The following is a 144179-nucleotide window of genomic DNA, read 5'->3' as shown; positions in this document are numbered from 1 at the left end:
TGCATATTAGAGTGATCTGGGAAGATTTAAAAATATACACCTGCTTGGTCCCAATAGCAGACTTTTTGGGGAAAAGACCAGGACAACAGCATTAGAAAAAAACTAACATCTCTTCAGATGATTCCAAAAATACATACAGATTGGAAATTTCTGCTGCAGAATATCCAGTGATGTTCAAACTAAACTCCTCGAGGCTCATCAGAGGTGCCTCAAATTTAGGGAATAGTAGGTAGGATTTCATGTCACTCATTCCTTTCAGTCTCATTGGCTCTGTTTTATCTGTTTCATATACTAGGCTTCTGCCAAAGATTTCATTTGAAAAAATAGTTTTATGGTAAAAAATAAAGATACGGCTTTTCCATCTTACCATCCCCCTCAGCTTAAAATTAGAAACTGAGGCATAAAGAGGCTAATACAGAGGCTGCCACAAGACACATTGACTTCAAGAACACATCTCCATGGCCTTGACCATGGAGAGACAGAAAGATACCTAGGGATGAGGTGTAAGGCACTGAACACTATGCTGCTGCAGTACCACCCAAGGTCTAATGAAAGTCCTAATCAGTCATAATAGAAATAAGAAATAAGAAAAAAACAGCCCTACTCAGTGAATCTTGGGCAAGTCCCTCTAACTGATGGAAATTAGTTTGAATCCAGAATCCTATATGAGATAGAAGAAATAGAGTACTCTTTTCAGTCCTTAAAATTTCTTTCACCTTTAGGAAGAAGTTCGGATGGATACTGAGTACTGGTTGCCATACGCACTACATCAGGTTCCATCACATTAGGATTGTTAACTAATACCACATGATTGTTTAGTGATAGGCAAAGGAAAAGCAAAAAAAAAAATTATCATAAAGGAAGAAGAAAAATAATTTAGTGAGAAGGATTTAGAAATTGGCAAGAAAACAAAAGTGAGAAACTTGAAAACACTGCAACTGAAAATACTTGAAAATGGTGAAATACAATACAAATTAAGACACAAACTAGAAAGTTAAAAAGCCAAAAAAGAAAGTACTATAAGGTATTTCGTTTCACTTACTGGTATTCTGTTATCTGCCATTGGGTAAAATCCCATTGCAGGGACAAGATCTGATCTTTTGTCTTCTAATTACCACTGAGGACTGATTTGAGTCTGAGAATATTGATAATAAAATATGGGACAATGTTTCCATAACTGTATGAAGACGAAAGGGACCTTAAATGTTCTTTTATTTGTCTTTATTATTGCTAAATGATCATCCAGTCCATGTTTGAATGAAGTGTTTACTAAATGACTTGTGTGCAAAGTACTACATTAGGTAATAAGGGCAAAAACGTGAAGAAGGCAAATCTAGTTAGTCTGTGTTTCATAAAGGTATATTCAAATACAAAAAAAAAAACAACAGAAGAAAAGTAAAAGTATTATAAGGGGGACTAATTAGGGTCCTTACAATAGGGAATGAATGGATAAATATTGTGTATTACTTTAGATAGAGTGGTTAGGGAGTGAAGGCAGATCAGTATTTCCAGTGGTGAGAAAACACTATTTCCAAAGGTACTCCATTCCCAAAGAAAGAGATGGTGTGAGAGTTCAAGACACCAAAGGCCAGAATGGCTTTAATAGATTATAACAGAATGTGGCATGTGATGAGACTGGACACGGCCTTGAGAAGCATGTTAAGAAACACACACTTTATTGAAAATCTACTTAAGAGTTAAACTCTTAAATTTGGTTTCGATTTTAGAAAGATCACTCATATTGTATATAAAGAATAAACTTGAGAGAGACTTTTTTTAAAGATTTTATTTATTTTTTGACAGAGAGGGACATAGTGAGAAAGGGAACACAAGCATGGGGAGTGGGAGAGGGAGAACCGACTTCCCGTGGAGAAGGGAAGGGCTCCATCCCAGGATCCTGGGATCATGACCTGAGCCAAAGGCAGATGCTCAGTTGGTTAAACATTAGGTTCAGGTCATGATCCTGGAGTCCTGGGATCATGTCCTGTATCAGGCTCCCTGCTCAGCAGGGAGCCACTTTTCCCTCTCCCTGTTCTGCTCCCCCCGCCTCTGTCAAATAAATAAAATATTTTTTAAAATCCCAGAAAAAAAATCCCAGAAATACAGAAATGTTATTTTAAAAAAGAACAAAAATCCAAACAAATTAGGTAAGAGTTGGTGTTTAGCAAGTTAAAATCAAAGCACCTGCGGGACAATCAGAGTGAAGCCACCCAGGAGGCTCTACTCATATGCATGACTCCGGCCCTTGAGAGAAACGTCCAGTTGGCACATAGATGTAGTAATTGAAGCCATGGGAGTTGAAGTTAGGAGAAAAATGGGCCTGGGACAGAGCCCTAAGGGAACCAGCAAATTTCAGTGAGAGACAGAAGGAGTAGTCAGGACCAACGGAAAAAAAGGAGGAGAAGGTATGCCATGGAAACGAAGAGAGGAAATAGACAATACGACAATACTCAATTTAACAAGGAGATATATATATATATATATATATATACATATATACATATATACATATATACATGTATAGATATATACATGTATATATATATATGTGTATATATATATATATACATACATCAGTTGGTGGTAACTCTTATGCAGAGAAGTCAAACAAGTTCAACAGGGAAATAGGAAAGGTGGGTGGGAAGAATACATTCCTTTTTCCTTTTTTATATGGTGGGACAAGGACAGACTTCACTGACATTTGAGTAGAAACGTGGACAGAAGAGATAGTGAATAGTGTCTGACATTGCTGAGAAGCCAACTACAAGGTGAAAAGGTGAAAAGTGGTGATTTTTGACAGCTGTTTCATGTGGTGGGAAATACATGTAGCAGTTAAAAATGTTTTTGAGGAAAAAACGACTTGGAGAAATGTCTGTATTACAATTGCGAATGAACAAAAAGCAGAAATTTATATATAGTTTTGGCCTAAATTTGAAAATTTGAAAGTAATTTCCAGAAGGAAATATCCCATTCTCAGGGCATCTCTACATGGTGGGATAATGGGTAACACTTATCTCTGTCTTGTTCAAGATTTCTGCAGAAATGTTTTTAATTTTTAAAAAGTAATATGGCTTTCTTTTGCTTCGAACATGACATGCTAAAGAAAGATAGAATAAGGACTTTTTAAAAAAGCTACCACCCAGGTGTATAGTATGTACTGTTAATTTTGGCAACATCCAAGTAATTTTCTACACATTTTCTAGATGGGAAAAAACGGCAAATACACACACACACAAACACACGCACACACACGTACAATAAGTATTACAATATTTGCTGTTAACTGGCTTTTTATTCTTACTACATGTCATTAGGTGCTTTCCATATCAATTGATATAGAGCTTACTTTTTCCTAATGGTTACCTATTAATGTATTTAACTAAGCCCTTATATCTGAAGATACACATCATTCCTTATTTTTTCATTATAAATTTTGCATACTTTTCTATTGTATTTCCAGGATAAACTTCTACAAATGAAGTTGCTGGGTTTGCTATCAATTATTAAGCCACGTTCGAAAAATACTTGTCAGTTAATCACACTGAAATACATTTATTGATCATTGCTTTTCTTCTTATTTGATAGAGATCACAAGTAGGGGAGCAGGCTCCCCGCTGAGCAGAGAGCCCGATTCGGGCTCTATCCCAGGACCCTGGGATCATGACCTGAGCCGAAAGCAGAGACTTCAACCCACTGAGCCACCCAGGCGCTCCGATCATTTCTTTACTATTATACTGTTTGCTCCATTTCAAACCTCTCAGACCTTTATCTCTAACAGACAGTTGATAATGTTAATAGTTTTTTTTCCATGTCTTACTGAATTGTTTGAGGCTTAAACAAGATAGTAATATACAAAAGAACTTGATAAAAACCCCAGTGTCCATTTTAACCCATCATAGCAGCCATATTTTGAAAATGAATTTAATACTTGCAATTCTTTTTTACTTGCAATTCTTGAGAGAAAACAACAAAAATGTTGAGTTAATTTTTTTTCAGAAATCAAAAAGCTCTTACACTCAAAATTTCAAGTTGATTTCACTCCACATTTTTATAATTATAAAATTTAGCACATAACAACTAAGGTTGCTGCCTAAAAGCTCAACTTACCAGCTCAACTGATAAACCAGCAGTTATTTTAGGTTGCATTAAATTGTATTGCCTTCCCATATTACTAAAGATTGAACTGTGCCCCCCAACACACAAAAATTCATAGGTTGAAGCTCTATCCCCACCATCATGGGGGGTGCTATATTTAGAATAAAGAAGTGATTAAGGATAAACGAGGTTGTAAGGTTAGAACATAACCCAATACAATTAGCGTCCCTATAAGACACCAGAAAGCATGCTCTCTCTGCCTCCCTCTTACTCTGTCCCCACCCCCCCTCTTTCTGCCACGCGGAAGCATGATGAGAAGGCAGATATTTACAAGTCAGGAAGAGCTCTCATCAGAAATGGAGCTGACTGGCACCTGGATCTTGGACTTCACAGCTTTGAGAACTGTGAGAAATAAGTTTGTTAAGATACCCAGCCTGTAGTTTTGTTTATGGCCACCTAAGACTAAGACATACACTGCTTTATTATTACTATTATGAGCTTTTAGAATGAGATGCTCAAAATTGCCAATTAATGAAAACTAAGGCCCAGGGGAGCCTGGGTGGCTCAGTATGTTGAACATCCAACTCTTGGTTTTGGCTCAGATCATGATCTTGGGATTGTGTTGGGCTCTGCGCTCAATAGGGAGTCAGACTGAGGTTCTCTCTCCCCCTACTCCTACCTCTACTCCTGCTCTCTCACCAAAATAATCTTTAAAAACAAACCAAACCAAACCAAGGCCCAATTTCCTTCAGCAGCGTATCTAACCCGTATTGCAGCTGCATGATGTGACCCTTGAATAGCAATCTCATTTCATAATTGGTTGCATGGTACCTCTCAATTATGCTGTCTGGTCAAATGAAAAACACAAACCCTCAATTTTTTTGGTACTTTTTTGTCATATAGATTTATATCATCATTTAGTCTTGTTGACAGTTCTTTGAAATTAATATTTGGGACAGAGTCTAGATTTCTACCTGGCTCTGTTCCATATTGGGAACATTCTCCTCTTGCTGTCCCAGACAAAACAGCAAAATAACAGCTGTTTGGAATGCAGACTTGCTGGCTCAGGGCCAACATTAAGGAAAGAAGCAAAACCACAGTGTTCATGGTGATCATATACACACAAGTCTTTCAGGACCATTGCAGTGATTCTTAATTCTGTGGAAGTCTGATAAGTGTTCTACCTCCTTAAAGCTGTATTCTTTGGCTTTTGATGTAAATGTGGCTTCCCGAGTCCAGTGGGAAATCCTTAAAAAAAAAAATGTTGAATTATAGTCCATATTAATTTTCTGCAAGTTATGTATGTAAATTTGTTTCCTAAAATTTATTAGAAAACCCCCAAATCAATACTTATGGTGCTTTCATGGGCATGTACATGTGCAGAGTAGCAGCACATTTGAGTCTTCTGACATGCATGGGCCCAGATGAAGTGAGACAAGGCAAGTCTTCTGGTCTCAGCTCTCATGCTGCAAACAAGTGCCCTTTTCATGATACACTTATTTTTCACATATTTGTGCTTTTCACTGGTGATTTTGCTTTTTACAATGGTCCAAGAATAGGGCTGGCTAATGCATGTTCCTAAGTTCAAGGCTCTGATGTGTCTTACAGAGAAAATATGCTAGATAAGATTTGCTCAGGCTATGTATTACAGTGCTGTTGGCTATGAGTTTAATGTTGGTGAATCAACCAGATATTAAATAAAGTATCTTCAAATAAGGTTATGTATAGATAAGTTGATGAAAGTAATGTGACCAAAGGTTCACAGGAACCTAATCCTATTTTTCCCCCAGATGCAATGATACAGTATTTGCTAATTCAGTGTGACTTTAGGAACAACTGCTGGAAACAAAAATCGACTATGTTGCAGTGAACTACAAATTAGAATATTTAGAACAATGGGTGTGCCATTGTATTTTTAAGATTTTATTTATTGGACAGAGATCACAAGTAGGCAGAGAGGCGCAGAGAGAGGGAGGAAGGGAAGCAGGCTCCCCGCTGAGCAGAGAATCCGACATGGGGCTCGATCCCAGGACCCTGGGATTATGACCTGAGCCGAAGGCAGCAGCTTAACCCACTGAGCCACCCAGGCGCCCCGCCATTGTATTTTTTAAAGTTTGAAAATTACAAATTAAAAACATTTTGGTACAAAGACAAAAGTCCCATACTCCTTATTACCCATCACTAAGTATAAGGCTGACTACAGTGTGTTGTTTTTTATGTTAAATTCAACTAGAACTAAAAAATCTCAATCTTCTATTTCACTGTAATACCTACCCATCAAATACAGGTGTCCCTAAAGCTTTAATCTCCTTTCCTTTTTCCTATCATCCATTCCAGGGTGATTTCTCATGGCCTCGAATACTGTCTTCAAATCAGAAAACTCAAACCTAAATTTCCAATCTTGATATCTCTTCTGGCTCTAGACCTGAATTTCCAAATACCTGACTTATCCACAAATTCCCGTCACAAATCATGATCAGTTTGTTACAAACAAAACTCATTTTTCCCTCTATAAGCCATTCTTTTCTGGGTAGGTACCTTAACTGAAGTAATAAGCATTCTTCCTTATCATATAAACCAGAAGTTTATCCTCACAACAATCTTCTTAAGTAGGTGCTGTAGTGTGGATGAGGTAGGATTACATAGATGACAAAATTATAGTCTTGAAATCAGATTTGGCTGATATTTACTATGCAGCCTTAAACCAATTACTTTTTGAGCCTCACTTTCAGGGTTAGTAGACACAGTGAAGGTCTTATTTTTCTATTTGAAATTGTGTCCAGACTGGCAGGATCAATACATGGGAGCTTTTTAGAAATACAGTCTGGGGCGCCTGGGTGGCGCAGTGGGTTAAGCCTCTGCCTTCGGCTCAGGTCATTATCTCAGCGTCCTGGGATGGAGCTCCGCATGGGGCTCTGTGCTCAGTGCAGAGCCTGCTTCCCTCTCTCTCTGCCTGCCTCTCCGCCTACTTGTGATATCTCGGTCAAATAAATAAAATCTTTAAAAAAAAAAAAAAGAAATACAATCTCAGGGGCACCTGGGTGGCTCAGTGGGTTAAAGCCTCTGCCTTCGGCTCAGGTCATGATCTCAAAGTCCTGGAACAGGGCCGCATCGGGCTCTCTGCTCAGTGGAGAGCCTACTTCCCTCTCTCATTCTGACTGCCTCCCTGCCTACTTGTGACCTCTGTCAAATAAATAAATAAAATCTTAAAAAAAAAAAAAAAGAAATACAATCTCAGCTTTACACCCAAATATGTTGTTGTATTATCTGCATCTTGATATAGGCAACTGGTTAACATATTCTAGCCCACACTTACTAATACAAGAATGTTATCATCTTCAGGGGAGTTCAACATTAGAGAATCCAAAGAGTCCTGTCTGTAATTTACTAGAGCTGCTGTTTCAATTGCTGCTAATACTTCTATTTATCACTTGTCACCAGTTCTAGTTAATAAAGGCCTTTTACAGCTTTTATAAATCTTTGATTTCATCCAGAAATCTTGAACTATCTGCACAACTTGAATTTAAATCCACCCCAAGGTTATTTCATTCACCAGAGAGGCCTGTTACTATTATTGGAGAGGCTCATTCTTTATTTACCATTTGCCATGCTGTATTTCTTCAACACTTCTAAATTTGGATTGTTCAACTTGAAATTTCCATGTCCCAACTTTATAAATTTTCAAGACAGGAGGAAAACAGAAGTACCTGTCTTACCCTGAAATATTTGGAAAAGATTTATAATTCAAATGCAAGAACTTTTATATAGTAACACTGTTTCAGCAAAACTGTTTCTAGATTCTATTTAATATTTATTAAGCATTCATAATGTAAAATGCATTATGTTCAGTGATAAAGTTTATAGATGTTTAATATATTTTATAATCTAATCCCATGTGAAATAATTTCTAATAAGCTCCTAGGTAATGCTGATATTGCTTTTCTGAGGACCATAATTTCCATATAAAAACCATACTGCAAGAAATATTCCATGGAGGTCTAAGAAAGAGACAACAAAAAGTGTATGTGTATGTGGGGGTTGTGATGGTGAGAAAAGACTTTGGCTTCTCCCTCTTCGAAAATGAGCAGCTTAGAACTTATGTTAAAACTCAAATGGGAGAAATCTGTCACCAAGATGTTAACTGTGGCACTTGAAATAGTGCCTTCTTTGGCACTATTACTAGAATGCCACTAATATTGAAGAAAACCCACTACTTAGAAGGTAACAAAATTAACAAATTCCGATTACTAAGTCTATCTTAGGGGCATATTCCATTCTTCACTTAAATGTTTTCACTCCATTTCTTGCCTTTTGTACATTCATTCCATAACATATAATGTATAATACCCTTATTGTACCATTTCCTAAATTGTAAGTCTTTGTTACAATTTTCTTTAACCCAAGGTATTTAAGAACATTCCAAAATTCCAAGAATGACTTTTCAGCTTTTAAACTTGGTTTCTAAGCTTTCTTGTAGTGTAGTCATTTGTGCAATGTGCTCTTGGATTGAAGTTTTCTCTGTATTCTAGTACCAAATCACTTAGAAATGTTTCAGGATAATTTGAAACGAATGCAAATGAAGGAGCAAAGTAATACATATTATACACACATACACACTCCTCCTAATTAATGTAGTCCATTTTATTTACTTTACTAAAGACTGGAGGTGTTGAAGTCAGTATCAGTGTCCAATATATGCACTGCCATATGTAACTGAATTAAGAATTACTTTATTAAGTACTTCAAATGAACTTATTTTAAAAACTATGTATACATCAGTAAAACGACCACTCACATCAAGACAGTGAACATTTTACAGAAGAATGCCATATTACTTACCACGTAAGGCTTCTTAAATGTTACACCCCACACTGTGTTTTGTATTTTGTTATAGCTTAAATTCTGATAAAAATGTTGGTTAGTTCAATTTCTATGATTAAACAGTTTTCATTATCTTTAAACTCCTTTATCCTTTGTTTTATACAAATGTGAAGATCCAGGTTCAGAGACTGATTTTTGACCCATTTTGAATCTTTTTAACAGGGGTACTTAGTCCGTTTATGAGTGTGATAATTCACCTGTATCTCTGTTAATCTATTTTATGCTAATTTTAATGTTTCCTTGCTGTTTTTGTTTTTTCACTACTTCTTTTCAAATTCATAAAATTGGTATATTCTAATTTTATCTGTAACACTTATCTTGATGTCAAATTTACTGAGAATGAATACTACATGAAGCGGTTACTACTGGTTTTCCCTAGGCAAGATGTACATAAAACAATGCTTTCATCTACCACGTCCCCTGTTAGGGATTTAGAAATTTTCTTTTACACTGTCAGTATTAACATTATAAACAAACTTGTTACTTTCCCCCCTCTATAATTAAAAATAAAGGACACAAAACTGTACCAACTTCCCATTTTATCAGATTAACACTTGGAATGCCTTTACTCTAGGTGTCCTGTCACAGTGACAAAGCCCTTTTATTTTGTAGTTGTAGAGAATGCATATCTTTATTCACATTACATACTAAAAACCGTAGTCTCTAAACTGAACATTTAGCACATCTTTTCAGTCTCAAACAAGACAAACTGAAATTATAGACCCAACTTAAGAATTTATCTTTGCATTTAGTTTCATAATCCTACATATAACAATTTAATCTTAATGATATTTAACTAGTTTTAATGTTTACCCGACATTTTTTTGCATACAACTGCCTCACTACTAGTTTTTGCAGGGTGCAATAACAGCATTTAACAAATCAAGAAAAAAATACTTTCTTAACTCCTGCATATCTGGGAACGTCCTCCTGTTGCCTTCATATATAAATCGTAACTTGGCAGGATATATAACTCTTGGCTCAAAATCATTTTCCCTTAAAACTAGAGATATTGCTCCCTTGCCTTTCGGCATTACAGCTTAAAGAGAAAAATCGGGTTTGTCTGACTTTTACCCCTTTATAGTTAACCTGCTTTCTCTGAATACTCGAATTTTTTTTCTTTATTCTTCCAATTTAAAAACGTCAGTAGGATATGTGCAGGTGTTGCTTTCTTTTCGTTGTTTTACTGGTACTCTATTAACCTTTTCTATTTGCAGATTTAGCTTGTTCTTCGAATCTGGGAAATTTTCTTCAATTAGTCCCTTATTGTGACAGCTTCATTTGCTTTGTCTTCTGTTTCAGGTATTCCTATTATGCGTATCTGCTGAACCGATGCAGGAGATTTCGCTTCTAATCTCTTTTACTTTTCCTCTTTTCCTAAATGCTGTTTCTCTTGTTTTACATTTACTTCGGTAATTCGATTTTGTGACTGATCAGACTTGCACATTTCTGTTATCTCTTTCAACTCCTTGATACTTCTAAGGCGCTCTGACATTAGCTGCTTTATTACTGAACACAGATCTTTAAGCTCCTGTGTTATACGATACTCAAATCTTACTCTCTCTTCGGCTTCCACTGCTATATCCGTTTCAAGGGGCGGCATTTTCACGATTATAAACTGTTTCTCCCGAACTCAGTTATTTCGACCTTTAAAACAATAAACAAAACTTAATTTCCTACTGTTTGAGTCAGACCCAAAATTCCCATTGGTAATTATTAAGTTTTATTGAAATGTTTTCTTCCTCTCGCTTACCTTTCTCCTTTGCAACGGGACCAAAAGTAAAGACTAAAAGAAGCGCGCCGAAGCACCTCACAAAATAAAACGAATGTCCAAAATGACTTCCGTCACGTCATCACTGCGCGCCTCACGTCAGAGCCAATAGCCAGATGCTTAGCTTTATTGAGGGGGGGGCTATAGGGCGCTAGCCAATCGCGAGGCAGCAAACACCATCGGAACAGGCCACACCCCCACGCGCCGTCGCTCTTCTCCCGCCTCATCCGAGCGGGGTGGGTCATGGAGAGTGCGCATGCGTTCATCCCATCTCCTTTCCTTCGGTCCAATGACTCGGCTTAGATCCGGTACCGCCTCGAAGGCGGGCTTGGGTCCCAGGCACGGCCAATGGCACCCCAGGTGAAGGTTGAGGGGTGGAAAGTGCCGGGTAACCGGTGGTGCAGGTTTCTACCAGCGCATGTGCAAGGCTACCTGGTCGTCATGGAGGCAGTCTTAGCGGAGGAGCTTGATGAGGAGGAGCAGCTAGTGAGAAGGCATCGCAAGGAGAAGAAAGAGTTGCAAGGTGACGAGGGAATGGGAACCTAGAAGTGTCTCGGACCCAGGAAAGGGCGCGTGGCGGGTCGGTTCTGCGGAATCTCGAGAGGCTTCTGATCTGGATCCTCTTAGACCTTCCCAAAGTAGCCAGTGGCCTCACCCCTTCCAATCCCCGGGCCCGATGGTCCCTTAATCCGCCGAATCTTCAGAAGCTTTTTTTTCTCAGATCCACCGCGTCCCCGCTACCCCACGCCACCGCCGGGTGCTGGAGTCTGAGAATTTCGTGTTGGGCCCAGATTGTTCACCCACTCCCCTGTCTCTCTTTCCTGTTCCTAAGCAGTTACTGATCCTGGGCGCTAATGAACGCGTTTTGAAATACCTCACCTCGATTTTGAGGTCTCAAAAGGGATGCTTTAGAGATTTAAAACTAGAGTCTTTTTTTTTTTTTTTACTCCTATCACACTAAGCAGACGTACGTTTTGTTAACGAGGATTTTTTTTTTTTTTTTTTTGAGGCGCTCTCTCCCTCATCTGGGCTCTTCTCTGTAAATGTCTGATTGTTATGTAATTACTGTTCTTGGCTTACATTACTTGTGTACACCCTTCTCCCCTTACCATCCCCTTATTGTCCCTATTTCTCATTTCCTCTCAATCTCTGGGTTGTTGACTTAATGATTTTTGGTGGATTTTCAGCCAAAATTCAGGGTATGAAAAATGCTGTTCCCAAGAATGACAAAAGGAGGAGGAAGCAACTCATTGAAGATGTTGCTAAGTTGGAAGCAGAAATGGAACAGAAACATAAGGAAGAATTGGAGCAACTGAAGCTGAATTCTAAGGAAAGTAAAGTATGTAAAGTGATGTTTCTCTTTGCCTACAGCATTTGAAAACAACTGTCCCATCTCTAATAAACTGTTCACTATGTGAAATCATAAAATTAGAGGGAAAGGAAGTTACAAAATCATGCTCATGCATTGCCTTTCATTAATATTTCTGTGACAAGGTTTACTTGGTAATGTGTTTTTGTAAGGGAGGTCAGCAAAAAACGTACACTTAAACTATGTACTTGCCCCCAAAATGAACCGATTGATAAAGTGGGCCAGAGGAATCTTCACCAAGTGAAAGTTGGAAGATCAGATTTCTAGCCCTAGATTTGCCGTTAAATTGTATGGCAAACTTGGTTAAGTTACTTAAACTTCCTAAGCATAAAATTCTCCACTTATAATATAATAGAAATGCTTTAGTTGTTTAGCACAAGATTCTGTAAGAATGAAGTGGGACAGCAAGTATGAAATCCTGTTCAGGTTGTATGAAAATTTACTTTGTTTCTTGGGTAAAGTAGAGCATACTGTCTTTTTAAACAAATACTTATTTTATCATTGTAGCTAATAGTGTGCCAAATGCTTTAAGATAGCAAGTTGCTTTATTCTCATGCAATTTTCTTGGTAACACACTATGAGGTATTACCCATGAAGTAAATGTAGATAATGTCATTTTTCAAGAGAAAATAGACTCAGGGATTAAGAATTTCCTTCTGAATTTGGAACAGCTGTTAAATGCCAAAGCCAGAATTCAGAATCAGGACTGTCTTGTCTCAGGATGTGAATCTGAATTCAGTTAAAACTTTGTATGGTACGGTGGTTTATCACATGGGTTTGGATATCAGGGATCACAGAGTCCATAATCTTACTCCATTTTTGATAGAAGGTTCTTAGGACTGTATAAAATTTTATCTACCATAAGTTAGTTTTACTTGGTTTATTTTTGGTCTGCTGTTGATAGTGAAAACAAGTTGTCTGTACTGATTTACAGTGGTCAGTGAATTAAACATGGTCTCATTTTCTTTAGCCTTATTAGCTAGTCATTAAGATCCTGACCTGTGCCTTAACATATTTTATTTCCAAGTAGCAAGGCATGATTCTCCAGGTATTTAATTGTGTTGTTACAATCATGGTATTCCTAATTATCTCCCCATCTTTTCTATTAGTGATACAGTTTTATTTGCTTTCCAACTTTCAGTTTTGAGATTTCTTTTTCAAAGAATTCTTCTCAAAGATTTCTTTGAACATATTCTTCAACTGTTAAAATACAAACTCCCATTTTACTTTGGGCTATTATCTTTTTCATTAACTTAAGCTTATTTTCTTTTCTGGACACTATCTGAATTCTCATGTCATTGCTTTCCAGATGCTTCTCTGTATCTTGCCTATTGTCAGTATGGCAGTTTGTAGATTTTAGCAGATTCCTGTGAAAAATATAAGAATGCTAATTTTATTAAAGTTGATGTAACCACTCTGAAGTCTTAATCTGGTTTTCATATTTTGATAATTTGGGTATAGCCTTGGAGACTGCTATCTCTTTTGTTATTAGAGTCCTCTGTATGCTTTATGCATTTGTTATACCAAAAACTTAATTTAAGTTACATTTGCAGTAATAAAATATTACTACTAACACTGATCATTAGTCTAGCATCTTTCTTCTTAACTTCAGCAAACACATGATAGCCATTTGATGATTAAGATTGGTTGTGGTATCTGAACAATACATTAAATTTTCTACCTGTAGTTATCAGTTTGTAGATGGAAGAGGATAGAGAAAGCTCAACACTGTTCATTAGGTTCTGACTAATTGAGATGGAGAAAGGGCTTTTCTGCCACATTTGAGGTTATGAAGGCGGTAATGAACTGATCCGGCACAGGACCTTATTTTGTTTTTTTTTTTTAAGATTTTATTTATTTATTTAAGAAAGAGAGAGAATACGAGCTGGACATCATGCACACAAAGGGAGGGACAAGCAGACTCCCCACTGAGTGCAGAGCTGGACATCGTGACCTGAGCCAAGATCAAGACGCTGACACTTAACCAAAGTAGCCACTCAGGCACCTTAGCACAGGACTTTACATATCCCAGAAGTCCTGTCAGCTTTTAGAGAAGGAAAGGTGAACTGCTCAATGACTGAGTGTAAGTTGGCACTTACAGGAAGTATTTAGATTAATGACATAGGAATTTAAAGAAGGAAGGAAAGCCTGCAGGGATGAGCATTTGGAGAGCTTTAAGGAAACTTTGTGGGACTCTGACAAATTCTCCCTTAAAAATAGAAAAAGGAAAACCATGTCATGTAATATTGTGCCTAGTACTGTTATTCAAATTTGAATTATTATATATATTGGTGATTTTCTTTCTTTGTGATTTTCAATTTAATAATCTAATACTTGAAGAAGAACTTTAAAGTATTTTTCATTAACTTGGTAATGCTTTTGTTTCCTTCAGATAGATTCTGTTGCTGTTAACATTTCAAACTTGGTTCTTGAGAATCAGCCACCTCGGATATCAAAAGCGCAAAAGAGACGGGTATGACTGTCATGTCACCAAGTAATTAAGTTAGTGCTATATGCTTATTAGTATCTTAGGTATTGTATACAAAAGCAATAGAAAAAAAAAAAAAAAAGATTGATTTTCTTGCCAAATACCTGAACTAACATTTGTTAGGCCTTTGGTATGTGCCAGATACAATGCTAGGCTTATAGATTATATGAAACCTCATTTAGTCCTGGTTATAATCTGGTAAAGTTGAGTCTTATCCTTATTTTGAAGAGAAGAAAATAGGTCTCAACAATATAAAATAACATATACAATTTTCAGGTCTCAGAGAGTAGGGATAAGAAGGGAGTATGCAAAAGATATTTTTACAAATATATTATCCCAGACTTAATAATTCAGAATCGTCCCATTGTGGGCTCAGGTGATTCTGTTCTGGTTAAAAACTATGGTGTTAAGTGGTGAAACAAGGATTTAAATCTAGAAATTAAGCAAGATAAACAGGTGTACAAAATTCTCAGAATTATGCAGGTATCTATGTAATGTTTAGTTGCAGTGAAAAGTCAGAGAAGGGAAAGTTCATTTGTGCCAATTACTAAATAATGAGTTGGAATTTTAAGAAAGTACAGTTAATTAAATAGGACATTTGAGTAAGAGAAATAGCATGCATAAAAATAAATGTGGGCATGAAATTTTACATCATCAGAGAGCTATAAGAAAACTGATTCATTGAAAGTAGTGAGTTCATGAAATCAAAATTATGGGAATGAAATTAGATAGGTTACAGCTGTTCACTTGGAAAAAGAAAAAAGGGTTTAAATCTAGTATGTTTAATCTCAAATATTGTTTTACTAACATTTGATGTTTTGTAGGATTTAAGTGTTTATTTTTAGCTAATTTAGCATTTTTATAATTTAGTAGTACATAATTTAATAGGGCATGGTATTTGGTGTCAGACATATGAAGGTTTTAATCCCATTTACTGTTGTGGCTTTGGGTAAGATTCTTAACTTTTCTAAACCTCAGTTTCATATGTACAAAATGGGGTAAATAATACCTACCTTACAGAGTTACTGTAAATATTAAATAATGTACCATTTCTAAAGCCCAAACACAAGGCCCGGAGAACTAATGGGTCAGCAAATGATAGTATTGTTTAGTGTGTTCAGTTCTGTATAGTGTGCCTCTTAGAAATTCAACCCAAGACGGTATCTTTTTTTTGTTGTTTGAAAGTTGATTAAGTTGCATTGTCAAACATTTCTCATACTTCTGTAAGATTTTATTTTCTTGAGTCATGAAATTTAGATTTTATGGTATCTTGGAGGTTACCTATTTTAACTCCCTTATAATGTGTATTCTTTTGATAAGAGCCTTAATTATCATGTAGCTTCTATAGATCAAAAGCAAAGGTCAGAATTTTTGCTTGGCAGGGGCATAACAAAATACTTGTTGGTACTGCCTCTACTTAGTAACTAATACATCTTAGAGTAGCCTGTTTTCATTCTGGAAAACCTAGGTCCCAACTGATTCCTGTCTTTATCAAATCTTACTCATCCCCAGCTGGATCTTTAAGCAACAAAACAAATAAAAAATTAAACTCCCTTACTTTTCTCAAACATTTGTTACTTTTCTCCTAAAATTCTATGTAGTAAAATGCATACCTTTTCAACTATACTCTCAAAAGATTTAGTATTTTTTATAGTCAGCTGCTTAAACACTTGGCAAGAAAACACCCTTGAAGTAATGCCTGAACTTTTTTATTGCTTTGTTATATTAATAGTATTAATAGGACTCTGGAACTGAAAACACTTTAAAGTTTATAGTATATAAGAAAATGAAACCTGAACTTTTTTGTTGTTGTTGTTTTGGCCCAAAACACCAAGGTATGAAAAGCCAACAAATTAATTGTGTTTATCTTTGGAGAGATATAGTTCTGTCTTAGAAAAACTTGATAAAACTTTATGAAGATTTGTTATTGGAATATTGTAGAGCAAATCTCTTACTTTGAATCTAGAAAAACACAGGGAGTATTTTATTTAATTCATCAGGCTTCAATGGAAGAAGCTCTTTGGTATGCTGGAAAGAGCCCAGAGTAGAACTTAGAAGAACTGGGTTTCAGAAACAGGAAATTTGGGAGCTGGAATGAAATCTAGTTCAGTTTCTTTATTTCACAAATGAGACAGCTGAGGCCCAGTTGTCTTAGTGGCAAACTGAAAGTTTGATACAAACCCAGGACTAGTACCCAGCTCTTATGATTTCTCTTCAGAGATGATTTTGCTACATTACTATATTGACATGACTCTAGTTTTACTGACAATATATTTATGAGTTAATTGCTGTTTTCATTTCAAATACATGTTTTCATTAGACTTAATTGTTGCCATTCTGTCTCCCGTACTAAGGCTGTAGAAACCTCAGTGCTTAGTGCCATTGGGAAGCTATCCATGGCTGGGAACAGAATCCAGTGTATTTCCCCCCTTGTGCCTGGAAAGAAAACACAATTGCTATGTAACATTGAAGCAGAGCTTGAGGGCAAAAATGAAATGCTTGGATTAGTATTTTAGAGGCTTAAACATTTTTTGCAGAAGTATAAAATTCCACTCTTCTAGTAACTAGTATATAACATCATTAACTCCAGCTCCCATCTGCTCCAACTTTTATTCTGATTTAGGTGCCTGGATAGAAGGAGCGCTCTGTGTTGTCCTTGGTCCCACTCTGCTTCTAAACCAGCTGTATGGCCTTTGGAATTCTTTCTGCGTGCTGTTTCCTCAGAGGAAAATGAGGGGTTTTGGATTAGATGATATCCAAGGTGCTTATCCTCCCTCTCCCCTCTGAAAATGTTCTTTAGACTTTCATAAAGTAACAGTGCCATCTTGTGTTTTAAGATTTTTATGCTGCTGTGATGCATAGTTGTACGTATGCAGTGAAATCAATTTGTTCGTGTTACTTCTGGCATGGTTGGATTTGGGTGGAACAAACTTAAATAGGTGTATGTTTTATTAGGGAGGTAATAGTGTTTTGATTCAGGTAATTTGCAAATCACTTTAGGTTCAAGCATGGCACATAACAGGCAAGTAGTTCAGGTGTGTGACATTAAGTTTGAAATTTGCCTTTCCATTAATTTCTTCTGCCCCAAAGAGGAATGAGAGCTAGGAACATGAAAATCTTTACTTTTTCCTTATTTTTCTTGGTTTACCAAATCCTTCACTGTAATTTATAATTTGTAATATCAAGATTTGTGGAATTTTACTTAACTATTTTTATTCTCTTAAATTGAAAAGCATTCATGACCAGTATATATAAGTAAAACATATTCATGATCGAGAATTAGAAAGATGCAGAAAAGTGCACGTGTGCACATGCACAAAACAAAACTTACTTTGTAAACAAAAACCAGACCCTTAAATACAGAGAACAAACTGGTGGTTGATACAGGGGTGGTGTATGGGGGGATAAGTGAAGGGGGGAAACAACTTACTTTGTAATCCTATGATCCAGAGAAAAGCACTCTATTTTGTGTATATCTCTCTATTTTTAAACTATGTATGTACAGATTTAACATATATTAACTATATACATACCTTTTTTGCCCTCAGTCTCATTTCTTGACATGTTTCTTGGTACTCTAGCTGTATGAACTGTGTTCAGCTATGAAACATGTAGTACTTTCTGGATTTGTTCCTTGCTAGTATAACTGTCAGGATTTTTTTTCTCTTTTCCCCTAGCCTTCTCATTCTACTTCCTAACCAATCTTCATGTCACAGATCTCATTGCCCTACCCCTACACCGTCCTTGCATATGTTGCCATGGGAAGAGCTCTTCTGACATTTGAATAAGGAAAGCATGTTGCAGAATGTAATATGATACCATTTTTTGTCAAATTTTTTTTCTATACTTTTTTTATGAGTACATCTATATTTGTTAAAATGCTTAGGAAAAAAATTGACAGAGATGCTCACCAGACCTCTAGAACAAGCATTGAAATTGGCAGTGGTCCTTAGGGGAACTTCAGTCTATCTGTAGCATTTAATTTTTTATAAGAAGAATTTTTTTATCTGTTGCTTTAATTAAATGTGTGTGTGTGTGTGTGTGTGTACATGTACACGCACAGTTTTTTTCCTTAAGCTAGATAAATAGAATTCCTGTACTCTTCTAAAGGCTTTGGCAATTGATGCCTCACTGGTGATTTAGCATGTTAATGCTCCAGTAGTTGAGTGATAAGTTGAAAAGCTTGAATTAGCTTGGCATAAATATGATAATGATGTTGCTTTAAGGACTAGGATAACTCAGTCTTATGGCAGTACTTTGAAATCAGTAGAGATCTTAGAAACTTGTCATGTAGTTTTTAAATAGACTTCAAAGAAAAATTCGAAGGCTTTTTTTGTTCTAGTACAGAGCTTGGTGTTGGGTACATGCAGATGAGAAGTTGCCCTTAAAGGAGGTCATAGTATAAAAAGTTCTTTTTTTTTTTTTTTTAAAGATTTTATTTATTTATTTGACAGAGAGAGATCATAAGTAGGCAGAGAGGCAGACAGAGAGAGTGAGAGGGAAGCAGGCTCACCGCTGAGCAGAGAGCCCGATGTGAGACTCGATCCCAGGACCCTGAGATCATGACCTGAGCCGAAGGCAGCAGCTTAAACCACTGAGCCACCCAGGCGCCCCTAAAAAGTTCTTTTAAGTGATGAGACCATCAGTATGATAATGCTTGTGGGAGAAGGGAGGAAAACGGCAGAAAGTTTCGAGAGTCTTATATTTCTATCCCCTTAATAAATGTGAAACTGTCCTAATTATTGTAAATTAACTTTCCTGTATTCTCCTCCCAGGACAAAAAAGCTGCATTGGAAAAGGAGCGGGAAGAAAGGATAGCCGAAGCTGAAATTGAGAACTTATCTGGAGCTAGACACATAGAAAGTGAAAAACTTGCTCAGATATTGGCAGCTAGGCAGTTGGAAATCAAACAGATTCCATCTGATGGCCACTGTATGTATAGAGCCATTGAAGATCAGCTGAAAGAACAGAAATGCCCCTTGACTGTGGCTGCCTTGAGAAGTCAAACTGCTGAATATATACAAGGCCACATGGAAGACTTTCTGCCGTTTTTAACAAATCCTAATACAGGAGATATGTATACTCCAGGTAATTTATTTTTCTTCACTATGTCTCCCTCCCTCCCCCACCACTATGTCTTCTTGCTGCTGTTAAATAAAATGATTCCTGGGATTGAGAATAAGAAAAACCCGTGATAGTCCTTACAGAGGGAAAAAAAATCTTAAAATTTAGGCTGAATTATTTTTTATAATTTTAATATATACTAGTACATTTTGCTTTATTAAGATCTTTTAAGCACTTTACTATTTTGGGGTTTATTTTATTTTTTTAAAGGTTTTATTTATTTATTTGACAAATCACAAGTAGGCAGAGGTCCGGGAAGCAGGCTTCCCGAGGAGCAGAGAGCCCGATGCCGGACTTGATCCCAGGACCCTGAGATCATGACCTGAGCCGAAGGCAGAGGCTTAACCCACTGAGCCATCTAGGTGCCCCCTATTTTGGGGTTTAATATATTGTTTCATTTAAGATAGAAATGGGAATAGGATTCATTATCGTTATCGAAAAAATTGTTTATGAGTTCACATGTCACAAATTTGGGCATAGAAGTAAGCTTTGACTAGTTTATGGAAGTATTGGGCCCAAAGACCATAAGCACAAAGATGGGGAAAACGAAATCCTACTTTTATCTTGTATTGGGAGATATAATTTTCTCAATAAGCTGTAATATTTAGGCAAAATTTGACTTTGCCAAACCAAAAACAAATGAGTTAATAACTTGCTTTATTATTCTTTATAATACCTTTGATAATTAAGATAAAGTATTTATGGAGAGGTGTAAAAAAAAGGCACAACTTGGCAAAGGAGAGAGCAGGTGAAAATCTCAGAGTGTGGGGGGGGGGACACAGAGATAGAACAGAGGAAAGTTAGTCCTTAAGAGATGCTTACAGGTGTGGTAGAGCAAGTCATATGGCCAGAATGGGCTGGAGAAGAGGTTAAGGTTGGCTTTCCTTTAATTGAGTCCCCAACTCTGAGTTGCAGGACAGTGGAAAAGAGGTGGCAACTCAGCCTGCTGAATTTAAAAAAAGATAAAAGACTTAATTTCTTATTCGTTAAACCAAATATTTATTGAGGGCCACTATGTGCCACGAACTATTCTAGGCACTGTTCTGAGCATTGGAGATACAGCAGTGAATGAGGTAAACACACAGACCATATTTTCTATAGATGCCCTTAATTTTTTTCCCTTCCTCTAAGCAGGGAGGATATTTCTTTCCCATTTTAACTTTCTGTATAAAAGTTTGTATGCTCAAGATGTGCCATTAAACTGTGAGTTTGCCAACTCTTATGACTGATTCAGGAAGCCCTTTCTTAGGCTAGAACTGATACTGAAGCAAATAAAGTAAATGCCTTCAAAATAAACAGTAAAGGCACTTTGGTGCGGTGCTATTGCTGGGAAAGGAATTTCAGGTCATTTCTACGTTTACCCTAATTCTCTTCTCACGTTTCTTATGGAGTCTCACTGTAGACCTGATTTTATAAAGGCTGCACTGTTGTAGTTGTTCAGTGTATTTTTTCAGATGTAGATTGAGGCTTTAAAATACATGTCAAGAGGGGCGCCTGGGTGGCTCAGTGGGTTAGGCCGCTGCCTTAGGCTCGGATCGTGATCTCAGGGTCCTGGGATCGAGTCCCGCATCGGGCTCTCTGCTCAGCGGAGAGCCCGCTTCCCTTCCTCTCTCTCTGCCTGCCTCTCTTGTGATTTCTCTCTGTCAAATAAATAAATAAAATCTTTAAAAAAAAAAATACATTTCAAGATGGTGAATATGGTGACAGTTTTGGGAGTTGCTTGGGTAAACAGAGAATAGCCTTGCTGTGCGGTTAAGGTCCCTGGGCTTCAGTCTGAGAGAGAGGGGCAGAAATGAATTGCTTTGCTCTCAGATGGAGAGGCAGTAGAAAGTTGAAGCGAGTTAAGTTTGGGTATGGGAAGTGGATTAAATTTTGGAGAGTGCAGGTAGAGGAGGAGTAAGTTCACAACTTGAGTAATGATCAGGAATTATGGGAGATATAAAAGGGATCTTGTAACATGAGTTATGAAAATTAAGTGTTACCTTCCCATTTATCTCTACAGAAGAGTTTAGAAAGTACTGTGATGATATTGTCAACACAGCTGCATGGGGAGGTCAGCTTGAGGTAAGTTTGTAATTGCTTATGGTATTTGTGGATTGTTAAATTTAATTTCTAAATCCATATGTAGTATTCAGACATCTTTTTCAGATGATCCCAGTTACTGAGTATCCCTTTTCTTTATGTATTTGCTATTTCTCTGCTGATGAAGTATTGAAATAGGGAGTTAACATTCTTATACCTTTTATTTAAGTATGTATCTTTGGAAAGTAAAGCACTATTTTATTTTAAATAACCCAGTGTGTAATCTGTGAGTTGGTGAGGCTAATATTTTACCTATATATTCCCATTTGTGATGCTGCTCCTGGCAATATATTTGATTTTCTGGACTTAAGAAAGTGAGGATTTTATTTAAGTACAGAAAAATTTACCCTAAGTGGCTCAGGTGATGAATCACTATTATAAAGTAACTTATCCATTACATTAGAAGTAGAAAACAGTATTTTTATGTGAAATTACAGGCCAGATCCTATCACAATACATTACAGTTGGAATTCCAGTTGATACTGACTGACTGACTTCAAAATTGCATTAAAATTCACGTGTAGGAAAACAATATGTTCAGTCACTTGTAGGGAGTTAATCAGGATTGTCTTTAAAACTTTAATTATTTTATTGTTAACTCTGTTTCATTAAAAAAAAAAGTAAACAGAAAGCTTATTTGGTCCACGTGGTAATGAGGCAGTCTGGGGTATTCAAATATCAGGGGATGAGGGAGAAAGTCCTGGGTTTGGGTCCTGGCTTTCCCTCTCCTTCTCAGTTTTGTGATCTTGGGGGGGTCAGCTAACCCTCCTGAGCTCAAGTTTCCTAATTGAATATGGGTAATAAAAGCCTTGTGTGTACTTGGTAGGTCATTTGTGGACCTTAAATAAGCATATGCATAGAACTTTGTAAGCTAAGGTGCCAGATGGTTGATCTAACAGTGTGATGAGTATTGTGTAGTGATGATTAGTCATCTTGAATAGTTTGTGGCTCAGAGTATTTCACGTCAAGAACTTTATTTTTGGAAGAAATGGCGTGAATGCTTCTTCAAAATCTTTTTCTCAGTGCTTTGTTTGTACCTCTTCTGAACCACCAGAGGGAACTATGTCCATTCATTTTGTATGCCTCTCCTGGGTCTCTGAAACTTGGGAAATTTTCATAATAGCTTTGTGACTACATTAGGAGTAAAGATGCTTGCACTTTCTTTTGAGAATCACAGATTAAAAGGAGAACTAGAGACCTAAACAATTCTTTTTAAGTTGAGAACAAAACTTCAGGGGCATTTAGGCGGCTCAGGTCATGATCTTAGGATCCTAGGATGGAGCCCCTTATCAGGCTCCCCTGTGTCTCTGCCCCTTCACCTGCTTGTGCTCTCTCTCACTCTCTCAAATAGATAAATAAAATATTAAAAAATAAATAAATTGAGGAAAAATAACCTTTAAAACATCTTTTGAAGGACATTCAAAAGTTTTTGGTTTGTGAATTCATTTGAAATGAGATTTGCTGTTTTCATAATGGAGTAAATTTAAATTATTAAAAAGAAATTCTTTACATGATTTCAAAAGACTTAGAAGGGATGATTTCAAAAGATTTAGAAGGGTTATTTCCAGAGCTTGTTTCGCATGCTCCATTCTGGTTGGCTTTTAAAACATGTTATTTCAGGTATTAAAAAAAATGTCCCAATGGAACATTTTATGAGATAGAGCATGGGATTAAGTTTACTGCTGTGCAGCATAGAATTTTCTCCGTATTCTTGAACTAATTTCTTACTTTCGTTAAAACTTTCTAAAAGGACCATGTTCTAGACAGATTCTATAATTAGGTAAATATGTAGATGAGGGCACTATGAGTGAGGACTGTAAAGTGATTAATTTATGAATTTGGGTTCCAGAGAGGCACACTTATTCAGTTCAGTGGCAGGTCATTTTATTTCCTTGTGCTAAACTACAGCAGGCATCTTCACCATTCTCTGCTTCAGATTCTAGCTCTTTAAAATGTGTAACAGTAGTACCTATTCCATAGGGTTATTGTGAAGATTGAATGAATTAATATACATAAAAGAGCTTTAGTGTCCTTGGTCAGTAAGTCTAAACAATGTTACTACCAATACTTATTATTAACTATTGCTCATCTGACTTTAGGCTCTATTTTTTTTTTTTTTAAGATTTTATTTATTTATTTGACAGAGATCACAAGTAGGCAGAGAGGCAGGCAGAGAGAGGGGGAAGCAGGGTCCCTGCCCAGCACAGAGCCCGATGTGGGGCTTGATCCCAGGATCCTGGCATCATGACCTGAGCTGAAGGCAGAGGCTTTAACCCACTGAGCCACCCAGTCGCCCCTAGGCTCTAATTTTATAATGTATGATACGAAATTAACATTGTGTATTAATCAGATGGAAAGTCCATGAAAGGACAGTACAGTTCATATACGCAAATCAGTCTAGTCATGCCTTAAAAATTAGGAAGCAGTGGTTATTAGCACTGGTACACTGGAATCATCTGAAAAGCTTTAAAAAAAGTAGTAAACCTCCTGATCTTCCCTGTTCTTCTCTCTTTCCCTCAGCCCCTCCCAAACTGTAATTGATTTGGTCTGGTGCCTGAGCAATAGTATTTTTAAAAACTGGCAATTTTCAAACAATATTCAAAAGTAGAGAGACTCGTATAATGAATCCAATCTACCCCTGTCTTTACTTCATTAACTATGGTACTGCTATTTCTAAAAAGCTGTCATGCAGCCAGGGCTTGAAACTTCTGCATTTGATTTAATAAATATTATATTTGTTTTTTCAACAAATATGTATTAAGTGTCCACTATGTGGCAGGCACTTGGTATACAGTGAGGAACAGAATAGATCCCTATTGGATGATGGTTGCCCTATTCATGCATACTCAGTAGTTTATGATTTGAGTAAGGCTGACCTTTTTATTTTCCTTACTAACACATTTTCTTTCCTATAGCTAAGAGCTTTGTCTCACATTTTGCAAACACCAATAGAGATAATACAGGCAGATTCTCCTCCTATTGTAGTTGGTGAAGAATATCCAAAAAACCCATTAATACTTGTGTAAGTACCTGGAAATTTTTACTTTACATTTTTCATAGTTAAGACAAAAAGAGTTATTCAAATATTTTGGTTGTGTGTGTTGATTAATCAGGAAAAAGTATCTTCAGCTGCATTAATTATGCTTATCTTATGTTAAGGGCAATAATAGAATTAGAAAGCATTTTCAATATGTGATTTAGATAACTGTTTAAAAACCCCTAGTGGTTTATTCTTGTGTATGAGTTAAGAATAAAATCATTTCTAAAGGTTACAGATTTTAGCATTAGTTTTCATATTGTCCTAGTTTTACATGAATAATGCTAAGTTTCAGAAAGTGTAAAAGTTGAAATATATTCATGTTGCCTAATTGTTTATTCTTTTTTCTTTATATTGTAAAAGTATTTTACATGAATGAGAATTCTTCTCTGAAACACAGCATGGAGAGTTTACTATTGGCTTTAGTGCTAATTAGCCAAACCTACAAAGGTAGTCACTGATGGCTTAAATTTAGGTAAAAGTTTAAGCTATTGAGCACTCCGCATTTCAGTATTTTGCTTTACCCTCCCCACCCAGTGATTGTGTATTCCCTGACTTAAACTCAGTTACAGAGTTATTGAACCAGGTTTTACTGACTGCTGATGCTTTTCAAATGGTGTTGAACTTTTAAGTAATATGTCAATGAAGTCTTTGAATAATACCCCTGTGGAGTGATTCATTCAGACTGTTTCGTTTTATATACATAATAAACATTTATATACAATGAATTTACTTTCATCTAAACTAGTCATTTCTCCTTTTCTCATTTCAGATATATGAGACATGCATACGGTTTAGGAGAACATTACAATTCTGTTACACAGTTGGTGAACACAGCTACTGAAAATTGCAGCTAGTTTACAAAATGTTGCACAATTATGTTTTAGTACAGTGTGCCGATCTGACTATTCTTACAAGTGCTGGATTGTTCTAACATTACTGAAACACACAACTACCTTAAATCAGTTTTATGGCAAAGCTACTAAGAGATTTTTTTAAAAAATGTGTCAGAGATAAACTTTAACGTGTTCCCTTAGTGATATTTTAAAAACACTTGTGAGTCCAGTGTGGAGAACATCATTTACAGACCTGATATTTGCTGATATTTTTATTAATATTAGGTCCTGGACATTCTGTTCTGCACTGAAAATAAATTTAAAATTTTGTTCTTATTAGTAAAAGCTTTCAGTAGCCATTTTAATGTAACTTTTCTTGAAGAAATGAAATGACTTGGTCTCTTTGTCATTGGAAATATATGGTAATGGTGATAGCAAATTTAATTAGTGTTTATAAATGAATCTGACTTCAGTAACTTGGTACTGATGGGATTCATACTATGAAACTTTTTTTTATATAACTGTCAAAGTGAAGCTAAAAAGTTTGCTTTAATAACTAAAAATTTAAAAATATTTATTCACATGGGAATCAGGTTTAAAAAATGAAACAAATTCAAAGGCAAATAGGTATTCCCTACCAGATCAGACTTCTAAAGGATTACAGATTAGCCTTTTATTTGTGTGCAAATAAAGACCTATCAGATTACTGTCTCTATAATTTATTTGTTACTCCTTGCTATTTCTTAAACTTCCTAATGGAATTACTGCCACCATTTTTTTTAAATATTTTATTTATTTGACAGAGAGAAATCACAACTAGGCAGAGAGGCAGGCAGAGAGAGAGGAGGAAGCAGGCTCCCTGTGGAGCAGAGAGCCCGATGTGGGGCCCGATCCCAGGACCCTGAGATCATAACCTGAGCGAAGGCAGAGACTTTAACCCACTGAGCCACCCAGGCGCCCCTACCACCATTTTTTTAACAGTTTTTTTAGTGTTTCTTTTTTACATTTTATTTTTATTTTTTATTTTTGAAGTAATCTCTTTGCCCAGCATGGGGCTTGAACTCATGATCCTGCGATGAAGAGTTGCATGCCCTACTGCCTGAGCCAGCCAGGAGCTCCAATACCATCATCCGTGATTAGCTTTATAACTACAAAGTTTTATATTCTTTGTTATGTTTTCCTCATCCTCACTTAGCTGCATATGTTTTCTTTGCAGTCTTTTCCATAAGAAACAGTGGCCTCTCTTATTCATTAGCTTAAACAAACGGAAGAAGTAGCAATGTAAAAGGGTTGAAGGCCAACCTGACTTCAAATTCTTCCTCATTTCCAGTTTATCTTACAGAACCTTTCTTTTTGTTTCATTCTTTAGGATTAGAAGAAAGCCTTTGTTACTTGTTATTTTAGTTAGCCTTTTTAATGATATCTGTCCTTTAATTCAGATGTTTGAGACTGTTTGTGTTACATGTAGGGATAAAGTTGAAAGCCACTGTTTGGGAGCTATGACTCTGTGTAGTGAAGTCAGTATACAATACTTTGTGATATGATTTATCTGTATCTGATTTCAGGTTACTCTTAACACTCTTCTGCCTAAGACGACAGTATCCATGTAATAGAAACACGTCTCATTGATAATTTATTATATAACTAAGTTTTATGAAAATGAGTCCTTTTTGGTTTGATCTAGTTTTCCCAAATTAGGAATGAGTCATAAAATTGAGCATCAAGTTCATAATATTTGAATTTTTCCTCCATGAGTGCAACTAATTTTCGTAAGTAGATACTGGGTTTTATAATATTAAAACTGGGTGTGAGCCTTACATGTCCAGCTGGTGACCATGTGTGAAGCTGGTAGGGACTGTGGTCAGCTAGAGCAAGTAAGTACTGCTTGAAGGTATTCCAGTTCAAAAGATGAAAAACCATTCTGTCTGCCAAACAAAATGTATTCTGAAGGCTGACTGTTTTGGAGTTCTTGATCTGAAATTTTTGGGGCCTGAAATTTATAAAATAATTAAATTATAAAATACTAAATGACTTGCCTTTATTATGAAGTAATCTGTTACTTTAAAATCAAAAGATAAGCATTGAGAAGTAATAAGACAAGTATCATGAAATCTAGTTGTTACAAATGCCATCTATATTGAAAATAACTTATTGGTAGCTATTTTTTTCTAATAGGATGAATGGAATTTTCTTGATTATAGTTTCATTTTTATTTTTTATTTTTAAATGGCCAATATGGTTATGCATAAGATTTGTATGGTCAGCTTCTGTTCTTTTCTAAAACTTCAGATAAAAATCATTTTAGCTGTAACCAAAAATTGAAGTTTTTAAAAAATGACAGATGTTAATTTAAAAACAGCATATACTAATTTAGTTTGCTGTGTGATTATGGTCTAATGGAAGTTTCATAAGCTTTCTTTTCTCCTAACGCAGAAAAGTATATGTCAGAGTTTTTGAATATGTCTTTAGCCAAGAATTTTATCCACTTAACATATGTTTACAAACTTAATAAAGCAAAAAAGAATGTATGTAACTATAGTGAGCAGTATAATTTTGTTCATATTATCTGATGTTTGCCAAAAGAAGAATAAAAGCTGTATGAATTAAATCAACATTTGTTCAATTGTTATTTTTAATTGTTCTTCTCAGATTGTTTTAGAATTTTATCCAGGCTCTATTTTGTCCTTACATATAATTGAGAATAATACAATCACAGATTCTTGCTTTAAGGGATTTTGAATATATCAAGCATAGCATTATGTGTCAGACAGAATAGAGGGAGATAAAGTGATAGGCATTTAAGCCATGGCTCTCAGAAATCAGGTTGAAGCTTAAAACCTCTTAGAATAAATGAAGGGACAATAGAATAACTTAGGACAAATGAATTTGAAGAATATTCATTCTAAGACTTGGGTGTTAAAGAAGGAAAACAAGCATTGTGTATAAGTGTGAAGCAGTAAGGAAATTTGTGCAAATTAATGCTGGCACATCATTGTTAATACATTATCTTGGTACGGGTTCTCACGAACTAGCTGAAGGAGCAGAACACTTGTGTTTCTGAGAATTAAATTGGTAATTTCATAATGATTTTACTTTTATTGAACAAATGAGTGTGGTTTTTCTTCCTTTCCGTATTGTTTCACACTGATTTTTCTTTCCTGTCTTACATCTTGTGTAAAATCTTTTTCCATCTTGTAGAAAAATATAACTCAAGGAGTTATTTTTATTTTTATTTTTATTTTTTTTAAAGCAACTTGTAGGAAGTATCATTTCTTGTTCACCATTGTTCCCTCCAACTTGAAGGCCTTTGAGCTGCCATTCGGAGTTGAGCACTTCACCCACCCAGCTTTGCCTAGCTTCCTATCCTGGTCTTGCCTTCATTACCTAGCCAAACTCCCATCCAGGCTGGGCTGGGTGCTGCACTTCATACATGTTGATTTCTAGTAACGACACACTAGTAATTATTTATATTTAGTTTATTCCCTGTCTGTAAGTGCTTAGAAACAAGAACTTTTGGCTGTTAATAAAATATCTAGTACATTGCCTGACCTCTATAGTAAGTGCTTCCTAAATGTTGTTGACAGTCATATGACTAATTGAAAGGATAGGCTGTGACTCTGAGGGATTGTCTTTAGACTAATGGACCATCAGGAGTAGGGAGAGGTATTGACTTAGCATTGTGCTTGCTTACAAAAGGGCTGCTTTCTAATTTACCTAACTCCTTGGATGGATTCTTCTAGTCTTTTTAGTTGATTTAAGGGAGGAACAACCCAAAAGAGCTTCCTTTTTTCTTCTGAGACTGTAAATTTGCCTTCATGTCTCAATTAGGACAATCGATTTTAATCTACGAAATATAAATGTCCTTTAAGGTAAGTGTATAAACCAAGAAAATACTACAAACTTTGCAAATATACTGACCAGGAAGTTTATAGTTGTCTTATTTCAGTATAATCAGGATGACTAGCATACCTTACTGAAACAAATTACTACCTTTCTCTGAAATTACCAGTTCTCTGAACAGGGATGATTTATAAGCTTTCTCCTGATTTTTATCATCTGTGTTACCCTTATCTTGACAAAAGGAAACTCGCAACTACTATTTATAATCTTAACCAATATAGTATCACCATGAGGACTAATGAGAACCCAATGCATAAGTTTGATGACAAAAATAACCTAGTTTTAAAAAGTAAATTGCTGTTTTTGAATCAGACATTTCCCCCCTGAAATCAGAAAGGCATTCTACACCTCTACCAGAGTTTCTCAACAGTGACTACAAACATTCTGAGCTGGATGATTCGTGAGGGCCATGCTGTGTGTTAGAAGATACTTAGCAGCTCTGCTGGGCTCTGCCAACTAAGTGCCAGTAGTACTCCTGTCTCCAGAGATGCGAGGGAGAAAAATATCGCCAGACATTTTAAATGTCTTCTTGGGGACAAAATTGCTCCCAGTTGAGAATAACTTAGTAAATCTTTACGTGTTCCTGCTAATGAGGTTGGAAAAATTCTAAGAAAAACCATTTAAAATAAAAATTGGGCACGTGAGACAGTTACTTGTCTGGTAATTTTGGCAACTGCCTAATGCTAGACTTTACACGAACATCCTTTGAAAAGCTCTGGACCCTAACTTTTTCTGTCTATGTTCATACTGTATCCTAACCCACTGAGATGTGTTTGACTTTTAAGACCACTGGTGGTAGGAGTCAGGATAGACTTAAGTCAGAGTGTGGTAACAACTCAAAAATCTTGGTGGCTGTTCCAATAAGGAGTATTTCTTGTGTGGGCTATATTTCACCAGTTGGTTGGGAGCTGTGCTCCATGTCTATACCCTGGGACCTAAGCTGTCACGGTCTTAAACTTTTCTAAGAGAGAGTATTCTGGAGTTTGACTCCAACAGTGTGGTTCAGAAGAAACACTCGTTTCCATTCATTGGCTTGAATTTGTCGTATGGCCTCACCCAAATAGGAAAGTACCCAGAGAGGCAGCCCTGCCATGCATGTGTACTGGAAAGTACACATGTACATTTTTACATGTATTGGAAATACTGGAATTTGGGATCAGACCTAGTATCACTTATTTTTTAAACTTGTGCATATATTTAACCTTTTAGAGCTCCAGTTTGCTTTTAGGAAATCATAATAGTAATATTTACTTTAGTAGGAGAATGATACAAGTAAATATGTTAGTTTAGATAATCTAGGATTTTAGTAAATGCTCTATAATTTATGGCAGGTATGAAAATAATGGTTATTTTGCTGTGTTTTGTATATGTGGGGGTTTTGTTTGTGTTTCATTTTTGTTTGTTTTTGCCTATGTGTCACCTGGAAGGGAGGCAGATGTGATAGAAAGGCTAATGATTCGTTTTGGAAAAGGGGGATCATCAAGGTGGTTCACAAAGCAGAGCCTGAGATGCTGTAATGAGGGGAAATTTCAGTGCTGCTCTTGGTATTCAGCATAGAGGATTTTCTGTAGCTTGCAGGCCATTATGAGTCCCAGGAAGAATCTGAGATAATAAGGTAAAAATTCTAAAGTATTTGTCTTGCTTCTTATCTGTTATCTCAAAGTTTGACATTTATATTTTGTTTGGAATTGAGCTGTCAAGATTCTTGATCAGAATAGAATTTTCAGGTTTGGTTATGATATTCTTTATTAACTTTTTTGATGTTATAGGTGAATTAATGTGAATTAAGAAAACACTTTTGCCAAGCTTCAAAAAGAATACCCACAACAGCCTGGGTTTAATACCACCACTCCACTGAAACCGCTTCTAAAAGTGGTACCAATGATCACTTCCCTGTTCTTGCATCTTCCTGGAAATCTCTGCTGCATTTAGTGCTGTAGACACTCGCTCCTTGAAATTCTGTCTTGCTGTTCACAATAATGTTCTGCTGATTCCTCCTCCTCAGGCTCTGTTCTGACCATACCTCTTCCCTTGACTGGCTTTCAGGATGTTATCCTTGACTCTTTTTGCCTTGCTGCACCCAAACTGCTATCCTGGGAAGCTGAATGAGGTCCGGATAGGTATTTTGTTTGAAGTGGTTCAAAGAAAATTCAAAAGTGAATTAGTTAGCAGTATTTAAGAACTGGAGGATTTCACTTAAAGTCCATGTTTCTACTTCTAGAAATCAGAACTGTCAACGCTGGGCCAGGACTTCCTCATGGCAGCACTCAGCAAGGGCTGAGTCGAGGGTGTGGCCTTTAGCCCCCACATGGACTTGGTTTGCCCACCACCATCCCCAGGTGGTCTGGGAAAGTACAGTTCATGTCTCAGTCAAGGGTGCCTCGTGCTCAAGCCAGAATCTTGCTTGGCATCATACCATCCCCCTTTAGGTTCACCTTTTTGTTCTTTAATTCTATCCATAGACTTTGTAAATGTTACCTTGTTGTGCTTGGTTTTATCTCACTTTCATTTCTACTTTTAATTTTAATTGGTTACTTCCTTTTGTTTTTTATGTATTTAACTTTTGGTAGAAGCTTCCAAAAATTATGTATAAGTATATTTGTTTGTGTGTGGGTGTTTAAGTAATATATCAGAGGTTCATCTAACCTAGTGGTAATCTTATTGTTGAGCTGTAAGCTGATACCATTTGCAAAATAAAATTTTGTGTAAGATGATGAATTTTTCATAAAGCAAATTCATTTGATTTCAAGAAATATACGTATATAATTTTTTTTAACCAGAGAGCTTTAAAATGTCCTTTGATGAAATTATGGTGGTAATAGAGGAAAGTGAATTTTTAGAAATGACTTTATTTGGGGGCTGCCCGGGTAGCTCAGTTGGCTAAGCATCAGTCTTCTGCTCAGGTTATGATCTGAGGGTCTGGGGATCAAGCCCCACATTAGGCTCCCTGCTCAGTGGGGAATCTGCTACCCCTTCTCCCTCTGTTCCTCCCCCACCCCCACTTAAAGGATATCTATATATCTATATATCTATATCTATATATATCTATATCTTACACACACACATATATGTGCACATTATTTTGTACACCTTAAGCTTATACATCATATGTCAGTTATATCTCAGTGAAACTAGAAAACAATACTTGAAGAAAGAATGACCAATTTACATTTCTGATTTTGTCCTAGACTCTACGCCCCTTGAAGACAATGGCTTGTTATTCATATTCATATACTAAGCATCTTGGACAATGCATAACAAGTAGTTAATGTTTTAAACTTCTGTGTCTTCACATGTCTTTTCTCCTATATTTTCAAGAACATTAATTTGTGCTACTAATAGACTTTATATAAGGTACTCTTTCACACAACCCCTTAGCATAAAATTCACTTTAATTTAATGAACATTTACTGAATTCTATGCCAAACATGGTGATAGAGATTGCAGTTCAAACACATAGCAAGAAATACGACTCAAACAATAATACAAAGTATTAAGTCCTAAATTAGAGTTTGTATAAAGTCTCCTTGAAACAAACATGGAAGCAGTTCTGCTCAGAGAGAAGGTCACAATTCAAGGAAAATGATAAATACTTGAGCAGATTCTTGAAAGGATTAGGAACAGTTAGGAAGTGGCAAGGAATATAGGCCAAAGGAATGGCATAAGCAAAGGACTAAATATATTTGATGCTTCTGATGAATGGTGGTCATCTAGAGACAGAAGGTTTGTGAAAGGGAATGACATCGAAGGACCCTGGGGCTAGACTGATACTTTAATTCCAACTCAGTTGGGATTTTAACTTATAAGCAATGAGGGACCAATGAAAGATTTTTATTTATTATAACTTTATCGTAGAGTAAGATGTATTATAAGATGATTGATGGCAGTTACAATGTATGTAATGGCAGAATGGCAGAGAATATAATGGCGGCAGGCAGTAATACAGTAGGGATGATGAGACCACTTTGTGATAATAGCAGTAGAAAGAGAAGCAGATTGTTAGGGTCCGTGATCAAAAGAACGAGACTGATGCAAAGCGAAAGTCAAGCAAAGCTTTATTTCACGCTAAGCATTGAAAATCAAACTGACTGGTAGGGGCCGTCTCTTACGAAGAGGCGACTACGACAAACCCTACGAAGCCGCTCCCTGGAGGAGGCCTCTCCCAATGATGAAGAGGTGACGACGATGAGCACGACAACCCCAACGACGCAGACTCTGCTCCCCATGATGCTCCTCCCGACGAGGCCGCTCCCAGGACGAGGCCACTCACTGACCCCAACGGCGCCGCTCACAGCGGCGCTGCTCCCAACAACTATCACCCAACGACTACTCCTACTACTACCCCAATGGCTATCCCAAGGGCTACCCCAAGGACTACCCCAATGGCTATTACTCCTCCTCCTACTACCCACCCCTCCCCCCAGCCTCACAGACCAACCTTTATAGAGTGGTTGAGTCTGGCCCACACACAGGTGGCCAATGAGATTGCAACACACCACAGTAAATATATGTGCTCCCCACTGATTAGATGTCTCCATCCGGCCTGACCCGCCCCTATATCTGGGGTTTGCAAGTATGTTCCTCTGGCTAACCAGGCCCTCATACAGGCCCTCACATTGATAAGTGTGAAGGGCGTGGTGTGGTGGATTTGTACTGGATCAATTTAAACTTAGACTATATCTCAGAATCCCCTTCCCTATAGAGTTTCCCAGTCCTAGCCACAAGAGACATTTTGCACATTTGGAAGGCACAAGGCAAGCAGAAGCTTGGAAAGTTGGCATGAAGGCATTGAGTGTCAGTAACGTGTCCTGTTCCTGATCTGCTGGCTCACTTCACTGGTGTGAATTAACCATGGAACCTGCAGCTTTCCCACTTCTGCCAGATCTCCTTCAGCGTCCCTGAATCCTGGAGCAAGAGCAGCACCAGACACATCAGCAATAGCCCTATATAGATGGCTTAATCAGCTCCCACAATTATCTAAGGCCGAAGGCTATGTGATTCTTGTTGGTCTTCTCTGATAAAGAATTTGCTGCTATAACAAAATACCTAAGCCATGTGATGGGTTTTGGGACTAGGACTCAGGTTAAATTAGAATTTTTATTTTTATTATTTATATATTTATTTATTTATTAAGATTTTATTTGAGAGAGAGAGAGAGAAACTGTGTGTGTGAGTGGTAGGGCGGAGGGCAGAGAGAGAAGGAGAAAGAATCTCAAGCAGACTCCATGAGGGAGCCCAGCTTGGAGCTCAATCCCATGACCCTGAGATCATGACCTGAGCCAAAATCAAGAAGTCAGGTACTTAACTGACTAAGTCACCCAAGCACCCCTAGAAGCATCCAATTATGATTTTTGTGAGATCCATTATTTCGTTAGGATTTGAAAAAATGGTGATTTTCCTAAATCTGTTTTTTCCTTCCTCACTTATAAGCTTCTATTTTTTTCTTTGAATAGGAACCTTATTAACCCTTAAGCTATACTAAAAGGTACTTATACTAATGCTTCATTTTTTTCCTTTATCAGTTTGCAGACTTATGAGTAAGTTTCTCAGCAATCCCTTTGTAATCAATGAGTTTCTTTTATTTTTAACAACCATTATGAACTCCTAGATTTCAATGTGTTTTCATATGTTTCACTCTAGATTATTGTTTCTGATCCTCAAATTTCCCATTTTAGACCAATGGGAACCTCAACCTCTAGAAGTTGGTTTTTGTGTCCTTTTGATGTGTGATCTCACTAGTCTGATAACTTCCATGTCTCTGGCATAAGAGTCTGGCATAAGATATCCTAGGCTCATCATGTATATTTTCTGCCCCAAATCTGGAATCAGCTATTTCTTCTTCCTATGTTTTTCACAGGTAACACTCTGATGCCTCCTATCTTCAACATGGTAGATCTCAGAATGTTTTTGTTTCCATGACACACCAGTTCTGTAATTAGAGGTTCTAAAGAGGCACAGTAAGGAACTTAATCCCTAGTGATTACCTTCTCCCTCTTATATTTCTCATCTAAGCCCATGAGTGAAAGGTTGTTAGTAAGAGCACTGAAGGGTGGTGAAAACACTAAGATCATTACCTTGAATGGGAAGAAGTTAACAAAGATGCCCTCAGCATTAGAAAAACTGCCTAGCCTGAAGACTCTAGATCTTCAGAATAACCAAATCCCCAAGGTGTGCCCGGAAATAAGCACCTTAACCCAGGTAAGGAATAGCATAGCATTTTGGATAGGAAGAGAGAAGAGAGGTGAGAGAAAAATAAGGCTTTGATATCTGGAGACTTAGCTCCCGAAAGACTTACTGTGGAGTGTTGTTGGAGAGGTATCAAAAAGCTCTCTCCCTTTGGGGATTACATATGGTAGGGGAGAAGATGTTCCAACTTATTCATGTGCACATCTGGAATCAGAGGATTAGGTCCCTGCCACACTCATCTTTCTGGAGGCTGTCATCTAGAAAAGGCTTGAGAGCCTGGAGCTGCTTGTCTACCTTGGGGGCTCCATCTGGAAGTGGAATTGAGGACCCAGGAGATGCTGTTCACCGTGGAGACTATCCTGAAGTTTCGCATATGGAATGAAGAGACTTTTTGGATGTAGCAAGAGGGTTTCCTTTCAATTTCCTAGAGCAGGCTAAACTTTTAAATGGAAGTGTTGACAGCGAATAGCAAGGAGGAAACATTCATTTCTTCTGAAGCAGTCTTTAAAAGAAGGTTAGTATTTTAAAAAAAGAATACCCTTCTTAAAAAGCAACAGTTGACATGAATGAATCCCAGATGCTTGTGTTAAGGATTTCTGCCCAACAATGTGAAACCTCAGCTGCTAAAAATCTTGAGGTTAGGAGAAGGCAAGGGATACTAATTTTGCTGTTTTCTTTGTAGTCACTTCTAAACTGTCACCAAGCACTGAGAGAACCCATGAACAGTAAACTCATTGCAGTTCATTGGATTTGAGTTCAGAGTTACCAAAAAAAAAAAAAAAAAAAAAAAAAAATCTTACCTTCACCTTTCTCATTTCCTTCTAGAGTCAAAAAATTATTTGAACTTGTAATCTGTGGTCAAGTCTTTAAAAAAAAAATAGGGCAATACTCACAAACTCCTCCCTTTGGTAGCTTCCAAAAGTGCATATATATGGTTACAGGACAAAGATTTGGACTTTTCCAACAGGACAGAGGAATTCCTATGCAAAAGGATTTAGGATTTGACTGAGCCATGAGCTGATTTTCTTCCCTTACTTGACTTGTTTTTTTCCATTAAAGTAACACAGTGCATTGTTTTAAGAAAATAAAATACAACCAAAGGCTTATAATAAAAAGCTACTATCTTCTATCTCACTCTCCCTCACCCTTAAACCTGATCTCCATATGTACACATTTTTCACTCATCTCTTTTTCCTTGATTTTTCCATTTTAGATACCATTCTTCTTCATTCTTTCAAGTACTATTACGAGACTTAGTTTCTCCATAGTTATCTTCTTTTTTAAAGATTTTTATTTATTTATTTGAGAGAGAGAGAGCATGAGAAGGGGGAGGGTCAGAGAAAGAAGCAGACTCCCTGCCAAGCAGGGTGCCTGATGCGGGACTCGAAGTGGGACTTGAAGTGGGACTCGAAGTGGGACTCGATCCCGGAACTCCAGGATCATGACCTGAGCCGAAGGCAGTTGCTTAACCACTGAGCCACCCAGGTGCCCCGACAGTTATCTTTTAAACTTAATATTAATACACCTTCGTTTCTTCTCTTCGCAACTGCCGTCTGTTTTCAGTCCCCAATTTGTAAGATGACCATATCAGCATCTCTAAGCCATCTTGAGCTCTCCTTACCTCCTCCTCACCAAAAATTTCAAACTTTTCACTTTTATAAGATGTATACCATTTACACTGTATTGAGTTATAAATGTGGTCAAATATTTTGTCTCTTGGGGAACTCTAAGATGTCATTCATTAATATCATTCATGCAGAGTCAATTAATGTATTATGATTATATTTTCTCCCTCATATCCCATTTCTGTTCCCTTGGAGTTGCCAGTTGCCTTTTATTCTCGTGTCTTTTGCCTTTGTCATGGCCTTGTTTTATTTCAAACTTGATTATATTACATATTCTAGTAAATGTGCTTTTTCCTTGAGTGACTTCCCCCCAGGGCTCTCCATCCTACTGCCCCAGTCTAAGCTGATTACATAGGTTTGTTGGATACTGTCAGGCTAGGGAGGCTCTCCTGAATTGGACCCATTGTTTCCTGTGGCCCATATTTTCCTCATTCTTGGTTTCCTTTCTTATTTTGTAAGAGTGAGTCTCCAGATACCATCGTCATCTGGGTATGTGGTAGTTCAATTTTTTTTTAAACTCCTGCATGTGTAAAAATGTGTATTCTTCCTTAATATTTGGTCAATAGCTGTTTAGTAAAAAAAAAATTACAGACTGTAAAATATATTTCCTCAGGGAAAAAATCCTGACTCTATCATTACTTTGTCTTCTTCTTGTGGCTCCCCTTGTACTTTCCTCCTCATCTTTCTATTTATGAGAGCCTCTAAATTTTGACTTCTGTTTCCTCACAATTTCCTTAAACAGGGAGCTGGATAAGCTCAGCCCTTACTTTTTTTTTTTTTTTTAAAGATTTTATTTATTTATTTGACAGAGAGAGAGATTACAAGTAGGCAGAGAGGCAGACAGAGAGAGAGGAGGAAGCAGGCTGATTTAGAAAACAGGTTTCTTGTGGTCTACATTGAAAGTGCCTTACAAGTCAGAGTCAAGCTAATGTCATTATGGTTTAGCTGTTCATGAACTAGCAATTTTTCTCATACAGAGTCTCCCCAGTGTGGAATTTTGAAAAAAGTCCATCTCCCCTTTATAACGGGAGTTGTAGATGCAGCTCAAATAAAATGTGCTAGAAGCCTTCAAAAAGATACAGATTGTTGATATGGTTCAGAAATACCGCACAGTCAACCTCAAAGTTTCTAACAGAAAGGACAGATGATAGTTTCAGAGAGAGCTAAGAGGGGCTGCTCGCCCTGGAGGAATGTTTGGGTGACCTGCATATGTTAACTGGTTCAGCCACATACCAGCTAAATAAAAGGGGCTTGGTCACCCTGGGTCTCAACTTCTGCCTCCATTTACTCCATCCACACATAAGTACTGAGCATCATTTGTGTCTCAGGCGCTAGGAACTGGTGACTCAGCAATGGATGAAAATCCCTGCCTTCTTGGAGCTTCCGCTCTAGTCAGTAGAGCTGTAAGAAACCAATAAGCAAAATGAACAGGATGTGAGGCAGTGATCAGTTTTAAGGAGAAGATGACAGTAGAGAAGGCAGGCAGGACATGTTCTGGCATTTGAGCTGAAATGTCAAGGAATGATCTAAACCACAAAGTGTCTTTGTGATCTTTATAACCTGATGATATGTATATCATAGTTCCAAGATCATTCTTATTCTAACCACTTTCTATAAAACCCTTGAGTGTATTTTTCAAAAGTTAGTTTGAACTCTTTCCTGTACTGGTTCAAATCATACCTTTCATGAGCAATTATTAAAAGTATTCCCTACCACATTTTTGGGGGGTCTATACTGTCCTTGCCTTTTGGACTACCCTTTTTAAAAAAATCATTGTAGAAAGTCTAGTTTGCCCCAATATTCTGATTTTTGTCATATTTTCTACAAAATATAAAAATGGTCTTGATATTTTTTAAGTTCCTAAAGCAAAAATAATACTCTTAAATTTTAGTACTCACAAAATCATATCAAATAGAATAACAACATAATCATTTCTTGAGGGCCAGGCACAATGCAAGGAATTCTGTTCATTTTCAAGGAAGTTACCACCCTCCTATTCTTAATAAAATATATGTATGGTTCAGTAAGAGGTTAAGTCACTTGTCAAGGTCACTCAACCAGTGAATACATCTATAAAATGAGGTCCCTTTCAAGGTTACTTTGAGTCCTGTTTCATTAGTTTTATACTTAGTGTGAAATTTATCAGGCAGTGGTATTTCCACTTGTAGTTCCTAAAAACAAAAACTGGGTTAAAGAAAGCAGGTGTAAATGCTATGTGGATTGTCCCCACTTACCATTTGTTTACATATGCATTCTTTTTTTTTTTTAAGATTTTATTTATTATTTATTTGACAGAAAGAGATCACAAGTAGGCAGAGAGGCAGGCAGTGAGAGAGAAGGAAGCCGGCTTCCTGTTGAGCGAGCAAAGAGCCCAATGCAGGGCTTGGCTTTAACCCACTGAGCCACCCAGGCGCCCCTACATATGCATTCTTCTAACAAACATTTACCATTCATCTTCCTGTGTCTGTGCTGGTCCCAAGGATACAAATGTGAAAAACACGTGGACCCTATCTTCTTGTTTGAGGACTAAGTTAAATGTTAACATGAATAAAGCTCAATGCCTGGCACACAGGAAATTTTCAAAGTTATAGTTGCTATTACAATTAGTATTTCCACTGTAGAGTCACTGGCAACAAGCAGAAAATGGGAGGAGATCAGATACAGATCCTACCTGTTTCTTTGCTTATTTGACTAGTGAAATTTGGGGAAATTTTAAGCACTTCTAATGACATGAAGAAAATGCATTAATGCCCTGTAATTTATAGTGAATGCATTTGGTCTGTGACTGATGAAGGGCTGGAATGTCAACAATTTTCAAAGAAGCACTTTGTAACTCTTGAGGGCAGAGACCTGGTCTTGTCCCTGTGTCTGGCACCTAGTAAGCCACGTAAGGTGGACTCGAGTGGAATGGGATGGAAGCCATTTTCAGAGTTCAGTTTAACCAAACACAGTGTTATCATAATTATGGCATCACCTAGGAACAAAGTTCTTTCATAGGCAAATCGCCCATAGTTTTAAAATCCCCAGTGAAAAAAATAACCATCATCTCCAATTGTGTGTAGCATTGTGGACACAATCACAAGGTCCAATGGTAGTACAGCAATGTTCTCCTTATGAGGCTCACATGTTTGGCTGCCCAGAAATAAGATACGGTCTACCAGAGCCTCTTATTTGACCATAAACAATTGACAGTAAATAAGGCCAACCCTAAGCAGAGCTGGGTAGTTTTTAAATTTGTTATTGTGTTTCTAGTCCCTCCTTTTTTTTAATTTTACTGTGCTTCTCAATGACCCCTAACACAATCAACTTCCTTTCTTCTGCCCTCCCTCCCTCCCTTGTTGGCTTGCTTCCTTCTTTACCTTGCATCCGTCCTTTCTGCCAGTGGTCAGCAAATAGTTGTGTGTGTCTGCAGTGGATGAGGCAGTCTGCTAGATTTTGGCAATGTTAAAAAGAACAATGATATTCATGTGTCCTTGTTCTCAGGTTTGGTGGGGAAAGGTAATCAAATGTACAGATAGATGTAAAATTATAATTGTGAAAATTACCACAAAGGAGAATTATACTGTGCAAAGAACATCGCTAGTCAGGTAAGAAAGGTGGTCCTGGGAAGTGCAAGGGAGTGACGATCTAGAGGATGAGTTATGCAGAGACACACAAAAGGGACAGCACATGCAAACCCTCTGCTCACTCCCTCCTGGGGTGTTCTGGGTCTCACTCTAGAAGCCTCGAGGAACAGCAGGGAACTGATGTCATCTGTACTGTTTGTCAGCTGTACTATCCTTTCTTCTGTCCTTACCACTGGAAATCTCTTCTTCCTCCATGAACTAATGCCTCTGTTTCCTAAGCCCGGCTTTTCTATCAAACAGGGATTTATTATCGTGCTTTACTGTATCCTCTCCAAGTATAGAGGCACCAAGGGAATTCCTTCTCTCCAAGCTCCTTTAGTCTTCCTTTGCCTCTGTCTCTCTGCTCAAGCCTCTGTTAAGCCTCTTGCACCCTTTCTAGAACTGAGCTTTCTCCACTAGCTGGCAGTCAGATGTCTGAAAGAGGCTCAATCCTGTTCTCTCACTTGCCTGCTGGGTAACGGGAGACAGCTCACATTATCTCTCTATGCCCTGGTTGCCTCATCTCTAAAACATGCTTTGTTATTCTTAGCACCTGAGGTTGCTGTCAACATTACCTTGTATAGAATGCTTTAACATCCTGGTTACTTGGAAAATTGTAGCCCCTACCACCAAACATCCGAATGCTTCATTTTTCCAAACAGTTTGGGTTTTACCTTTGGACTGAGTGTCAGTTTTGTGTTGTAATTCCTCTTTTCTAACAATTTGAAACTCTTGTTTCTTCTGTATTCTTAAGAAGTTTCTGACAGGATGCTAACAGGTAATGCTTTGTTCATGGTTTTATTGTGACTGTCTATCAGAGAGTCCTTCTTATACTGAGTGAGTAGGACTTGCCAATTCCATGACACTGGGTTTCACGTTGGGATCTAAGGGGACAGTGCTTAAAGGTTGCAGGAATCTTTAGAGATTAGCTGTAATGCTGAACTTTAGAAACTTTGCCTCTCTTTCCAATGAAATTACAATTGTTTTGAGAAATCTGACTTTATATATTCAGAAGTTATGCAAAATTAAGTAATAGTTTTGAAATTTGCAATTATTCAGATCATGTCAGGAATAGCTGGACTTAGAAGAAGTATTTGGCAATCGTATTAAACTGTGTGTTTTTTTTAAAAGACTTTATTTATTTATTTGACAGACAGAGATCACAAGTAGGCAAAGAGGCAGGCAGAGAGAGAGAGGAGGAAGTAGGCTCCCCGCGGAGCAGAGAGCCTGATGTGGGGCTCAATCCCAGGACAGTGGGATCACGACCTGAGCCAAAGGCAGAGGCTTTAACCCACTGAGCCCCCCATGTGCCCCTTAAACTGTGGTTTTAAAGATGTCACAGAGTCCTTAAAATTTTCTTAAAAAGGCATTTATAAGAATTAGCAGAGTGAGCCATAATGCTACCCTTCCCGATATACCTTAGTCATACACATGCTAATTAAAAAATGTAGAAATCCTGTTAGTCTTCTCTCATTAATTTGATTCAACTATTTTTATTAAATAGGTTACAGAATCTGACATTACATTACGTATTATTTAGGCTTAGTGAATAGGAATATTCACTATCCTTAAAGAATTTTAGGTTTAATAGTCACATACTAGCTAAAACATATATATATGTTATAGGCAAATGGTCTAACAGCTTATTCCAAAATGGTATCAGCAAGCATGATTTAGTTAAAAAATATGTCCAGATAAAGTGGATATTTGAACCCTTTTTAAAATACGCCTTTTTAAAAAAGATGTATTTATTTAGTTTTAGAGGAGGGGAGGAGCAGAAGAAGAGGGAGAGAGAGTCTTGAGCAGACTGTTCTGAGCATGAGTGACCCAGGGCTCAGTCTCAGGACCCTGAGATCTCCACACTGAGATCATGACCAAGCAGAAACCAAGAGTAAGAAGCTTAACTGACTGTGCCACCCAGACACGCATGAACTTATTTTTTTTTACACTTTTAAAAATGTTTTTATCCAAGGTAGTCATAGATATCATTTTAAAAATCAAATAAGCAATTGAAAGACACAATAAATAGCACAGAATTTTCCACTGGCAATTAATAGCTACAAGCACAGCATAACTAAATGTTAGGAGAAGTTGTCTGATGCAAGTTCTAGGCATACATCTGATAGGCAGGCTCTACACTGAATTGAGTATAGAGGTTAGTGAGAATGAGCAGATGCTTAGAATAAGGAAAGCATGCAGCCCCTTAGAAGGAAGTAAATCAAGCTGGGAAGATTGGAGCTGACTGTGCTCAATAGATACTTGATTAAAAAAAAAAGATGTGGAGTCATAATCAGTATTTCACAGTGTGAACCATTAGCTTGCAGAAATGATCTAAGCAGGCAGCATTCAACTAATGTTTATTGAGCAACTATTATGTTCCAGATACTTTTTTTGAATGCTAGATGAATCACATAGACTCAACTCAATAGTAGAGGTAAGATATATACTACAATCAATCACTACAATACAAAGCAGAAGATAATAATTGGTCATAGTATCCAAACTCTATAAAGAACTTATCAAACTCAACACCCAAAGAACAGAAAATTCAAGCAAGAAATGGGCAGAAGACATGAACAGACATTTCTGCAAAGAAGACATCCAGATGGCCAACAGACACATGAAAAAGTGCTCAACATCATTTGGCATCAGGGAAATACAAATCAAAACCACAATGAGATACCACCTTGCACCAGTCAGAATGGCTAAAATTAACAAGTCAGGAAATGACAGATGCTGGCGAGGATGCGGAGAAAGGGGAAACCTCTTACACTGTTGGTGGGAATGCAAGCTGATATAGTCACTCTGGAAAACAGCATGGAGGTTCCTCAAAAAGTTGAAAATAGAGCTACCCTATGATCCAGCAATTGGACTATGGGGCATTTACTCTAAAGATACAAATATAGTAATCCGAAGGGGCATGTGCACCCAAATGTTTATAGCAGCAATGTCCACAATAGCCAAACTATGGAAAGAACCTAGATGTCCATCAACAGATGAATGGATAAAGAAGCTGTGGTATGTATGTATATACAATGGAATACTATGCAGCTATCAAAAGAAATGAAATCTTGCTATTTGCAACAATGTGGATGGAACTAGAGGGTGTTCTGCTGAGTGAAATAAGTCAATCAGAGAAAGCCAATTATCGTATGATCTCCTAGATATGAGGAATTTGAGAGGCAGAGCGGGAGGTCATGGAAGGTAGAGAGGGAAAAAAATGAAACAAGATGGGATTGGGAGGGAGACAAACCATAAGAGACTCTTAATCTCACAAAACAAACTGAGGGTTGCTGGGGTGGGGGGGGTAGGAAGAGGGTGGTGGGGCTATGGACATTGGGGAGGATATGTGATATGGTGAGTGCTGTGAAATGTGTAAGCCTGACGATTCACAGACCTGTACCCCTGGGGGCAAATAATACATTGTATGTTAATGAAAATAATTAATAATGAAATGAAATGAAAAAAAAGTACATAGGGCCATGCATCTACCAGAGGAAGGTGGCTTCCTGGAGAAGGGGTATATGCCAAGGGCGAGCAGTAAATACAGAAACCTATTACAATAAGTGGAAAACTAAGGTAACAGTGATAGTTTAATGGAAACAGAATCCTGGAACACATTACCAACAGTAACAATAAAAAAAAAAACTTTTCTGGTAAAATTAACAAGTTAACAGAAACCTATTATTTACAGGTACAAACTAGGAGCTAGTAGATAAGTAAGTACTGCACAGAATAGTGATTGTAGTCAATAACTGTGTTAAAAACAACAAAGTTGCTAAGAGACTAGGTCTTAATTGTTCCTAGACCCAAAAAAGAGATGATAATTACGTGACATGATAGAGTGCCAGATAAATTATGGTGGTAATCATACTGCAGTTTATGTATGTATCAAATCAACATGTTGTACACTTAAACTTACAAAATGTATGTCAATTATATTTCCATTTTTAAAAGTGGCTTCGAACTTAGAAATCTTTGAAAAAATGAGTTCGAAATCAGTAAGAAAACAGTTTTAGGGCACGTAGGTGGCTCAGTGGGTTGGGCCACTGCCTTTGGCTCAGGTCGTGGTCTCAGGGTCCCGGGATCGAGTCCTGAATCGGGCTCTCTGCTTAACGGGGAGCCTGCTTCCCTCTCTCTCTCTCTGCTTGCCTCTCTGCCTACCTGTGATCTCTCTCTGTCAAATAAATAAATAAAATCTTTAAAAACAAAAGAAAGAAAACAGTTTTAACCATGAGACTCTTAATGATAGAGAACAAGCTAAGGGTTGATGGAGGGCAGTGTCTGGGAGATGGGCTAGGATGATGGGCATTAAGGATAGCACTTGCTATGATGAGCACTGGGTGTTGTATGTAAGTGATGAGTCACTAAATTCTATTCCTGAAACTAATATTACACTATATGTTAACTAACTATAATTTAAATAAAAATTTGAAGAAATTAAAAAAAAAACAGGTGGAAAATTTGAAAACCAAATGGAAGTGTCAACAGATATATAGGAAGTACCTACTGAATTTTTAGCACCATGCATGTCCAACATTTCGTACTATGGTATTCTTCTGGATCTAAAATATTATAGTTAGCATTTTGTAATATCTGCTATTTTCCAGGTACTTTATTGTATTGTCTCTAATCCTTAAGACAGCCCTGGAAAGTAGACACTAGTATCCCCATATTTTTAAAGTAATATCTACTCCCAACTTGGGGCTTGAACTCACAACCCTAAGATCAAGAGTTGCATGCTCTACTGACTGAGCCAGCCAGGCACACTATCCTCATAAAAGAAAGAAAGAAAAAAGAAAGAAAGAAAGAAAGAAGGAAAGAAACTGACACTTAGGAATTGGTCTTGCCTGAGATCACAGAGCTCATACATTGCAAAGCAGATGGTCTCCAAATCCTGTGCTTTGCCTACTGTGCAATACTGACTACAGAGTGTGAACACCAACAGAATATTTAAAATGAGAATTCTATGTACTACATACAGTTGCATTGTGTGTGTGAATCAATGTATATATGTGCATGCACATGTATATACATGATCATTCTGAACAACAGTAAGTTTGTTTTAAAAATAGGTAGCACATTACTACAGACAGTGTAGTGTAGAAGTTAAGAATACAGGCCATAGAGTGAAGCTGTGTTATTTCACCATAAATCATAGTCTGGATGTGAGATCCCTTTTCTGTAAAATCAGGGATATTGTGAGGTCTACACATACAAGGAATGTACAAGGCTGGCTGGCACAGTGTTTGGTACAAATAAAATTCTATTTAAGTGTTAGTCATTAGTATTATCATTAATAAGTTAATTGGTACTTTTTCTTCTCAAATTTCTTGGCCTCTTCTCTCCTACTTATACAAAGATTGTTACATATTAAACCTGGATTCCATAATCCATAGGCATCAGTGACACTAAGATGCTTACCTCACATCCAAGATGTAAGAGGAAACATCCATATATTTCAAGGTGGGCCACAGACAGGCTGTAACTTCGAGGTATGGATGGGCCTATCAAATAAATCAAATCAAATTTAGGGAAAGTTGGGATAGATAGACACTGTTTGGCATAAGTATACCAAGATGCAGAAAAGGTTATAGGGATATCAACAATGTTTAGGACATTATTGGGTAGAGCAATTCCTTGTAGACTGGTTATTTAGGCATTTGTTTATATAATGTAGTAGGACTGATAAAGGGAATTTAAATACCCTTTATACAGAACACATTCTTTACATTCTTTGGCTATGTAATGCTATAGGCAGGCAGTAATGATTACCAGTTTTAGGGTGATTGCAATGAGATACAGCTGAAAAGATGCATCTCTAAGGAATTTTGAGACTAGGAATGGTGACCAATTGAATTTGGGTGTAGAGAGAGGAAGAAGTTCTAGGTGATTCCAAAGTTCAGTCACGAGAGGCAATAGGATTACAAGAATGGTGGGTGCATTAACCAAAGTGAGGTTGGGAAAAACAGATCTAGTATGCCCACTGACATTGTCCAGTTTTAGACTTCGAATTTAGAGTGACAATAGCACATTCACTAGAGAGGTCTTTTGAGCCAAAACCAACGAGATGCAATTTTTGCAGGGATAACTGTAAATTCCTACATTTAAGAAAAGAATTCAATTGCACAAGTCCAGGATGTGGGTTATCTCCTTCACAGTTATCTCTTTGGAAGTGGGTTTTTGATGGCCACACACAGAATCAATTATGCAACAATAATGTGGTCTGATGCTGAAAGAGTGCATGTCATGTTGGGTTGTATTAGTAGAAGTGCAGTCATCTGCCTGAGGGAGATTCTGTGGTCTCACCAGCATCTATGCTATGAGATCACATTTCCTGTCTTACCCTAGGCACCATGTTTCCAGAGAGGGGTGCATATAAAAATGAGAGAGTGACCAGAACAGTGAGGGGTCTGGAAATTATGTCCTGAGGGAAATGGTTAAGGAAAAATGAAACAAATTCAGAGGGAATATGATAGCAATCTTCAAATATTTGAAAAATTATTATGTGGCAGAGAGCAGGGGGAATAAAGCTGGTTGTTTTTTTTTTTTTAAGATTGCCATGGGAAAAATTAGAAGTTACAGAGAGCCAGACAAACAAAAAAAGGAAAAATAAATAAATAATTCTTCTAAGAAATAAAAGAACTACCCTTACTGACTGTGTACATGAGGGTTATCCATTTACATTTTATATGCTGCACTAGGTGATATATAAAAGTTCTTCCTGATTTTAAGATGTTATAATTCCCTGGTCAGGGGACCATGAGAAACCATTTTGTAGAGATGGCATCTTTCGATCCATGGCAATATGCTAGTTTCCAAAGATGGAAGAGTTATATTCTGAATATGCCAACAGAAATTTCACTATAGATAATTACTGAAGTAACAGAAGTTTCAAACTTATCCCGTACTGTCTCTTATATGACTAAAGGCCTCCCTTAGGAACTATCCTTAACCATAGAGTGTTACTAGTGAAGCCCTGAATGTGTTCTTTCTGGATGCCCAGTATTTTTGAAACCCTTTGTGAGTTGAATACCATTTAGAACAACCTTGTCCAGGCATCCCAATGAGTTCACCTCAAACATCACCTTCTCAGAGAGATCTTCTCTAATGACCCAATCTGGCCTTGAGTTAGTTCCTTCCACCATCTCACCCTCCCTTCCTTTTTAGATTTATTTATTTGAGAGAGAGCGAGCGAGCATGAGTATGGGGATAGGTTAGAAGGAGAGAGAAACTCAATCAGACTCCATGCTAAGTGTAGAATCTGATCTGAGTTGAAACCAAGAGTTAGATGCTTAACCAGCTGTGCCACCCAAGTGCCCCAACATAAAGTTACTTTACAACCCATTAATCTGTTTTCTTTCCTTTATATGAAGCACTTAACACTAACAGAAATTACTTTGTTATCTGTCTCACCTCCCAAGATGTAAGCACTATGAGAGAGGGATAGTAGGTGTCCTTGTCATTCTAGTATTCAGAATACCATGCATATTATATACATATAATAAATGTGAATGAATTAGTACAACTTTAGAATCCTTTAAAATCTTGAGATTTTCAGTTGAGTCCTCTTCTTCGTCTATATGTCATAATCTTGGTGTTGAGCTCAGAATTTCAGATGGTTACCTTTTCTAGCCAAAGGGCCATCCATTTAATGTGTCATCCAAAGCAGGTGCCTTTTTATGGGTCATCTATCCATTTTATAGCACTTTCCTTGGAGCTGTTCATTCAGAAAACCAGCTGTGGCTGTCAGGCACCCTACCACATTTTCCCAGATTGCTCTTCAAAATTACATTTCTTCAAACCTTGTACATCTCCTCCTCCAAGCAGGTGGTTTTATTTCATATTTAATTGGGAAAGAAAAGCCAGATACTATCAGTCAGGAGCTCCCTCATCTTTCTATCACCAAATCCAACCATGGCTCTGATCTGCATGTACATAAGAGTCCCTACTCTTATGCAGAGATAGCACCCACTTATACTTTGGATCATATCCTCTCTCATTTTCTAAAGGATTTTGATTCTGAAACGATCCCTCTCCTTATATCATTAGTTTCTCATTCTCTGCAGAATTATTTCCAACAGCATGTAAATAAGCTGTACTGTCTTTTTTTTTTTTTTTTTTTTTTTTTTTTTTTTTTTTAAGATTTTATCCATTTATTTGACAGAGAGATCACAAGTAGATAGAGAGGCAGGCAGAGAGAGAGAGGGAAGCAGGTTCCCTGCCGAGCAGAGAGCCCGATGCGGGACTCGATCCCAAGACCCCGAGATCATGACCTGAGCCGAAGGCAGCGGCTTAACCCACTGAGCCACCCAGGCGCCCCTGTCTTTTATTTTTAAAGAAGAAACCCTCCAGATGTCTGCTAATTTTCTAAGATTCTTTATAGCAAAAGTTCGTAAAAGAATTGTCTATTACCCATTATCTTCACTTTTTCACATTTTCTCCACAGCCTACTCAATCAGAGTTTCTTCCCCAACACTTCACCCTATTGCCAAGGTTACTAATGATTTTCATGTTGCTAAATCCAGTGGTTATATCCATGCTTTTATTTTACTTAACCTTCCCCTGGGATATGGCCTGCATCTTCTTTTTAAAAAATAGCTTTCTTTTCCTTTTCTTTTCCCTTGGCTTCTGTGACACTATGTATCTTGGAGAACCTAAGTCATAGATTTTTGTAATTTATTGAGGCTGTGCTCGCAAGAGAAACCTATAAAAGTATGAGGAAGCAGAGGAGAGCAGGGAAAGAATCAAGGTTAAGATCTGATTTCAGGAGAAATTAGCCTTATCCCATCAGAGTTCTGGAACATGCCCTGCACGAGAGGCAAGGGGGCTGGTTGTTACATCCCTGCATTCATTATAGGATATACTCCACCCTGAGAGGGTGGAGTAGAGGCATAATCTTCCAAGCACCTCCAGGTTAAGCCTCTCCTAGTAGCCAAGGGAAATACTCCAGAGAGGGATGCAGTAGAAAGTCGTCAGCAGGAAAAGTCTGGTTCTTGAGGATTGAGCACAGTCTTAATAAAGAGATCTGCTACACCAGATGCTGCAGGTGTCCCACCCTCCCTGTCTACCTCACTGGCCATTCCTTTTCCTCTGCTAGGCTCAATCCTCTCCCACTCTCTCACCCTCGGTGATCTCTTACAATTCCATAGGATACCCTTTACTTGGTGAAAGGTCAAATTTAACCCTCTGGTCTTGACCACGTTAGAGAGTTCAGACTTACATTTACAACTTCCTACTTGACATTTTCACCTGAAGGTCTAAAAGGCATCTTAATTTTGATAGCGATAAAACAGAACTCTTGATTCCTTGTCTTTCCCCATCCTGCCCTTGTCCTAATTGTCCTCATCTCAGGCGTTCAAGCTCCAAAGCTTGATTCTATCCATGACTAATCTCTTTCTCTTACATCTCACAAGCTTCTGGCCCTACTTCCAGAGCATATCTCACACTCATCCACTTCTCTCCATCTCTATCACCACCATTCTAGCCCAAACCATCCTAATTTCTTGGCCTGACCACTGCAGTTATGTGTTAGCTCTGCTCTTTATCTCTTGCTCCCCTGAAGACCATTCTGTATACAGCTGTCAGAGGGCTGCCATTAAGATATACACCAACTAATGCTATGTTTGCTCAAAACCCTACAGTCATTTCTCACTACTCTTCGAGTAAAATCCCAATCTTTCAACCTGGTTTACAAAACCATGTACAATTTGGCTCAAGTATACCTTTGCAACCTCAAGTTTTGCTGGGTTTGCCCATTATGCTCAGCCACATCAGCCATGTCTCTTGGTTCCTCAACTATGCTAAGAATGTTCCTGTTTGGGGGTCTTTATTTTGGCCATTTCTTTTTTATTATCATTGTTCAGATCTCAATCTAAATATCAACTTCTAAGACAAGCTTCCTGATCAGCCAATCACTATCTCTTCATTCCTTTAATTATATACAGAGCACTTAATGCTACCTAATATTTTTCTTATTTTCTTATTTTTTTAGACCTTCATTCACTTCTTTTTTCTTTTTTTTTAAGTTTAAGTTTAATTTAGTTAGTATAGTATGTATTAATTGTTTCAGAGGTAGACTTTGGTGATTCATCAGTTGCATATAACACCTAGTATTCATTATATCAAGTACCTTCCTTAATGCCGACAACCCAATTACCCTATCTTCCCACCCCCGCCCTCCTTCCCCCAGTAACCTCAGTTTGTTCCCTGGAGTTAAGAGTTTCTTATGGTTTCCCTCCTTTCCTGTTTTCACTTTATTTTTCCTTCCCTTCTCCTATGTTCATCTGTTTTGTTTCTTAAGTTCCACACACGGGAGCATCTGGGTGGCTCAGACTGTTAAGCATCTGCCTTCTGCTCAGGTCATGATTCCAGAGTCCCTCAGTGGGGAGTCTGCTTCTCTCTGTGCCCCTCTCCCCACTTCTGTGGGCACTCTCTCACTCCCTCTCTCACTATCTCTCAAATAAATAAATAAAATATTAAAAAAATAAATTCCACATACGAGTAAAATCATATGGTACTTATCTTTCTCTGACTGACATATTTTGCTTAGCATAATACCCTCTAGTTCTATCCATGTCATTGCAAACAGCAAGATTTCATTCTTTTTTGATGGCTGAGTAATATTGCATTCTATATACACCACATCTTATTTGTCCATTCATCTGTCAGTGGACATCTGGGCTCCTTCTGTATTTTGGCTGTTGTGTTAACACTGCTGCTATAAACATTGCTGTGCATGTGTCCTTTTGAATCACTGTTTTGTGTTCTTTGGTTTATCCAAAGGTTCAGGCCTACTAGTGCAATTACTGCATCATAGGGTAGTTTTATTTTTAACTTTTTAAGGAACCTCCATTCTGTTTTCCAGAGTGGCTTCCTTTCCAGAGTTTGCATTCCTACCAACAGTGTAAGAAAGTTCCCTTTCCTCTGTCTCCTTGCCAACATCTGTTGTTGTTGTTTTTAACCAGTGTAAGGTAGTATCTCATTGCGGTTTTGATTTGTATTTCCCAGATGATGAGTAATGTTGAGCATTTTTTCATGTGTCTGTTAGCCACTTATATGTTTTCTTTGGAAAAATGTCTATTCATGTCATCTGCCTGTTTCTTAACTGGATTTTTTGTTTCTTTTGGGTGTTGATTTTGATAAGTTCTTTATAGTTCTTTGTAAGTATAAGAACTTGATAAGTTCTTTATAGACTTTGGATACTAGCCATATATCTGATACATCATTTATGAAAATCTTCTCCATTCTGTAGGTTGCCTTTTAGTTTTGTTGGCTGTTTCCTTTGCTGTGCTATTTTATCCTGATGAAGTCCCAACAGTTCATTTTTGCCTTTGTTTCCCTTGTCTGTAGAGATGTGTCTAGCAAGAAGTTGCTATAGCTGAGTCAAAGAGGTTGCTGCCTGTGTTCTCTAGGATTTTGATGGTTTCCTCTCTCACATTTAGTTCTTTCATCCATTTTGAACTTATTTTTGTGTATAGTGTAAAAAAGTGGTTCAGTTTCATTCTTCTGTATGTGGCTGTCCAATTTTCCCAACACCATTTGTTGAAGAGACTCTTATTTCCAGGATATTCTTTCCTACTTTGTCAGAGATTAGTTGACCACAGAGTTGAAGGTCCATTTCTGGGTTCTCTATTCTGTTGCATTGATCTATGTGTCTGTTTTTGTGCAAGTACCATACTGTCTTGATGATTACAGCTTTGTAGTAAAGCTTGAAGTCTTGAATTGTGATGCCTCCAGCTTTGGTTTTCTTTTTCAACATTACTTTGGATATTTGGGGTCTTTTCTGGTTCCATATAAATTTAGGAATTGTTTGTTACAGCTCTGTAAAATGCCGGTGGTATTTTGATAGTGTTTGCATGAAATGTGTAGATTTCTCTGGGTAGCACAGATATTTTAACAATATCTGTCTTTCCAATCCATGAGCATGGAATGTTTTTCCATTTCTTTGTTTCTTCCTTAATTTATTTCATAAGTGTTATGTAGTTTGTAGAGTATAGATCCTTTACCTCTTTGGTTAGGTTTATTCCTGGGTATCGTAGGGTCTTTGGCATAATTGTAAATGGGATTGATTCCATGATTTCTCTTTCTGCTGCTTCATTGTTAGTATATAGAAATGCAACAGATTTCTGTACATTGATTTTTATATCCTAGAACTTCACTGAATTTGTGTATCAGCTCTAGCTGGAGTTTTTCGGGTTTTCTTTTTCTTTTTCTTTTTTTTTCTCTTCATTGTCTTTATTTTTTTTATTTTAATTTTTTTAAGTTTCTTTTTTTTAATTAATTTATTTTTTCAGCATAACAGTATTCATTGTTTTTGCACAACACCCAGTGCTCCATGCAAAACGTGCCCTCCCTATTACCCACCACCTGTTCCCCCAACCTCCCACCCCTGACCCTTCAAAACCCTCAGGTTGTTTTTCAGAGTCCATAGTCTCTTATGGTTCGCCTCCCCTTCCAATTTTTTTTTTAATAAACATATAATGTATTTTTATCCCCAGGGGTACAGGTCTGTGAATCGCCAGGTTTACACACTTCACGGCACTCACAATAGCACATACCCTACCCAATGTCCATAACTCCCTCCCCCTCTCCCAACCCCACCTCCCCCCAGCAACCCCCAGATTGTTTTGTGAGGTTAAGAATGTTTATAGCAGCAATGTCTACAATAGCCAAACTATGGAAAGAACCTAGATGTCCATCAACAGATGAATGGATAAAGAAGATGTGGTATATATACACAATGGAATACTATGCAGCCATCAAAAGAAATGAAATCTTGCCATATGCGACGACGTGGATGGAACTAGAGGGTATCATGCTTAGTGAAATAAGTCAATTGGAGAAAGACAACTATCATATGATCTCCCTGATATGAGGACATGGAGAAGCAACATGGGGGGTTAGGGGGATAGGAGAAGAATAAATGAAACAAGATGGGATTGGGAGGGAGACAAACCATAAATGACTCTTATTTTAATTTTTTAAAAAATTTCTTTTCAGTGTTCCAGAATTCATTGTTTATGCACCACACCCAGTGCTCCAAGCAATATGTGCCCTCCATAATACCCACCACCAGGCTCACCCAACTTCCCACCCTCTGCCCCTCCAAAACCCTCAGTTTGTTCCTCAGAGTCCACAGTCTCTCATGGTTCATCTCCCCCTCCAATTTCCCCCAACTCCCTCTCCTCTCCATCTCCCCATGTCCTCTGTGTTATTTCTTATGCTTCACAAATAAGCGAAACCATATGATAATTGACTCTCTCTGCTTGACTTAACTCAACATAATCTCTTCCAGTCCTGTCCATGTTGATATAAAAGTTGGGTATTCATTCTTTCTGATGGAGGCATAATACTCCATAGTGTATATGGACCCCATCTTCCTTATCCATTCATCCGTTGAAGGGCATCTTGGTTCTTTCCATAGTTTGGTGACTGTGGCCATTGCTGCTATGAACATTGGGGTACAGATGGCCCTTCTTTTCACTACATCTGTATCTTTGGGGTAAATACCCAGTAGTGTAATTGCAGGGTCATAGGGAAGCTCTATTTTTAATTTCTCAAGGAATCTCCACACTATTTTCCAAAGTGGCTGCACCAACTTGCATTCCCACCAACAGTGTAAGAGGGTTCCCCTTTCTCCACATCCTCTCCAACACACGTTGTTTACTGTCTTGTTAATTTTGGCCATTCTGATTGGTGTAAGGTGGTATCTCAATGTGGTTTTGATTTGAATCTACCTGATGAACATTTTTTCATGTGTCTGTTAGCCATTTGTATGTCTTCATTGGAAAAGTGTCTGTTCATGTCTTCTGCATTTTTTGACATGATTATCAGTTTTGTGTACATTGAGTTTGCAAAGTTCTTTATAGATCCTGGTTATCAGCCCTTTGTCTGTATTGTCATTTGCAAATATCTTCTCCCATTCCATGGGTTGCCTCTTTGTTTTGTTGACTGTTTCCTTTGCTGTGCAGAACCTTTTGATCTTGATGAAGTCCCAAAAGTTCATTTTTGCTTTTGTTTCCTTTGCTTTTGGAGACATATTTTGAAAGAAGTTGCTGTGGCTGATGTCGAAGAGGTTACTGCCTATGTTCTTCTTTAGGATTCTGATGGATTCCTGCCTCATGTTGAGGTCTTTTATCCATTTTGAGTTTATCTTTGTGTATGGTGTAAGAGTTTCATTCTTCTACACATAGCTGTCCAATTTTCCCAGCACCATTTATTGAAGAGACTGTCTTTTTCCCCCTGTATATATTTCCCCTGCTTTGTTGAAGATTATTTGACCATAAAGTTGAGGGTCCATTTCTGGGCTTTCTACTCTGTTCCACTGGTCTATGTGTCTGTTTTTGTTTTTTTTTTTTAAGATTTTATTTATTTATTTGATAGACAGAGATCACAAGTAGGCAGAGAGGCAGGCAGAGAGAGAGAGAGTGGAGGAAGCAGGCTCCCTGCCAAGCAGAAAGCCTGATGACGGGCTCAATCCCAGGACCCTGGGATCATGACCTGAGTTGAAGACCGAGACTTTAAACCACTGAGTCACACAGGTGCCCCTATGTGTCTGTTTTTATGCCAGTACCATGCTGTCTTGGTGATCACAGCTTTGTAGTAAAGCTTGAAATTGGGCAACATGATGCCCCCAGTTTTGTTTTTCTTTTTCAACATTTCCTTAGCAATTCGGGGTCTCTTCTGATTCCATACAAATTTTAGGATTGTTTGCTCCAGCTCTTTGAAAAATACTGGTAGAATTTTGATCAGAATGGCATTGAAAGTATAGATTGCTCTAGGCAGTATAGACATTTTAACAATGTTTATTTTTCTGATCCATGAGCATGGAATGGTCTTCCATCTTTTTGTGTCTTCTTTAATTTATTTCATGAGTGTTCTATAATTCCTTGAGTTAGTTCCTTCACCTCTTTGGTTAGGTTTATTCCCAGGTATCTTATGGTTCTTGGTGCTATAGTAAATGGAATCAATTCTCTAATTTCCCTTTCTGTATTTTCACTGTTAGTGTGTAAGAAAGCAAGTGATTTCTGTACATTGATTTTGTATCCTGCCACATTACTGAATTGCTGTATGAGTCCTAGTAGTTTGGGGGTGGACTCTTTTGGGTTTTCCACAAAAAGTATCACGTCATCTGCAAAAACAGACAGTTTGACTTCTTCTTTGCCAATTTGAATACTTTTATTTCTTTTTGTTGTCTTATTGCTGTCGTTAGGACTTCTAGTACTATGTTGAACAACAGTGGTGAGAGTAGGCATCCTAGTCATGTTCCTCATCTCAATGGGAAGGCTTCCAGTTTTTCTCCATTGAGAATGATAGTCACTGTGGGTTTTTCATAGATAGATTTTATGCGATTGAGGAATTTTCCCTCTATTTCTATACTTTGAAGCATTTTAATCAGGTACAGATGCTGGATTTTGTCAAACGCTTTTTCTGCATCAATTGAGAGGACCATGTGGTTCTTCTCTCTTCCCTTATTGATTTGTTCTATCACATTGATTGATTTGTGAATATTGAACCACCCTTGCAACCCAGAGATAAATCCCACCTGGTCATGGTGGATAATCTTTTTAATGTACTGTTGGATCCTATTAGCTAGGATCTTGTTGAGAATCTTAGCATCCATATTCATCATGGATATTGGTCTGAAATTCTCCTTTTTGGTGGGGTCTTTGCCTGGTTTGGGGATCAGGGTAATGCTGGCTTCATAAAAGAGTCTGGAAGTTTTCCTTCTGCTTCAATTTTTGAAACAACTTCAGGAGAATAGGTATTATTTCTTCTTTGAAAGTTTGGTAGAATTCCCCAGGGAATCCGTCAGGTCCTGGGCTCTTGGTTTTTTGGGAGGTTTTTGATCACTGCTTCAATCTCATGACTAGATATCGGTCTATTCATGTTTCAGTCATCCTGTTTCAGTCTTGGGAGTTTATAGTTTTCCAGGAATGCATCCATTTCATCTAGATAGCTTAACTTATTGGTGTATAACTGTTGATAATAATTTCTGATGATAGTTTCTATTTCTTTGGTGTTAGTTGTGATCTCTCCCTTTTCATTCATAATTTTATTAATTTGGGTCTTCTCTCTTTTCTTTTGGATCAGTTTGGCTAATGGTTTATCAGTCTTATTGATTCTTTCAAAAAACCAGCTTCTAGTTTCATTGACGCATTCTATGGTATCTCTAGTTTCTATTTCATTGATGCATTCTACTGTATTTCTAGTTTCTATTTCATTGATCTCTGCTCTATTCTTATTTCCCTTCTTGTGTGGGGGGTTGGCTTAATTTGTTGTTGATTCTCCAGTTCTTTACGGTGTAAAGATAGCTGGTGTATTCTGGATTTTTCCACTTTTTTGAGGGAGGCTTGGATGGCTATGTATTTCCCCCTTAGGACCACCTTTGTCATATCCCATAGGTTTTGGACCAAAGTGTCTTCATTCTCATTGGTTTCCATGAATTGTTTAAGTTCTTCTTTGATTTCCTGTTTGATCCAAGCATTCTTTTTTTTTTTTAATTTAATTTTATTTTTTTGACAGATAGAGATCACAAGTAGGGAGAGACAGATAGAGATCACAAGTAGGGAGACAGATAGAGATCACAAGTAGAGAGAGAGAGGAGGAAGCAGGCTCCCCTCTGAGCAGAGAGCCCGATGCAGGGCTGGATCCCAGGACCTTGGGATCATGACCTGAGTGAAAGGCAGAGGCTTTAACCCACTGAGCCACCCAGGCGCCCCTGATCCAAGCATTCTTAAGCAAGGTGGTCTTTAGCTTCCAGGTGTTTTAATTCCTTCCGAACTTTTTCTTGCGGTTGAGCTCCAGTGTCAAAGCATTGTGATCTGAGAATATGCAGGGAATAATGTCAGTCTTTTAGTATCAGTTGAGCCCTGATTCGTGACACAGTATGTGGTCTATTCTGGAGTAGGTTCCATGTGCACTTGAGAAGAATGAGTATTCTGTTGTTTTAGGGTGGAATGTTCTGTATGTATCTATGAGGTACACCTGGTCCAATGTGTCATTCAATGCTCTTGTTTCTTTATTGATTTTCTGCTTGGATGATTTGTCTATTACTGAGAGAGGTGTGCTAAGATCCCCTACTATTAATGTATTCATATCAATATGACTCTTTATCTTGATTAACAGTTTTCTTATGTAATTAGCTGCTCCCATATTGGGGGCATAAATATTTACAATTGTTAGATATTCTTGGTTGATAGACCCTTAAAGAATGATGTAGTGTACTTCTGTATCTCTGACTACAGTCTTTAGTTTCAAATCTAATTTATCTGCAAAGAGAATTGCCACCCCAGCCTTCTTTTGAGGCCCATTGGTATGAAAAATGCATCTCCATCCCTTCACTTTCAGTCTGGAGGTATCCTTAGGTTCAAAATGGTTCTCTCATAGACAGCATAGGTATGTGTCCTGTCGTTTTATCCAATCTGCAACCCTGTGCCATTTTATGGGCACATTTAGGCCATTCACGTTGAGAGTGATTATTGAGAGATATGTTTTTATTGACATCGTGTTACTGTGAAATCCTGTTTTTATAGATTGTCTCCATAAATTTCTGTTCAGTGATAGTCTTGGGATTTTCGTCTTTTATAGAACCCCCCTTAATATTTCTTGTAGTGCCGGCTTGGTGGTGACATACTCTTTTAAACCTTGCTGGTCTTGGAAGCCCTTTCTCTCTCCATCCATTTTGAATGCCAGTCTTGCTGGATAAAATATTCTTGGCTGCATGTTCTTCACATTTGGTGTCCTGAATACATCTTGCCAGCCCTTTCTGGCTTGCCAGGTTTCTGTGGACAAGTCTGACATTATTCTGATGGGATTTCTCTGTGCATAAGGAATCTCTTCCTCCTAGCTGCTTTCAAGAGCTCCTGTCTAAAATTATGATTCATCATTTTCACAATCAGGTGTCTCGAGATCTTTCTAGATTCTACAATCTTGGGGGAAACCTTTTTGCCTCTAGAACATGAACGCTGATTCCATTCGCCAGATTGGGAAAATTTTCCTGGAGAATTTGTTCAGCTATATCCTCTAGTCTTCTTTCTTTCTCCTCTCCCTCAGGGATTCCAATAATTCTGATGTTGGAGTGTTTCATGGCATCATTTATTTCCCTAATTCTGTTTTCATGGCTACTAAGCTGTTCTTTCCAGGCTTCCTCCTGATCCCTTTTCTCTATCAGTTTGTCCTCTAGTTCACTAATTCTATCTTCTGCCTCAGATACCCTAGCTTTTAGAGAATTTAGATTCAATTGGAACTCATTGAGAGCATTGTTAACATCATCCCTGGTGGCTTTCACTTCTGCCCTAATCAATTCCATTTTGTCATTAAAGTCTTTCTCCAACCTAGCCATTGCTTGGATAATTGTTAGCCTAAATTCCCTTTCCAACATACTGTTTATGTCCATATCCAATAGCTGTGATGGAGAGGGCACAGCCTCTGAATTTTTCTCTGTTGGGCATTCCTCCTTCTAGTCATTTTGGTGAGAGATGGCTGAAGGGATGTGTAGCTAAATATATCAACCATAGTGCAGGCAAGGTGCACTCTGGAACGCTTCTGAGCAATCAGGAGTCCCCACCAAAAAGAAAAATAGAGAGAGAGAGAAAAGAAAAAAGAAAAGAGAAGACCCAGCTTGAATGGGTCCCAAAGGTAAGATTTATAAAGTATACAAACAAAAAGAGACAAAAAGACTGACAAAAGTAAATGACAAGAAAAAAAAAAGAACCCAGTCAAAATGAACCCCAAATATAAGATTTATATACTAACAGAGCAAAAACAAATACCACAGAAACACTGACAGAAAAAAAAGATTGGAGAGTGGTTATAAATTCTCAGTGTGGGCGAGGAAGTTTATTTTGATTCTCCCTGGATGTATCTTGATATCTTTGTTAAAGGACTCAGCTTTCCTGAGATAAAGGGGAATTAAAACTGGTTTATATATAGGGGTAGCATTGATTGGGGAAAGAGGATTACCTTGAAGTTTATCTCTATATGAATGTATAAAAAAATAAAAAAATAGAAAAGCAAAAGAAAAACACAGTATATGTATCAAAAAAGTTCAAGTTAAAAGGTTATTATGGAATTTGTTGTACTAAGCATGTCACTCTGATGGTAAATAGGTTAAAAATTATCAAAAAAATTGAAAAGAGTGAGAATAGTGGGAATGAATTAAAAATAAAAGTTGTATCTATGAAGTAGTAGTGGTTGTCCTCTTGTTTTTTTGTTTGTTTGTTTGTTTGTTTGTTTTTGGCTGGCTTTCTGGGGGAGGGGCCTGCCACATAGTTTTCAGGCAGTCTTGCTAGAGTTGAGTCCTCCTGCCCACTATCAAGGGGCTGGGCTCTGAGGAAACTGGTTTTTCAGGCTTTTGTTCTCTGGAGGTTTTGGAGGGTTTGTTTGTTTGTTTGTTTTTCTCCCCTTGGCAGCTTTTGGTGGTTCTTTGGAGGTTTAGAGGAAAGAAAACCACCCAGACCTCTGTCTCAGAGAGAAGCTTCAGTCTGTTCCTCTGTGGGTGCTCCAGAGCACATAAATTACCTCTCTGCCACCGGCAGAGCACATCCCCAGTCACGGTCTCAGGGGTCATGGCAACTCCCGCTTTTACCCAAAACCAGGAGAAGTACTAGTCCAGAGAGCTGGCTTCTAGTGGCTGCCTCCGTCACAGCTGTCTGAGTAGGTCCAGACCACCAGAGATGTCCCAACCAGAGATAGCACACTGAGATTTTCACCCTGGCCAGGGCTGGGAGTGTTCAGACTCTCACTGGTCCTAGAGAGCACGGGCTAGCCCCTCCATGGACCTCTCTCCCGGTAGGGTGTGGAGTGCGACTCACACCCCAGTCGCCCAGTGCTTGAGCAGAGTGTAAAAGGCTGTGGTTCTAGAGAGCACCAGCTGGCATCCACACCAGTCTCTCTCATGAGCGCCGCCCCCCCCCCCCCCCAGACGCTCTCACGCATGCCAGCGGCTCAGGAACCAAAGCCTGGCTTCTTCGCTGCACTTTCTCTGGCTCAACACCAGTGGTGGCCATCCTACATCTGTGGGCTTAAGCCCCTGTCCCTAATCGCCAGATTCCACCAACTTCCCCTTAAGATCTTTTGCTCTTTTTGAGAGTTCAACCTGACTCCAAGTTAATGCTGGTCCCCAATCCCAGGGAACTCTCGTATTGGGGTATTACTTTCCAATGGGTTGCTTCTGGTGGCTCCCTCCCCCTTTTGTTTATCTTCCGATATCAGTCCGATGTTCCCACTCTGCTTTACCTGTCCACTGGTGTCTTCTGCCCGTGTAGAGATCCAGAAGTATATAACTCTAATATCAGGCTGATTTCATGGGTGATCAGAGTTCTTCAGTAGATAATCAGCTCACTTTAGGGGACTGGTTGTAACAGAGCCTCCTAATTCTCCACCATCTTGTCTCCACTCCTCGGGTTTTCTACATGAGTACCATGTTGTCTGAAAAGAGTGAACGTTTCACTTCTTCTTTGCCAATTTGAATGCCTTTTATTTCTATTTGTTGTCTGATTGTTGAGGTCATGACTTTCAGTACTATGTTGAATCACAGTGGTGAGAATGGACATCATGTCATGTTCCTGACCTTAGGGAAAAAGTTCTCAGTTTTTCCCTGTTGAGGATGATACTGGCTTTGGGTCTTTCATATATGACCTTTATGATGTTGAGGCATATTCCCTCTATCCCTATATTTTGGACAGTTTTTATCAAAGAAGAATGCTGTATTTTGTCAAGTGCTTTTTCTGCATCTACTTAGAGGATCAAATGGTTCTTATCCATTCTTTCATTAATGTAGTGTATCACGTTGATTAATTTTTGGATGTTGAAGCACCCCACAGTCCAGGAATAAATCCTAGTTGGTAGATGTGCTGCTGAAGCGAGCACATAAATCCTAGTTGGTTGTGGTGAATAATCCTTTTAATGTACTGTTGGATCTGTTTAGCTAGTATCCTGTTTAGAATTTTTGCATCCATGTTCATCAGAGATATTGGTCTGTAATTCTTTTTAGTGGGGTCTTTGGTTTTAAGATCAAGGTAATGCTGGCCTTATAGAATGAATTTGGAAGTTTTTGGCCCATTTTTGGGAACAGTTTGAGAAGAATAGGTATTAAATCTTTAACTGTTTGGTAGAATTCCCCTGGGAAGCCATCCGGCCCTGGACTCTTATTTGTTGGGAGATTTTTGATCACTAATTCAATTTCTTTGCTGGTTATGCACCTGTTCAGATTTTCTATTTCTTCCTGTTTCAGTTTTGGTAGTTTATATGTTTCTAGGAATTTATCCATTTCTTCCAGATTGCCCAGTTTGTTGGCATATACTTTTTCATAATATTCTCTTAAAGTTTTATTTCTGTGGTGTTGGTTGCGATCTCTCCTCTCTCATTCATGATTTTATATATTTGGGTCCTTTCTCTTTTCTTTTTGGTAAATCTGGATAGGAGTTTATTAATGTTATTAATTTTTTCAAAGAACAGCTCCTAGTTTTGTTGATCTATTCTTTTTTTTTTTCCCTCTACATCATTGATTTTTGCTCTACTCTTCAATATTTCTCTTCTCCTGCTGGGTTTAGGCTTTATTTGCTGTTCTTTTTCCTGCTCCTTTGGGTATAAGGTTAGGTTGTGTATTTGAGAACTTTTCTTGCTCCTCAAGGAAGGCCTGTATTGCTATATTCTTCCCTCTTAGAACCACCTTTGCTGCATCCTAAAGGTTTGTAACTGTCGTATTTTCTTTCTTTCTTTCTTTTTTTGAAAGATTATTTATTTATTTATTTGACAGGGATCACAAGTAGGCAGAAGGTGGGGTATGGGGGAAGCAGACTCCCTGCCGAGCAGGGAGCCCAATGAGGGGCCTGATCCCTCGACCTGGGATCATGACCTGAGCCAAAGGCAGCGGCTCAACCCACTGAGCCACCCAGACACCCCTGAACTATTGCATTTTCATTTTCATTTGCTTTCATGTATTTTTTTTTATTCCTTCTTTAATTTCCTGATGGACCCATTCATTCTTTAGTAGGATTTTTTTAACCTCCATATATTTGTGGTTCTTCCAATTTTTTTCTTGCAGTTGACTTCAAGTTTCATAGCTTTGTGGTCTGAAAATATGCATGGCATATTTCTGTACCAGCTGAAACCTGATTTGTGGCTCAGTATGTGATCTATTCTGGAGAATGTTCCATGGATACTTGAAAACAATGTGTATTCTGCTGCTTTAGGATGAAATGCTCTGGTAGATCTGTGAAGTCCATCTGGTCTAGTATGTCATTCAAAGCTCTTGTTACCTTATTGATCTTCTGCTTAGGTGATCTGTCCATTGCAGTAAGTGAGGTGTTAAAGTCCCTTACTATTATTGTATTATTACCAATGAGTTTAAGTTTGTTATTAATTGATTTATAGATTTGGCTGCTCCCAAGTTAAAAGGATAAATATTTGCAACTGTTAGATTTTCTTGTTGGATAGACCTCTTTATTATGATATAGTGTCCTTCTTCATTTCTTACTACAGTCTTTGGTTTCAGATCTAGGTTGTCTGATATAAGGATGGCTACACAAACTTTCTTTTGATGTCCATTAGCATGATAAATTGTTCTCTACCCCCTCACTTTCAATCTGGAGGTGTCTTTGGGCCGAAAGGAATCTCTTATAAGCAGTATATCATTGGGTTTTGTTTTTTTATCCATTCTGCTACGCTTTGCTTTTTGATTGGAGGATCATTTAGTCCATTTACATTCAGAGTAATTTTTGAAAGATATGAATTTAGTGCCATTGTATTGCCTGCAAAATTGTTACCTCTGTAAATTGTCCCTGTTCCTTTCCAATTTCTTTTACTTTTGGACTCTCTTTCCACTCAAAGCAGCCCCTTTAATATTTTTTGCAAGGCTAGCTTAGTGTTCACAAGTTCCTTTAGTTTTTGTTTGTCTTGGAAACTCTTTTATCTTTCCTTCTATTCTGAAGGACAACCCTGCTGGATAAAGTATCCTTGACAGCATATTTTTCCCACTTAGCATGTTGAATATATCACGCCAGTCCTTCTGGCCTGGCAGGTCTCTGTGGACCAGTCTGCTGCCAGCCTTATGTGTCTACCCTTGTAGGTTAAGAACCTCTTGTCCCAAGCTACTTTTAGGAATTTTTCCTTATCTTTGTAATTTGCAAATTTCACAATATGTTGTGGTGTTGGCCTATTTTTGTTGATTTTGAGGGGAGTTCTCTGTGCCACGTGGACTGAAACACCTGTTTCCCTAATCTGGGGTTTCTTAGCTATAATTTGTTCACATAAACCTCCTTTCCCCCCTTTTTGCTCTCCTTCTTCTGGGACTCCTTTAATATGGATATTATTTTGCTTTATGGAATCTCTGAGTTTTCTAAGTCTACTTTCATGATCTAATGGTTTTTTTCCCTTCTTTTCAACTTCCTTATTTTCCATAATTTTATCTACTGTATCACTGATTCGCTCTTCTAATTCATTTATCCTTGTTTTTATGGCCTCTGATTGGGACTGCATCTTGGTAATAGCATTTTTAATTTTGGTCTGATTAGATTTTAGTTCTTTTATCTCTACAGTAAGGGATTCTCTAGAGTCTTCAATGCTTTTTTTCAAGACCAGCTAGTATCTCTATAATTGTTGTTTTAAATTCTAGTTCACACATCTATTTCTATCCATATTGATTAAATCCCTGGCCATGAGTACTACCTCCTGTTCTTTGTTTTTGGGTGAATTTCTCCATCTCATCGTTTTTTTTTTCCATAAAAGAAAAGAAGAAAGAAAAAGAAACAACAACAACAACAATAGCAGCAGCAGCAAATGACAGATCCTAGGTGTGTTTTAGTCTGGTTGTTAAATAAACCAGGTCCCAAAATAAATAAATGAACAAATAAATAATAAAAAATACAATGAAAGGATACAAAAAGTAGAATATATATAAATTAAACTTTAAAAAGAACAAAAAAGAATTAAAAAAATAAATAACTGGAAAAACAAAACTCCTAAAGAATAAAAGTACAAAGGATACTAGATACTATTGTCCCCTAGAGCTGAAGCTTTGCAGCCCTCTATGATCAGTAAACGTGGTGTGAGCAAGTTGTTTGTGTTGGTCTTCTAGGGGGTGGGTCCTGTTGCCCTGAGTCTGAGGTGGATTTGTCCTAGTGGAAGTGTACCTGTAGTGCGAAGGGAGGCAGGGCTTGATATAAGCAACTCCAGACTCCACTAGGTGGTGCTGTTTTGCTCCCTGAAGGCTTTCAGCACTGATGGGCAGGATGAATATGAGGGTGCCCAGCTCTCTAGCTTGGGAGCTGAAAATTTGTGCTCCCCCACTCTTTGGTGAGCTCTCACAGAAGAGCAATCACTCATCTCCCCAGTTTCTGTCAGAACTCCGTGTTCACCCTGCCTATGTACAAGCTTTTTTTTTTTTTTTTAAATCTCAGGCATGTGGCTGAGTTTCAAAACTCCAATTTTTAGGGACCTCTCACTGTTCCTCCCAGAGAGAGTCTCCCAACACTTCTGCCTTTTGCTGGACCCATCCCAGGAAAGTTGTCACACAACCGCAGAGCAGTTCTCAGTTTATGGCAACACAGAGCAGAAAGCTGGCACCTAGACTTGCTGTTCTTAGCTGGCTTCCACACTCCTACACTCGGGAATAGTGCCTTACTAAGGCACCACTTGTTCTTGTGACCCAGGGGGTCCTCAGATCACGGCGTCACACCTGGGATTCTGTGCCACTTCACCGCCTGAGCACCTTTAAGCCAGGCATGTTTCCCAGTGCAGCAGACTTGTAAAAGTTCCCATTTTTCACTCCATTGCTTATAATGCTTCGTGGGAGCCTCCTCCTTGCTGCCATATACTCAGCTATATAAAACCAGAATCAAGTCTCCGCACCTCCTGTCTCCCAAAAGGTGGTTGCTTTTCTACTTGTAGGCTTGCAGTATTTGTTTTCTCAGACTTCTGAAGGATTTCTTGGGTGTTCAGAATGATTTGATAACTATCTAGTTGTATTCCAGGGATGAGACATCATCATTCATTTATTTTTCATTCATTGGACTGCTGTTCCCTCACTGTAACTGTGTAAGTGTCTTGAGGGTAAAGATCTTACAAGTCTTATTTGCCTCTGTGTATCTAGCATCTGGAACTGGTGGCTCAAAGTAGGCATACAGTGCATATTTTCGAATGTATACTGACCCACTTGCTTCCTTATAGATGATTATATGGACAGTTTAGATTACATTTTTCATAATTTGTTTGTGGAAATATTTCTAAGCATCGAAAAACCTAACCCACTTTATAGTCAAGCTTGATTACATCCTGTGAGTTCCCTTTGCTATAGCATGAAATCAAGTTACTGTGTTACTTTCAAGTATCTGGGCCATGCCCTTAGATTTTGTAAAACACAATGACAATATATATATAACTCATAGATGAAACCTTACGACATAGCATGCAAAATAAGCACTATAGAGGTTGTGCCCTCAGAAATACCTGGAAAGCACTGATAGTGTGAGAAATCACAAGTTCAGTTCTTTGTTATTCACTTTAAAAGTATATGTTGCCATGTATTCATTGGAGACAATTTTCCATGAGTCTGTTATGTTTTTGTACATCTCTGCAGGCAGAAGCACTGACTATATTTGTTCTGAACAAAGTTTTGGGGGAACATTTGTATAGCAGATAGCCTTGGAAATTAGGAATTATGTCTTCCTTTAGAGCAAAGGGCAAGCACAGTTACTGTTAATTCTAAAAGATCCAGGTTCCCTAAATTCATGGTTTCTCTTCTGTAACACAGTCCATGGCACATCCAGATATCATCTGGTTCTTTTTGCGTTGCTGGTGCAAAAATAACCATATTCTGGACATTATTGCTGTAGGTAATAAAATGACATTTGTCTCTTGCCCAGAGGTCTCATGCTTTATGCCAGCATGTATGAAATGGCAGGTTAAATATTAGTTTGCAAATTGAATAAATTCGCAGCCCTTTCAGTTCCTGACTTTTGTATTTCTTACTGTACTCACGTAGATTTTGTTGAGCACTAGTTTACTATTATGAATTTCTCACTAAATTTAGGCAAAAGAAGGAAATTGACTTGATTTTTGGAAAAGAAATTTCAAGTAGTCACTGCTGTAGACATATAATGGTTCCTCAAAGATGCCCACATCCTAATCCCCACAATCTGTGAATATGTTTGGTTACATGTCACTGAGGAATCAAGGTTACAGATAGAATCAAGGTTGATAGCTAACCTTGAGATGAAGAGATTATACTGGAAATTATGGGTAGGCCCCATGTAATTGTGAAGTTCTTTAGGAAAGGGTGAAAGATTTATACAATCCGAAGAGAAAACAGAGTATAAGTTTCTTTAAATATGGAAGACAGAATCAGAGTGATGTGATTTGAGACTTCACTAGTCATTGCTGGTTTTGAAGATGAAAGTGAGGGCCAGAAGTCTCAGATTCACCCCTAGACTCTCCAGAAAGAAACACAGCCCTGTCAACACTTTGATTTTAAGTCTGTGAATCCCGTTTAATTTCAACTGACCTCCACAACTATGAAATACTAAATTTGCCTTGTTTTAAGGTACTGAATTTGTGGTAATTTGTTATAGTCCAATAGGAAACTAATATAGTCACAGACTCTGGATTAAATCTTTCCATTAGAATGGCTACATGAATATGTTTTAACTTCACCTGCATGAAAGAATATGCCCCCGGCACCTGGGTGGCTCAGTCAGTTAAGCATCTACCTTCAGCTCAGATCCCACGATCTTGGGATTGAGCCCTGCATTGGGCTCCCTGCTCAGTGTCATGGCGGAGGAGGGCATGGAGTCTGCTTCTCCCTCTCCCTTTGCCCCTCCCTCTCCCTGCTCATGCTCTCTCTCTCTCTCACATGTGCTCTTGCTTGTTCTCTCTCTCAAATAAATAAAATCTTCAAAAAAAAAAAAAGAATAAGTCCTTTAAGAAGGTACATGATGGTCGTTTTCAGTGGAAAACATGTATAAAAGCAAAAACTTTTCCATAAATTCTAGGGACATGGAATTTTTTAGTAAATATACTATATCTACTTTACATTAATTTATTAACATACATCCATACCAAATGCCAAATACCAAATGAAATTTAAATATAAGCCATAACTTGCCTAAAATTTCTTATTTTTCTTGCCTTATGTTATAGTCATTAATTTGTCAAGAGTGTCATGATTCTGGGGCACCTGGTTGGCTCAGTTAGTAAAATATGAGACTCTAAATCTTGGAACTATGAATTGAAGCTCCACCTTGGGCACAGAGCTTCTTTAAGGATAAAAAAAGACTCCTATGATGCCTTTTTTATACCCTTTAATATTAAATCTATGAAGCTTCGTGTTGGTAATGAAATATGAATGGTAAATTCCTTCTGGGAGTAAAAGAAAAGATTCTTTTTGTATTTTGAAAGTTATGATTAGATTTCAAGTCAAAGAAAAATGCAAATATTTAGGGACCAATTCTGTATCATCCATTTGTTAGATTAGAAGATCAAGGAGGGTCTTTCTCTCTTATGTGTGGTTCTTCCAAGTGTGACCGATCAAACATTAGTATGAGAGGAGGACTTCAGATCTTGGGCTATATTTCTGATTTCAAGAAATTAGTCCCTTTGCCAAGTTTTTTAACTTAATATTTAAAAAAGATTTTATTTATTTGAGAGGAGTGAGAGTGAGAGTGTACATGCATGAGGTTAGGGCAGAAGGAGAGGGCGAAACTGAGAAGAAGAAAGTCCAACTCAGGGGTCAATCCCAGGACCTGAGATCATGACCTGAGCCCAAGGCAGACACTTAACTGACTGAACCACCCTCGTGCCCCCTTTCTTCTTTAATTCAAGTATAATTAATATATAATGTTACATTAGTTTCACATGTACAGTATAAGAATTCAACTGCTCTAGGAACACCTGGGTGGCTCAGTGGGTTAAGCCTCTGCCTTTGGCTCAGGTCATGATCCTAAGCTCCTGGGATCGAGCCCCGCATCAGGCTCTCTGCTCAGCAGGGATCCTGCTTCACCCTCTCTCTCTGCCTGCCTCTCTGCCTACTTGTGATCTCTGTCTCTCAAATAAATAAATAAATAAAATCTTAAAAAAAAAAGAATTCAACTGCTCTATATATTTCTCAGTGTTCATCAATATAAGTGTACAAGATAAGTGGGGCAATGGGTGAATAGATAAAGGGGATTAAGAGTACACTTATCTTGATGAACCCTTTGCTGACTTCATAAAGGTTTTGATTGTTTGGATACTCTTTGAGATGCTAAAGTGAATTATCAGTGAATCATTTATTGTATTTTTAAATGACTTAAATATTTTTAAATGTTTGTATTATAATTTTAATGAAGCTCAGTGTTTTAAATAAAAATTAAATTGTGCTTTAATTAACATAAGATGTTTGAACATAAAGCTCAAATAAACTTTGTTTTTAAAGCTCATTATTATTTATTTCATGTGAAATTATTATTTATTTTATGTGAAATAATTGTTTAAGATTATGCTGACATTTTCTTAGGTTACGTGGATCTCAACAAAATTCTTTAAATTCATATTATAAAATCATTTTAAAGTTGAAATTGTTAGGTAATATCACATATGTATGGGAAATTGTCAAAGACATAAATTTTGAATAGAAAGAATTTTATATAGAACAATAACTAAAAATAATGATGCTATTTTTAACAGCAGTCACTTTAGTTGGCCTTTCCCTGGTTTGAATTATTACATTATTTTTAGCACATTCAGCCCAACATTCCTCTTTTCCATTCAGTATTTTCATTCTGACACTTTTCTTGTATTTTATCAATTTAATTTTTCATGCAGCATACCTACTAAGACTATTTTATTCTAGTTTGTTTTTTTCTACCAAGTTTTTACTTAAATTCCAGTTTGCTAACATACCTTGTAATATTAGCTTCATGTGTAGGATTTATGATTCATCACTTACATACAATACCCAGTGCTCATCACAACAGGTGCCCTCCTTAATACCCATCACCCATTTAACCCATCCCCCTACCCAATTTCCCCTCCAGCAACTCTTTTGTTTTCTATAGTTAAGAGTCCACTCTATGGTTTGCTTCTCTCTTTTCCCTGTACATGTTCATATGTTTTGTTTCTTAAATTCCACATATAACTGAAAGCATATGGCATTTGTCTTTTTTGACTGACTTATTTTGCTTAGCATAGTACTCTCTAGCGCCATCCATGTCATTGCAAATAGCAAGATTTCATTCTTCTTTATGACTGACTATATTATGTTGGACATATAGTCACATCTTTAACCATTTATCAGTCCGTGGACATTTGGGCTCTTTCCATAATTTGGCTATTGTTAGTAATACTGATATAAACATTGGGGTACATGTATCTCTTTGAATCGGTACTTGTGTACCCTTTGGATAAATACCTAGTAGTGCAATTGCTGGGGCATAAGGTAGTACTATTTTTAACTTTTTGAGGAACCTCCATACTGTTTTCCAGAGTGGCTGCACCAGTTGCATTCCCACCAAGAGTTTAAAAGGGTCCTCCTTTCTCCACACCCTTGCCAACATCTGTTGTTTCCTGTATTGCCAATTTTAGCCATTCTGACAGGTGTGAAGTAATATCTCATTGTGGCTTTTATTTGTATTTCCTTGATGGTAAGTTATGTTGAGCATCTTTTCATGTGTCTGTTAGCCATTTGTATGTCTTCTTTGGAAAAATGTCTATTCATGTATTCTGCTCATTTTTTAACTGGCTTTTTTTGGGGGGGGTTGAATTTCAGAAGTTCTTTATATATTTTGGATACTAACCCTTTATGACCTATGTCATTTGGGCATATCTTCTGCCATTCCACAGGCTGCCTTTTATTTTTGTTGATTATTTCCTTCACTGTGCAGAAACTTTTTATCTTGATGAAGACCCAACAGTTTATTTATTTATGTATTTGTTTTTTTTAAAAGATTTTATTTATTTATTTAAGAGAAAGAATGAGAGAGAGAGAGAGAGCATGAGAAGGGTGAAGGACAGAAGAAGCAGACTCCCTGCTTCCCATGATCCTGGACTTCAGGATCATGACCTGAGCTGAAGGCAGTTACTTAACCAACAGAGCCACCCAGGTGCCTTACCAATAGTTTATTTAAAAAAAAAAGATTTATGTATTTATTTGAGAGAGAGAGAGTGAAGGAGTATGAGAGAGTGCATGAGGAGGAGCTGAGGGAGAGGAAGAGAGAATCTCAAGTAGACTCTGCACTGTGTAGAGCCTGACATGGGGCTCAATTGCACAACCCTGAGATCATGACCTTAGCTGAAACCAAAAGTTGGATGCTCAACCTACTGCACCACCTAGGCATCCCCAATAGTTTATTTATGGTTTTGTTTCCCTCGCCTCAGGATATGTATCTAGTAAGCAGTTGCTATGGCCAATGTCAAAGAAGTTACCTCTATGTGTTCTCCTCTAACATTTTGATGGTTTCCTATCTCACATTTAGATCTTTCACCCATTCTGAATTTGTTCTTGCGTATGCTGTAAGAAAGCAGTGTTCTTTTGTGTTCTCTTGTGTATGCTGTAAGAAAGTCCATGTTCTTTTTCATGTGGCTGTCCAGTTTTCCCAACACCATTCATTGAAGACACTGTTCCCCCCACCCCCACCACTGGATATTCTTTCCTGCTTTTCAAAGATTAGTAGATCATAGAGTTGTGGGTTCATTTCTGCATTTTCTGTTCTGTTCCATTCACAAACATGTTTTTGTGGCAGTACCATACTATCTTGGTCATCACAGCTTTGTAATATACCTTGAAGTCTGGAATTGCTATGCCTCCAGCCTTGCTTTTCTTTTTCAAGATTGCTTTGGATATTCAGGGTCTTTTGTGGTTCCATACAAATTTTTGGATTATTTGTTCTAGCTCTGTAAAAAATGCTGGTCATATTTTGATAGGGATTGCATTTAATGTGTAGGTTGCTTTGCGTAGTATTGACATTTTTACAATATTTGTTCTTCCAATGCATGAGCATGGAATGCTTTCCCATTTCTTTGTCTCATCTTCAATTTCTTTCAGAAGTGTTTTACGGTTTTGGAGTATAGATCTTTAACCTCTTTGGTTTAGCTTATTCCTAGGTATCTTAGGGGTTTTGATGCTATTGTAAATGGGACTGATTTCTTGATTTCTCTTTCTGTTGCTTCATTATTGGTGTAGATGCTATTGTAAATGGGACTGATTTCTTGATTTCTCTTTCTGTTGCTTCATTATTGGTGTAGAGAAATGCAGCAGATTTCTGTATGTCGATTTGTATCCTGTGACTTTACTGAATTCATGTATCAGTTCTAGCAATTTTTTGGTGGAGCCTTTCCAATTTTCTATACAGAGTGTCATGTCTTGTGCAAATAGTGACTTCTTCTTTGACTTCTTTGCTGATTTGGATGCCTTTTATTTCTCTTTGTTATTTGATTGCTGAGGTTAGTACTATGTTAAATACTAATGGTAAGAATGGACATCACATCATGTTCCCGACCTTAGGGGAAAAGTACTATGTTAAATACTAATGGTAAGAATGGACATCACATCATGTTCCCGACCTTAGGGGAAAAGCTCTCGGTTTTTCCTGTTGAGGATGATATTAGCTATCGTTCTTTTACATATGGCCCTTATGATGTTGATGTATGTACTCTCTATCCCTACTTTGTGGAACGTTTATATCAAGAGTGGATCCTGGGGGCGCCTGTATGGCTCAGTGGGTTAAGCCTCTGCCTTCGGCTTGGGTCATGATCTCAGGGTCCTGGGATCAAGCCCCGCATTGGGCTCTCTGCTTGGCGGGGAGCCTGCTTCCCCCTCTCTCTGCCTGCCTCTCTGCCTACTTGTGATCTCTTTCTGTCAAATAAATAAATAAAATCTTTTAAAAAAAACTTTAATAAAAAAAAGAGTGGATCCTGTACTTTGTCAAATGATTTTTCTCTATCTATTAAGATCATATGGTTCTTATCCATTGTTTTATTAATGTGATATATCACACTGATTGATTTACAAATATTGAACCACCCTTGAAACCCCGGAATAAATTCCACTTGATCATGGTGAATGACTAATTCTTTTAATTTACTGTTGGGTTCAATTGCTAGTATTTTGTTGAGGATTTTTGCATCCATGTACATCATGCATATTGGCCTGTAGTTCTCTTTTTTAGTGGAGTCTTTGGTTTTAGGATCAAGGTAATATTGGCCTCATAGAATGAATTTGGAAGTTTTCTTTCCATTTCTATTTTTTGGAGCAGTTTCAGAAGAATAGGTAGTAACTCTTCTTCAAATGTTTGGGAGAATTGCCCTGGGAAGCCATCCTGCCCTGGACTTCTGTCAGGAGATTTTTCGATTACTGATTCAATTTTGCTGCCGGTTATCAGTTTGTTCAAGTTTTCTATTTCTTCTGCTTTCAGTTTTGGTGTTTTATATGTTTCTAGGACTTTTCCATTTCTGCCAGATTGCCCAATTTGTTGGCATATAATTTTCCTGTGGTGTTGGCTGTGATCTCCCCTCTCTCATTCATGATTTAATTTATTTGGGTCCTTTCTCTTTTCTTTCTTTTTTTAAAAAAATTATTTATTTATTTTTAAGATTTTATTTATTTATTTGATGCAGAGAGAAAGATCACAAGTAGGCAGTGAGGCAGGCAGAGAGAGAAGGAAACAGGTTCCCCGCTAAGCAGAGAGCCCGATTCGGGGTTCAATCCCAGAACCCTGAGACCATGACCTGAGCTGAAGGCAGAGGCTTAACCCACTGAGCCACCCAGGCACCCCCCTTTCTCTTTTCTTTTTCATAAGTACTGGTAGGGGTTTATCAATCTTATTATTTTTTTTCAAAGAACCAGCTGTGGTTTCATGATCTGTTCTACTGTTTTTTTTTTGTTGTTGTTGTTGTTTCTGTATCATTGATTTCTACTCTAATCTTTATTGTTTCTCTTCAGCTGCTGGCTTTAGGATTTACTTGTTCTTCTTTTATATCCTCTAGGTGTAAAGTTATCTACAAAAGTTCTTAATTATTTCTCCATCTCATTTGAAGGTGAATACTGCATGAGTTCATTAAATTTCCATATGTTTACAGTTGACAGTACTAAATCTGGGAAACAACCTTTTGGAAGAAATTCCAGAAGAGGTGAAATACCTTACATCCCTGAAGAAGCTTCATTTATTTGGAAATAAGATTTGTAAATTTGCATCTGGAGCATGTGGTAAGTTAGTCAAAGAAGAGCAACATTATGGAATCAAACTTAATCTTTTTACATTGGACAAGTAAAAAAGTAAAAAAAGATATTTTAGGGGCGCCTGGGTGGCTCAGTGGGTTAAAACCTCTGCCTTCGGCTCAGGTCATGGTCCCGCTGTTCTGGGATTGAGCCCCGCATCAGGCTCTCTGCTCAGCAGGGAGCCTGCTTCCTCCTCTCTCTCTCTCTCTCTCTCTGCCTGCTTCTCTGCCTACTTGTGATCTCTGTCAAATAAATAAATAAAATATTAAAAAAAGAAAAAAGATATTTTACCTTTTAATCTTTTTCTGTTGCAGATATTTATATACTATTCTTGAAATTAAGGAATTTGGGGGACTTTTTTTTTCACTATTGTATTATCTATTTCTCTAATGGGGACTTAAGAAAATAAGTTAGTATTAGATTTTTCTAAATCTAAAATCTAAAAAAGAAAACCTTCCCTTTTCAGAATCAGTGTACATTTTGACCCTTGAATCTAGAGGCCCTTTCTCTGTGCCTGTGAGGAAACTGGTTGAAAATCAAATTAAGAAAAACTCTTGTTGTTCTTTACACTTTTTATTGTCTTGATGTTAAGCTACAATATTCAATCAAGATGCTAAGTTTAAAATCAAAGGAGAATTTGAAAGAAAAAAATATGAGATCTGATAATTGGCTTCTTTTTTTTTGGTGTTTCCTTTCAACTTATAACTTCTCCATTCAATAGAATACTCTTCTTATTTAATATAGGGAGAGGAGCTTAAGGATAAAACACAAGACAAAGAGATCTAGATGATTTTTATAGCTTCATTGACCCATGTACAGTACTTTATCATTCCATGTCTTTGTCCTTATTAATAAAACTAAAGATATGTTTTGTGAACTTTTGAGACATGGGTGCTAGATATAATCAGTGTCATCATCAAGCAGCATTTATTGAGCCTATCATTGCATGGGGCACTAAATTAGGGGAATATTTGGCAAATAGCACAAATAGACTTGGTACGATCCTGAATCATGTATCTTGGGGAAATAGTTTTTTAGAATAAGAACTGTAGTAAACACTTACCGATACTTATGCATGTTATATATGCAAACCCATACATTCAGGGTTCAATTACACTTTACCTAGGAAGAAAACAGTTTACATAAGAAAAAAATTAAGAGTGTGAAACAACCACAATTTCATAAACTATACTGAGGGGACAAACTTAAAACCCGACTTACATAAATAATATTATGGTACCTAGTTAATGCTAATTTAGGTTTCCATAAAGAGATTTTTTTTTTCTTCTGTGCCCTTAAATAGGAGGTTTATAAGATATATGTAACCTGTGTACACTGCCCCTGGATGTCTGTAGTTGCTGTATTTCTTAGTTTTGGGCTGTTGAACTTTGAAAAGCCCATGTGAATGACAAATATGTTTTATGTTGTGTCCTTATAATCCAAGAGCGGAAGTAGTTTAGTGTCAGGGAGTTGAGCGCTATCCAGCCTATACTACATGACCCAGTCACTCTGACCAGACCAGACTGGGCCAGGGCTAGACATGTGTCCCAAGATAGGCCGATATTAGTCTTTTTCTTGGGAATGATGGTAGAAATCTAAAACAGTGTAACTGGTCTGAGCTCATCATATGAACTAAGATAGTGGTTGCAACTGCTGTCCTGCGAGCTGAAACTGTTTCTGAGCTGAAACTGGTTCACAAATAAGTTGGTTCTCTTTTGACGGCCTTTAAAAAAATTTGAATTAGGGTATCAAAATTTGCAAATCAGAAGAGTTCATTAAAAACAACAACAAACAAAAAACAAACTGGATCACCTGCTCTTCTTTGTTTTAAGAAAGAAAGACTAGGCAACACTGGAATCACATTCCTACATGATAAAATGGCCAGGGACTGGCTGAATGGCAGCTGCCCTGTTAAAAAGGCAGGTGCTCACCAATTCTGCACACTCCTGCCTGGTACACTCCCACCAGGGCCACTAAGATGTTCTGAGTTGTTTTCTCAGCTCCTGTAGGCATTTCAGTTTGAGAACTGTCTACCCTGTCTGTGAACATTTAAACGCAGCAATAGTAGGATGGCTATGAATGTATGGAAAATTAGAGAAAATCTACTCAAAAGAGAAAGCCTGGGGAGTGGGGGAAAGAGAGGAGTAGGGAGAGAAAGAGAGCAGAATATAAATATGAAGTTGAGAGAAGCTGTAATGAGAAATAAAAGTCTGTGTTCTTCAGAGATGCCCTGAGAATGTATCCATTAGACTTTGAGAAACTCATGCGAGAGACAGAGTATTAGCCTGGAGCAGGGTGTGGGTGTCCTTGTGTTAGGGTCCCTGATCAAAGGAACGAGACCGACACAAAGCGAAAGTCAAGCAAAGCTTTATTTCGCACCAAGCATGGAAAATCAAACCAACTAGTCGGGGCCGTCTCTTACAAAGAGGCGATGAGGACCAGGACACCAATCCCAACTACTTCCCTTACCCGACAACTCCCCCTTACCTGACGACTCCCCCTACCTGACCACGGCCGCTACCCCATGGCTGCCCTACCCCATGGCTCCCCTACCCGACGATGACACTCCTGGCGGCACTGCTCCCTGACAAGGCTGCTTCCCGATGATGGCGAGGCCTCTTCCCGATGATGATGCTCTGGCAACGCTGTTCAACGGGGAGGCAGCTCCCCGGCGATGCTCATGATGCTCCCTGGCAATGCTCATGATGCTCCCCGTGAGGCCGCTCTCGATGACTACGCTTCCCCTACTGATCCCTGGCTGGCGAGGCCGCTCCCAACACTCCCAATGACCCCATGTTATCACTCCTACACTACTACTCCCCCACCTCACAGACTAACCTTTATAGAGGCGGTTGAGCCCAGCCCACACACAGGTGGCCAATGAGACTGCAACACACAGGAAAAACTGCACAGTCATGCTCGGTCAGCAATTTGGGCAGCCAATTGAATTCCAATTTACCATAGTAAATACATGCGCACCCCACTGATTGGATGTCTCCATCCGGCCTGACCCACCCCTATATCTGGGCCCTGCAAACAAGTAGTTCATCCAGGAGGGGCAGGGTCAACCCGAGCCCACAGCAAAATGGCTCCCTCTGGCCAACTAGGCCCCTACACTTGCATATCACCACTTGTTTCGTGGTTCAGCCCAAGAAACATGAGAAGCCCAGGAGACCTAGCATGAGCATTTCTGTAACTATGAAGAGCAATCAAAGGCCTATGTATATACATACAGCCAATATGTATATATGAACCTATAATCATGTAGCATTACATATTGATTACACGTATATATGATTCCCCCCCCCCCACCCCCATGATCTAAGGGCCCAGTGTGCTGGGCGGTCAGCACAGCCATAGTCAAGCCTAACAGGGAGAAAAGCCTGCCATGGAGATGTAGTGGAGCTGCCTTGAGTTACCAACTTTGAGTTCTAGGGGTTGGTGGTGACGGCTCGGGAGATGGACCTCTATGAGCAGATGGCGAGCCACACCATGAAAAGGTGGCCAGCCTGCAGTAGAGCACCAACTCAGAATTCCGTGCAGGAAAGGCGTTCCGGGCCACCCCGTGTGTTACACACACTGCTGCCAGTCCAATGAGCGGGGAAGAAGGACAAGCACACAGGCTCCCAGTCCGTCCGTCTGCTCTGCCTTGAGCTCTGCGCAGAGTCTGGTGGTCTAGGAGGACAGGTGCTAGGGCGTCTACTCGTCCCTCTTCAAGGTCACGCTGGCCCTAGAGCTGCACGGACACTTGCTCAGACAGTGGGTCCCCTTCGTCCTCCTCTCCAGGGAGTTTCACCTGAGCGGCTGCAGAGAGCGCCGTCATGGGCCACCTGCCCCAGGTGCTGCGCAGCAGTGAGGCAGCGGCCTGAGAAAAGCGGCGTGGAGCCCGCCGCACAGGCACGCGCACGTGCGGAAAGACGGTGGTACGCGTGCCTGCGTGAGTGTGCGCGCACGCGCCCGGCTCGCGCGCAGGAGGTCTGCCCACTCACGCTGCCCAGCCGCGCACGGTCCACGGTGCTGGTGGCTGGTTCCTTTGACCACTCTCCCTACATGATTTTTCTGATGGGTGGGTGAATGCCGCCAGTAAGGAGGACCCTTTGGATTTCATTTATTCGCTCAACATTTATGCAACAGCCCTTTTGAGTTAAAACTAAACTCTGAGTTCATGTGCCGCTTAGTTTCTGGTTCAAGTTTGTGGTGAGCCTGGCTGTGCTCTCTGCTCTTGGGCGCTGTGATTTAGCTCTTTAATTTGGTGACGAATTCCCTCTATTTTGTTTAAGCTAGTTTAAGAGGGTATCTGTCACCAGTGACCCCACGAGCCTTGGTCAAGGCAAGAAACCAGAAGGAAAACAACGGTATATAGAAAAGTGGCTATAAGTTATTCTCTAAGAGATAGCTAACGTGACCAAAATTATTTCCCAACAGATGGCTTACAAAATTTGATTCTGCTTAATCTGAACAACAATCAGCTCACATGGATTCCTCAAGAAGTCAGCAGGTAATTTTGTTTATAGCTAGACTTCCAGCCCCACCCTGGTCCTCTGAACCCCAACCTCATTGTCTGGCCTCAGCTCTCTGTGGGGTTTGTACCTGGCAAAGAGGCATCTGAAGGTCTGAGGCAAGCCACTACTTTTAAGCAAATGATTCTTTAAACACTTAAGGGAAATGAAAAATAGCATGACTTGGCGGTCTAAGTGTAAAAGTGGGGGTTTGAAACCTAAAAGTTATAAAGTTGATTGCATTATTGGTTTCCTAACTCTGGGGTTCTTGGAGTTTGCTCTGATACAGAATTGGGAACATTAAATTTTATTTCATAAAGTACTGGAAACTATTTTCAGCTTGATGGAGAAGGTAATGTAAAAGCAAAGTCTTGAAAATCAAGATCGCATTGTCATTAACCACCCCCACACATTTTCTTATTAACAACAACAACAAAACGCTACACACCTTATCCTGCACATCTGCACAGATGGGCTGCGGTTACGGTGGCTTTCTGGAGCCAGCTGAGGGCCTCGTCCTTCTGCAGGCAAAACACTCTCTTGGGTTTTTCCTCTGACAGATGGAGAGAAAACCCTACTTGGGTTTACTTGACTTTGGAGACTCTCTTTATTGCCTGTTGAATGGAAACAGATGTTTTACAACATAAGAGCATCCAGATTTTTAAAGGATACAAAACTATGAACAGTCCTTAACAAAGGGATTTGTGCAGCACTTAAAGTCTATTCCAATTCACTTGTCTATACTTCTAGCCAATATGTTTTGCTTCCCAGGGAGATTTTCACAGAGAAAGTAAGGTTTTAAGTCAGAATAACTAGGAAAAATTTTAAGTGATCTAATTTCTGAAGAAGAAGACTATAACAATGAAGATGCCAGTAGGTGTTTGCTTGCTCTTTCATTTATTCAGCTTCTCAGTGGGATTTGTGTATCAATGATATAATGAAGAAAAGGGAAGGTTTGGCAAACTGGGCCATATCTTTGTGCCGCTGGCCTTATGAGTTTGGGCAAGTAATTTAACTGCACCTTAGCTTTCGTATCTCTAAAGGAAAAATTTTGAGTAGATGAACTTTAAAACCTTTACAGTTATAACACTATGATTTCATAATCTATTAAGCTTAGATCTGTTCGGAGTATTAAGTATAATAGTCAAAGAACTGCATAAATCTATAGTGACATTTTAGAAGATGAAAGCTTTTTCTGAGAAATGTAGGATTGCAAAATAGTTAAGTCTACACTATTTTATAGATAACTCTGGATTGTCTGTATTCTGACTGTGTCCTATATGTAGGCTGATTGGTCACCTCCTCAAGCAGGATTCCATTTTTTGACTTTGGGAAATTTCTTCACCTTCCCATACCTTGGTGTCTTCAGCTGCAGCATGAGGATAATAATAGTGCCTATTCGTAGGGTTGTTTTGACAGTTAAACATGCAAATTTGTCAAAAATATTTAAGATTGAGCCTGGGACATAGTAAGTGCTCAGTGGATGTTAGCTTTTCTTAATATGGGTTCTTATTTTTATTCTTCTTTTTGTTCCTCCCATTCCTTCCTTTTTAGAGAGGAAAGATGGACTTACTGGTGAATTTGGGGAAAGCATTTAGTGTACATGGCTCAGTGTCCTCCTTTTAGTAGTCTTTCATCAAGTAAGCAGTTTCCTTAGCAGGAAAGGCCATGACTGGGTGGGTATGTTTATTCAGGGGAGGACTGAGAGATGGGGAGCCTGTTCATGTCAGCTCTATGCTGATGTGTGAATCCCTTCTTTTAAAATCCCATGTCTTATTTCTCTATTTGTTTAGAACCTGGGAGGGGGAGAGATCTGTTTGTTGGCTAAACTACAAAGTGTTGGTTAATGGACTTGGAGTCAAACCTGAACAGGTCAGAGTTTTGCCCCTAAACAACCCTGTCTCGGGCAGGGCAGCACAGCCACAGAAGGAAAAGGAGAAGGTGGGCATCTTGGGGACAGAATCTCTCTGAAAAAAAGGGAGAAAAAATGGACTAAGCCAGTGGACTCAGTTTTTTCTTCACATTCACCACTCAGTGCAGTTACTTTTCAGCCTACTGAAGAGGAAGGGGGCGGGAGAAGCTGCAAGTGTGCCTCTTACAATTTTCTCTTGGAGGAATGGAAGTTCTTCCTGTTCCTGGAAGTGGAAACAATGACACATACTATTTTTTTCCTCTGCTCTTTGCTCAGCCAATGAATGATGGCTATTTACAGTAGCCTCTGAGCTTAGCTTCATGCCTTGGAATACTGACAAAATGAAAAACCAACTGCCATGGTAGTAATTCTGAGTAGAATCAATTAGAGTCGTGATTATAACAGTGATTAGTGAAGAAAATTCCTTGTCCCACAGGAATTTCTCCACAGGACCTACTCCACACATTTTCACTTTCTTTTAACACTGGGTCATCCAGTTTTGACTGTATATCTTCTCTGCAAATGACTTTGCTCCATATTTTACCAAGAAATTTGGCTCCCTCTTTATCTTGCCTTTCCAGCCTCTTTATCTGGCCTTAAGTAGACCTTAAGACAAAATCTACCTCTTGCCTTTTCTCTCTTGCTCCCTCATTCTCTTCTTTATAGTCAAACTTCTCTCAATCTGTCTATTGCTTTTGTTTTCTCCCTTAAAATTCTCTTTTTTCTCTTCATATTACTTAATATTATTTTTAAAGACCATTAGTGTCCTTTGGGCAATCAAATCTAATGGTATTTTCTCGCTGCTGAATACAAATTCCACAAAAATCACGAGTGTTCCATTCAATAAATTTTGACCAATGTCAATAAGATATCGAAAGTTTTCTTCAATCCACAAATTTCCTCATGCACACTTCCTGAATTCTTACCTCTCATAAGCAACTATTATGATTTCTACCTCTACAAATTAGTTTTACTTGTTCTAGAACTAAATAAATTGAATCATAGTCTGTATTCTTTTGTGTCTGTCTTTTGCTGAGCATAATTTTTTTTTTTTGAGAGTCACCTTATTGTTGCCTTTGTCGGGGATTTATTGTTTTTTGTTTATACCCAGTAGCATTTCATTGTGTAAATTATGCCACAAGTTATTTTCGCCTGTTCCAGGACATTTGGATTATTTCCCATTTGGGCCTATTATGAATTAAGATACTATAACTATTCTTATGGAAGTCTTTTGGTGGACATATGTTTAATTTATTTTTCATTTCAATTCCTAGGAGTAGAGTTGTAGAGTCATGGAGTAGGAGTATAAGTGTATATGTCAGTTTATTAAGAACTGCCTGTAGTTTTGCAAAGTGATTGTGCGGTACATTATGGCAGTTTTTAAAATGTTTACCATCATAGTTGGTATGAAATCATGTCTCATGGTAGTTTTAATTTGCATCTCTCTAGTGTCTAATGACAGTTGAGCACCTTTTCATGTTCTCATTCCCCATTTTTATGTCTTCTTCTGTGAAGTGTTTGTATCAAGTATTTTTTCCATCAGAATAAACTTGCAGTTTTTTTCTTTCTTAACATTGAGTTGTAAAATGGCTATCAGACACATGAAAAAATGCTCATCATCACTAGCCATCAGGGAGAGTCAAATTAAAACCACATTGAGATATCACCTTACACCAGTTAGAATGGCCAAAATTAGCAAGACAGGAAACAACGTGTGTTGGAGAGGTTGTGGAGAAAGGGGAACCCTCTTACACTGTTGGTGGGAATGCAAGTTAGTGCAGCCACTTTGGAGAACAGTGTGGAGATTCCTCAAGAAATTAAAAATAGAGCTTCCCTATGACCCTGCAATTGCACTGCTGGGTATTTACCCCAAAGATACAGATGTAGTGAAAAGAAGAGCCATCTGACCCCAATGTTTATAGCAGCAATGGCCACGGTCGCCAAACTGTGGAAAGAACCATGATGCCCTTCAACGGACGAATGGATAAGGAAGATGTGGTACATATACACTATGGAGTATTATGCCTCCATCAGAAAGGATGAATACCCAACTTTTGTAGCAACATGCCGACGGGACTGGAAGAGATTATGCTGAGCGAAATAAGTCAAGCAGAGAGAGTCAAGTATCATATGGTTTCACTTATTTGTGGAACATAACAAAGAACATGGAAGACATGGGGAGATGGAGAGGGAAAATGGAAGGGGAGATGAACCGTGAGAGTCTATGGACTCTGAAAAACAACCTGAGGGTTTTGAAGGGGCGGGGGGTGGGAGGTTGGGGAACCAGGTGGTGGGTAATAGAGAGGGCACGTATTGCATGGAGCACTGGGTGTGGTGCAAAAACAATGAATACTGTTACGCTGAAAATAAATAAATAAAAAACAACAAAAAAAAACATTGAGTTGTAAGAGTTCCTTATGCATTCTGGATACAAGTGCTTTGATAAGTGCATATATTGCAGATATCTCTTCTAGTATGTGGCTTGCCTTTTGTTTTCTTAACAGTACCTTTAGATGAAAGTTAGTTTTTAACTTTGATGAAGGCCAATTTATAAATACTTTAAGATAAGTGCTTTCTGTGGCCTTTATAAGAAAATATTTGCTTATCCCAGTTATCAAGATATTATCCTATATTTTCTTCTACAGTGTTTATAGTTTTAGTTTTTGTATTTAGGTCTATGATTCATCTCAAATTAATGCTTGTGCGTTATGTTGGGTAATAGTTAAAGTTCAATTTTTCCCCACATTATCCTATATTTTTTCTACAAACTATAGTTTTAGTTTTTATGTATATGTCTATGAGTCACTACAAATTAATGTCTTTGTGTGATGTGGGTAATGGCCAAAGGTTATTTTTCCCCGTATGTTTATCCAGTTATTCTAGCGCCAATTGTTGAAAGACTGTTTTTTTTTTTAAATTGAATTGCTTTGATATCCCCAAAGTCAAAATACCGTTCATGTGTCTCTTTGACTCTCCCTTCTATTGCATTGATCCATTTTTCTGTAATTTCTCTAAATACTATTTTAATTAATGTAGCTATATTGTAGGTTTGAAATCAGTTAATGTGAGTCCTTTGACTTTGTGTTTTTTCTAATAGTTTTGGTCACACTAGGTACTTTGACTATCCATGTAAATTTTAAAATTGATTTGTCAATTTTTACACAAAGAAACTGTTAAGTTTTTATTTGGGAGAGAGCCTAAGTGGTGCAGTCAGTTGAGCGTCCAACTCTTGGTTTCAGCTCGGGTCGTAATCTCAGGGTCGTGTTATTGGAGCCCCGCGTGAGGCTCCGTGCTTAACACAGATTCTGCTTCAGGCTCCCTCTCCCTCTCCCCGCTGTGCACACTCTCTAAAATAAATAAATCAGTCTTTAAAAACAATTTTTATTTGGGCTAAGTTGAACTGTAGATCACTTTGGGGAGAACTGGCAACTTAGCAATATTGTTTCTTTTTATATGTGGGCAAGATGTATCCCTACTTTTATTTAGAGATCTTTAAAATTTTCTTAGTCATAATTGATAGTTTTCAGTATAGATGTCTCTCATATCCTTTGTTAAATGTTTTTCTATTTTATGTTTTTTTTAATGTTGCTGTAAATGGAGTTTTTAGAACTTTCATTTCTAATTTTTTGTGGCTACAGTATAGAAGTACAATAGATTTTTTAAAATAGTGACTTTATAGTATATGATCCTGTTTCTGGTTCTAGTAGTTTTATTAGTTTGTATTACCTCTCTTTAATATTTAAGGTGACAGGGGGTGCCTGGGTGACTCAGTGGGTTAAAGCCTCCGTCTTCAGCTCAGGTCATGATCCGAGAGTCCTGGGATCGAGCCCCACATTGGGCTCTCTGCTCAGCAGAGAAGCTCTGCTTCCTCCTCTCTCTCTCTGCCTGCTTCTCTGCCTATTTGTGATCTCTGTCAAATAAATAAATAAAATCTTAAAAAAAAAAAAACCATTTAAAGTGTGGCCCATCTCTTTAATTTTGAAATACTTTCCTCCGGTACCTTTCAAGATTCTTTGTCAACCTAGTTCATCTCCTGTTTCTCTACTCAAGCCTTCTCTAGGTGCCTTTTTGTTTTGTTTTTGTTTCTGTTATTTGTCAGATGTTCACATTCTTCAAGAATCTTTACCACTTGCTGCTTCTCCCTCTTCTGCTCTTTTTGTTGTTCTTCCTCTCAATCTCATCTATTCACATGGCTTTCCTTGTCAGGTTTGTAGTCTTCCCCAGTCCCCTTCACCAGGCCTGACCACTTCCCTTCCGCCAGGCACCCTTTTTTAATGGTCTAAAACATATCACCTCATTCTGTTACTACTTTTATCTTGGCACATTGGACCATGAGATTATCATATATTTTCATTCTTTGCTTTGTAAACAGTCACACCTGCATTTGAGTCTTGGCACTGTTATCTACTAGATGGGTGATTTGGGTAGGTTGTTTACTGCCTCTGATGCTTTATTTTCCTCATTTCTAAGTTAAGGGTAATAATTCCAGCCTTAGGGTTGTGGTGATGATGTAGTTCAATGCACAGGTACATAGTTGATGATGAACATTACTAATTTCTTTTTTTTCTTTGTTCAGAATATTAATATTTTCTCACCTTCTATTGCCCCCTCTGTTGGCCTGATTTTACAGGTTCTGTTATTCAAAGCCAAGTTCAAATGTTTATTCTCCCAAAATGCTCGTGATATACCTCCCTAGCATACCTGCAACTGGAAACTCGAATTTCCTGAATCCCTTTCTCCTTGTCTGATGGCATTTCCTAACTTCATTTTATGGGTCTAATATCTCCTTCTAGAACATGATATCCATAATGGCAGAATTTGTGGCTGATTCATCTTTGTATCTTCTGCGGCAACTAAGTAGTTCTCACATCTATTTGGTGCAGGGTGTTTAATCTATATCTATACCTCTATCCATTTATGTCCACGTATACATGTATGTGTATATTTGTGCATATCTATCTATGTCTTCCTTTGTCCTCTGGCGGCTTCTTCAATATAGCCAATGTATACGTACAAAAAGTGAAAATAGAGTTTTCTCTCTCTTAAATCAAGGTTTTGATTACATAACATTCTTTTAACATAAGCTATCTGATTATAAAATATCTTTAAAAGTTAAATTATAGTAAAGATTTTTTATGCTCAAAGTATTTGTAGTAGTTGTGAACCCATGACTAAAGTAAGGCTCAGATGAGCTACAAAAAAGTGAATTGACACATGGCTTCTGATAAGTAAATGGGCTTTCTTATTCTCATGAATTTCTTTCACATACTTTATTTTTTAGATTAAAAAGCCTTATATATTTGAGTATGAATCATAACCAGCTAGCCAGCATTCCTAAAGAACTTTGTGTTCTTAAGAATCTTTCTGAACTTCAACTTAACTACAATCAGCTCATTTACATACCTGAAGAGATTAAGTTCTTGAAGAAGCTCCAGAAGCTTCTTCTGGTCAGAAACAACATTGAAGTTTTGCCAGAGGTAAGGAAAACATGGAACCAAATTTTCTTGGGGAAGAGCTCATTACGACACAGTGGAGAGTGGTTATGGAATAGACTTGGACATCTGAGTACAAGCCATCATTTGCTTTCCCTCCGATTAGGCATGCATGGTCTGTTCCCAAAGCCCTATGATGAAAGAGGGTTATAACTTGGATATTCTATGTAGCTGGGGATGCCAGATTTAGTACATAAAGATACAGGATGCTCACTTAAACTTGAATCTCAGATAAGGAACGAATAATTTTTTAGTACATATATGTTCCAAATATTGCATGGGACATACTTATACTAAAAAAATTGTCTGAAATGTAAATTTAAGCGAACCTCTTGTATTTTATCTGGAAACCTTATGTATGACATAAATTTTAAGTACATTTTGGTTTTGGAATATGTGCTATATATCTTCCATTTTTCCTACATATCTCTTCTCCATCTTTTTCCAACGTGTTTTGTGCTTGGAAAACAGACCTGCATGGGCATCAGTAACCTCCTTTGTCCTCTGGCTTCCTCTTGGATATGGCCAATGAGAGCCACTATTAGGAGGTGAAAGGGCAGGAGGAGAATGAGTACTAGATGGTATTCCCATGGTACCCTTCGTGATAGAATGTTGTAAGTAAGTTGTCTGCACACTTTTCTGGTAGACCGTAATGAGTATTAGGTGATCCTCATGTGGACCATTACTACTTCCCCTTGGCTTTTTAGGCCCATTAACTGGGAAGAACTCCTTGCTGTTGCCAGCTTTTGGGTACTTTGTGGGAACCTTGCCAAACTTTTATAAATTATGGCTTTATTAAACTCTCCTCAAATTTCCCAGTTTCCTGCTAGGAACTTGTCACTGAGTTTACCTTCCTTCCCTATGCAAATTAAACTTAATTTGATAGGAGGGGATGCATGTCATGCAGTAAGTTGAGGAATACAAAAAGTAGATCAATTCCTACTGTTTCATTTTTCTCTCAAGAGGATATTCCATTTAAAAATTCTGGGTGCCTGAGTGGCTCAGTTGGTTAAGCATCTGGCTTCAGCTCAGGTCATGATCCCAGGGTCCTGGGATTGAGTCCCACATCAGGCTCCCTACTCATTGGGAAGTCTGCTTCTTCCTCTGCCTCCTCCTCTCTTTCTGTCTCTCATGAATAAATAAAGAAAATCTTAAAAAATAAAAATAAATAAAAATTCTGTGCAAACTGTAATCTGATGTGTGAAAAAGTATATTTCAAAAATTTTATTCTTCAGTTCCTTAAAAAAAAAATCCCAATTTCTGCAGATGAGTAAGAACAGTTCTCAAAATTAGAAACTAAATCTATTAAAAGTGTAATACCTTTATGTGCATGAAAAACAGTAACAGTAGTACCACGATCATTGTCATGAAGCATTATATTATTTAGTGTTCATAACAGCTCTGTGATGTTGCTCTTCTTATTAAACCATTTTATTTCATTTTTTAAAAATGTTTTATTTACTTGCAAGAGAGAGAAAGCGAGTGAGAACACAAGTGTGGGGGAGGGAAGGGGGAGAGGGAGAAAAGCAGACTCCCTGCTGAGCAGGGAGCCTGATATGGGGCTCAGACCCAGACGCTGAAATCATGATCTGAGACAGACACAGACACTTAACCAACTGAGCCACCCAAGTGCCCCTACCCATTTAAAATAAGGAACAGAGAGGTTATATGACTTAAACACAGTTTGCAAAGGTCAGAGAAGGGACTCAAATCCATGTCCATCTGACTTAAAACTCTGTACTTAAACTCAATATTCTTACTACAATTTTTTTTTAAATCCTGAGGAGTTTGGACATGGAGAAGCAACATGGGGGGGTAGGGGGATAGGAGAAGAATAAATGAAACAAGATGGGATTGGGAGGGAGACAAACCATAAATGACTCTTAATCTCACAAAACAAACTGGGGGTTGCTGGGGGGAGGTGGGATTGGGAGAGGGGGAGCGGGCTATGGACATTGGGGAGGGGAGGCGAACCATAAGAGACTATGGACTCTGAAAAACAACCTGAGGGTTTTGAAGGGTCAGGGGTGGGAGGTTGGGGGAACAGGTGGTGGGTAATGGGGAGGGCACGTTTTGCATGGAGCAATGGGTGTTGTGCAAAAAGAATGAATACTGTTACGCTGAAAAAATAAATAAAATGGAAAAAAAAATTTAAATGCTAGTAGGTCCTGTCCTGAATTATTATATAAAGAATGCCTATGATTTTATGTCCTTGTACATTTAATATGATTCAGTCTATCATTGTTCTTTTTGGTCTGCATTATAAATGGTAAGACATTACAGGAAATACTCATTTGTTTTGATAATGAACAAATTATGAATCATTTTCTGATACATTATATTTTTAAAAATTTTAAAGTTTATTTCTATATTTTTAATTTTTAAAAAGATTTTGTTTATTTAGAAGAGAGAGCATGAGGTGGGGAGGGGCGAAGGGGGAGGGAGAGGGAGAGGGAGGGAGAATCTCAGGCAGACTCCTCGCTGAGCACAGAACCTGATGCTGGCTTCCATGCAGGCCTTGATCCCAGGACCCTGAGATCATGACCTGAACTGAAATCGAGTTGGATGCTTAACTGACTGAGCCACCCAGGCATCCTTGGTACATTATGAATTATGTGTATGTTTGCACATGGGTGTGAATGTATATGCCCATTAGTCACATTGGGCATGTAGATAGAGACAGTAACAGATTTTATTTTTTTATAAGGAAAGGATTGTGTCAGCACAGTGCTAAGGAAAAGGTAGATGTAAAATAAATGCCTTTGGAATTGTTGATAGACCTTTTACACCTGTTTTCTGTTTTTTAAAGCTGCTTTGTATTTTGATTTTAGTAATATCTACCAAGTTCTCACTATAAGGCCTTTCAGTAAGCACTTTCTGATTAGTAACTTATTTAATCCATTCAATAACCATATTAAAGTAAAGGCTTCCATTACGATTTTCATTTTACAAATGGGGAAACTGAAGTATGAAGAGATTAAGAAATTTGTCCACAGTTACATAGCATCAGAGGTCAGATTTGAACCTACAAATAGTCTAACTCTTGGCCACCATGTTGCCTGGAGTAGTCAGAGGAAATGGAGACCCTACAGAATCTGGCACCCCTGGACCTATGGATCTTCTCCAGGAGGGGGTGCTGAAGAATTGATCAGGTAATTAGGAAAGAAGGTCAATCTCATCAAGTTTGAAGCTGGAAGAAATTTATGATTCTACATATTAGATTCTTAAAAATCTCTCTTTTGTTTTCTGACACAGGAACTTTGTGATCTTATAAACCTAAGAATCCTAGACATAGCTGGAAATTTTATTCAGACATTTCCATCAGGAGTAAGTAGAGTCTACCTCTATTATTGAAATATAACTTTGTTTATGCTACTGAAGTTAGAAAAATATGAGCAGTTGTAAAACTTTGTAGTAATTGGAACCTTGGGTTATACAGATGGCTCAAAGATTTGCTTTGTTCTAGAATTTCAAAACCTGTTCTCTCCCATTCCTTCCTATGGGTTCTCTGCCTGCTGAAATTGTTTGAACTAAGTGAACTCTGATGGCTATCATAAATATTTTAAATGTTTTTTATTTTATACTGCTTTGGTTACCTCAGACTTTTTGAAAATATAACTTTCCAGAGCATACATTTTTATCCCTTGTAATTAATCTAAGGTGACGCTTTTGTTAGTTGTTTTTGAGCCATGAACAATGAAAAATATACTTTTTCCCATTTGGAAGTGAATTTTGACTTTACTGTATTTCAAAAAACTGAGAAACAGTTAGTATTGGTGATGTTTGACTTTTGGGAAAGAAATGACCTTTTTTCTTATTGCATTTTTATACCCAAGCAAGCTTAGTTCCACATGCAGGGCAATAATTAGAAGCTCATCAATCTGGAAGGTTTTCAATAAATAATTTTTTTTTAGTTGGCAGAGAGAAAGAGATCACCAGTAGGCAGAGAGGCAGGCAGAGACAGAGGGAGAAGCGGGCTCCTTGATGAGCAGAGAACTCGATGTGGGGCTCGATCCCAGGACCGTGGGATCATGACCTAAGCTGAAGGCAGAGGCTTAACCCACTGAGCCACCCAGGCGCCCCTCAATAAATAATTTTTGATCTATTAAATACTTTAGCTGATTGATCAGCTCCAAACTGAGATTTCAGTTCTTTTTACCCTTAAAGAAATTTTTTACATTGAAAGCAACTCAAATATGAAAAATGAATGTAAAGTCTGTTTTAGAAAAAAAATGTGATTTTTTTGTTAAAATATGTATAACATAAAATTTACCATTTGAACCACATTTGTGTGCAGTTCTATGGCACTAGGTATATATTTACAATGTTGCACAGCCATCTTCAGCTGTTTCCAGAAGTGTTCCACCTTCTTCAACTAAAACTTTGTTCCCCTTAAGCACTTTCTCCCCATTCCCCTCCCTCCACCCAGCCCTCGCAGCCACTGTTCTTTCTGTCTCTACAAATTTGACATTTGGGAGCCTCATTTAAGTACAATATACCTCATAGAAACATGCAATAACTTGTCCTTTTGTTACCGTATTTCTTGTTTGTTTGTTTGTTTTCCCCCATACATTTTATTTTATTTCATTTATTTATTTTATTAACATACAGGTCTGTGATTCATCAGTCTTACACAGTTCACAGCACTCATTATAGCACATACCCTCCCCAATGTCCATCCCCCAGCAATTCCATCCCGCCCATCCCCTTCCCCTCCAGCAACCCTCAGTTTGTTTCCTGAGATTAAGAGTCTCTTAAGGTTTGTCTCCCTCTCTGGTTTCATCTTTTTTCATCCCCCCCCCCCTTTTCCTATGATCCTCCCTCTTGTTTTTCAAATTCCTCATATCAGTGAGATCATATGACAGTTGTCTTTTTCTGATTGACTTATTTTCTTAGCATAATACTCTCTAGTTCTATCCACATCGTTGCAATGGCAAGATTTCATTTTTGATGGCTGCATAACATTCGTGTGTGTGTGTGTGTGTATGTTTCACATTTTCTTTGCCCATTTGTGACTGTATTTCACTAACATAATGTCTTCACAGTTCATCTATGTTATAGGCTGGGTTAGAATTTCCTTTCTTCCTATAGGCATATTCCATTGTGCATATTTGTCACACTCTGTTTATCCACTCATCTGTCAGTGGACACTTGGGCTCCTTCCACCTTTTGGCTATATAGAATAATGCTGCTGTGAACATGAGTTGTACAAGTATTTGATTAAGTTTCTGTTTTCATTTCTTTGGAGTATATACCTACAAGTGGAATTGATGAGTCATATGGTAATGGCATGTTTACTTCTCCTGAAAAATTTTTATTTAAATTCCAGTTAGTTACCACATAGGATAACATTAATCTCAGGTGTGCAATATAGTGATTCAGCATCTCCGTTCAACACCCAGTGCTCCTTACAACAAATGCACTCCTTAGAAATCACCAAACTACCTTCTAAAAACACATAGTTTTGAATGTTTAATGATTGCTTGTTGTTAATATTGAACTTGTGAAGGCTATCAAGTCTTACCATCCTGCAAGTCTTAGTTCACCTCTCTCCCTCCTGTGATGCCTTCCAGGTTTTCCCAAACAGTCTTTTGGTGCTACCATTTCTGTGGTACTGTTAGATTTATTCCATGTAGTAGAATAACTCTTTTCAAGTCTGTCTTGCAGATAGACTGTAAGCTAAGCAAACTACTGAATTTTTTAGTTCCCTCGAAACAATAATTTTTAAATCTTTTAAGCAGAGATCTTTATCCAGCTCCTCTTTCCCTCAAGAGCCCAGTAATTTTTCAAATTGCAGTCATTGGAAGAAAAAGTTGACCTGACTAAAATGAGAAAAAGTTTTAATGATGACTACCAGGGGCATCATGACATTTGCCTTTGATGTGAAGTGTATAACAAAATATCTACAAAACATTTGCAGACCTAACAGAAAACTTCATATTTCCGTAACACTTGTGATCAGAATCCTCCATTAGTCTAACTGCCTGAACGGTCATGACTGTACTTTTCAGATTGAGAAATGGCACTAAAAGTTATATTTCTAAAGCATTATTTTGCAATTATTTAGTAATTAAATTGCAAAGCAATTTTGCATGTTATTAAATATTCATAACAAATAGATTTTGAATAGCCTATTGGAGAAGACCAAAATCTGGTATTATTATTCTTGTTTAGTACTGAGGCTCCAGAGAAGTAATTTACCTATGGCAGTGGCCCTTAGACTTGAGAGGGCATCAGAGTCCCTGGATGACTTGTGAAAAGGCAGAGGGCTGGCCCACATCTGTACAGTTTCTGATTCAGTAGGTTGGGTTGCCCGAGAATTTGCGTTCCTCTTAAGTTCTCAGGTGATACTGATGCTGCAAGTCTGGGGACCGCACCTGGAGCACCTCCGTCTGGAAGTATAGAGCAGTGATCACATTTGGACTTGTGCTCAAGATTTTTGGCTGCAAGCCCAGGGCTCTTCATGTATTAGAACTTGCCTCTGAGAAAAAAAGAAATACTAAGGAACAAATTCTTTGTGTCACGAATGACAGTCAGGGCAGTCTCTGTTGTGCTACACAAATAAATGAGACCATTCTTTCAGCTCACAGGGAGTTTGGGTTCTGAGAGTTTCTCTGTATCCTCAACTAAAATGATACTCAAGAGGCATTCCTTGAACAATACAGTGCTTACATACTCTGGAAGATACTTTACACAGAAACTTGGATATTGGTATGTGAACACAAGAAATGCCTATTAAGTTGGAAGCTGAGTTTTTTATGTTACTCTTTCTCAGCCACTCTGTGGATGCACTTGGTGCATGTATACCATTGACACATCTTCCTAAACATTGATCTATCAGCCAATCTAAACATCGAAGAGATTTTTAGCATGTAACTTTAAACACTAAGTTTTATTTTGGAGAAAGTTTGGTCAAATCCATCATCATATAATGTGTAGTAGTCTCTAACTTTTGTCTTTATAAAGTTTTCCATTTACATCAGGTGGTTGTATTTGGAAGTGAGGCTCAGGTCTAGGTAAAATAGTTATAAGGACACGTAATGTGATAACTTACAATATGATAACTCATGGGAAAGTGCTTTACTTTTCTAGACATTGAGGAAATGGGCTTTAAAAGATGTAAACCATAGCCAATGCTTCATTTTCCGAAGTTGCTGTTTGCTTTCAGTTTCAAATTCATGGTATTAACATTCATGTGAAGCCGTGGCCTCCATAAACAGGTTCTGTGTTGGAGTTAAGAATCTTGAGTATGTGTGTATCCCTAAGGTCTGTAGGCATATATTGTTTTTATAAGAAGAAAACATACAAGGAGAAAAGGCCTCATGCAGAGGTGTTGTCATGAGAAAAATATGCTGGGACTATTTATGGGAGGGATAATAGTTATAGCACCTATTCCATTTTATCAGTGCCCCCCTTTTTTCCTTCAAGAATTCTTCAGAGTATTCATAAATCAGATTTGAGAACAGGGCAAACACTTTTCTCTTTCACAGTATGAGAAACATAGGAGAAAAAAAAATGTAAGTAACTTTCCCAGAAACACAAATCATTTGAGTGGCAAAGAGACTATTTGAATCCACTGTTCCCAAACAAAAATTAAATATGCCTAAGTTAGCAATTTACCAGTTGTGTGACCTTGAGCGCATAATTCAAGCACTTTGTGTTTTCTTTTTTTCCCTATGGAAGTTGGGGATATTAATAACACTTCTATCATAACATTGTTGGGAAAGGGTCAGTCACAACAGTTTGTGTTCAGCAAATACAGAATAAATAGATGATTAAATGAGATAATATGTATAAAGCTTTTATTTGTGGTTGGCCCATGGTAGGTAAGTATTATTTTCTTTTTATTTTAAAGCTTGGTCTGAGCTACCTGCCACTGAATCCATCCCAAATACAGGGACACTTCCACATGCTTTTAAAGCCATGAGAGCACCTGAATGATTTTAACTTGCCAATAGCAGAATAACCATCGATTTGTATGTGCAGGGGTATACCAGATGGGTACAGTCTTATTAGCACCTTACTCTGCTTTCTGTTCTCCCTGTGTTTTTTGCTTCAATAGCTCTTCCAAGTTATTTTCCTCTGCAGACCCATTTACAGTCTCCTGGCCAACCTTGGTTGAGCAATAAGACAGAACCCAATTTCCCTGAAGGGGATCCTTCTTTCCTCAGATTGTCACCAGTAATTCTGTTTATTTCTGTCTCATCCTTTCACCCTGTCTCTTTTCTCACTTGCTTTATTATTGTCACACCAGATTCCTCTGAAAATAGGATTCCTCATTACTGAATTCCCTTTTTCTTAGACCCTTTATTCAAATTGTTGCCAGCTACTTGTCCCAATGTCCTTTCTTCTCTCAAATACTTAGAGTTTAAAATAGTTTCTCTATTTGTAGCTGATGCTGATTGATTTTGACCCATGCCAGTCTAAGCTCATCTTGTTATGGTGTCCTTGATTCCAGATACTTGCCTTCATCTAGCATGGCACAGAACCTGGCTTAGTGTCACTTCAGCCTCATATTTGTTTAACCCATAAAGCCTAAATATTTCACAAATGATGCCAGTGTCTTCTGTTTTACTTTTCTGTGCTTAATTCAAAGTCAAGTGAAGAAAGGCATTATAGTTTTTTTTTTTGTAATTTTTTTTTCCTTTTTATTAATTTTTTCAAGGCATTATAGTTTTGAATGACTCTTATTTACAGATGAGGTCACCTGCTTTCAACAGAAGGATTTCCGTGTATGAGCAGACACATACAAATATGTGCGCTACGTATAGAGAGGGCAGTTAGCTTTGGGTGGAGAGAAATAGTTCTGTGAAACTGACCAAACACATGGAGCATGGTTATATAAAATTCCAAAATGTCCACAATCAAAAATGTGCTTGAGTGGTCAAAAGCTCAGTGCAATCGTGGGAAAGGAACTGCTTGGGAAAATGAAATTGTGATGTTTGTCTTGTATCAAAATTTCTGTCCAACCTTTTGAAACTCTGTTGCAAGATGTTTAGAAAGCAGCCTGAAAGTTTAATACTGATGTGCAGGGAAGTGTCCATGAAGCTGTGTTCAGGGATATCTGCAAAGGTCTCCACCATCTAGTGATTTGGTTTGAGGTATCCACTTTGCTCAGTAGCCCATGAGAAAGTCCATTCCTCTGCCTCATTCCCTTTGCTTTTCTGCCTCTCGAACAGCAACATTAGAGATGGACTTTGTTCTTGTTCTCCTACCTATAGTTTATTTTCTGTCTCTGTTGAATATTAAGGAAAACTGTACTCTATCCCTGAAGCTCATTAAATCCTCTCTAAAATTTGACCTTAATTTGAAAATAGTATATTTTCTTTGGTTGTCGGTGCTGCTTTCAGTGGCTGAGTTTATTAGGAGATATACATTTAAAACAACATTCAGTGACCTTTAAAAAAATGGGATACAAGCCAATGCTTGCCTAATGAAAACCCCTTGTGGCCTCTGTGGTTTTTTTAAGTGATGTAAGCTTAGCTAATAGAGAATTAGTGAGTTCCAAAACTTGACTAAATGCCTTGCCTGTCACTAGTTTTACGAGAATGAGATCATGTTTTCTGCTGTTTCTTATATGGAGGTGGGGGGAGGCAGGGAGGAGAGTGTCGAATTATATGTGATTGCGTCTTTCACCCTTCAAATTCTAAAATTTCATGAGAAAGACTTTTTGAAATGAAAAGCATAGAGAAAATTCATAAAATATTACCCTGGATGCAGTGAGGGTTTTGTTAAAACTCTGGCTCAAAAATTGAGGGCTCTGTTAAGTTGCAGGTAAAACTGATATTCCCTGCTTAGCTAAATTAAGTACTCGGAGTTCTGTCTTTTTTCTTCTCTGTGTGCTCTTATCAGCGTTAGAGATGGGCTGGTCTTGGATGACAGACTGTAAGTGCTCCGGAGTACTCCATTCTACATGGTATGGTGGGTGGTGAACAGTGTTTAACTCTTACTCATTACTCTTGGAAGTTTCTTGTTTGAGACAAGTGGCTAAGAGTGATTGAGGTGACAAAGGGAATGCTTTTTATCTTCAAAACATAGATCCCAAAATTTAAGTAACACTCACCTCACTTGTTGAGATAAAGGAAGCATAGGGTTATTTTCTCTTGGAGTCAGAGTCAGGGCTACTGGCTTTTTCTGCTGTGTGATTGAAGCTGAGTTTAAATGATTTCAGAATGAGGGCCAGTGTTTTTCAAGGGGTAAACCTAATAAAAATGAGAAAAATTTTAAAAAGGGACTTGGACTGAAATTCAGTAATGCAGGTCTTAGGCAGCCTCTTTATGCATTGATTTTGATTTGGATGGTGAGTTTTTTCTGCCCCACCCAGCCACCCTGAAATGTAAACTCTGTGAAAGCAGGGATTTCTGTCTTTTTTTCACTGATGTATTCCCAACTCCTAGAATGGTGCATCCTGCAAGCTAGGCACCCAATAAGTACTTGATAGGTGGACCTGTGGGTGGATGGATGTATTGGCTGGATATGGACTTGACCAAACAACCAAACATAATGGCTTTGTTTTGCTGGAAAAATCAGAACTGATTGGTGAGAATGAGTAAGAAAAAAGTTGGTCTAAGGCAGTAAATTTCAACCAGAGAAGATTTTGCCCTTCAGTGATGTTTGGGAGTATCTGGAGACATTTTTAGTTGTCACAACCGAGGAGATGAGGTGGTACTGTCAGCATCTAGTGAGTAGAGGCTAGAGAGCCTGATAAATGGTCTGTCCTGTGAGGGAGAGTGCCCTGTAACAAAGTATTATCTGGTCTAAAATGTCAATGTTTTGGTTTGGAAATCCTGGTTTTAAAGGTTTTCTATTTCTTCCTCTATGTTTTTCAGATTGTAATCCCTATGGACTATATCTTACCAAATAGATTTGAGAGTACCTAAGAATCAGCAGTGGTGCTTGTTAAAATTTTGATGTCTTGACTCTGTGCTTTTATATTATGAATTATAGCAAATAATGCTTTTTGCTTTAAAGTTGAATTGTTTTATATTAATGTGACTTTATCAGCTACATATATTTGGATTCATGTTTGCAGGATACATCTATTTCAATTCCTTGCTTTCAGCCTTTCTATATCCTTAGGTTTTGGGTATATATTTCTTATAAATAGCATACGACTCTTCATTTTAAGAAGTCCAGTGTGATAACCTTTTTCTTTATATTGCAGCTTTTAGTTTATCTAAATTTAATGTAGTTACTGATTTATTTCAGACTAGCTCAGTATCTTCCTGTATATTTGTAATTTATTCTGCTAACTCTGTGTTCCCTTTTCTCTTCTTTGATATGATTGGAGATTTTTGTGATTCCATTTAAAAAAATTTTGTAAGGCATTTTTAAAAAAGATTTTATTTATTTATTTGACAGACAGAGATCACAAGCAGGCAGAGAGAGAGGAAAGGAAGCAGGCTCCCCGCTGAGCAGAGAGCCTGATACGGGCTCAATCCCAGGGCCCTGGGATGGTGACCTGAGCTCAAGGCAGAGGCTTTAATCCACTGAGCCACCCAGGTGCCCCCGTAAGGCATTTTTATACAGTTTTTTTATTCTTTTAATTTACTATCTTAAAATTAAAAAAAAAATCCTACTTGCTTTATGAAAATGTATTATTAATACTTACATCCTCCTCTTAGACAATGTAAAAACTTTACTACACTTTATTTATTAACCTCTATTCTTAGATATTTTATTTGTATTATAATTTTGTATTTTAAATACAATTACATCTTAAATATAATTTTCTATTTTAAAAGGTTTTACTAATATCTTATACAGATAGTATTCATTTAGATTTTTCTTCAGGGTTCATATTCTTGTTGTTACTCATTTCTTTCCATCTCTCCATTCTTCCTTTTGGGATTCTAAATTTGTTTCTAGCTCAAATCATATTTTTTAGTTCTCTTTAAAAATGAGTACCTATGGTTCAGTTTCACAGTTTTTGTTTGAGTTAAACTATCTTTCTTTTAACTTTATTCTTGAAGAATAAATTTTACTGACATTTTAAATTTTAAAGTGACAGTACTATATTTCAGTACTTTCAATACTGTTCCATTTTCTTCTAGCTTCCATTTTTGCTGTTGAGAGGTCTGGGAGAAGTGTAGCTGTTGCTTCTCGTTAGATAATCTGTTTTCCTTTTCCTGGTAGCTTTAAACATTTCCTCATTGTCTTTAATATTCTGCATTTCAAATATGATGTGTCTAGATATAAACTTCATTTTATTTATCCCACCTGGAATTTATTGGACTTCTTAGATATGTCAATTAATGTCTTTCATTGTTTTTTGAAAAATTCTTCATCATTGTCTTTTTCAGTATTGCCTCTGCCTCCCCCTTCTTTTGCAATTCTAGTTTCCTTATGTTACAGCTTCTTACTGTATCTCTTTTTTATCTTACCCTTTTCCCCAAACTGTTTTCTCTCATTTTGTCTCTCTGTGCTTCATTCTAGATATTTCCTCCTAATATTTTACAATGGAATAATTTACTGTGTCTAGTGTATTTTTTAACCCATCCATTAGGTTATTTCTTTCAGTTTTATTTAGTGGTACAATTTTTGGTTGGTTCTTTTTCAAATCTACCATGTTACTTTTAAAAAAATTATTTTTATTATTTTTTTTTAAAGATTTTATTTATTTATTTGACAGACAGAGATCACAAGTAGACAAGAGAAGCAGGCAGAGAGAGGGAGGGGAAGCAGGCTCCCCGCTGAGCAGAGAGCCTGATGTGGGGCTTGATCCCAGGACCCTGAGATCATGACCTGAGCCAAAGGCAAAGGCTTAACCCACCGAGCCACCCAGGCACCCCACATATTTTTTAAAGGGGGGCTTGAATTCGCAACCCTGAGATCAAGACCAGAGCTGAGATCAAGAGTTGGATGCTCAACTGACTGAGCCACCTTGGTGGTGCTACTGTGTTACTTTTTGTATTTTTCAGTAATTTACTGAAAAATTTAAGCTTGGTTTTTATTTCCTGGGACAGGTTAAGTATAGTTATTTTAATGTCAGAGTCTGATAAATTCAATATTGGGAAGTACTTTTGGGCTGATTTCTGTTGTCTCTTGTTTGTGCCGTTTAATCTACCTGTATCAGTTAGAGTTCTCCAGAGAAATGCTATTCAACCCAGTGCACCATCTTTTCTTCTCATGTGCTAAGTGATATATATATGTATATGTTTGTGTGTGTGTGTATATACACATATATATGAATATTTTCTTTCTCTCTTTATATATATATGCACACACATGTATGTATATATATTGAATATGTGTATTTATTAAAGTGTAGTTGACACACAATATTATATTAGTTGCAGGTGTATAATATAGCAGTATTATAACTGTATAATGCTGTGATGCTAGGTTGTATTTGATTATATCCAGGACATTGTATCTGAAAAATTATTTTTGAAAGTAACTTGAGGCCACAGATGATGTAACTTCCTAGAGACATTTTCATTTTCCTCTGCCACTTTGACAGTGTTGTAATGGCACCCTTTAGTGCAATGGAAATAAGACTATGGTGCCTATTTTTCAGTGCCTAAGAGTCACCCAGGATAGTCAAAGTTGGGCTGCTTTCTGTGTGGGGTGGATATTTTTTATTTAATCTTATTCCAGGGTGAAAATTTCTTTCTGGTCTCAGGGGAAAAGTGGTTTTAAATGTGAGACTCATTTCTTTGGCTATCCATGTGCTCCTTAATCCTGTCTTGGTTTTTCTGTTGGTCTTTTAGTTCTTTCATGCCTTGAAGATTTCTGATATATATATCTATCTTTTTAATTTTTTATTTATTTCTTATTTTTTTTATAAACATATAATGTATTTTTATCCCCAGGAGTACAATTCTGTGAATTGCCAGGTTTACACACTTCAGATATATATTTACTTTTATTGAGATATTTTGTCTGAATTACTTTTTTCTCCATTACTGGATTTGGAAGTTTTTGGTAGATTTCATTAAGACAGTGAAAAAACTTGAGTGACTTCATTCTGCAAAACTCATTTACTTTCTTCAACAGCCATCTTTAATGATCACTTCTGCTTTTTTCTAGGACTTTTCTGCAGGTATCAGGATATGAAGTAGCAAAGTATTCTAACTTTGACTCAATCAAACCATTCTCTTGCTGGTAAATAGATACTAGATCTGGTTCTCTGGTTAAGTTGAATGTATGGTCTCCTACCTTCTTGAGGAAATAGTCTTCCCTCATCTCTGCATGCCTGGTTCTTCTATACTGTTATAGGTCTCAGATCAGGTATGAACTTCCCAGGAAAACTTTCCCTGGAAATCTAATCAGAGTAGCCATCTCATTACTCTGTTACCTCATTTCTTAAAAATTTCTTTGTCACTTACCACTATTATAAATGTATGTTTATTCATTTGTTCACCTGCTTATTATCTGTCTTTTCACCTGCTTATTATCTGTCTTTATCCACAATCCATTCTTTTATGTCCAAGGGAATATAAATTCCCATGAAAGCAGGATGCTTGTCTGTTTATTCATCACTATGTTCTCATTTAGCACCCTGAATATATCATGCCAGACCTTTGTGGTCTGCCATGTCTCTGTGGATAGGTCTGTTGCCAGTCTAATGTTTCTAGACCTTTAGGTCATGAATTTCTTGTCCTGAGCTGCTTTCAGGATTTTCTCTTTGTCACTGAGATTTGTAAGCTTCACTTGAATGCCTGTTTCCTTTCCTTCCCCAGAATAGTGATGTTCTCTGCTATAATTTGTTCCAGTACATTTTCTGTCCCCCTCTCTCTTTCCTCTTCTGGGATACAGTTATTCTAATATTGTTTGAGTTCATGATATCACTTATCTCTTGAATTCTTCCCTCAGGGTCCCATAGTTGTTTATCTTTTTCTCAGCTTTTTTATTCTCCATCATTTGGTCTTCTATATGACTATTTCTTCTGTCTTATTTATCCTAGCAGTTAGAGCCTCTATTTTTTATTGCATCTCATTAATAGCCTTTTTTATTTCAACTTGATTAGATTTTAATTCTTTTATTTCTTCAGAAAGGGATTCTGTAGTGTCTTCCGTGCTTTTATCAAGCCAAGCTAGTGTCTTTGTAATTGTTATCCTGAACTCCAGTTCTGACATTTTACTTATATCCAACTGATTAGGTCCCTGGCAATCAGTGCTGTCTCTTGTTCTCTTTTTTTGGGGTGAGTTTTTCCATCTTGTAGTTCTTGTTGATGTGGGTGTCCTGCAAAACCAAGGGCCCCTCGTCGTGGAGCAAACACACACCCTGGCCCAGGAATCTGAGAAGCTGAAGGATCCTGGGAAGGTGGAGGTGTGGCAGGCCTGGCCATTGCCACACACCTGGAAGGTGAGCCAGCGGATAACTCATTCTTACTGCCCAGAGGAGTCCTTGGCAGATGGTAACCATTCAGTATAAGCTTTCATCTCATAATCCCGAGATCAGGAGTTGGATGCTCTACTGACTCAGCCAGCCAGGCACTCCTGAAATATTAAAGTTTGAGAATCCTCATCATTTTCATATTTTTGAACTCTAATTTTATTTGCCACAATTTATAAGTCTTCTATTATAAGCCACCTGAAGTTCTTGGAAGATAATTGAGAATATATTAAAATACAAACCCAAACAAAAATAAAAACCTAAGCCCTGGCTGAATAGGTATCTCAAGAGACTTCCAAAGCTCCCTATATTAAGTTACAGGGCATTTAACATTTTATTTATAATCAGCAGTGAGGGTAGGAGGCAAGGGGGTCACTTTTCTTATTATTTGTATGACTTTTATGAGGCAAGGACCAAATAAATTTATAGAAAACTGTTTCATATATAAATGTTAGCTTTCTCTCTCTTTTTTTGCCTCTAAGTGCCCACATGCAAAAAATTACACTAGTGTGCAGAGAAGATATAATGGGGAGGTAGATACAATGATTAGTGACAGTAAAGACTCAAGGTTCTAGGACATAATGAAGGGAAAAAAAATCACCTGTGTATCAAGATGACAGCTACCCAGAGGTGTCAGGGAACTTGGCCCAGAAAGTGTTCTTTTGTTAGTGCCAGGGCAGCTTCCCTTTGGGAAGTCCTGGCAAGAAACTTCCCTGGACTAGGTAGAGTGTGAGGATTGGGGGAAGAACTGTCAGGGTTGGACAAAGGCCATCACGGGAGGGATGCTCCTCAGTTTGTGATGTATTGTTATATTGTTAGTAAGAGTTCCATCTATCTGGGTCACAGATGTTTGCTGGAAACAGTATTATGCTAAGAAAGATATATAAAAGTTACTATGTAAAAACAAACAGTGATAACTAATATTCTTGAAAACTATGTATTTGGTTTTATGTTAAGCACTTTAGAAGCATAATCTTATTTAATCCTCATTATAGCTCTGTGAGCTGTGTTCTAATGCTATTCCCATTTTATAGATGAGAAAACTGGGGCTTTGTAAAGTGATTAATGTACCTGTAGCAGAGCTGAAATTCAAACCTAGGCCACTTCAAAGTCCAAATATTCTTAATTACTGGTAGTAATTTATATGAATATACCATGCTTGATTATCATAGATTTTTCATGTTTGTCAAGATTGTATATTTTAATTTTTGTGGAAGGCGTGGTTGAGTTGAACTCACCAGGGAAAGGACTGATCTCTGAACCCTCTACCCCTGCTGCGTAGCCCCCTATGCTCCTGTAGGCTCTGGCTAACTTTAGGAAATTGAAGTCAAGGCCCTGGAAATGTATTCTTTAGGAGAACTTTATAAAAGCATAATTTCACTTGAGATGAGGAATGGAAATTAGCGGTTGATTCTGTAAGCTCTTGCTGAAATGGGCTTTTTGTGCCTAGTAATTAAGAGGAACAATTGGTAACATCTAAGTCCCTCTACGAAAGGGACCGCTGACCTTACTATTGAGGGAAAGAAAGCATACTGGGGTTGGAGTATATTTTTAGATAACGTGTGGGAGAGTCTGATGCTGGCATTCCTTGGTTAAAGGGGAGACTTCAAAGAAACTGCAGGTGTGACTTTCTAGGAGGGTAGACTAAAGAGAAAACAGAACTATGAGTCAAGGAACTAATTCCAAACTGAAGACACTGGATTTGTAGAAGGCTTAAGACAGCTAAGTGGTGCAGTGGTTATCAGGGAACTCACTCACAGGTGGGGAGACAGTAGGTGAGGTTGAGGAAAGTTGAGTGTGTCACTGTGGGAAGACTTTTGGTATTACAGTTCTTTGGTTGTTGTTTTTTTTTTTAAGATTTTATTTATTTATTTGACAGAGAGAGAGATCACAAGTAGGCAGAGAGGCAGGCAGAGAGAAAGAAGGAAACAGGCTCCCTGCTGAGCAGACAGCCCGATGCGGGACTCGATCCCAGGACCCTGAGATCGTGACCTGAGCTGAAGGTAGAGGCTTAACCCACTGAGCCACCCAGGTGCCCCTATAGTTCTTTGTTTCAGAGTATAAACATTTTGCTTTTAATAATACAAATAATGCTGGCTGCTGTGATAGTTGACTGAGCTGGCAAGTGTAAGACATCAGAAACCTAATTAGTGCTTTATTACATTAGTCCTGACTCCTATCTTTGCTTATCACCAGCAGAGCACAAGCATGTGCACCCAAATATGACAGTGGTGTAGGGTTACCACCATGATGTGAAGGCCTTAGAGATGTGATGCTAGATGTCATTACTGCTTCCTCCTCCACTTTTGTCCTAGGTTATCCCTTACATATCTAGGTCGCCCCTGGGTGATCTGACCCAGACAATGAAAGAATGAGAGGGGGGAGGATGGGGGGATAATAAATGGAAAAAATAAATACCTCTGCATACCTGAGGAGGTATTGTTGGAAATCTAATTAATGCTAGCATCATTTTCAACTTTATTGCAGGAAGAACAGTTATAATTTATGCTCATGGATCAAATATACTCTCTGTAAAGTAAGAATAAAATAAAGTGAAACAAACATGTAGCTTGTGCTTAATATTGCTGGGGAAGCGGCCATTTTATGAAATTATTTTATAATACTCCTGTGTAATTTTTATTCAGGTATTCAGTGTTTTGGAGTACAAGTTCCACTGAATGTCCCCTGGGGAATAATAAGTAGAGTCAGTCCAGCACTAACTGTCCTCATATAAAAAGAAGAAGAGGATTTATGCATCTTTGGAGTAAGACCAGGATTGCCAGCCAAGTGCTGTCTTCAATAAAAGCTCTGCCCCTGCCCATTTTCATAGACACAGAGCTGGTTGTAAATTCTGTTCTCTTTCTCCACCTTCACCCTGGTGATCTTGCCTGATTTGCTTGCTGAATAGTTGCAGTTTTTAGTTACTGGTTTGCCCCACCCTTGTTGTGTGATCCTTGTTTAAAGATTTAGAGATTTGCAAAGTGGAGAATCCAAGAGGAGGGCACCATGCTGAAAACTCAGAGTCCCACAGAAGCAGCAAAATAAGGACCACTCCTAGGGAGAGAAGTCTGGGTCACTCATGTAAGTGCTTTGAGCATGAATAAACTAGGAAGTGGGATGGGAAGGAAATATTCAGTGGTGTTAAATGTTTGGCAGCTAGCTCTCTTTGTGGCATCCGCCAAGTTCCGTAGGGTGAATACTCCCACCGTAGCCTGTATCAGGTTGGATATCACTGGAATCCAAATTGAACATTGTTGCTTATCATTGGCTTTCCTGATCTGGTACCAGTCAGCAAATCAATGGCAGTAACCTTAGCATACTGGTAAAGAATTTAAAGAGATTATATGTCTTTCTTTTGTGTCAGAGATTCTTAATATATTAACTTTGCTGTTTACAGGCTGTCTCTTGGGTAGAGATCCTTCAATTCCCTTAGTCTTATATCCTTACTATTAATTCATTTATTAAATATATATTTACATATCTTTTGTTTGCCAGGAACAATAGTTCTAGGCATTGTTCTAGGCATCCTGGGTACAGAGGTTAATAAAATAAACTCTGGGGGCGCCTGGGTGGCTCAGTGGGTTAAAGCCTCTGCCTTTGGCTCAGGTCATGATCCCAGGGTCCTGGGATCGAGCCCTACATCGGGCTCTCTGCTCCGCAGGGAGCCTGCTTCCTCCTCTCTCTCTGCCTGCCTCTCTGCCTACTTGTGATTTCTCTCTGTCAAATAAAAAAAAAAAAAAAAAAAAAAAAAAAACCTCTGTAGCCTCTTGAATCTTATATTCTAGAGGGGAAGACATAATAAACCAATATACAAAAAATAGAATTTTAGGTAGTTTGTGAAGAAAGCACACAGGGCATTGTAAGCCCAGAAGGGGACATTTTGTGGATTTGTGTGTGTGTGTGTGTGTGTGTGTGCGCGCGCACGCGCGCACTGCTCTATTCTCAGTGCTTACACCATTGCAAGAACAAATCAGCATAAAGGAGGGTCTGCTACTCTAAGTGTGGCTGACATGCAGTCAGAGAGACTAGAATGATACAGAAGAACCCATGTGGCAGGTGCTGTTGGGAAGCTGGATGAAGGCTCCATCTCAAACCCCCTTCTCTTGAACTACTTTTACAGGGAGTGGCCATGTGTCACAGTTCTGGCCAGAGAAAAATAAATTGAAATCTTTTAAGTGGAGTGTCTGGAAAAAATTTTATTATTTTATTATTAACTAATGTTAGTAGTTGTCAGTAGAAACTTCTTCAAAGCTTCACTTATATTTGAAAACAGAAAGCAACACAATGCTTAGGAAAAAATCTGGCATTTTATCAAGTATTATTCTTTTTGTCTACAAACTTCAGTATACAAGCAAATTGTTGAAGAGTCAATTGAGTTTTCTAAAACAAAGGAACATGAACATGTATGAGTGAACATGTGTAATTAAAAAAAATAGTGAATGCTCTAAGCAACTTAACCAAGGGACGATATTTGAAAAAAAGAATTTGGGTTTTATGTTTCTATAGCTGACCCAGTATTTCTAAACCTTTTTTCATTATTTTCCCCCTTCTTACGAAGCTTTTTAGACATTTTTTTTCCCTAATAACTTGTCCTCCACCCCATTACAGTTTAGTACTGGAGAGAAACTGTATATATGTTTATATTGTTGGGTAGGATTGAGTTTTAGAGGGCCACAAGCCATTTTAATAATATCTAAGATTGTTTTGCCTCCCCCATAACCCATTTCACCTCCTTAGGGACCATATCAGACCTCACTATTGAAATTCATGAGCCGAACCAGGACAGAACTTGAAAAAAATATTTCTTACATTCTTACTTTTATACCTCATGGGCCAGATATGTGGGAGAGTTTTCAAACTTCTGAGAGAATCTTAGAATCAGCACAGATGTTGAGATAGCTTTCTTGAAATCCTTGAAATACTTTTAGTCCTGGGAAAATTTTATCTACTTTGGGAAGCTGTGTTTTGGTCTTTCAACCCAGTACAGAAAATCTGTATTCTGTTGCTGCCATTCCCAAATACGTCTTCTGAAAGTTTGCAGATCAGAAATCAGAATTGGGGTGATATAAGTTTGATCATTTTAGGAAAAAAAAAAAAGGGAATTTCTTTTCACTCTGAATTATTTGGAAAATAGAGATAAACAAAAAGAAGATAAGCAAAATTACTCACAATCTAAGCATGATGGGGCTGGGGGAGGGAGGAATGCTCATACCTTAACATGTTAGTTTATTTTTTCCCTATTCTTCCAGGTTTTTTTTTTAAGGTCTGTGAATGCATGTGTATATGTGCACATATAGATTTTTATAAAAATTGGAATAGTCAGACATGCTAATGTGTTAACATTAGTATTACTCATACATATTAGTGTATTATTCATACATGCCTGTTTTATAATTATTTTATAATATGCCTTTTCAACTTCTATTGTAAACATTTCCCCACTCCTTGAAGTATTTTCCTCCCTTTCTAATTCTTTCTTTCTTTCTTCTTCTTTTTTTTTTTTTCCACATTGGGTATCTAAATTTATTGTGGAACTTTGACTTAATTATTCAGTATATTTTATCTTGGCCTACTTTGTACTAACTTTTAAAAAGTTATAGTTGACATTATTTTCAGGTGTACGATGTTACACTAATTCCACGTGTATGACGTAGTGATTTGACTCTGCCTCTATCTATTGGGTAGATGCATCATATTGGTATTGTTTATATTTAAGCAGCTCCTATGTTTTGACAGGTAGGAGATTTCAAACTTCTTGACACAACTAATGTGCTTCAGTGAATGTCATTTTAACTAATCTTTGTACATACCATTCGTGAGTCCCTTAGGAAAGATTCATTGAAATGTAATTGCTAGATACAAATTATGCAAGCTTTTACTGCTTTAATAAATGTTGCAAGTTTTGCTTCAGAAAACTCGACATTTTCAAGTTTTAAAATTGGTTTTTATTCTTGCTTTACCTAGGTAATATTTCACATACCTCTTTAACAATATTAATTATACTAATTAGAGTCCTGTCCTGTCAGCTCTACTTCTTCTGATGTAAGTTCTTGCCTCTATTATTTCTAATGATATTGACACCCAATGATTTTTAGGTAAATTTATTTTTAAACTTTCATCTTATTTTTGAATTTGGCACACTTGAGACTTCCTGAAAGCTGGCAGCTGTCTTTGCAGTTCACTTTATGGGAGAAGATAAAGTTCTTACAGGAGTTTGTATTGGTCAGTGACAGTAGAGAAATGATTGAGAAGATACTCCTGCAGGTATAATGCATTCTGATAGCTGCTCATTCTTCCCTGTTGCTAGCCACTCAGGGTCCCTCTCACATCTCTCTATTCAAAGCACTGCTCCTCTTGGGCTATAGGTGTGTGAAAGTTAGGGAAAGGAGGTATGAAGGTGAGAGGCGGAGTGTAGCTGTGAAATAAGAATGGGTGGTTGAATCCATAGGATCTGCCAGCTTTTTAGTAGGGTAATCCTTCTGTCTGTTGTTTCACTACCTCTTCTTTTCTGGAGACCTTTCCTACCTCTGTGTACTGAGTTCCCTCAGTTCCATTTTTTTGTGTGTGGAAATTTCCCCCTAGGCTTCCATTGCTTCCTGGGTTGATACTTCCTTCTTCAAATGATAATTTGAAGATAGTTTCTGCTCCAGTGAGAATTTCTCTTCCTGTTTTTAAATGGCTATTTATTTTTTATTTTAAAAGGTATCTTTGTATCATTTTTAGGATTTGTGATATGAGAGGGTATCGCTGATTATGTTCAGTTTTACCATCTTGCAACTGGAAGTACTTCTATCAATTTGCTAATACATTTGCAGCATGCAAAAATGCCTTTACCCTTGTCTGGTAGCACTTAAATGAAGCAAAGTATTGCGGGGCGGGGGAAGGTAGACAATATAATGGCTGATCTTAACAAGGCAGAAAAACAGTAAATGTGACTTGGCTATTTTAGACAATGACTGCATGTTGGTGTAGTACCTAATTTTTCTAGAATGTGTTTAAGTTTACCACGTACTTTATACTTCCTCATTTGACTTTCACCATCAGTGAGATAGATATTGTTATATTTATTCATGAAGAACAGGCTCAGGTACTCTAAATGACTTGTACAAAGAGGTTGTGTGGAAGAAGTGGATTTGGTCCCAGTCCCCGGACTTTAAGACCAATGCTTTCTCTGTTCTGTAACTAAGCATAGATTTAGTTATATGAAAAGCTTAAAAGAAAAGGTGTTTTAGTTAAAATAACAGTGACTTAAGGGAAGGTAAAGAAAAGCATTCAAGAATTCTTAAAACATTGAGACCTAATTTGAATAAAGAAGAACAAAGATATATAGAGTGGAATTAAAGGTTTTTACCTTTGAGAAGCTTTATTTAAGACCACTTTGGGGTTTGCTTGGAAACCAAGGCAGAAGCTACAAACTGGCATTCTTTCTTCAGTTCTCATCATGAATCTGGCCACTAAAATTTTAATTTCCTGTCAGAATAAAAAAATGGAAGACCAAAGATCTCACAATTGGTTTTCAAACCATAAACAGCTTTCACAAAATCTTTGAATATTTTTCTTCTGGTTCACTACTCTGAATTGTTGCCTGGTCTGAATAAATTTTAAGATGGAATTCTTCAGTTTAAATTGTAGACTTATCTCAGGGCAGAGGTTGGGAACTTTGATTTCTTTGTTATTCCCCAAGGAAAGTGCCTTTTATAGTTGGGTTACTGCTGATGATTACTTTTTATTGTAACCAGGTCTGTGAGGCTTAGAAATATGGATGAAAGATTATTGCTGGGTATATGGCTTCCCTATCCAATGGAGAGGTACTAATCACATAATTTGCTTTCAGAGGCCTGAAACTATTTCTAAAGAGTGTTTGAAAATCTTAACTAGATTGAGAAAAGGGAGAAGTAGGTTTTTATGTTTTGCAAAGGATTTGCAGAAAAGCCCCCCAAGAAGGTTAGTTGGAGTAATTCAGAGTCAGTGGAGAGAATTATTTATCTGCTGAAGGTGGGACAAGAAAAATCTATTACATATTGAAATTGGCGTGTGTGTTTTCTTTTGGCCCTTTGTTGCAACAAAAAATAAAACTTAACTAAAGTTACATAGGGAGAAGTAAGGAGAGTCTCATGGGGATTCGAGCAGGATCTACTGTAAAGCTAGGCAAAGCTCAGAGGTACTGGAGTGTCCTCAGCTCAGGTTGCTGCTGGGATCTTTAGCAGCAGGAACATGAACTGTTAGGCCATCACACTTGGTGTAATGTTGGTATGTTGCTATAATGTAGCCACATTCTGAATGTTGTTCTGCTTATACCTTGTTTCTGGTCTCCTATAAGATCAGCATACACATAACCTACTGTGGAGTTTCCAGCAACTTGATATAATAGCTGTTCTATTCTAGCTTCCAGAACTCAGTTGCAAATTATTTCCATGTTTCTTGGTTTAAATTCCCAAAAGAGTATATGATTAGGCAAGGCTGTGAAGTGCATATGATTTGATCAGGCCTATGATTAGCTCTTCTGGCTCAGGAGTCAAGCCCCTGTTCAAGTGTCCAACTACTAGAATCATACCATGTAAAATCTGTAGGTGGCAAGGTCCCTGGGTAGTGGTGGAAGGTGAGGGTTGGAGCAGCATCAGCAGAGTAGGAAAAGTTTGATGGTCCTGGTTATGTTTAATGGAGCTGAAATTTAAACAAGGCATTTTGATTACCAAGTCTGTCTTCCTAAACCCATGCATGTTATATACTAAGTCTTGCACTAGGAACTGGGGGTATAATGGTGAGGAACCAGAGGTCTTGGCTCTCTCAGAGCTGTGGTATAGTGGGAAAATGTATTAATCAAGTGATTAACATTATGAATATTTAATTAAAAACTGAAATCAGTACACTAAAAGAAAGAACCACCGGTCAATGAGAGAGACCAGTAGTCAACAGGTAGGTTAGGGAAGGCTTCTAGGAGGAAGTGACATGAGTTGAGAGCTGAAGAATAAGTAGTAATCAATTAGGTGAAAGGAAAAGACACATTTCAGACAGAGTGAAAAACATGTGGAAAGGGCTTGGGAAGGAACATGGATGTTTAGGGAACTGGAAATAATTTAGTGTGGCTGGAGCTCAGAGACTGGAAGGGAGGAGGCCATGGATGAAGAACATGGGGTATGTGGTAAGGATTTTGATCTTTATTTGAAAGACACCACGAATTTCAAAGGATTTTAGGCAGGAGACATAATCAGGTGACATAATCAGATTTGCATTTTGAAAAGATCATTTTGTCTGAAAGGTAGAGAACGTGTTAGAGGAGGAGACCAGAGGCAGTGTTGGGTGCACTTTAGGTAGACTCTTGCTGAAGCCAAGTAAAAAATTTTGGTAACTTGGTCTAAGGTGTTAACAGTAGGAGTGGAAAGACTTGAACAGATTCAAGAGACATTTAAAAGATAAATTTGGAAATGGTGATGGGCTAGTAAGCTTTCTATGCTCTCGCATAGAAAATGCTGGGAAAAGACCAACCTTAGGAGAGCAGATCATGAATTCACTCTTGGACATGGTGAGTTTGACTTGTATTTAAGACACAAAAGTGAAGATTTTGAGTAAGCAGTTGGCTATTGGGTGTGGGTCAGAGTCATTGGCATAGAGACTTAATTGAAATTGTGTATGTGGGTAAATTGCCTAGGGAAAAGAAAAAGTGAAAAGATAATGTGGTAGACTCTGTGGAGAACTATTTCATGGTTGGGCAAAGAATGATAGGCCAGCAAAGGAAAAGCAGAGTTAATGTTGGCTAGCATGCTGAGTAGAGAAGAATTTCTGGCAACCACTGAGGGCATTTTGGAAGCTGTTGACTTGATTCCTGTCTATTCTTCAGTGTAACTCTGCAATTGGGACTTATTTGCTTGAGTGCAGAAACAGGGAAAACTGATGGCAGGGATGACCCAGGGTTAGGTTTTCTTAAACACGGGACGTGGAAGAGACAGAGGGCTAGAGGATTCAGGTATGTGTAATTTACCAGACATTTTTTTTTTAATATAGGAGAAGCTTTTAAAATTTTAAGTAATTCTGAGGAACGTATTTTGTGCATACATATTTGTTTCTATTTCAAATATTTATTTTGGGTGAATTCCTTCAAGTAGAATTAACAAAGAGGAAGAATGACTTTCAGGCATTTTGATGACATTGCAAATTTGTTTATAAGCAGATTGCCCTAATCTTGTTTACATTGGCCAGGGGATGTTCTAATGTTTATTTTTTTCTTTAGATGTTTCTAAGAAGCTATTTATTTACAATGTAATGATTGAGCATTTCTATACATGACTCATTGCTCATCATCTTAAGTGTACTCTTAATCCCCTTTGTCTATTTCACCCATGTCCTCACCCATCTCCTTATTTTTATTTTTTGCATTTTGACAGGCAAAATAAATGTATTCCCCCAATTCTTGGTTTTTTTTTACTCTCTTTCAATGCTTTGTATCTTGAGAAATTTTCTTTGGTTAAGGTAATTAGCTCATACATGTGAGAATGCCTTTCCATTGTTTTTGCACATTAATGAAAACTTGTCTGGATTTCGAATCTAAGGGTCATCAGGATTTCCCCTCTCAAATGGTTAAATGTAAGATTCCATTTTATTCTGAATTTTAATGGTATGGACAAATCTGAGAGCAGAGTGCTAAGAAGTGGGAAGTGTACTTCTGAGGCGAAGAATGTGTAGAAAGAAAACCAGTATTTCCAGACTGGAGAGAGGAATAGAGAAATTGAGAGAGTGAGTTCTAGGGGTCAAAGATGGCATTGAAAATAGTGCAGGATCCAATCATAAGAGTCCTAAAGTCTAGTGTGAGGATTTTACATTTCATTGGAGTGAGATGAGAACCACTGGATGGGTTCTGAGCGAGAGTAATATGAACTAATTTATGTTGTGAGGAGATCACACTGTTGAGGATGGAGCACTAGGCCTGTGGAAACAAAGACCTCTTTCCCTGCTGGTTCTCAGTGGTTTGAGGACAGCAGTGGGCTCTAAAGCAGGGGTGGGATGGGGATTGTGAGGAGATAGAAACAAGCCTTTGTAGACCAGCTGTTCTTTTTACAGTGATATTTAAATCAAGGGTCCTGAAGAGGATGCTTGAGCCACTGTCCCGTCAGGTTCAAGCCCAGTGAACTGAAGGCAGGAAGGGGTCTGGGCTTGGGGCTTTAGCCACTTCTTCCTGGCCAGATTTGAGGAAGAGATGTGTACATATTTAGAGCTGAGGAGTTCAGTAATCTCCTTCCCTCTAGTTTTCTCTTGCCCTCCCCTCTTCAACTCCTTCTAAGGGTCTTCTCAAGGGACAAGTATCCAGCAGATACTGAAGGATCTTTACTTTAGGTTACCTTATGCCTATTTTCACTCCCACTCATACAGGGTGTGTGAGAGAAGTGTTCCCAGAATAGAGTTTTTGGCTTTGTCATGTTCAGATGATATCATCAGCCTACTCATTATACAATTCTGATTAGATATGAAGTTTATCATGTATTTTTGTAAATTTCTCATTGGTCACAAATCTTATTTTTGTCATTTTAGAATTGTTCATATATTTTTTGAATGCCATAGCTCCACACTTAAAATCTTATCCTCTTTGGCTTATTTAGGAATTCTAATTCTTGCTAACCCATGAGATTTGGGATGGTCCGAAGACCCCATGGTAATTTGTTCTTAGCTTATTACTTATTAGTTCTGTTTTAGTCAATATGAAATCTCAGCCTCCCTTTTCCTTCTTGCTGAACCAGACCCTTCTGGTCTTCCTTATTACTTTAGTCTAAAGCAACAGAAGGACTTGTTGAATTTATACATTGTTTCTGAGGCCTGGGGCTTTGGAGAAACCATTAACAATTGACCACCTCTGGAGAAGGAGACCTTTGAAAAATTTGAGTTCTTAGGGAGAACGGTGTGTATCTGGGTTTCTGAGAAGACATTTGTTAACTTACCAGTTATTTACTGGGCATCAGCTGTGTTCTAAGTACTGAATTTAGAGGTTGCATTAATAGGCACTTAAGATGTGGTTCTTAAAGAGGCTAAAGACCGATAGATGAAGATAGGCTTTTCGACAATGATTGCTTCATAGTATTGAAGGTGGTATGATTTATATTTAATGCCCAAGGGGTAAACATGGAAACATTTGGCAGAAGCCAAAGAAGCTTAGGTGGGTAATATTTTCATCTTGAAGAAGAGGTGATCCAGGAGTGGGATGAGTAGAAGGCACAGCATGAGTAATAACTGAAAGATAAGACACAGGCCTCTTGTGAGACCCCTGAGTACCTTAGGATGTCTGGCTTATAAGGGTGAAGGTTGGGCTTACCAGGATATGGGATTGGAGAAACTGGCCAAGAAAGGCCAATTATGACATACTAGGGCTTTTGAATTTATTCTGTGGGCAAAAGAGAACATTGAAAAGTATTAAGCAGGACTGTATTATGGTCAGAATCTCATTTCAAGAGACTACTTTGGCAGCAGAAGTTTGCATGGATACTAATTCGAGTACTGTTGTAGTAATTCATATAAGGTATGGGCCTTAATCAAGGCAGAGGGTTAGTGGCTAGGATTGGAAGGAGGAGGAGATTCTGCAGTGGTAGTGAGGAGGTGGGTGGGAGAGTGGGATGGAAAATAAAGGTTAGATTCCAGGGGTGTCTGGGTGGTGCAGTCAGTTGAGTGTCCAATTCTGGGTTTCGACTCAGGTTATGATCTCAGGGTGGTGAGATTTAGCCCCATGTTGGGCTCTGCACTGAACATGGAGCCTGCTTAAGTTTCTCTCTCCCTCTCCCTCTGCCCCAACTCATGCTCTTTCTCTCTCTTAAATAAATAAGTAAATCTTAAAAAAAAAGGATAGATTCCAGAAATTTTAAGAAGGTAGAATTGACGGAACATGGAGGGAGATTTGATGTAGGTGATGAGGAAAAGGAAGGAGGAGAATGTGGAAGAAACTTGAGTTTAGTTTCAAATGTTGCAGTTTATTGATTGTGTGACATCTGGCTGGAGATGTTCCATAGATAGCCAGATATTTGAGAGCATTACCGAGGAAGTTCGTTTGTAAAGGTGGTTGGACTTCCACACAAAGTTCTTCTAATCCTTGATTTTATTTTATTTTTTAATATTTTATTTATTTATTTGACAGAGAGAGATCACAAGTAGGCAGAGAGGCAGGTAGAGAGGGGGAAGCAGGCTCCCCGCTGAGCAGAGAGCCCAATGTGGGGCTCGATCCCAGGACCCAGAGATCATGACCAGAGCCAAAGGCAGAGGCTTAACCCACTGAGCCACCCAGGTGCCCCTAATCCTTGATTTTAATGAGCTTTCCAAGTTTTCACTTCAGCAAACCACCTCCACATTCATGTCTAGCTCTTACCATCATTTTCACCTGCTCTAAATTGGAAGAATGAAAGTCTAGTATGGCAGTTTGAGCACTGGTTCCTCCAGTTCCCTATTGGTTTACAGCTGTATCTTATCTTTTGGGTCACTGACAACTTCATATCCCTTTATTTCTCCTTTTAGTCCGGTCCATTGAAATTTTGTACTATTATTTCTTTTTCTATCTGGCCCAGACCATAAAGTCCAAAGCATTTACTTTTAGTACATACAGTGCACCTATTCCTTTGCTTTCTGACATATCCATTCTGCAGACTCTCCAGGCTGGATCTGGGCTGCTGGGTGCTAAATGGAAGCACACAATGTGTAGACAGGAATTACCAAATGTGCGAATTCCAGTAGGTCCCTCAGCACTTCTGTAATATTTTTGCTTGTCCCTGGCCAGGTTTCTCTTCAAAAATCTGTAGTGCAGGGGTACCTGGGTGGCTCAGTGGGTTAAAGCCTCTGCCTTCAGCTCGGCAGCTCAGGTCGTGGTCTCAGAGTCCTGGGATTGAGCCCCACGTCGGGCTCTCTGCTCAGTGGGGAGCCTGCTTCCTCCTCTCTCTCTGCCTGCCTCTCTGCCTACTGTGATCTGTCAAATAAATAAATAAAATCTTTAAAAAAAATCCATAGTGCATTCCAGACTTTCACCACCTTCTTTCTGCCTCCTTCCGCAGTAACACCTTGCTTTACAACTCGGTTGACAGATGGTCTTACTCTCTATTTTAGAGGCAAATTGAAGGGATCATGTCTGACTCCCCAGTGATCCAAACCCACACCTTCAAACGTATCCCTGCCTGCATTTACACTTCCTTTCTTCTGGTCACAGAAGAGGGAATAATTCAAAGATGTTAGAAGTCAAAGGTCATTCTGTGTTCACCTGATCATTACTATTTCAATTATTCTTGTATCTCCTTCACATTAATCTCTGTGTTGGCACTTGCCTTCTAGGTGACCAAGTGATCTTCATCTTAAAAAAAAAAACAAAAAAAACCACACCTCATTTGACCCTTCATTTCCCTACAGCTGAGAATCTCCTCTCCAGATGGAACAGATCAATGAGTGTTTATAATTTTTTTGCCTCGATATCAAGAGTTTTCCAACTTCAACATAGTTTTGGACCTCATAATTCTCTGTGGGGGCTCTCCTGTGCATGGTAGGATGTTTAGCGGCATCACTGCTCTTTACGACTTAGAGGCCAGTAATACGCCCCCATCCCCAGTTATGACAACCAAAGATGTCTATAAATTTCTATTATGGGGGAGGGGCAAAATTGTTCCAGTTGAGATAAAACTCATAACTCTTGTTGTTGAGTAGGCAGGTGCAGAGACTCTGAAAAGCTGTAACAAAGTTTTATTAAATAAAAGACAATGTAGCTTATTATGCTACTGGAGTGACAACAGTGGCCAAAAATATTGTCCTATTAAGAAGGAAGGCTGACCAGAAACCCGTAGTGCCCATAGAGAGAGGGTATGGAAAATGTTATTCTGGGGAATATTCAGAATGGACGTTGAGAGATTGGGGTGACTTCAGGTTACTGAAATGCCTCCTGCAAAACACATGCTAATGAATTTCATTAATTAATGTCCCTTTAGGAGGATAACTTCTTTATGAAATATTTTGTGTAACAAGGTAGCAAACGGAGTGATTCATTTCCATGTATGGTGGAAGTGTAGTGACAGCAATTGAAGGAAGAGAAGCATGACCCCTAAAGAGAAATGTATGCCCTTTGAACCATGCTCAAATTTGAAATGAGGTTCATATGTTAATGATATTTACATATAGCGAGGTATTCAATTTTGTATCTGATTTGGAAAAGGGCTATGAGTTTTGATATAAATTATGGAGGAAAAAATGATGGTTCTATTAAGCATGGGAGTGCTTTCTTTATTTCAGCCCAACCAGCGCTGACTTGGGGCTCCCACTGGATTCAACTCTCTAGGTTGCTTCCTGATGGTAGACAACATAGAAAACTGCCTTAGGAAAGTTTGAATGTCTGCTTTGGGACTAGGAGACAAGGTGGTTCCAATGTGGCCTTGAGTTCTGTATTTTATTTCAAAATGTTGTCTACGTTGTAGAAATTTCCTGAGACTTTTGAGACCTAATGACATGGTGCCCTCAAAAGATGTTTTAAATCAATTATTTTAATTTGTTGCGTTTCAAACCCTAAGCTGAAATCAGGGAAATATCTTTAATTCTCCTGTAAATGTGAGGGTGACAGCTCATTGTGGCTCATAGAAACCAGTTTTCCACATCTCTTCCCAGCTCTGTGTTTGGTGAATAGAATCAGCCATGGTAGCAGTATTTACACTAATGAATCAAAATATGCTACAATTCAGGGCTTTTTAAATTTTTTATCTCCAGAGAACTGTTTTACCAGCACATCACTGAAGACAGGTCTTCTTTTTTCCATTTCACAGTTGAAACTGAGGCTTGGAAAAGTAATTTTCTAAATGAATTTAACTTTGAAAACACATGATTTCCTGGGAGGCAAGGCACACTATTAAAATGAGAGAATCCCTTATTTTTCTCCTAATACTGGTAGACTCAAATGGCAGACAATTGAATTTAAGTTTTCTTCATAGAAGATTACATATCCTTCTGAAATCTGTTCTCCTTTTTTATTTTCACTGTGCACAATAACATTTTGATTTTCCTCTGTTTCTCTTACCTTTCTCACTGAAAATAATGGATCTTTGTTCACAGTCTGAGACCTGAATATTGGTGTATATTAGAATGTTATTTTTCATTATACTTGGTTTTCTAACAAATACATTATTTGCAATATATTCCCATCATTTTGATTGGGAATAATAGAATAATTGATTAATTAACTGATCTCTCTTCTATTACTAATCAATCCTATTATCCTGAACAAGTTTTCACAATTGTCTAGTATAGAGGATGCCACCAGGGACCTGTAAGATCATTGCATTGCCATTCATGTCAGCATGAAGCCTCTTATGCTTCTAAAAACTCAAGTATGTCTTGCTCTTAAAATACTAACATGGAATGGAAGTTCTAAATAAAGTAAGATGTAACCTGAAAAATAAAGTTTGTTATTTTATCACGCAATGAAGTTTTTATTTATTTTTTTTTTGAAAGTTTCAGAACCTGAAGCTGAAGGAATTCTACTGTGAAGGAAATCCACTGTTCCTGAGGCAGCCAGTTAATGCTGTACAACAGGAGGACGCCTGGAGTCTACAGGTGAAGCCTTCTATCATTTACACAGGTCTTCAAGTGAAAGCCCTGATTTAAGTTTTAAAGAGTTTTCTTTAAAGCAGTTTTGCAAGCCAGCAAATGATTGTTGGAACCTTAGTCCATTGGCAGTGTGGATCCTAGACATAACCTCTTTGACTTGCTTACAGAATCCAATGTAATCCTAATTTCCAGAACAACCAGATTTGGAGAAATGGAAACATTTTGTTAGATGAAAGAAAAGAGAGGAATTTGTTTTCACTTTAACCTTCCAAGTAGTTTTTCAGTATTGTCTAAGGAATGTTTAATTTGTTTTTACCAGGATCTTTGCCTCTTCCATCCTATTTTCACTTGTCCCTATTTCTAGTGGATGAATGAATCTGATCCAGAAATCATGTTAACTTTAGTCAGACAAATAATGATATTAAAAGATGGAATAGAAAAGCATATTAGAAGACTCTCTTTATGTGTTTTTTTTTTTTTTTTTTTTTTTTTTTGGTGATAGATGAATTAAAGATTGTAGATCTCCCCACATTTGAGTATGTGTCTCCATCATGACTTTGGACTTCTCAGGTTCTAAGGGCTTAACAGGAATGAACTTATTTAGTTCTGTAATAATCTTAAAAAAGCAGCACCATTATTATCCCCCTTCTACATAAAATGAGACCCAGATAGGTTAAATAACTTGTCCAAATTCACAGAGCTAGCAGGTGTTGGGATGATGATGCCCACCTAAGCAACTGGGCTTCAGATTCCATTCTCAGAAAGGTCCATTGTCTCAGAAAGATGCTGCTGGAAGGTGAGGGAAAAGGGGACAGAGGCAGTCCCTTCCTGGAAGAGGTTCTGATTTGTAGAGGGGACTGGATGAGCAGTTGACCCAATGTGGCAGTGGTCTCATTGGGAGCCCTTGTAGTTAAGAACGTTGCCCTGTGGCTGGGATGAAGATGTAGAGTGAGAGAGCAGTATTTCTTTTCTCTTTGTTTTATGCCAGGAGCACAAGCATTTATACACACACACACACACACACACACACACACACACACGCATACACACAGTTGACCCTTAAGCAACACAGAGACTAGGAGCACCAGCCCCATGCAGTTGAAAATCCATGTATAACTTTTGATTCCACCAAAACTTAACTACTAATAGCCTGCTGTTGTTGGAAGCCTTGCCAGTAACATAAATAGTTGATGATCATATTAATATATAAGAAATAGGAGTTAATGTACATATGTATTATATACTGTAGTCCTACAATAAAGTAAGATAGAGAAGAGAAAATGTTAAAATCATAAAGAAGAGAAAATATTGTACTATACTGTACTGAAAAATTCATTGATGTTGAAAACCAGAGGGGCTTAACATCATGAGTTTTTACAATTTTTGTTTTGTTTTGTTTTGGCACATTGCGAGTTTTTATAATCAGTGGGGCTTAACACCCGGAACTTTAAAAATCAGCAGCTTAGCTCTGGGAGAGCCAAAGGGCGATAAAAAACTGAGTCCCCACCTTTAAAGAGACAGAGAAGGGAGTTGGGGGAAATTGGAGGGGGAGACGAACCATGAGAGACTATGGACTCTGAAAAACAATCTGAGGGTTTTGAAGGGGCAGGGGGTGGGAGGTTGGGGGAGCCTGGTGTTGGGTATTATGGAGGGCACGTATTGCATGGAACACTGGGTGTGGTACATAAACAATGAATTCTGGTACACTGAAAAGAAATTAAAAAAAAAAAAAAAGAGAGAGAGAGACAGCCTAACAAACAGCCCCAGTGATAGAGCGTAGAAGCAGCAGTTTGAACAACACTTGGGGTATGGGAGAGATACTTGTTTATTATCTCAGAGCTTGTGCAGGAGGGGCAGGGATCTTTGGGAGGCTTCTCTGAAAACAAAAGAGCTGGAAGGCCCACACCCCCAGGCTAGATACACAAACACATGCAGGAACCAGCAGAGTGTGAATACTCCACATAGCTTGCTAAGATTGTACCCCACACCCACACTCTTCTGCAGACTCATTCCCTCCAACCCTTGCTTCCCCAGGAGTTTTTCAGATCAGCACAGGTCTCCTCCCACAGCAGACCTGTACAAAGCTTGCTGACACTATGTGCCCTGCCCTTGCATTCTCCTGTTGAGCAGAATCCTCCAACCTGTCCCCACAAGAGTCCAAATCTATGCCACAAGCGTGGCATTGTGTAAGCAGTCCCAGTAGCGGCTAGCACCATTCCAACATGACTCCTGTCCTGGTGAGAGTTGAAGATAACCACACATACCAGTTAAACTGCAGCCCCAGCAGTAGGCTGAGGGCAAACTTCTGGTCTAACTACACAATTTACCCATAGGTGAAAGCCCCTGGCTCCCCGCCCCCCACCACCTCAGTATAACACCGGGAGAGTGCCTTGCAGTTTGGTGCTACTGCAGCTCTGACAAATGCCTGGTCTGACCCCACTCAAGCTCAGGACAGCCCCACATTTGCCCATTAACAACAGAGGGACCAAACTTGCCAACAACAGGGAAAGTGAGCCATTGCTGACAACTGGCCTGAAACAAATACAGCACAGACACAGCAGCAGGGCACACACAACTCACATAGGAGATGCTCCTGAAACTCTAGATTCTGATGACCCGGGGACGTTTTACTACAGGACACCACAGGACCTCTCCTTCATAAGGCCACTACCTGCAAAAGCAGGAGACCATAAAAACTACTATAATTGATAAATGAATTTAATAAACTCACAGGATACAAAATCAATATATAGAAATCTGTTGCATTTCTATACACTAATAACAAAAGAGCAGGAAGGGAAATTAACTAATCAGATTTATTTTAATTGCACCAAATATAATAAAATACCTAGGATTGAACTTAACTGAAAAGGTGAAGACTGAAAAGGTGAACTCTGAAAACTACAGAATATCAATGAGATAAATTGAAAATGACACAAACCAATGGAAAGAGAATCCATACTCATGGATTGGGAGAATGAATATTGTTAAAATGGCCTTACCACCAAAAACACTCTACAGATTTAATGCAATCCCTATCAAAATATCAATAGTATCTTTCATAGAACTAGAACAAATGATCCTAAAATTTGTATGAAACCACAAAAGGCCCCAAACAGCCAAAGCAATTTTTTAAATGATTTAAAAAAAATTTACAGAGTGAGAAAGAGCACAAGCAGGGGGAGCGGCAGGCAGAGGGGGAAGAAGTCTCCCCTCTGGGCAAGAAGCGGATATGGGACTCGAACCCAGGACCCTGGCATCATGACCTGAGCTGAAAGAAGATGCTTACCAACTGAGCCACCCAAATTGCCAAAGTAATTTTAAAAAAGAACAAAACTGGGGCGCCTGAGTGGCTCAGTGGGTTAAAGCCTCTGCCTTTGGCTCAGGTCATGATCCCGGGGTCCTGGGATCGAGCCCCGTGTCGGGCTCTCTGCTCTGCGGGGAGCCTGCTTCCTCCTCCCTCTCTGCCTAGTTGTGATTTCTTCCTGTCAAATAAATAAAATATTAAAAAAAAAATGGTTACATGGTAACTAAAAAAAAAAAAAAAAAAGAACAAAACTGGAGAAATCGCAATTCCAGATCTCAAGGTATACTACAAAGCAGTAGTAATCAAAACAGTATGGTACTGGCACAAAATAGACACATAGATCAATGGAACAGAATAGAGAGCCCAGATATAAATATAAACCCATGCTTATATGGTCAATCTGCAACAAAAAAGCCAAGAATATAATGGGAAAAAGACCATCTCCTTAAAAATGGTGTTGGGAAAACTGGATAGCCACATGCACAAGATTGAAACTGGACCACTTTCTTATGCCATACAAAAATAAACTGAAAATAGATGAAAGACCTAAATGTGAGACAGGAGTCATAAAAATCCTAGAGGAGAGCACAGGCAGTAATTTCTTTGACATTTTTTCTAGATATGTCTATAAGACAAAGGAAGCAAAAGCAAAAATAAACTATTGGGACTACACCAAAATAAAAAGCTTCTGTACAGCAAAAGAAACAATCAATGAAACAAAAAGACAACCTACTGAATGAGAGAAGATACTTGCAAACAATATATCTGATAAGGGTTTATATCCCAAAAATATAAAGAACTTATATAACTCAACACCAAAAGAACAAATACTCCAATTAAAAATGGGCAGAAGATATGAACAGACATTTTTCTGAAGAAGACATACAAATGGCCAAGAGACAAAGTTTCTCAACATCACTCATCATCAGGGAATGTAAACCAAGACTACAATGAGATATTCCCTCACTCTGTCAGAATGCCTAAAATAAGAAATGCAAGAAGCAACAAGTGCTGGCGAGGATGTGGAGAAAAAGTAACATTACTGATATAAACTATTAAAAAAATTTTTTTATGATTTTTTTTTAGGCAGAGTGACAGAGGGAAGCAGCTCCCCACCGAGCCTGGAGCCGGATGCGGGGCTCGATCCCAGGACCCTGAGATCATGACCTGAGCTGAAGGAAGAGGCTTTAACCCACTGAGCCACCCAGGCACCCCATGATTTTTTTTTAAGTAATCTCTATACCCATCATGGGGCTCAAACTCAGACCCTTGAGATCAGGAGTCACATGTTCCACCAACTAAGCCAGCCAGGCACCCCTGATTTAAACTACTTGATCTGTCAAAGAATTGTAGAGCTTTGATTTAGGCTATGCCTTGGTTAAGATTTTTAAAAACTTCTCTTTACCTCAAAGATTTATGAGCTAAAATTTAATGTTTATGACTAGATTATAACAAAATATTAACCAAAGCATACAGCACCAGTAAATGTTGGACTAAAAGTTTTACTTGTGTTATCTAATTTAATTCTCTGAATTCTGTGTGATAGTATTAGGAAAAAAAAATCCCTATTTTACAGGTGTGGTATCCAAGATTAGAGAAGTTAATAAGGACTTTGCCAGATAGTATCACACTGCTGATAAGTTGTAGAGCCAGGATTTCTACCTATTTAACTGTCTATCTCTAGGAATCTTTCCTCTTGATGATGTTTTAATGCCTGTCATACACACAGTAACATTTGGTCATACAACAGTTTCGAAGTTCATCATTCCTTCTAAGACTTTATATCTGTTGTTACATTTTATAATTTTTAATATTTATAAAAATATAATTTGTGTATGAATAATTTTAAAATTCAAATTAAATAATCATATGTAAGGAAAAATAAAAACATCCAGTTGAAACTGATTTTAATATATGATGGTTTAAGCATAGGAATCAACTCTGATGTACATATAGTTAGATAAAAAATATTCTAACACAATAGCACATAAGCTATTCAAAAGGAACAATTTATTTGTTCATAAAAGATTTCTTGACTTTTAATAACATTAGAATTAGGCCATCATTAAGTTGTATGTTCTCAAAAACTGCATTGCCTGTATCTTTAAGAGGTGTCCTAAAAGATACTATTTGTCATGCCAATAATATCTTACTTTATATATGCTAGCAATTTCAAGTCATAACCTTATGTTTCAGCGGTATGTGTTATTCTTCCAAAGTAACATATTGGCAGCAAGTAGGAGAAGAACACAATTAATGGGTAATATAAGAGTTGTCAAGAGACATATCAAGTGCAACAAACATGTTTAGTTCCAGAAACCATAAACTGAAAAACTGAACTGTATGAATTGTGACCTATTTATAGGTCCCATGTATTTCAGCAAATTTTCCTACCATCTGCTGCTTGGGAAGTGAATCCTTGTTTATTCATTTTCTTCTTTATTGTGAGACCCAGCCATTGAGATTTGATAGCTAAACATTGACCTCTAAAATCAGTATATCATTCTGAATCACAAACTCTTCTCTGTGTAAGTAGTTAAAGAAAAGGATTTGATAATGGACATCTAATTTAGGAGTCCTGGCAATATTCGTATGAAAGAGTAATTATTTCAGAAAGGATGACCTTTTCATGTAACAATCCAGGAAAAAGAGCCGAAATAGGGAGGAGGTTGTGCTGTTAAGGATCAGACATTTAAGGAGTCCAAGCTTAAGGCTGTTTGCTGTAGAAAGGCTGCTTTCTCAGGAGTTGGTAAATGGAAGGGGTAGAATAATAAGGAACAAGAAGACAACAATCTATAGAATTTTGTTCTTATTTTTTAAATATTTTAATTGGGGCAAATGAGTGAAGATTATGTATGTACATATGTATGTATGTATGTATTCCCAAAGATTCCTATTAGGACCCTATTCCGAAAGAGCCTGATGGGGGCTATCTTAATACCAGAGGGAAATCTTTCACTTTGGCCCAAAAAACCCCCAAAACCCAAAAACCAAAAAAACAAAAAACAAACAAAAGCAACAACTACAAAAAACACCCAGTCCCATAAACTGTTACAATTGATGCAATGTTTGTGTAACATTCATACAGGACTTCATGCTACTGGCACAAACGATGAGGTTCCTTTAGCAGAGTAAATTAAATGTTTATTTTGTTTGCCTCATCAGTGAAGATTTAATTTTATGTATTATATAGTATTTTACTTTAGAGTGGTGATATTGTTGGTGGTCATGGCAAAAGCCAGCTTATATATTCTCACCACCCTTTTTGTTATTTAATATTTTAAGTTATTACCTGAAGTGAAGTTTCTGGACTTCACATGGCTGGGTGGATAGATTTTTTTTTTATTTGTTTATTTTCAGCATAACAATGTTCATTGTTTTTGCACCACACCCAGTGCTCCATGCAGTCCGTGCCCTCCCTAATACCCACCACCTGGTTCCTCACCCCCCCCCCCCCATCCCTTCAAAACCTCTGGTTGTTTTGCAGAGTCCATAGTCTCTCATGGTTCATCTCCCCTTCCAGTTTCCCTCAACTCCCTCTCCTCTCCATCTCCCCATGTCTTCCGTGTTCTTTGTTATGCTCCACAAATAAGTGAGACCATATGATACTTGACCCTCTCTGCTTGACTTATTTCGCTCAGCATAATCTCTTCCAGTCCCGTCCATGTTGCTACAAAAGTTGGGTATTCATCCTTTCTGATGGAGGCATAATAAATACTCCATTGTGTATATGGACCACATCTTCCTTATCCATTCATCCGTTGAAGGGCATCTTGGTTGTTTCCACAGTTTGGCGACCGTGGCCATTGCTGCAATAAACACTGGGGTACAGATGGCTCTTCTTTTCACTACATCTGTATCTTTGGGGTAAATACCCAGCAGTGCAATTGCAGGGTCATAGGGAAACTCTATTCTTAATTTCTTGGGGAATCTCCACACTGTTCTCCAAAGTGGCTGCACTAACTTGCACTCCCACCAATAGTGTAAGAGGGTTCCCCTTTCTCCACATCCTCTCCAACACACGTTGTTTCCTGTCTTGCTAATTTTGGCCATTCTAACTGGTGTCAGGTGGTATCTCAATGTTGTTTTAATTTGAATCTCCCTGATGGCTAGTGATGATGAACATTTTTTCATGTGTCTGATAGCCATTTGTATGTCTTCATTGGAGAAGTGTCTGTTCATATCTTCTGCCTATTTTTTGACCCATGGAATGGGAGAAGATATTTCCAAATGACAGTACAGACAAAAGGTTGATATCCAGGATCTATAAAGAACTCCTCAAACTCAACACACACAAAACAGATAATCATATCAAAAAATGGGTGGATAGATTTAATACAGATTGAATTCAGAGATTTGGGCAATAGGAATCAGTGCTCTTTACCAATATGACTCTATTCAGGTACTCACTGCAGTAGATAACTTAGACCAGTGCATCTCAAAGTTCAACAAGCACACAGAACCTTTTTAAATTGCAGATTCTGGTTCAGTAGGTCTGAAGTGCAGCTGAAAGTCTGCATTTCTTTCTCCTCCTCCTCCTTCTTCTTTTAAGATTGATTGATTCATTGATTTATGGGATTGGTGGGAGAGAGACAGCAGGGGGAGGAGCGGAGGGAGAAGGAGGAGAAAAGCAGACTCCCCACTGAGCACAGAACCTGGTGCAGAGCTCAGTCTCAGGACCCTGAGATCCTGACCTAAGCCAAAATCAGGCACTGGAAGCTTAATCAACTGAGCCACCCAGGTGCCCCAGGAAGTCTGCATTTCTAATAGGTTTTGAGGTGATACAGATTCTATTGGTCCATGAGTCACAGTTTAACTAATAAGGATTTAGACATTAGTTAATATGACAGACTGAATTTTTTAGTCCAGTCTGAATATTTGTACAGTCCGTGTTTATTTTATTATTTTTATTATTTTTTCTTTTTTTTTTGCTTATTATAATGAGAGGTATAACATTTGAACCTAAACTTTAATGATGTAAATTTTTAATAATTTGGATTCCTGAATGTAAGAGATGTAGAAATATTGAAATGGAAGTAATTGGCTTTTCTTTTCTTTCTTTTTTTTTTTTTAAAGATTTTATTTTTTATTTGACACACAGAGATCACAAATAGGCAGAGAAGCAGGCAGAGAGAGAGAGGAGGAAGCAGGCTCCCTGTGGAGCAGAGAGCCTGATGTGGGGCTCGATCCCAGGACCCTGGGATCATGACCTGAGCTGAAGGCAGAGGCTTTAACCCACTGAACAACCCAGGCGCCCCAACTTGCTTTTCTTATATTATTGAAAATGAGTTTATAAGATAAGTCACTAGCAATATAATTTATTATATATGTATTGTGGAAAATTAACAGAAACTGTGAGAAATAGGCCAAAAAAAGTAAATTAGTGAAATGAGAATAGTTGTAATACAAAATAGTTATCTTAAAAATAATCTAGTATTTTTTTAATCTAGGAAATAACATCAAGATTTATAATGAATGAGCTAGCAGGAAAGAATCCTTTCATAATGCACGTCATAGAACAGCACCCACAGGTCAGGAGCATAATCTCTCAGAGAAGAAAATGTGCAATATGTGGAAATTACTTTTTAACAATATGGCTGGAATGTGTTGAATTTGTTCCTCCACCAAAGGTAAATGGTGCTTTTTGTGTGAATAGAGCCTAAGACCTTCTCTTATTCTTTGTCCTTCCGAAGTCAAGCAATACTAAGTAGATTTTTATCTAAGAATTTACTTCTGTGATAGTATAATGTTTTTTATAGAGCTTTATTAAGATATATTGACACATAACATTTGTGTAAGTTTAAGGTTTATGTAAGGCATGTTGCTTTGCAAAATGATTGCCACCATCGTTATTTCTTTTTTGTGATAAGAACACCTCTAATCTACTAAACTAGCCACACTCAAGTATATGAAACAGTATTATTAACTGTACTTACCAGACTGTGCACTAGATCCCTAGACTTGTTAGTCTTGTAACCTGAAGTTTGTACCCTTTGACCTGTTTCTCCCCATTTCTTCCACTCCAACCAACCACCACTTTACTACTTTACTGTATCTCTGAGTTTGTCTTTTTTAGATATTATAAGTTATATTATATTTTAAGTGTTATTATAAAGTATTTTTCTCTCTGACTGACTTCATTTAGCATAATGCCCTCAAGATCCACCCAATTTTAGCAAATAGAAGGATTTCCTTTCTCGTGGCTGAATAATATTCCTCTGTGTGTGTGTGTGTGTTTGTGTGTGTATCTCACATCTTTTTTTATCCATTCATACACTGACAGACATTTAGACTGTTTCCATGTCTTGACTACTCACTGTCATGAGTAGTGCTGCAATGAATATGAGAGTACAGATACCTTTATGAGATAAGTATCTTCAATTTCTTTAGATATATACTCAGAAGTGGGATTGCTGGATCGTATGGTAGTTTTATTTTTAATTTTTTGAAGAACATGCATACTGTTTTTCATAGCAGCTGTACTAATCTGCACTCCCAACAACAGTGTACTAGAGTTCTTTTTTTCCCATATTCTTGCCAACACTTATCTCTTGCCATTTTAATGATACGTATTGTAACTGGTGAAGTGGTATCTCATTATGGTTTCGATTTGCATTTCCTTGAATGAATAGTGATGTTGAGCACCTTTTCATGTACCTGTTGTCCATTTGTATGTCTTCTTTGAAAAAATGTCTATTCAGTTTCTCTGCCCATTTTGTAATTAGGTAATTGATTTTTTTGCTGTCGGGTTATATGAGTTCTTTATATATTTTGGACACTAACCCTTTTTCACATATATCCTATAAATATTTCCTCTCATTTTGTAGGTTGCTTTTTCATTTCACTGAGTTTCTTTTGCTGCGCAGAATCTTTTTAGTTTGGTGTAGACCCACTTATTTATTTTTCCTTTTATTCTGTTTTTGGTGTCATATCCAGGAAATCACTTCCAAGACCAAGGTAAAAAGGAGATTTTTCCCTTATGTTTTTCTCTTGGAGTTTTACGGTTTCAATTCTTAAATTTAAATCTTTGTCCATTTTGAGTTTATTTTTATGATTAGTGTGAGATAGGGGTCCAATTTCATTCTTCTACATGTAATTATCCAGTTTTTCCAGTAGTATTGTAGACACTATCTCTTCTCCTTTGAGTATTCTTGCTTGCTTGTCAAACATTAGTTGACCATACATGTGAGGGTTTATTTCTGGGATCTAGATTTTGTTGCATTGGCCTAAGTGTCTGTTTTTATGCTGGTAAGGTACTATTTTGATTACTATAGTCTTTATAATACAGTTTGAAATCAGAAAGTGTGATGTGTCCAGCTTCATTCTATTTTTGGGAGGGGGGATTCCTTTGGCCATTATGGATCTTTTGTGGCTTCATCCAAATTTTAGGATTGTTATTTTTCTATTTCTGTGAAAAATGTCATTGGAATTTTGATAGGGATTACATTAAATTTATAGATGGTTTTGGGTAATATGGATATTTTGACAACATTAATTCTTCTGATCAATGAACAAAGGATATCTTCCCATTTGTTTGTGCCTTCAGTTTCTTTCATCAAAGTCTTGTAGTTTTCAGTACAGAGTACTTTCACTTCATTGGCTACATGTAGTCCCAGGAACTTTATTGTTTTTGATGTGCTGGTGAATGAAATTGCTTTCTTTATTTCTTTTTTGGATGTTTTATTGTTGGTGTACAGAAACACGACTTTTTTTTTTGTATATTGACTTACTGAATTTATTGATTAGTGTTAGCAGGTTTTTGGAGGAGTCTTTAGGATTTCCTCTACATAATATTATAGCATCTGCAAACAAGGACAGTTATCCTGCTTTCTTTTCTATTAGGGCATTTTTTATTTCATTTTCTAGCCTGACTGTGTTGGCCAGGATTTTCAGTACTCTGTTGAACAGGAGAGAGACTATAGAGAGCTGAGCACAGTGCTTGGTACATATTTTATTTCTGAGAAAGGCTGATGAATCGCAAGATCTGGATTTGAAAATCTAGTTCTTCCATTCTATTAGGTTATTAATATATCAAATGTATCTTAGAGAAAAACGTAGCAGAACTGCTGCCAGTGAGGGCTAATATCAAGGTAAAATAATGGCTGATGAGAATTTAAAAGTGAAAACCAGTTGGACATGAAATACCAAGAGAAGAGAGAGCTCATTAGTGAAAAATTGAAAATAAAAATGTAAGTTGGTTCTCAAGATGGGAGTAAATCTGTAGTCCTTATTGATTATGTAACCTATCTTTGAATTGTTCACATTACCATCTGGAATTGATAGTTACATTCAAGAGACATTTAATGAGTATAACGCATGCCATATAACTTGGTAAAAGTTGTTGAAAAACTCTGCTTTTCACTGGTCATGTCATGAACACCTTGGAGAAGTTGCCATTTTTCTTTTTTTCCCCCAATGAACATCTTTCAGTCTTTCTTGGGGAAAATGTTCTTTTTTTTTTTTTTTTAAGATTTTATTTATTTATTTGACAGACAGAGATCACAAGTAGGCAGAGAGGCAGCCAGAGAGAGAGAGGAAGAAGCAGGCTCCCTGCTGAGCAGAGAGCCCGATGCGGAGCTCGATCACAGGACTTTGGGATCCTGACCTGAGCCAAAGGCAGAGGCTTTAACCCGCTGAGCCACCCAGGCGCCCCGAAAATGTTCTTTCTAATAGATTTTTTTTTCTTAAAATCATCTGATGAGCTGCTAGTCTCATTTCAAGTAGAGAAGCCACACCTAATGATAGTAACTGCCTCCAACATTTATTTGGTACTGTGCCTCATATCATACTAAGCATGGTATACCTCAGTTAATGTACAAAATAACCTCATGACACCAGTGTTAAATCCAAGTTTCAGAGGAGCAAAGTACTTTGGCTCAGTTCACAAAGCTGCTGAATAGGGTTTCTGTGGAAGGAACCCATGTACGTTATTCCTTTCTCTTAACCAGACATGTTAGACCATTTTTCCTATGCTTTTCAACCCAGTTATTTCTCTTTTGCTTCAAATGAATTTAAGGCATTCGTGTTAAAGAGCCTTATTATATCATCATTTATTTATCTACTCAAACTCATGTATTTTTTTTTTAATTTATTTATTTTTTCAACGTAACAACTCATGTATTTTTTTTACTGCTATGTGTCAGGTACTTTACCAAGGGCTAGGAATATAGAGCTCCAGCCTCTCAGGAACTTACATGTTCTAAAAAGTGGTAGATTGGAATCTGACAAATTAGGCTTCATGATCAGCCCTGCCACTTAACTACTGGGGTCATCTTAATTTCCTCTTTGAGGCTAAACTTCCATTGTAAAATTGCAATAATAAGAATAGTACATATCTCACAGGGCTGAGATGAATGATACATGAGGTTCTTGTATAGATGGTGCTTAGCACAGTACATGCACACTAGTGCATATTAGATACCAGCAGGATAGATATAAAAAATTAAGGTCTTCAAACAAGAAAGAATTATTACATTCTTGAGTAAGGACAGTGATGGAGGAATGCAAAGGGTGCTTTGAGAAGAAGTCATCTTATTTAACTGGGAACATTCTCTGTCTATCCCTGGGGCGTAGCACAGTGATTGTTCTTGGTACTTGAATACATAATACATGTTAACATTGTTTTAATAAGCATTGCTTGTAAATGTGCTTTGAGTGATAGGGAAGTATTAGAATAAAGAACCAGTAGACAGGCATTTTTGGTAAGGGAACTGCCTGTGCAAAGGTAACATTGTGCAAGTAATTTACACAGTGAGTGCAGGAAACTCACAGAGATGGGAGATGACCTTAGAGAGAGAAGCAAGTGTGAGCTCAGGATGGCGCTTGTGTTTGAACTTAATTTTGAAAGGTACTATATTGATTTGTTAGTTTGTTACAGCTGCTGTCACAAAGTGCCACAGACTGAGTGACTTAAACAACAGAAATTTATTTTCTCACATTTCTGGAGGCTAGAAATATGAGACCAAGTTGTCAGAAGGCTTGGTTTTTTTTGTGACTTCTCTCCTTGGCTCATAGGTGGCCATCATCTCCATAGTGATGGGAATTTAAGAATTGTTTATATGAGATACCCGAAGCCAGGGGAATGAAGACTGCTCAAGGAGACTTATCTGGTGAGGTGAGAAGATCAGAAGGACAGGACCCTTGAGGATGATTATATCAGAGGGATGAACAAAAGCAGAAGTCAGCAAAGGAGAATGAGAAAATATAGTCAGGGAATCGGTGAGGGCCAAAATCAGGTAGTGCAAGCACAGATTTTCCAGCTATAAAACACAGATATGTGAAAAGCAGGATTTTCTCACTTTTTCTTCTGTGGAACTTATCTTCTATTTGGTCCCTTATTCTACTGGAAAAGTTATTTTAGTTAATTCCAAGTTTATGTGGTAATTTTATGATGTTTTTGGTCATTTAAGATATAATCTTAATCATTCAGGATTTCCTTCTCCTCACTTTCTTCCTGTATTATCCAATTTTGGGGGCTCTTGAGTAGTGTCCCAGGTGGGCATCCTCTGAAGTTTAGGGTCATCCTATCAAGACCTCACATGTGGTCCTATCTTCCTGATGGTGTCTGCTCAGTGACCCACTTCCCACTGATCTTTGCTTATCTCTTCTGTGCCCTGTCCTTTTTAGTTCTGATCTTAGAATACCTTTGTCCTGCTTGTCCTTTCCTACCACAGTATTCTCTGGGTGAGATAATTTGCCTGTTCCCTTATTCTGCTATAGGCTCAAGCGTGAGTTGGTTAAAGGTGCCAACCCGAGAGATTCAGAGCTGAGGAGAAAAAACTGGACTAGAAAATTGGGAGAGGAAGATGGTATCCTTTGTGTCATTAAATGTCATTAAATGGGAAGCAGGTTCCATTGGTCAGAAACCAAATGAGAACACAGAAATAAGGTCTACAAGTCTTGACTAATCTCCATGAAATGTATAGGATAAAGGTAGGAGAGTAATAGGATGTTTCCTCAAGGGTGAGGAAGGCTTGAGGAAAGATTCTGAGGTTGAGGAAATATATGATTTGTAGGCTGTGGACAGAGCTAATAGAAGATGAAACTTAAAATTAGTCTGTGTGCTAATTCAGGAAGGGTTTAGTGTTTTGATTCTGTGCTGCCTACTAAGGAATTAAGAGGGCTAGAATTGGTTACCACATGATAAGCCTCATCTTTTCCATCACCTTAAGGGATTGAGTAAGCTAAAAAGAGCAGATTTGAAAGTTCTTAAATAACTAGAAAATGGATAGTGGTGGTACTTTCCCACTTAGAGTATGATTTGTATGTATTTTTTTTCCTTCAGTTACCTTTAATGGCTGCTACTCTGTGCAAGGTACTGTGCTAGCCTCCAAGCATCCAAAGATGAATAAGACAGTCCATGCCATTGAGGAAACCACAGACTATTTATTAAAAAACAGTGTGATAAGCACTGTAATGAGGTATTATATACTCCTACTGTGGCATCACAGACAAAGCAAGCAGCTACTTAGGAGGTGTCCCTGTCTGTTCAGGCCGCTATAATGAAATACTACAGACTGAGTGGCTTATAAATGACAGAAATTTATATCTTCCAGTTCTGGAGGTTAGAAGTCGGAGATCAAGGTGCCAGCATGGTTGGTTGAGGGCCCTCTTTTGGGTCACACATTTCTTGTTGTGTTCTCACATGTTGGAAGATGATAGGAGGTCTCTTCTAAGACCCAATCATGATGGCTCTGTCCCCCTGATCTAATCACCCCCCCCCAAAAAAAACGCCTCCTCTTCTAAAATAATGATGTTAGTCATGAGGACTAACACATGAATTTTGGAAGGACACCAACAGTCATCTTATAGCAGGAGGCTTAAGGGAAACTTTTCTGAGGAGGTGATATTTGAGTAACATGAGGTCACAGTGTTCGTATTAACTCAATGACTTGGTTTTCATTGCCTCCATTCAGAGGTGAAGCAACTAAATAAGATAAGAAGCTTGTTCATCATAAGTTTCAAATCTTTGAGGTTAGGACTTAAATTAATGCCTCCTGATACCCCCTTCAGGTCTCTCTTTGTTGTACTTCTATAGCATACACACTTTTTTTTTTATAAATTTATTTATTTTTTTTCAGCATAACAGTATTTATTGTTTTTGCACAACACCTAGTGCTCCATAGCATACACACTTTTATTTTGAACCATAAAAGAAAGTGCAAATAAATTCATTGATTGATGGTTATATAATTATCCACAACAGCTGCCTTTCTATATTTGAAAGACTGTCAGGTGGAAGAGAGATGAGGCTTTTCTTTTGTTGACTTATGGAGTGGAACCTAGCATGACTGGGCATTCAGGCCAGATGAAGGGAAGACTTTTCCTACGGGATTTTATACAGATGCACACACACATGCACTCATGTATGTTAACACTGGTCTTTACTGAAGAGACAATAAGGATGGAAGAAAGGATAGGAGAATAAAAAGGTTTGGTATCTACATAATTTCATTTTAAAAATTAAAAGCAAAGGGCACCTGGGTGGTTCAGTTTGTTAAGTGTCTGCCTCTGCTTTTGGCTCAAGGTCACAATCTCAGGGTTCCTACTCAGTGGAGAGCCTGCTTCTCTCTCTGCTGCTCCCTCCAAGTCGTATTCTCTCTCTCACAAATAAGTAAATAAAATCCTTAAAAAAAATTAAAAGGGGGATAAGAATACCTTTTTATTAAGTATGTCTGAGTGCATTATAAACATAACAGAATGGCATAAATATATTGCATGGGTTAAAAACATAATGGTTAAAAGGGGCGCCTGGGTGGCTCAGTGGGTTAAGCCTCTGCCTTTGGCTCAGGTCATGATCTCAGGGTCCTGGGATCGAGCCCCGCATCGGGCTCTCTGCTTGGCAGGGAGCCTGCTTCCTCCCCTCTCTGGCTGCTACTCTGCCTACTTGTAATCTCGCTCTCTCTGTTAAATAAATAAATTAAATCTTTAAAAAAAAAAGAGAGACCTAGGTGTGAATACTTTCAAATGGCAGAAAATATTCAGTTATTGAAGAAAGACATGATTCTTCACACTGAAATAGCACATTGGGTGCTAAGGAGAATAGAAAAGAACAAATCCATCTCTGGACCCATTTTGGTAAAACTGCATTATGCCAAAGAGGAGCTATTAAGAGCTAAAGATAAATTTTTAATAAAATAGATCACCTACAAAGAAATGACAATGGACTGAAAGCAGATGCCAGGAAAAAATGGTATAATATCCTCAAGCACTAAGAGAAAATAACTTAAAATCTAGAATTGTATTCGAAAAGGGAAATTGTTTTGCCTTGAAATAACCACTGATCTTAACTTTATTAAAATGATTGAAAAAATTAAGTAACATTTAGTAAGTTTGTAACAGTGAAAAAAGTATGTAACGATGGAATTAGAGTAAGTATATACTATGAATTTATAAATTATGCCAAATAAATTTAAGGATATTTAAACATTGGATAAAGAAAATTTAGATTGAGATATACATTACCTGGTACTTGACAGTTAAAACATCTTATTTTAATGGAGTTGTTTAGTTCCCTGTTTCTAGAATGAAAATGTGCACAAAATACATAGGATGATAATCAGATTAACCATGTTGGTCAACAGTTGCTTTTATATGTCTTTAGGATTTTGTGTTGCTTTCCCACTTAAGTAGGAAGAGATTATACAAAAACTAGTTTGCCTAGAAGCCTTCCTTTCTATTAAAAAATTTAATATCTTAATTATCTTTTCAGGAATGAAATTTAGAGAACGCTGACCTTTAGAGTAAATACTTTATCATGAAGGGAGAGCCCATTTGATAATGCCAACGTCTGGTTGCTTTGTTGTGCTTTACAGAATGTTCTGTCTCTGCTGGAGTTTGCCATCTGAAGGCACAGTTGAAGGGGGGAAGCACTTGATGACAAATGGGTCTTTATTCTTGACGTAAACCAACTAAAAACAGCTAATTACCGAATTGTAATTGCTTGTATTCAGGTGAATGTGAAATTATGTGGTACTTATGAAGTAGTGAGATGAGGACTGAAAAGTAGCTGATGAAAAGTTTGCTCAATATAAAATATTAACCTTTACCATAATTCATCCAGATGCTATTGTTTTTCCAAATGTTACAGTTCTTGCCATCTGAGTTAAACAAGTCCTTAGCAATGATAGAATTATCAATAATTTCAGTGTAGTAGATATTTAATTATTGACTGCTAATGATATAAATCTTTAAAATAGCAACAAAAGCTAATTTTTTTTAGTTACTATCAACTTGGGCCATATTTGAACTAGTAACTTAGAGGTAACCTAAATAGTCTCATAAAATCCTTTCCAAACACTTAAGAAAGATCCTGGGCCCAAGATATGCATTTGATAGTTTTCATTTTGTATAGTTACATTGGTTGAACTTAACATTTCCCCAGATACCTTTAAAGTTGAAGAGTTTAGGGAGGGAACCGTTTGGAACATGAACTCTCAACCCTGTGTTGAATGATGTAATGTAATTAAAACTACCCTCAAAAGAGATTAGATTGAGTAGGTTTCACTACAAATGAGTGAAAATGCTGATCTACTCTATGAAAATAAATGAAAATTTGTGACCTTAATTCCTTTTTTATGACAAGCTGCCAGTAATGAAACATAAGATTACATTTAATAATTTTACTCATTACTTATAGAGCAAATTCTTACTTTGCAGTAAAAAGTTATTACTGTTTAGATACCACTGACATTCATTTATGAAACTGATCATTTCAGCCAGCCAACTGTGAAAATAATGTAGGTTTTAAAACATTTATGCAGTGGTTAGTCAATTTAATGTACATTAGGCACTAAGAGGATCAGAAGGCATCACATTTCTAATTCTAAACAGTCATGAAAATAATATGTATTTATTGTTCAGAAAAATTGAAATGGTGTGAATGTTCTTTATTATTTTATTCAGAAAATAGCAAAACACTTATAGTATAACCGAACTCACACACTGTATCTTGATTACGTCTACTCCTGTGGGAACTCATTGAATTTTCTTTTCTCTTTAGAAAACTCTCCCTTTTGTTCTTAAGCTGCTGGGTAGGGTCACAGTTGTATTCAATATCTATGATTATTTTTTCTTCTAAAGAATCTCAAATTGCATTCAACTTCAGCACCTTTATCTGGACCTGTGTGTCCCCAAAATGTTTGAATCTCTCACATGAAATTCAAAAGACCCTGATTATGCAGACATGGTGTTGAAGAGCAGGGTCACTCTGTAGAGGAGAGAATGCTGCTTAGCTGGATGGGTGGCTGGAACATAAGCAGGGATTTCTTCCTGGTTTCTGCACTTACCACAGTCCAAAGTGCCCTACAGGCAGAATGACCATGTTATGTATTACTTCAGCCAAGATGCTTTTGCTAGTGGGAGTGAACATTATTAATAAGCTGGAAAACCAGCAAGGAATCAGGACTGTCCTGGGCAAATCTGAATGTGTGGCTCCCTTTCTTACATGGAGCAGTTAACTTTAGAGTAGTGCTCATTGCTGGTTTTTCTCACTGCTGGTGTGGAGAGTTGTCATTCTTAGATTTTTAAAAGTTATTTTCAGTCACTCTGTAAATATTTGAAGTCCTGCTTTAAACAGGAAACTTCGGTTCTAAGTACAGGGCAGATAAGTAGGGGAACTAGTTGGTCCCAAATGGTTTAAAATCTAAGAGCTTAAACTCTAAAGATGAAAAAGACACTAGCAATACAAACTAAATGTTAAATGAGTGGTAAAAGCTTTAGTGCTTCAAAGTGGAAGACGAGATCATTTTAAGTTGTCTGGCCTGGAAGGGACCCAGAAAGATGCTGTGATTTTATAAGGCCTTGACATAGGTAAAATTCAGATACATGGAGAAGGAGGCAGAGGGGATATTTTAGAGGAGAATGACTCTTGTTCATAGGGCAGTGAAATCAGTTAAGTTGGTTCATGGAATGGGAGGAAACATTATTAAAAAAATGAGGTCAAATTCTATAAACCTGTCAAAGGATAGAATAAGGAGTTTGAACTTGATCCCATTTGGAAATGGAGTCCTACTAAATGTGGACAAGCCAGTGATACAAAGAAAGATGTATTTTAGAAGGAATCATTCGGCAGTACTGTTCAGGATTAATTGGAGGTTGAAGAGAAGGGAAGATGAAGAAAAGAGACCAATTAGTGGTTGCCTAGTGTGGGTGTAAGTTGTATCATTAGAAAATGCAAGGAAAGAGCCTCCATGGGAGGAGGATAGATGATGGAACTTGATTGATTGGATAAGGGAAACTGCAGAAGGGTGTGAAGGAGAAAAACCAGGAAACTCCTGAGGGAGCTGATCTGGGAGGCAAGACCCCAAGTTTTATCACAGAGATACTGAGTTTCAAGTGTTGTGCGGGTAATTCACATGAATATATTTGGCCAGTTGCAGATAGATTGGAACAGCAAAGCAGTGTGCTTCTGTGCGTTATCTGAAAATGTGTGCAATTTCCAACAACTGTTTATTCTTTCAGAGAATTCTGCATATTGTTATTAAACCATAACCAAAATCCTACCCTGATGAAAGAAGCTAGGAGGAATACTCTTAACACTGAGTAAGAGTTGAGTGAACTTAATGTCTAGTTCTCTCTCTAGCTTAAACTCTGAGGCTTAAGCTAAACCACCTTTCTTCTCGTTATATCTGGGCTAATTTCCTTATCTGGGCAATGAAGGGATTAGACCAAAGCCTCTCCTAGCTTCAGAGTGTCTGAGGGTCTGTCATAGTCATGCTTTTCATGGTCCTGCTAATTTGGAACATGAGACTGGTATTAGTTTCCCATTGCTGCTGTAACAAATTGCAGTAAACTTGGTTTCCTAATGAAAATTTACTATGTCACAGTTCAGTAGAAGGTCCGAAGTCCAACACCAGTCTCACTGAGCCAAAAACAAGGTGTCAGCAGGGCTGCATTGCTTTCTAGAGACTCTAGGGGAGGATCCATTTTCTTGTTCTTTCCAGCTTTTAGAGGCCACTGACATTCCTTGGCTCAAAGCCAATACTGGCAGTACTGTCCTCACATCACATCACTTGGATCATCTCTTCTGTTTCCCTCTTCCACTTTTAATAATCCGTGTCATGAAATTGGGCCCACCTAGATAATACAGAATAAATATGTACCTCTCGAGGTCCTTGTATTAATCATACCTGTAAAGTCCCTTCTGCGATGTAAGGTTAACACACATATTCACAGATTCCAGGCATTAGGACATGAACCTCTTTGCAAGGGGGGTTCAGATAGTACTCTGCCTACTATGATACTTTTCTGAAGAAAACAGGAAACCATCTTACTCTTTTTTCTTATGCTTTCCATGTCATGTAATACTGAAACCTTATTCAAAGCTTTGCTTTATACTGTGATATTAATATATATTTTGACAATTTTTTGTTTCTTAGTCTAAAATATGACAGTAATTGTCGCTGATAAAGCATGTGTTGAATTTTTTAAAAAACTCAATTCCGCCATTCAAAAAATACAAAACTTAGTAAATGTATGTTTTTAAACTTAAAATATAAAACTGCTTTTTCCTAAAATAGGGAGAGGATGTAATCATATATTCATTTGCTTTAGGAAATAATGCATTTCACTATACATAGTAAAGGGTGAAAAATGAGACTGTAGTATATTTTCACATTTTAAAGCTTTTTGATACAAAGATACTTCAGAATAAAAGCATGTCTAATCATAGACAATTCCTTTTCCTTTTCTAATTTCAGCTTGACAGAAAGGAGCTTTCAGATATTTCAATTTCTCTCTGTAAACAACAACCAAAGCAGTAATTATCTTCCACAGAATCTTGAAGTTATGTTAATTGAGGCTTGTGAAGAGAGGTCCTCTATAAGAGGTTGTGTCATTCTTTTGTAACATGCTCATGTCAAATGGGCAAGTGTCATACTGGTAGAAACCATTGTGATGAAGCCACAAATGGGCATAAAAATTTAAATGGGTATCAGCACGTCAGCTATTTGAGACTTTCTTTTTTTTTTTTTATGAAAACATTACTGTGTCCATTGATTCTAGATGGAAAAGTATGTTCCCAAGGAATTATGTTGAGTTCATTTTTCTTAGTAAAATTTCAAACAATTCACAGTACTGAGAGATATCAGAAATAGTAATTATTAAGTTATAGAATAATTACAAGCAAAGTTTCATATTCAGTACAAAACTGATAATGGTCCTTGATAAAATAAACTTCTAAAAAATGAAACAAGACATTTTATTCTAATTAACTAAACTTTGATACCCCAAGAAGGGGAAAGAGGGATACAGAACCTTTGCATTCCTGCTTGCAACAAGAGCCAACCCAAACCCTGCCCATACAGTTTCTTAATGACACAAGGGGAAATGGCTAAAACCACAGTGGAAATGGAAAATGTCTTTAACAATTTCTGTTGTAAACTTCTTACCTCATGGAGAAACTGGACAAAGCAAACCAGATTAACTGTATGGCTCCACTTGTTTCCTTGGTTTATGTTTGTCTTTCTTTCTGTAAACTCCTCTTGGTTCATGGCTGTACTCTTTTTGTTCTAGTTTCTTAAATAGCTGCTAAGTGAAGTGTTTTAGTGTGATTTATTTTGACAGCCCTTAGTTCTAGATGAAATGTGCTACAGTAGTAAGCAGGGTAGCTGGTTGGACCCATATGCAAAGCAGAAAAAACACATAGCTTTTGAGCACAATTTCAACACTTAGCCATTACAATCCAGTTGATCACTATGGTCTCATATAGATTTAAAATACTATATATAATGTGTGTATCATTGGAAAACTTTACGAATTCTTCTTACCTCTAGACTAACGTATTCATTTATTGTTGATAGTCCATGCTTCAATATTTTATGGTCTATTTATTGTTTATACTGTATTGTTTCCCCAATACAATATGCACATTCTTGAACTTATGCTCTCACTTCTCACTCTTTTTCAATGTCCTTTCATGTCCTTTCCAGGCAGTCACAACCTGGTCATCCTTCAAAACCCAGCTCACCATTTTCTTATACTGCAAAATTTTGCTTAATGTGCAGCCCATGGTGGTGTCTCCCTTCTCTGAATTAATATAGAACCTATCATGGTGTTGAACCATATGTTTCCAGTTATTTTTTGTGTTTACATATTAGCTTTCCAACTAGATACTGAAAAGATTCTTTGAGGCAGAGATTATTTGTTATTTATATCTTTGTATTCTTAGAACTTTGCTTAATGTGGTTCAGATTTTAGGTTGCTTATAATTTGTCAGAATTTTTGGTTGCAAGTTAAAGAAACCCAATTTATGCACTAGTTAACTAACTAACTAACTAACTAACTAACTAATAACGAGCAATAAACAAGGCCTAGGAATGGGTCTGTATGAATATTTAGTCATGCTGGGTCAGGTAACCCAAATTTATCATTAGGAATCTGTCCTTCTGTGTGTATTGTCTCTGCTTTCTTTTGTCCTGGTTTTGCACTCTTTGTACCCTACACTATGCCCTCTGGCAATAGAGGGAGAGCTTCCTTCTCTTAGTAGATCCAGGGAAAGCCCTAGGGCTGATGTTCTTTGACTTTATTGGACTCTCTTGGGTTATGTGCCAGGCTTGAGTTATATGGCTAAGTCTTGAGCCAGGGGGTGGGATCAGCTATCCTCTCTCTTCCATAAAATAAACACTGAAATCAGTGAAGGGGTGGTTCCCAAAAGGAAAAGACAGGTTTGTGCCAGTAGAATGGGGAATAGATGCTGGATAAACAAAAATAAGATACTGAATCGAGATTTCAGTAAATATTTGCTGATTGATCAGCTAAACTTCGTTTTAGGAATAAAGTCAGATTTGTTGAGTCTGTATCATTTTCCACCTTAATCCCAGATATTTTATCATTAGAAAGTGCCATGTATCCTCTGAGCACTTCATAGTCATGGTTGGAGGGGTGAAAAGGTGATACCACATATGACTTTGACTTCCCCACTGATTTACACCAAGGTTGGAAGGCTGTTGCTCTTCAAGGATGGATTAATAATTGTGCTTAGGTATTTGAGCCTTTAAATGGGCCCTCACTGTTCTTTTGTGGAAGAGTGAACAAAACAGTAATGAAATCTCTCACTGTGGATTGTGATGTTGACAGCCCAATGGGTTCATGATAAAAGCAAGTGGCACTGTCAATGAGTTATACTATTAGTTGTGTGACTGTTTTGGATTCTTTGACTGAGAGCTATGTTGACTTCAGAAGTTGTTTATAAAGGATGCAGATGGTAAGCTTTTGAAGTTGCCATTATTTCCAGCATTAGTGGTGAAGACATGTATGCTATGTTGGCTAACAAGGTTTTTGACCGCCTATTTTGTGCATTGAGAATGAAAAACAGATTTGAAGTACAGAAATTTAAGTCACGCATTGGGCAAATTGTCTGAAATCTAGCCAATCTTAATGAACATTTTATGCATAGTGAGCAAAGAATTTTAAGATTAATTTCCATGGGCAAATGGATGGTGGGCAAGCCAAACCAAGATATCCACTGGGGAGTTCAATAAATGTCTGCTGATTGATCACTTTAACATCCCTATAGGGCAGAAGTCAGGTTTGTGTGGATTCTGTATCATTTTTTACTTTCATCTGAAACTCATTATGGTTAGACTGAGTAATAATATATTTGGGTAAAAGCATAGATAATCCTTTATCATTTGAATTTTGTTAATTTTTTTTTAAAGATTTCATTATTTTGGAGAGGGAGAGAATGGGAGGAGGGACAGAGGGAAAGGAAGAGAGGGAATCTCAAGCAGACTCTTCACTGAGCTCGGCATAGAGCTGGACCTCAGGACTCTGAGATCCTGACCTGAACTGAAACCAAGAGTCAGACACTCCACTGACTGAAGCGCCCAGGCACCCCTTTGTTTAGTTTTGAAGATGTCTTTCTTAGCTAGTTAATTTATTTGTGTGTGGGAAAAGAGCAAATCAAGCATAAATAGAATAGTGTGCTCTTTAGAAGTTAATGTTATGAAATCTCAGAGAAAGTTAATGTTTATTTTATTCAAAAATATTTATTGAGTATTGCTTTAATTTTATTTTTAATCTTTACCTTTTAGAACTGGAAGATAAGCAGAAATCTACAGCTGGTACCTCTTCGAATATTAATTTGTTCTTACAAATGTTTTAATCAACGTGGCCCTAACCTCTTTGGAATTGCTCAAGTGTAGAGCTGGTGAGCAGCTCATTTAGAGCCTCACATGACTTGCCCCATTGGCTCTGCACACGGAGTCAGATTATACCCTACTTATGACACCATACTGTCTCTTCTTTTTGCCAGCACATTAAACAAAGGAAGAAAAATAATTTACTTGTAAAGATCCCAATTTAACCGCTATACTCTACCATTAGCTTGCTTAGACTCTAGGTGTGCTGTTTCTTCTTCGATTTAAAAACAAAATAAAGAATGGAAAAATTAAGATCTGTGTGGCAAGTGAGTGTTATTTTTTCCTGTCATTTGATGGCCACCATCCTCCTTTTCTAGATAAGTGTTAAGAGACTTCAATGGGGACAAGTATTTATTTTATGCGTGTTTTGCAATTGAATGAGAATTACTTTTTAGTGCGAGTTGTATCACATTTGTATGATTTCAGCTGAGCTCTTATTCTTAAGAGGTACTAACGTCTTATTGTCTAAGGTAAAACCTTTATTCCATTTAAAACTGAGTAGAAACCTGGAAACTGAGGCTTGGTTGATCCTAACATCACTTTGTTTCTACTTTTAAAGTTTTGTAATTTTTTTTGTTTTTCACAAGAGAAATGTACAGAAGCCAGGGCAGTAGTGCTGAAATGAGAATTTGACTCATTTTTTTCTGAAGGTCAACAGAAAAGTAGAAAAAGAAGTTATGAAAATACATGACATAGGTCCCATAGACCAGTGGTCTTTGTATGTGTGGTTTGGTCCGGCAGCAGTTGCATCACTTGCGAACTTGTTGGAAGTACAAATTATCTGGCCCTACCCCAGACCTACTAAATCAGAAACTGGGGAATAAGACAGCAGTCTGTGTTTTAGCAGATCATCCAGGTGATTTTGAGCCACACTCTCATGTGAGAACCATAGGTACTGACGAAGAGAAATTTGCTATAGGTTCAGAAAAGCAAGAAGTTTAATCATTTTATGTTTAAATCCACTAGAACTATGTTTCTTCACGTAACTATTTGGTGGTACTTCTATTGGAAAGCTGAGTGGATTCTCATTTTCCATTTATTTTATTATTACTATTACCTTTCCAGCGAGGTCTTTTTTAGTTCACTTCAGGATATACTCCTTTATGTACCAGAGTTGCCTCTAGCATGCCTTGGAAGGTAACTCAATGGAGCTCAGCTGAAAGGCCTTCAATCCCAAAGAATACAAGAGTCGGGCCCCACTGAGACAGAGATGGGGCCTCAAGGTCAATTTCTGAAGGCTCCATTAATCAAGAGTACATTTTAAACAAAAATAAAAAACAAAGTACAGATGATAGTCATAGGACCTCATTAAAAATGAGTTACAGGAATCAACCGTGTATGTTTATTGAGGGAAAACCACTTGGAAAATTGACTTTAATTAGGGAAATATTTTTATGCAACATGTGCTGTTTAAGAGTGTTTTGTTTATCATTTTAATCTCTTGACCTCAGCCACAGTTTCTGTGCCATCCTGGTTCTGGGGAGAACATTGGATCCATTCATTCATCTATGCACTCATTTGTTCAACAAAATATTTCAAGTACCCTTGAACCTCAGGTGACATGAAAAGAGAATGTTAACTCTTTACCTTTCGACCCCATTCTCTTCTGTCTCTGGGTCCTGAGACCTAGTTTCTCCCCCTTTCCCAAAACTGATATTTTGGAGGTCATCTGTGACTCCCTACCAGTCCACCTGCTCGTCATCTGGCTGATCTTCCTTTCAAGTTTGAGCTCAGTTGACCGTCTTTTGCCTCTTGGAAC

At 37.8% G+C, this 144179-nt stretch overlaps 2 protein-coding genes across 4 annotated transcripts; both read left to right on the top strand.

The window, feature by feature from the left end:
- Positions 1–11110: 11110 nt before the first annotated feature.
- Positions 11111–26572, top strand: OTUD6B (OTU deubiquitinase 6B). Of its 2 annotated transcripts, none has more exons than XM_045989998.1 (7): positions 11111–11270; positions 11935–12086; positions 14509–14589; positions 19380–19692; positions 21731–21792; positions 24726–24832; positions 25620–26572. In XM_045989998.1, exons 1-7 carry the CDS (start codon positions 11189–11191, stop codon positions 25702–25704), a joined length of 882 nt encoding a protein of 293 aa, XP_045845954.1. In that variant the 5' UTR covers positions 11111–11188; the 3' UTR covers positions 25705–26572. The 2 variants fall into 2 exon arrangements, with proteins under 2 accessions (XP_045845954.1, XP_045846853.1); XM_045990897.1 differs by lacking the exon at positions 11111–11270 and adding an exon at positions 17228–17365 and having other exon boundaries at positions 12054–12086.
- Positions 26573–35598: 9026 nt separating this feature from the next.
- Positions 35599–142423, top strand: LRRC69 (leucine rich repeat containing 69). Of its 2 annotated transcripts, XM_046015579.1 has the most exons (8): positions 35599–35781; positions 74054–74180; positions 78618–78690; positions 85885–86080; positions 89351–89422; positions 117878–117979; positions 126731–126910; positions 142313–142423. In XM_046015579.1, the coding sequence occupies exons 1-8, from the start codon at positions 35599–35601 to the stop codon at positions 142421–142423; spliced, it is 1044 nt and encodes a 347-aa protein (XP_045871535.1). The 2 variants fall into 2 exon arrangements, with proteins under 2 accessions (XP_045871535.1, XP_045871544.1); XM_046015588.1 differs by lacking the exons at positions 74054–74180; positions 78618–78690; positions 85885–86080; positions 89351–89422.
- Positions 142424–144179: the final 1756 nt, after the last annotated feature.

The sequence above is a fragment of the Meles meles genome, chromosome 1 (assembly GCF_922984935.1).
Source record: "Meles meles chromosome 1, mMelMel3.1 paternal haplotype, whole genome shotgun sequence".
NCBI lineage: Eukaryota > Metazoa > Chordata > Mammalia > Carnivora > Mustelidae > Meles > Meles meles.
The sequence above is the reverse complement of the archived record's forward strand: the minus strand, read 5'-3'. Positions and strand labels throughout refer to the sequence as shown.

Excerpts from the sequence above, each read along its gene's own strand:
- OTUD6B (XM_045989998.1), top strand. The coding sequence starts at position 11,189 with ATGGAGGCAGTCTTAGCGGAGGAGCTTGATGAGGAGGAGCAGCTAGTG. Across the intron at positions 11,271-11,934 it reads GGAGAAGAAAGAGTTGCAAG|CCAAAATTCAGGGTATGAAA; the intron begins GTGACGAGGGAA and ends GTGGATTTTCAG. Across the intron at positions 24,833-25,619 it reads AAAAACCCATTAATACTTGT|ATATATGAGACATGCATACG; the intron begins GTAAGTACCTGG and ends TTCTCATTTCAG.
- LRRC69 (XM_046015579.1), top strand. The coding sequence starts at position 35,599 with ATGAGTGAAAGGTTGTTAGTAAGAGCACTGAAGGGTGGTGAAAACACT. Across the intron at positions 35,782-74,053 it reads AAATAAGCACCTTAACCCAG|TTGACAGTACTAAATCTGGG; the intron begins GTAAGGAATAGC and ends ATATGTTTACAG. Across the intron at positions 78,691-85,884 it reads ATTCCTCAAGAAGTCAGCAG|ATTAAAAAGCCTTATATATT; the intron begins GTAATTTTGTTT and ends TTTATTTTTTAG.